At 39.5% G+C, this 129,311-nt stretch overlaps 2 protein-coding genes across 5 annotated transcripts; both read left to right on the top strand.

The window, feature by feature from the left end:
- Positions 1–21,666: 21,666 nt before the first annotated feature.
- On the top strand, positions 21,667–102,260 carry LOC108710822 (synaptopodin). 4 transcript variants are annotated; one of them, XM_018251994.2, is made up of 4 exons: positions 21,667–21,949; positions 50,083–51,007; positions 83,911–85,787; positions 99,711–102,260. In XM_018251994.2, exons 2-4 carry the CDS (start codon positions 50,566–50,568, stop codon positions 100,239–100,241), a joined length of 2,850 nt encoding a protein of 949 aa, XP_018107483.1. In that variant the 5' UTR covers positions 21,667–21,949; positions 50,083–50,565; the 3' UTR covers positions 100,242–102,260. The 4 variants fall into 4 exon arrangements, 3 of the variants coding, with proteins under 3 accessions (XP_018107483.1, XP_041441995.1, XP_041441994.1); XR_005966229.1 differs by having other exon boundaries at positions 21,669–21,949; positions 83,911–86,181; positions 99,711–99,728; XM_041586061.1 differs by lacking the exons at positions 21,667–21,949; positions 50,083–51,007 and adding an exon at positions 64,249–64,473.
- Positions 102,261–110,409: 8,149 nt separating this feature from the next.
- myoz3.L (myozenin 3 L homeolog) lies at positions 110,410–119,376 on the top strand. Its single transcript, XM_018251995.2, has 6 exons — positions 110,410–110,768; positions 111,403–111,491; positions 111,576–111,742; positions 112,223–112,430; positions 113,056–113,233; positions 118,842–119,376. The coding sequence occupies exons 2-6, from the start codon at positions 111,413–111,415 to the stop codon at positions 119,026–119,028; spliced, it is 819 nt and encodes a 272-aa protein (XP_018107484.1). The 5' UTR covers positions 110,410–110,768; positions 111,403–111,412; the 3' UTR covers positions 119,029–119,376.
- Positions 119,377–129,311: the final 9,935 nt, after the last annotated feature.

The following is a 129,311-nucleotide window of genomic DNA, read 5'->3' on the forward strand; positions in this document are numbered from 1 at the left end:
ATATTTGTGTGCAGATGTCTGCATGCCTTATGGCAGGAGAAAGTGACTTTTTCTGTGACTTCTGTCCCGCAGCTTTCATCGGCAACAGGATTGTGAATCTCCAAAGGTTTTGTCTACAATGGCAGAGTGCCGTCAAGAGGGGAGCCCTGTGACCTTTCCCTCTTTCCTTTCTGACTTACTCAAAGTCAACAGAGAGAGAAATGGCTCCCTGTTGGCTCTTAGCAAGAACAAAGGGGCAAAGGGAAGGGATGTTTGAGGACAAGGAATTCTCACAGCTCAGCAGCATATTTTTTATATTATTTGTGTCTTTGCTCTTTAGAGAGTTTTGGCGTCTTCCAAATGAATAGACCTCTGTGAGCAGCATGCAGCAAAACTGAGATCAGAATATCATTAAATCAGCTTTATGACCTCGCTGATATTGTAGACAAAATCGTGAGGTTTTAGTATCCCTTCAGAGCTGGAAAGCCTTCCCCAGCATTCCATTTCCCACGATTTCAGGTGATCCAGCCCTCCTGTAGCTGCTATGATTGAATCATGGTGTACACTCACAAAAAAAATCTTTAATCACTGTTTTCTGTATTTATTGAATTCATATTTTACATTTTAATACTGGGGATCTGTTTTCTGAAGGGCACCGCTTATGTAACAGTTTTCTCATTTACACACAGGGAAATATTTTAAAGTAAAGGTACCCTTGTAAATACTAAACAGCAACTTCACTGTATAATGTAAAATCCACAGAGGAAGTGTATTATCTGCACACAGTTATTTACTGTATACGTTCATACTCAATTCTTTGGTTAATGGGACAGTATCCAAAAATGGTCTCCACAATTGATATCAGTATAGCGAAGCCCCATCAGTTGTGGAATGACTTAACAATTGGATGTTTTTTTTTACCCCAAACCTCACTTTAATTCTCCTTCTAGATGGGCTTTTGGGTCTATCTAGGAGAGCAATTCTATAAAAAAACTCATCTTAACTGGCCTTCAAGCTGAACCTCTCCTGCTAATATGCCACCAAGTCACATGACTTGGGGCAGCTGGGAAATTGACAATATGTCTAGCCCCATGTCAGATTTCAAAATTGAATATAAAAAAATCTGTTTGCTCTTTTGAGAAATGGATTTCAGTGCAGAATTCTGCTGGAGCAGCACTATTAACTGATTCATTTAGAATTTTTTTTTCTTCCCATGACAGTATCCCTTTAAGTTAACTTTAAATGTGTTATACAATAGCTAATTCTAAGCAACTTTTCAATTGGCCTTCATTTTTTTAAAATAGTATTTTAATTATTCACCTTTTTTCTTACTCCAGCTTTCAAATGGGGGTCACTTAATCCACCAAAAAAAACAAATTCTCTATAAGGCTACAAATGTTTTGTTATTGCTACTTTTTATGATCCATCTTTCTATTTGGGCTCTCTCCTGTTCATATTCCAGTCTTTTATTCAAATGAATGCATGGTTGCTACGGGAACTAGCTACCAGACTCCCAAAACTGCAAACTATAGAGCTGCTGAATAAAAGGCTACATAACCACAAATTATAAAAAATGGAAACCAATTGCAAATTGTCTCAGAATATCAATCTCTACATCATACTAAAAGCTAATTTAAAGTGAACAACCCCTTTAATTTTGCAAATATGACATTTCCCTATTGACTAATAAGTATATTATGTAAGAGCAGCTGCCTCTTTAAAGAAACCATAGATTGTTAAGGGCTTTAGAAATCAGTCAAACTGACAAACCAAATGTTCTTTTATGCTTGGAAATTGCATGTTTTAGGGCGGAACCTTAGGCTTTAGCGCGGATGCATTGTTCAACTATTATATAATTTTCTTGCATGTATCATAACAACATTCCGGCTGGGTTACCCTAATGTGGTGTGAACATTCTGGCTTTTAATTGGCTGGTGTGTCTGGGTTGTTCCATCCGAGACAGGGCTTGGTCAGATTAATAATAAGTGTAGTGAGCTGCAGCTTCCTCTGTTTTGTGTATAAGTGATGCTAATCATTAAACTTCCTGGCTACTTGGCAGTTATTTTATACCGCTCATTTATCATGTTCATACATGACTATAATATTGTGCTGAGGCCTACTGAGCTGGACAAATGAAACGCCAAGACTGTGATATGAAACTAGAGCTGTACAGGATGCAAACTGTTTAAACAAATGTTCATTTCTTGGAATCATGTTACTAAAGGCTAGAAATATGCCCAAATAGGCTTTAAAGGAGAAGGAAAGCTACAGAGGCATTTTATTGCCAATAGATTAGCCACAATAGTGCAAGCTAGAATGCTATATTTATTCTGTAGAATCTTTTACCATACCTGAGTAAACAGCTCTAGAAACTCTCTGTTTGTTTAGGATAGAAGCTGCAGTATTAACATGGTGTGACATCACTTCCTGCCTGAGTCTCTCCCTGCTCTGGGCTCAGATTACAGCAGAGAAGGGAGGGGGGGCGGGGAAAGAGGAGCAAACTGAGCATGCTCACGCCCGGGGCAATGAGGTTTAAGCTGAAGGCAGGAAGTCTGATACAGAAGCCCATGAGTACACAATAGAAGGAAAGAAATGCAGTGTTTCTTTTGACAGGGGACTCAGAGCAACATTACTTTGGGGGTTTACTGGTATATTTAGATGGACCTTTCTGATAAGGCTTACTTAGTTTTAACCTTTCCTTCTCCTTTAACGTTATATTTCCAAAACAAGACATATGAAAGGTCATAGGAATCTTTGGTTCAGCTCTAAGCCAAATGTTTCAGCAGAAGGTGAACAGATCTCTAGGTACCATTTTGTACCCTACATGGCCAAAAGTATGTGAATATCCCATTCTCACACCACGTTGGGCTTTCCTTACTGATTTTACTGTCTCCACTCGTATGGGAAGAATATGCATTAGATGTTGGACCATTATTGGTGGGTTTTGCTTCACAAGTGAGGTTGGGCCCAGATTTTCGGGATCAAGCCTGGTTCGCAGTTGGCATTCCAATTCATAGAAAGGGTATTTAGATATGTTGAGGTTAGTTTAGTGTAACACGGGGCTGATCTTGGCTGAGAATCAGCCCCTACTCTACAATCTACCCTTAACTTGCCTGCACCCAGAATCATTGCATTGACCTGGGTGCAGGCAGGCAGTGGATTTTGGTGCTGTGTGATTTTGCCCCTAGATTTCCAGCAATTCTTTATGGTCCATACCATACTACGTGTATGGGGGGCAAGAGAGATCTTTGGCACACCACTTACTTGATCTGGGAGCATCCAACTCATCAAGCTGCTTCCAAACAAGCCAATATGTTCAATTTCCAACATGGAGGAAGCACACCAATACATTCGGCAATGCCTTTAAAACATTTGTTCAGCAGAATGTGGCACAAGCTTTCAGGGACCACCCCCTTCCTCAGGTGAAATACTTGTATTGTATATTGGGGTGCGTCCTCCCTGTAGAAAACGATCAGATAGCCAATGGCAATAGCTAAAACAGTTGTCCACAATCGTTTGGCCATGGTAATTAAAATATAATGTACTGTTGCTCTGCACTAGTAAAGCTGTCCCCATGGCTACACAGCAGCTTATGCAAATAAACGATAGTAGTCTGAGGCAAACACACAGCTTTTACCAGTGCATGCTAACAGTATATTATATGTTAATTACTTTAAACGCTTTAATTTTTTGGTGTTACTGTTCCTTTAATATACTAATCTATTTTCCAAGTTCACACAATATAAGACATGTTATCACTGCCAAAGCTCAAAGATTTAAACCACATCATTTGGTAATTGTAAACCAAAATCAAAGTTAAACTACATCAACCAAAAACAATCGAAAAACCGAAAACAACTTATATATTAATTGAACCTGGCAAATAGCTGTAGAATAGCTGTTAAATACAATCCAAAATCAACTAAAGTATTGTTCTTAGAAACAGAATTGCTTCTGCCATATCCTCCTTCATAAAAGCTTTTAAATCTGATTTGATTATTTTCAGTGCTTATATTTAAAGTTATTAGGAGTCGGTACATTTTTAGCAACTCTGACTATGACTCCTGATACCCAAAATTGTTTCCGACTACACTACTCCGACTCCACAGCTATGGTCGGCCACGAAGGACACTTATCTCCTCTCTACCCTGAGCCACTCCACAGTAATGGGATCTGCTTTAGGGCTCTTACACATGAGCGTTCCGACCTGCGCTCCCCTGCGTTCCGTTTTTTGGCGTTCAGCCACAGGGGAGCGCAGGAATAGACGTAAGTCATTATTTGAAATGGGGCTGTACTCACTCAGGCGCGTGTAGGCGCCGAACGCAGGAAAAATGCAGCATGTTGTGTCTGAACCTGCGTTCGGCACCTACACGCGCCTGTGTGAGTACAGCCCCATTTCAAATAATGACTTGCGTCTATTCCTGCGCAGGTCGGAACGCTCATGTGTAAGAGCCCTTACTGAAGTAACACCACTGCACAATATACAAATCTGAATTTTTTTGAGTCCTTAAAGACTCTGATATTCAAAAGTACGTAAGGAAGCTTTCCTGTGAAGTTCTAGTAATCCCTGTAGAAATAGCACATGCAATTAATTTAAGGGATGTTGGAATTCTAGAGAAATGAACACATTAGCCAATAAAGCATTCCTTTGACTCTGAAAATGTGCTTCCTTTTTCAGGTTTGTTTATTTTCTTTCTATATTTAGAGGAGGGAAAATCAACACCTCTATTGTCCCTTGAGCTTTTATACAACCCAAGGGGGATAACGAGAGAAACTCCCTGCTGCTTCTAGTTTACATTTAGATGATACTGAAAATTCTTACAAAGAATAACGTGATACCTACCAAACAACAGCAAACTGGTGTAAATTAGATAATTCCTATATACACCATATATATATATATATATATATATATATATATATATATATATATATATATATATATATATATATATATATATATATAGAGTAGTTAAGAGCACTCACGGGTATTGTGACAAAAAGCTTTTATTGGAGCATTACAATCTACCCCACATCAACGCGTTTCGGTTCTCTCTGAACCGTCGTCAGGATGTACACAGAAGTCATCACGTGATCCATAAATACAAGCATCAACCAATCAGTGAACAGTGTTGATTAATTAGATATTCATGACGGTGTTCTACATTAAAGTGTTAATGTCAAATACAATATTCATTGTCAAAAAATCCAAACAAGTGTTGAAAGATAATATATAAAAATGTAGAGATGTAAAAAAGGTTAACCATATTAAAAAACGTTAAAAGTAGTGGACCATCTAATCTATTTAGAAATAAAAAGTTGTGCAAATGACAAATCACCAAAGAGGGTTATCAAGGATATCCGTATATTAAAACTCTTAGACAGAAAAAGTTTTTAAAAAAGTTTTATAAAAAAACTTAACTACTCTATATGCTCTTTTCTGAAGAAGCACCCGGGATATGACTAATTAATGGTGAGTGCCAGTCCAACAAAATGACTGTTATATATATATATATATATATATGTAAATTGATGGCATACCAAGGAGGACTTTGTGCAAAAATATGTTTGAATAAAGTGAAGGTTAATAAATATTCAAGCATATTTTTTTACAAAGTCGTCCTTGGTGTGCTGTCAATTTCCCTCGATGTCTAGCATCTTTAGACTGGCACCCAGGCTGTAATTTTTGGCAAATGGTGTACGATCCGTATGCCCGCTAGCTATAGAAATAGATATATATATTGGTAAGGAGTGTTTGCAGTGGCTATGGGGGCTCAAATACAAGCAGGGTCGGACTGGATTGGTTGAACACTGCGCCATGTGCTTGGCATACTCCCCCTCACCTCCCCAACCACAGACGCTAAGAATATAAGTTAAAGTTACGCACGGGGGGGAGAAGAGGGGAGAGTTGCAATGTTGGGTACTGCCTGGAGGGCTCCTGTTTGGGTGTGGGGGGCCCTGAGGTGGGACTCAGATTATTAACCCATTGTTCATCTGGGTCCTTGGATGGAGGGCTCTGCCAGTAGATTGGGGCAATTAAAAAAGTCACACACCTTCCATTGCTATTCACAAATTACACTTTTCCTAATAACCTAGTAGTAGGGGACCCAGGGATTCCTCACAGCCTCCCTGCCGACATGACCAAGAGTTATTTTTACAACAGCACTCCTAAGGGGCATAAATAGATGGCACTGCTGCTCATAGGGAATTATATACAGTAGTTTGCTCAGCCAAGACAAGGAACTTGAGGGCTAATACATGATTTCAGACGTAATGGGCTCAAAAACTGTTTGTGGTTAACACCCCTATCAAATCATAATGAAGTTCAGCTTACATGAAAACATTCTATGGTACCAGTCACCCAACTCTAGTTTGAAACTAGGGTAGTAAATAACATTTAGCTAAATTTTCACCCTAATTGGCCTTCTGACCTTCCCTCCCATCCACCACACCCAACAGTTTAGGGAACAACTGATATACTGTTTATGTATAATTTCAAATAGAGAAGGATATTCTGTGTACATAACAAGATACTCCCATAGCAGTAAGCCAGAGAGTATGTTTGTGTAAAATAATGCTTGGGTTCACTTAGAGTTGGAACACAAGGAGTAGCTCTTGGACAGGGCCCCCTCTTCTGCCAATGATCACAACAACTACATTTAAGGGCTAATTTACTAATAATATATTAATAATACAGTAAGGGGCCGATTCACTAAGCTCGAGTGAAGGATTCGAATGAAAAATACTTCGAATTTCGAAGTATTTTTTGGGTACTTCGACCATCGAATGGGCTACTTCGACCTTCGACTACGACCTTCGACTTCGATTCGAACGAAAAATCGTTCGACTATTCGACCATTCGATAGTCGAAGTACTTTCCCTTTAAAAAAAACTTCGACCCCCTACTTCGGCAGATAAAACCTACCAAAGTCAATGTTAGCCTATGGGGAAGGTCCCCATAGGCTTGCTAAACTTTTTTTGATCGAAGGATTTTCCTTCGATCGTTGGATTAAAATCCTTCGAATCGTTCGATTCGAAGGATTTAATCGTTCGATCGAACGAAAAATCCTTCGATCGATCGAACGAACGTTTAGCGCTAAATCCTTCGACTTCGATATTCGAAGTCGAAGGATTTCAATTCGAGGGTCGAATTTCGAAGTATTTTTTACTTCGAAATTCGACCCTTAGTGAATCTGCCCCTAAGTATTAATTGCTAAAATGTATGCAAATTAACATTTGTTTTTTTGTCCAGCATTTTTGTCCAGAATTTCTTGGACCAGTTTTGCAGACAGGAGGTAATTGGGGTTTTGTATTACTTAGAGCTAGTGTATTACTAACAGTATACATCAACTCTTTCAAATGCTAATAGATCCTCATTCCTTGGTGAACCTTAGTTGCCATTTAAGGAAGATAAATCCTACTAGTAATGAAGATCATATTTATCACAGAGGGGCAATGTGCAAAGTACAGTAAATAGGAGCAAAATGCCATGTGTTTTTTGCACAGGAACTACCATTAGCAAAGCCAGTGTGTCCATTAGCAGATTGTAGTACAAATTGTCAGGGGTGGAACCACGGGGGGATGAGATTGCACCCAGTCCCGCACCCCCTTGGGGCCCTCTGGACACGTGCGCCAATACAATTCTGCAATGAAAACTGCATCGGGGGGAGCTAATAATTTATTGTAAATTGTTAAACCTGATTGTGCTCCATGCATGAGCGACTGCATATGGGTGAAATGTTGGAGTACCTTTGCTTGTTGTCACTTTATTCTAAGCATGCAAGATGATCTGTAATTAACACCTGAATCCTGTATGTACAAGGCTCCATTGCTCCACTGCTCTTCCCCTGAGCAACTGGCACAATACCCAAGATTGCAGCTGCTCTCCATCAGCAGAAGGAAAAAATGCAAGATGTAGTGCAATTTTACACCCACCAAACAGCCTTGGCAATGTATGTCCTCCTAAACTGTTAAAGAATATTACAGTTCACAAATATTGTGGGATATTATGGGTTACTCATTGTCCTCACCGTGGCATTCATCCAGTAGAAAATATGTAATCTATCTGGCTAGATTGTTTCACTGTTTATGATGCCAAGCATCTAGTATGGAAATGGTTTTGTTATTCTTCGCACACCCCTACCCCAAATACTGCAGTGCCCAGTCTGCCTTGTCCTGGGGTCATTACCCTGTTTCCATGAGGGCCTAGACAGAGATAAGGCACGAAATCTGCAGCCAAAACACTTAACAAGAGGATGGGTTCAGCTAGTCAACAATTAGCAATTTCCTTTCATTCCGCAGTCTGGGACATGTACATAAACAATCTACTTTCCTGCCATGATGGAGGCTTAGAGGAATGAGCCAGATGCTTAACCCCTGTATTACTGGTAGCTGGAAGCTTTTTAATAACACAGCTGCAGTGTTGCAGTGTTGCAGGTTCAGCAAAAAAAATGTCAAATGCTACTGTCACCATCTTGCCCTACTGACCAGGGGCAGAACACAGACAGAGACGGCAGCTGTTAGGAGAGACAGGAGCATAGAGGGTACAGTGGGAACTTAAGTCAGACTCATTTTTATTGTCTGTGTATATGTGAACATTTGAAAGCAGTGGCAGAACTACCGGGGGAGCAGGGGGTGCAATTGGGACAGGGCCCGCACCCCCTCAGGGCCCCCCCAGCAGCTCGCGCCCTGTGATTTCCAGGTAGATACTTGCGTACGGAGGGGGGCGGGGGGGCGGGGGGCCCGGCTGCACGTTCCGCACCAGGGCCCGCTCCCTCTAGTTACGTTACTGTGTGAAAGAAACAATAATTTCAATGATTTGACACAGAGGCCCTAAAAATCTGCTGCTGTGGAAGACCAATAACTTTTTGTTATTCTACGGCATTAGCCCATTATAACTACTATCCCACAGGTCATTCCCAGAGGCTATACTGCAGCAGCTGCAAGCACCACTTCTCCCTACCTTATCTGATATGCTATAGCCTTCCCAGAGGCTTATTCCAACTGCTACTGGCACAAACACTCCATACTATCCCCAAGCTGTTATAGGTACAAGACTGACCCCAGATATGTATTGCTGTCTTACAAACACAGCCCCTTCCCACTGCTACTATAGGCACCATCTCTCCCTACTATACCTGCTATCCCACAGTCACAGTCCCTTCTCAGAGACTATTATCCCACTGTTACTATAGGCACCATCTCCCTACTATACCTGCTATCCCACAGCCACAGTCCCCTCCCAGAGACTATTATCCCACTGTTACTATAAGCACCATCTCTCCCTACTATACCTGCTATCCCAAAGCCACAGTCCCTTCCCAGAGACTAGTATTCCACTGTTACCATAGGCACCATCTCTCCCTACTATACTTGCTATCCCACAGCCACAATCCCTTCCCAGAGACTATTATCCCACTGTTACTATAGGCACCATCTCTCCCTACTATACCTGCTATCCCAAAGCCACACTCAATTCCCAGAGGCACCATCGACTGCTTTGGTCGGTGTATCGCCAAGAAACATTACCCTGCTAAATTTTGTGTCATTAATGTTATTTTGTTCTGTTGGCTTCTAGACAAATGACAGAGGCAGTCATCAGAATCAGTCAGTGCATATTTGCCAGGTCCTGTAAAACGTCTTTATAAAATGCCTGTATTTAATAATAATTAATTAATTAATAATGCAGAAATGGATCTAATTTCTATTTAGTCTATAGGGCAGCATGAGTCACACAGAAGAAGTTGTGGGTAAGCCAGGCTCTAGAAAAGTTCTAACATTTTTTAAAGATATTCTTCAGCTTTATTGGAAGACATACAGGGAAATGTAATGTAAAACTCGCTAACGGAAAAACTATTTGCAATGCGAAAAGTTATGCCTTTGTGCGAACAAATTTTGCTTTGTGCGAATTTAATATATCTTTTAATATATCTTTTGCGAGCCCGGAAACTGTTTAGCGACCACTTCTGACAGTGGAAGACCGTTTGCGAATTTTATAGTTTATAATAAAACTTGTTAATGAAAAAGTCGTTATGTTTGCTCCAAAAGATTACGACACCGTCAAGCACTTCTTAAGAGTGCGCAATTAAATTCGCAATGCAATAACAGTTTAAGGAACAATATTGCATTGCGAGATGTGGGTTTTTAGTCTTATTGGTGCAATTTGTTTTGCTCTTTGCAACTTTAATTACATTCCCCTAATAGTTTTTAAAGTGATATTTTATGGGGCGCTATCACTAGGGATGCACTGAATCCACTATTTTGGTTTCAGCCGAACCCCCGAATCCTTTGTGAAAGGTTCGGCCGAATACCGAACTAAATCTTAATTTGCATATGCAAATTAGGGGTGGGAAGGGGAATAAAATGTTTTCCTTCTTTGTTTTGTGACAAAAAGTCACACAATTTCCCTCCCCACCCCTAATTTGCATATGCAGATTCAGATTTGGTTCGGCCAGGCAGAAAGATTCGGCCGAATCCTGCTGAAAAAGGCCCGAATTCTAGCGAATACCGAACCGAATCCTGGATTCAGTGCATCCCTAGCTATCACCAAGAAGATAACAGGAGTCATTGGAACTTGTGCCAATATTGCTGTCCAGTATAGTAGAGATCAGCACCGCTCAGTCCTTCCTGCCTCCTGTTTCACAGATTTGCACCTATTGACGCATGGGAACCCTGTAGCTACTGCCACCTCTAAACCAGACGTTAACTCCAGGGTTTTACAAATCAACATCAATCACTAAAGTGCAGTTGCACCTAAAGGATGAGCCACACAAGTCATTTTGATGGTGAGCACCAGAAGAGATTGCCAGAAAGGGTTAGAAAGCTGTTTTGCAAAATGATGTCCGCTTCTCTATGGCGGAGATTCACCAACCAAAGGAACAGTTTGTCTTCAAGGGTGCATCTTCCTAGTTGGAGGGCAAAGGACCAACTCATTTTGAAGAGTGTTACAGAGACGCAGGGTTGTCCTGTTTCTTTTCTTCACTTGGGATGTGGGAGGAGGGGGGCACCAGAGGGGAGCACATCAAGAGGTTCTGTGGCACATAAAACCCAAGTAATACGGTATGTTTGAATGGAAATTGACCAATATTCTATAAATCATTGCTAGCTTTGTTTTGGGATTATAAAATGGGGTATTATGGTATATTTCTGTGTTAACTATGAGCATAGCTAGGAAATTTTCCTGCTCCAACATAGAGCTGGTCTGAGTCTATCACGCAGACTTGGTTTAAATAATTTAATATTTCTCATAGTGGTATCATCCATGTTTTATGCAGTAGGAAAAGCGAAAAAAAATGAAATATGTTTAATTGCCTTCGATGGTTCTACTTGACTGTTCCTTTAAACAATTGAATGCTTAGCCTTGTCTGAGGTTATTGCCTTATATAAACAACAGTGGGTGGAGGGCACGCCAATTAGAAAAAATGTATTGTTTTTTAGGAGAGGTTCAGCATAGCCCCAGACCACTGCCAAGAAGTGGACACAGATACACTATTAGAAATATATAGGGCGTGCACACTCACAAAATAATCATTACCAAATTCACACTGTGTATCCTTAAAAAGCTTTTTCTATGTAATATAATTGCATTTGCAAACTTATACAATCAATTTGAGTACAGAGTATTTACATATTAAAGAAAGAAAGGAAAAAAGCATTTTTTGAACATTTACATACCACCAATTCGCAATACATATACCAAGTCAAACAAGTGAGCAGACACCCTTGCCAGAAATGAGAATCACCCCGACGTTTCGGCGAAAAGCCTTTTAATGAGTGTTTTGCCTTGGCCTGTTTATTATGGAATGTGTATATTTGGAGCTTTGATGGCCACTTATTCTCTTCTGATTAGTTCGTAAAGAAAAACTTCCGGACCTCCCCATGAATTTGTGTCCCTTGTGAGAAGGTCTACTCTCTGTGCCAAGTCTAGCCCTATCAAGATTCAAAGTCTGAGGAATAACGTTTGTCTTCTAATATCCATATATTTCAGAGAACACTGCGTATTTACATTCATAGATCTTGGGCCAAAGGAAAAATACTGCCTGTGGTTTTATCTCCTAACAAATGACCCATGCCCTTAATCCCCAAATGTTCCAATAAAAACACAGCTTTTCTAAATGTATTTGGGATACACTTCTTTTTAATTTCTCTCTTGTTTGTGTATATACTTGACACTCAGAACAGAATGTTTTTTTTGACAACTCACAGATGCAGAAGAGGATTAAGCATTATATTTTGCCTTTTAAATTTGTCCAACTTGAAATCAGTAATAAGACATTTTTGGGGGCCTATGGCCAAATCTTTATAGACTCCTCCTATTTTGGACAAGATCATCTAGTAATAAATCCAATAACTGTTTTCATAATTGGCCAGTGGAGATGAGGTAAGCCTGGGCAGTTTTCTGCATACATAAGATGTGCTCTATTGCCAAGAGGTTAAGGAGCTGCATTATATTCCAGTCCCAGCCAGCCCCTGTGGAAATTTCTTTTTGCCTTACCTGGCAATTGCCCTGTGGTCCCGCTCCCCAGCTTCACAATGCACTTTACCGCAGCTGCTTTTAAAAGAAGTAGACACACAGTCAGGACCGCCATCAGAAATCGCAGGGCCCCATACGACAAAATTTCCTGGGCTGCGCCCACTGCAAGCCCCGCCTACAGGTCCGCCCTCCCCACCACACAGTAAAAAAACAAAACAAATTATTGGTGGCTAGGGTTCCCACATGTTAATAAAAAATAAAAAGATATTGGTGGTCAGGGTCCCCCATAAAAAACATTTGTGGCCAGAGCCCGCCCATTAAAAAATATTGGTGGCTAGGACCCCACATGAGAAAAAAATTGGTGTCCAAAATTGGTGGCCAGGGCCCCCCCCCCCCACATTATAAGAAAATTGGTGGCCAGGGCCCCTTAAACGTCCATGCCATCCCGAAGTCAGCAGCTCTCAGAAAGATGGGGGCCCAGCTAATCAATTAAGTGTGGCGTGGCGGGGGCCCCCCTTACCCTCGGGCCCCCTACAACTCTCCCCCCTGTCCCCCCTGATGGCTGCCCTGCACACAGTACAGGTATTGGATCCAAAACCCGTCATCCAAAAAGTTCCAAATTATCGGAAGACCATCTCCCATAGACTCCATTTAAAGTAAATAATTCAATTTTTTTTCTTTTCTCTGTAATATTAAAACAGTACTTTGTAATTGAGCCAAACTAAGATAAAATGAATCCTTACTGGAAGCAAACCAATCCTGTTGGATTTATTTAATATTTACATGATTTTTTGGCAGATTTAAGGTTTTAAGATCCAATTTAAGGAAAGATCCCTTATTTGCAATACCTAGGGTCTCAAGCATTCTGGATAACACGTCCAATACCTTTAGTAGGAGACAATTAGGCATATAAGTAGACATTAGCCTCCTCTGACCCAGGCTGTTATTGGTTGTGTGAGTCTGTAACCAGTTACTCACCCTGTCAGAAATATTGCCTTCATTGTGTTCAGTAAGTCAGTAGTCAATCACACAGTGTTTTTATTTAATTAAATTGGATTATGCCTAATAATGCGTTGAGCCTCTCTCTTGGGCCTTGGCTAGCCTCATATTGTTCTTTGCGGCGGCTAATCTCCTTCCCTCCAGCTAGAATCGAAATTGCCGATGGGATGGCACTCAGAGTGCTTCGTTTTCCGAAGTCACCCAAAGTTGCCTCACAAGGAAACTTCCATCCCGCCGGCAATTTAGATTCTAGCTGGCGGGAAGGAGATTAGCTGCCGAAGAAGAGTCGATTTGACGCTGGGCGTCTAATCTCCCCGAATCTGAACATGCGTCTCTGTGCTTAAGAATCATTATATCCCATTCTGCAAAAACTTGCCAGAAAGTTTGCACTATCCCCTTTGCACTGATATTTTTGAATGCTGGAAAGAGTTAGAAGAAGAAGGCCAATCACCTGAACACTATAAAAAATAAAACGTGAAAAATTGTTAAGATCTAGCAATTCTACAGTTTACTGAAAGTTTAAAAGGTGAACCACCCCTTTAAATAGGCAGCATTGCAATTAATGGATACACACATGACAAGCTGATGAAAAAAAAAAAACCGAACATTAAACATTGTAAAGTACGTAAAAAGGTGATTATTCATTAAAAAAATTGCTGCAAAACCAACAGTTATGACAAATACCTGCGTATGGGATTCCTTTAGGGAATCATAATTCATGGTTAAAGGCAACAATCAATGCCATGAAATACAGTATAAATTACTTTTATCATAAGTAAATATAGAAAGAGAACTGTGAGCACTTTAACCTACTTTAACCTACACTGCTGTGATGTCATTTGTAATTATCATGTATCAAGATGTAGGAAAACCAAAATTAACAATGTATGAAGTCTTTGTAATTCCCTGTCAGTCCTCAGGAGCCCGTCAGTCCTCCAGAGCATCGGTATTACTGCTTGGCCAATATTTACACTAAAAGAGAATCCCTGTTCCAGTCCTTCTTGGCCAGTGGCCCCCTCTCCCTATTCCATTACTTTCTACAGGTATGGGACCTGTTATCCAGAATGCTCGGGACCTGGGGTTTTCCGGATAACGGATATTTCCGTAATTTGGGTCTTCATGCCTTATGTCTACTAGAAATTCATTTAAACATTAAATAAACCCAATAGGCTGGTTTTGCTTCCAATAAGGATTAATTTTATCTTAGTTGGGATCAAGTACAAGCTACTGTTTTATTATTACAGAGAAAAAGGAAATCATTTTTAAGAATTTGGATTATTTGGATAAAATGGAGTCTATGGGAGACAGCTATTCCGTAATTTGGAGCTTTCTGGATATCGGGTTTCCGGATAAGGGATCCTATACCTGTACTGGTTTCCACTGGAAATCATAGAGCTTTATAAGACTCTGCCCAGCCAGAACTCTAGGGTGGTGCGACCTGGCAACTAGGGAGAATGGGAACCCATGTTTCATTCATTGAATAAATAACTAAACAGCCACCAATATTAGAAGAAAGGCCCGACAAAAACACATCATAGGGTCCCTGGCCTCTTCACTCTGTGTTCCACTTCACTGTACCCCACATTAGTGAGCCCAAAGTTACGTTTACTTGCGATTACAAGGCAGCGTACGATTGGCCACATTAGACACCCACCAAAGTGCCTGATATGAATTCACCTGCAATAAAAAAAACTATGCTTTCTAACTGTTAATTCCCTTGCAGAAAGGTTTTTAAAATACATTTAATACAATTATTCTATTCTATCGTTTACTTTAAGTGTTAATTTTTTAAACCTTTTTTTAAGCTTTAAATAGAGTAATAATAAAAAATGTTGGCGATACTGAACTAAAAAAATTATTGTAGAGACTGTAACTCACAATTTTACTTTGCTTTTAAACAGGAGTTGGGTTTAGACAGTGATATTCTGAGACAATTTCACATAAGGTTTTTTTTAAAAAGAATTTCTCCAGTATGGAATTTCAAAAGCCATCTGGTTGCTAGAGTTTAATTTACGGTTCGAATGAGAGACTACAAGATCAATAGGGAGGGCTGCCATAAATAATTATGGGGCCCCAAATCATTTGGCCCTGCAAACAAATAAAATGGGCACAAATGAAAAAAAAGCCCAGCACACAATTTTTTTGCCACCCTAATCTGCCCTGGCCTGCATTATGGTAAAAAGCCTGTCCAAATTTTTAAAAAGGATTTCCTTTTTTTCTGTAATAATAAAACAGTACCTTGTACTTGATTAAAAAGTTGCTTAGAATTTGCCATTCTATAACATATTAAAAGGTAAACTAAAGGTGAACCACCCCCTTTAAAGCAAATGGTGCTACTCTCAAGGGTTATGAGATTTTGAGATTTTGGGAACAGGGGATCGCCATTGTCTACACCAGTGGTCCCCAACCAGTAGCTCGCGAGCAACATGTTGCTCTCCAACCCCTTGGATGTTGCTCCCAGTGGCCTCAAAGCAGGAGCTTATTTTTGAATTCCAGGCTTGTAGCCAAGTTTTGGTTGAATAAAAACCAGGTGTACAGCCAAACAGAGCCTCCTGTAGGCTACCAGTTCACATAGGAGCTACCAAACAGCCAATCACAGCCCTTATTTGACATCCCCATGGACTTTCTCATGCTTGTGTTGCTCTCCAACTCTTTTTACATTTAAATGTGGCTCACGAGTAAAAAAGGTTGGGGACCCCTGGTCTACACTGTCATAGAACAGGAAGTATGTTTCTTGTGAAGCCCTGTCCACTGTTTTTAAATGCAACCTGGAATAAAGCTTGTTGATTTTAAGGAACCGCTTGCTTGGACTTATTCCTGAACTTCTTTCCTGGATCTCCATAAAGCAGCCTTTAGCAGCTAGTGGAGGAGATAGATACATTGTAAAGTCTGATACATTTGCAAAATATCTAGTTATACGTTGGTTAACTTGTGGTTAATAAAATTGGCTGCAGCCTTTGCAACCCACAGGGGCAGATTTATCAAGGGCCGAATTACGAGGGTTAAAAAACCCTCAAATTCGACCCTCAAAGTAAAATCCTTCCAATTCGAATATCGAATTCGAAGGATTTTAGCGCAAAAGCTTCGATCGAACGATTTTAAGCGATTGATCGAAGGATTTTTATTAGACCAAAAAAAACCGTGGAAGATTCCCCATAGGCTTACATTGGACTTCGGTAGCTTTAATTTGGCGAAGTATGAAGTCGAAGTTTTTTTAAAGAGACAGTACTTCGATTATCGAATGGTCGAATGATTTTTAGTTCGAATCGTTTGAATCATTCGATCGAATCTGACCAATTCGATGGTCGAAGTACCCAAAAAATTATTACGAAATTCGGAATTTTTTGGATTCGGACTATTCACTCGAGCTTAGTTAATCTACCCCACACTGTCGTGTTGGCCTGAGTGTTTAAAGGAGAACTAAAGCTTGACTAAAGAATTAGGCTAGAAATGTTGTACATTATGTTTTGGGCTTCTGTACCAGCACAAGGCAACTACAGCCTTTTAGAGAAGATCTGTGTTTCCAAAGATGTCAGTTATTGAGCTTAAGGCCCGACTCACAATATACAGTACACATAGAATAGAAATGTAACAATCTAAAGTAATTAATACAGATAATTACTACATGGCAGCACAGAAACCAGTGCAACTAGCATCAGAATTAAATAATAATCAGCCTTTTAGCATCAGCTTATATTACAGGCCAACCTAATTTTCTACTTAATAATTATAACCCCTAAGCTTAGCTTCTCAACAGCTGCTCAGAGCCCACTGAGCATGTGAGTGTCACAGACACTTTCCAAGATGGTGACCCCCTGTGACAAGTTTGAATTCCTGGATCATTGCTGCTATTGACAAGCTGAAATGTTAGGCTGGTGCAATAAGTTCAGTATATAAAATATGGCATTTTTAGCCGTATTCATTTTTAGGGTTTAGTTCTCCTTTAAATGCAAGGGGTGATATTGGTGGTAGTGAGAGGAAGGGGCCAAGACTTGATGCTGCTAGGGTTGCCACAAGGCCGGTATTTGGCTTATCCCAATGTTATTAGTAGGGAAAAAAGATAAAAATATAGGAAGGCCGGTATTTTTTTCCAGAAAAGGTGGCAACCCTAGACGCTGCCCATGTCATGGACCCATTAGGCATGCTATTCATCTGGGAGGCTTCACCAAGCCCTTTGCAATAGACAGCAATTTGTCAGCATTGTTCCTATAGTGGATTGAGTATTGACTAAACCATAAAGAGCTAATGCAAACAGAGGCTGCATGGTTTCCGTGAATGAGCAGCCTTTGCTTCAGGTAGCAACTGTGGGATGAGTACCTTTCTATCTGATAACATGTGGGCTGATGCCTAGCACTAATACTGCAGGGGTTAGGCTGATAAGGAGCTCTCCCCTTTGACTCTTTGTCAGATCTCTGTGCATGTGCCGTCTGATAGTGCTGCCCTCTGACCTGCCATATTATATGAGTGCAGAGTGCTTCACTATCTCGCTGATTGCCCTGCCTCAGCCACAAACCAGTAAAAGTGCACTGGGTGTGAGCAGCGAGGAACATTCCTCCAATACTTTCTTTTCTAGACTCCAGTCTGTAAGTAAACAACACTGAGGATAATTTCCATTGTGCTGTCTATGAGTGACATACTGCTAACATGTTGCCTTTCAGATACAGATGTAGGGTGTATTGGGGCAGGAGGTGAGCGTGAAAACTTATAAAATGAATAGAAACCCTATTAGTGCACATGTTCACTTTATGATAGCTTTAGTCATTTGACATTGTTATTATGTATTTATAAAACAATATTCTGCAACATCAAATACATGTATGGGACCTGTTATCCAGAATGGACCTGTTTTTTGTTTTTTTTAGATAATGGATCTTTCCGTAATTTGGATCTTCAAACCTTAAGTCTACAGGTATGGGACTTGTTATCAAAGATGCTCGGGGCCTGGGGGTTTCCGGATAGCAGATCTGTCTGTAATTTGGATCTTCATACCTTAAGTCTACTAGAAAATCATGTGAACATTAAATAAACCCTATAGGCTGGTTTTGCGTCCAATAAGGATTACCGGTAATTATATCTTAGTTTGGATTCACTTTATGAAAGCTTTAGTCATTTGGCACTGACATTATTATTATGTATTTATAAAACAATATTGTGCAACATCAAATACATGTATGGGACCTGTTATCCAGAATGGACCTGGGTTTTTTTTTAGATAATGGATCTTTCAGTATTTTGGATCTTCATACCTTAAGTCTACAGGTATGGGACCTGTTATCAAAAATGCTCGGGACATGGGGGTTTCCGGATAACAGATCTTTCTGTAATTTGGATCTTCATACCTTAAGTCTACTAGAAAATCATGTAAACATTAAATAAACCCAACAGACTGGTTTTGCTTCCAATAAGGATTAATTATATCTTAGTTTGGGTTCACTGTATGAAAGCTTTAGTCATTTGGCACTGACATTGTTCTGCAACATCAAATACAGGTATGGGACCAGAATCCTCAGGACCTGGGTTTTTTCAGATAATGGATCTTTCCGTAATTTGGATCTTCATACCATAAGTCTACAGGTATGGGACCTGTTATCAAGAAAGCTCGGGACCTGAGTTTTTTCAAATAATGCATCTTTCCGTAATATAGATCTTCAAACCTTAAGTCTACAGGTATGGGACCTGTTATCAAGAAAGCTCGGGACCTGGGGTTTTCCGGATAACAGATCTTGCAGGGAGGCCCAGATTGGATTCAATGGGAATGGGGCAGCAATCCTAACCACTGCTCCACCATAGATACCACACACATCTAGCCACAGTACATTATGTGTGCAAACCCTCATTCCTCCATATATTTGTACGTATTTGTGTGTGTAGGAGCTGCCATGTTGCCAGAACAAAAGAAAAATGCTGTCTTGGTTTACTTGACCCATAATTTGGAAATGAGAGTCTCGTAGAGACTGTGCCCTTGTTGTACTCAGCAAGGAAGTTATAACAAATAGTATATTTTTTTTGGTTTTCAGAATCCACAGTTGGTCATTATAATAGCTGCTTTATTGGAATGCGAGTCTAAGCTAAATGAATATGACTTTTAATCATACCTCCCAACTGTCCCTTGTTTAGAGGGACAGTCCCTCTTTCGACAGCTCAACCTGCAGTCCCTCGTTTGTACTTGAAAGTCCTGTTTTTCTCTGCACTGAACAGCCAGAAAAAGAAACAATGTTTTCAACTTAATTGGCTTTTGGCAGAGAGCCCAGAACAGCCACAGCTGCTTATAAGATACTTTTGTAACAATTTCAAGATAAGGAAACAAGTAATTGTAACAATATAAGATAACAGGTCCCTTGTTGAAAAGTTAGACTCACAGCTTAAAGGGCATTAGCATTAGCAAAACTGTAATAACTGAAAAAGAAAACACAGAAACAAGTTCAAACTTTCATAACCTGCCAAATTTGTAAAATGGACATGGTAATTAGGGGGTCACAAAATGGACGTGTTCAAAACAATTTCGCCGTGCTACACGCACCAACTTTTTTGTCCCTCTTCTTTCCAAAATGTTGGGAGGTATGTTTTAATGCAGCAGTATTTATATTAGCTTTTCACTGTCTGAGATTTACAAAATTGCTCCACGGGGAGCAGTAGTGATATCCCCACATCTACGTACAGTTTATTTTCATAAATTGGCAACATCCTGACCAGGTGATGCCGAAACCTGAAACCTGCAGGTACTTAGTTTGTAGAATGAACAGAGGGTACACACAGTGGGTTGAGTATTTGGCCATGCAAGGCAACAGTGCAGGGGAGGACTCTCTTTCAGGAGCCAAAATCAACCTTTGTCAGATGTAAATATTTGCATCTATAGAAGGGGGTCTTGCTATCCACAGAACACTACAAGCTGCATATTAGGGTTGAGACACGGGCAGATTCGGGGATTCTGGGTGACGATCTCCCCGAACTGCCTTTGCGTGTCTTCCCGTCCGCTATAATGAAAAGTCGCCTGAGCTAAAGCATGCGCGGCGATTCATTTTCTGAAGTTGCCCTAAGTTGTCTCACGAGGAAACGAAAACGAAGCGGCGTGTGTGCTTTAGCGCAGGTGACTTTTCATTATAGCGGATGGAAAGACACGCAAAGGCAGTTCGGGGAGATTGTCGCCCAGAAGAAGAGGCGACTAAATCTTCCCGAATCTGCCCTTTTGTCTTAACCCTTAATGGAGGTGTTAAGCCTCCATAAAACATTCCCATAGCACTCTCCAGCCCAAAGTCCATTACAGTTCCAAGCGGATTCTGCCTGCTCATATCTAGTACAGGGAGATTACGGTGCAGTTTGGGCTTGCTGTTATTGCACAAATATCAGATAAAGTGCTGCTCCAGCCATGACTACATGAACAAAGATCAGGGAATGGGGTGAGTACAGGGCAGGCAGGGTTCTGAGGTCCTTTGGTGCATGAGATCAGGGGAAAAAAAAGTTTTACCAAACAGTCGTGTTGAATTAGAGCGCCTAACATGTTTTATGCTGGGAGTTGTAGTTAAACAACACTGGGGAAATGCATGGTTTTGCTTTAAGAGGACACCTTTCTTTATATTCTTGTCAGTGGCGCAACTATAGACGAAGCAGACCCTGCGGCTGCAGTTATAGCGGAAAGAAATACTCCCCTCCCCAGCCACTCTCTTACCTGTGGCAGGGAAGGTGGGCACAGATTGCAAGCACTCTAGTTACACCGCTGTACAGGGCACCACCATTCTGGGGGCTACAAAGACATTGGGGGTCATTTATCAAAACTGGGTAAATTTGTCCATGTGCAGTAACCCATGGCAACCAATCAAATTGCTACATTCATTGTTTTACTTGCAGCTGGCTTTAAAAAGCACTGATAGGTCGCTATAGGTAACTGCCCATGGGCAAATTTGCCCAGTGTTAATAAATGAGCCCCAATGTGTAGTAACTCTCATGATGCTGCAGATTACTCTTTGGTGGACTCCTAACGAGTTTTTGATAACACTGGGTGACACCCACCCTGATAAGGATAAGGATATCACTTACAAGATATTCATGGCTTTTGTGTATTATAAATATATAAGGTATCTACCTCTTAAATAGTTAACCCTGTCAGCGCCAAAGCACTTGCAGCATACTGGAGAGGGGTGTGACATGTTCCACACCCTCCGCTGGAACAAAATTCCTGCCCAGTATCCGACTGCCTAAACTTTTCTTCGGTTTCATTACTGGTCTAAGCTTGATCTGGGTTTCTCCATCACAGGCTCCTGCACAATATTCCTTAAAATATACCAGCCTAATGCATTCAATATGTATGAAATATACCATATGCCGGGGGCTGCAGACAATAGGTGCTCTGTTTTCTAAAAACTCCCCTCTCCACACCCCCTCCTCCACTGCTCCTTCCCTCTGCCTTCTTCCTGATCCTGGGACTGCTAAGTGACAGAAGGAGAGTGCAAGCCTGCGAGGCAGTGTGTATGTGCTTGTCTGTAGCCAACCAAGTCTGAATAGGTAAGTCCCCTGCATGCACTTAATACATGTAACCTGTACCTAAGACCACATACGTTGTAGGAACAGCCTACTGTACTCAGGGGGTGAGAATTACATATATTCTATATAAGCAATGTTACATTCCACAGCTTTTAATCATGGAACATGTTGCAGTGTTTCATTGTGGACACTTGCTGTACATCTCAGCCTTACTGAATGTGAATACTTTCTTCCCAATCCTGTTTCTGTAAGAGCCTAGATAGGAGGCTGCTGGTGTGGTGTTCTGCAAGCTTGATGAAGTCTGGGGCAAAACCAGTGATGTAGAATTGAATGGGAGTTTCTGTGCCGTTCGTTTGAACTGGCGGCGGCTCAAGAAAACTGGTGGATGTCCAGCTGTTGTGATGTACTGCTCCCAGCAGGGATGCTGGGAATTGTAGTTGGCTACAACTGGAGGAGCACAAATTTTGACATCTTTGCTTTCAACTATAAATAACAAATAAATAGTAATAAGAGTAATAGCGTGTGTGGGGGGGGGGTTGCAGGTGTTCTTTTATTTTGGGCAGAGGGCTCTCATGGTGTAACCTTGGGAAATGTTACATTTTCTTTAATAAACCGACCAACTGCACAGAGGAATTTCAGAAACCTTAAAACCAGTAATCCATTCTCAGTGTCTGATCTGACTCTACAGCTTACATTAATTGAGAACTGGTGCTTGTAACCCAATTGCATTATAACAATCATGACGTGTGTGTGTATATAGTGAATAAAGTACCCCCTCTTGTAAAATATAAGGATATTATAAGTTAACGAGGAGTTTCATGACCATATAAAAACACAAGGCCAAAGGCTGAGTGCTTTTATACAGGTCATGGAACTCCGAGGTAATTTCTAATATCCTCATATTTTGCAACTGGGGTTACTTTATTAATTATAATAAACAAGTTTTAGTGAGTCATGTGACAGAAATGACATCAGAACTCACCGTTTATAACTGATGACATCAGAACTCACCATTTATAAGGATATAATTTACAAGATATTCATAGCTTTATTATATATATATATATATATATATATATATATATATATATATATATATATATATATATATATATATATATATATATATATATTTCGCTGTAATAATAAAACAGTAGCTTGTACTTGATCCCAACTAAGATATAATTAATCCTTATTGGAGGCAAAACCAGCCTATTGGGTTTATTTAATGTTTACATGATTTTCTAGTAGACTTAAGGTATGAAGAGGTATGAAAATTATGAAATGATGCTTTATCCAGAAAGCCCCAGGTCCAGGCATTCTGGATAACAGGTCCCATATCTTAGGTGGCACATTATTATTCCGCATTTTTTAGTAATTTTTTGTGTATCACAAAGGCCCAGATATGCATATGCTTCTGACTCATTTTTCTCCGATAAGTGTTTATACAATCGATAATTGTACATGCAATAGAATGCTTTAGACTTCTTTATTTACTTCATCTACTCAGTGATTTTTTTCACACATTTTACTCTATGCCATTAAAGGGATCATTCACCTTTAAGTTAACTTTTTGTATGTTACAGAATGGCCAATTTTAAGCAACTTTTTTATTGGTTTTAATTGTTTTTTTTTTTATAGTTTTTAAATTATTTGCTTTCTACTTCTGACTCTTTCCATCTTTCAAATGGGGGTCGCTGGCCCCATCTGAAAACAAATGCTCTGTAAGGCTACAAATGTATTGTTTTATTGCTACTTTATATTACTCATCTTTATGTTCGGGCCTCTCCTATTCATATTCCAGTCTCTTTTTTAAAAGGTTTGTTCAAATTTAAATCAACTTTTAGTATGATGTAGAGAGTGATATTCTGAGACAATTTGCAATTGGTTTTCATTTTTTATTATTTGTGTTTTTTGAGTTATTTAGCTGTCTATTTCACAGCTCTCCAGTTTGCGATTTCAGCAGTTTGGTTGCTAGGGTCCAAATTCCCCTAGCAACCATGCACTGATTTGAATAAACTGGAATATGAATAGGAGAAGACCTGAATAGAAAAATTAGTTATAAAAAATAACAATAACAATACATGTGTAGCCTTGCAGAGCATTTGTTTTTTAAAATGGTGACCCCCTTTTGAAATCTGGAAAGAATCAGAAGAAGAAGTCAAATAATGCAAAAGCTATAAAAAATGAAAAAAAAAAATGAAAACCAATTGAAAAGTTGCTTAGAATTAGCCATTGTATAACATACTAAAAGTTACCTTAAAGGTGAACCACCCCTGTAAAGCAATGCATGGTTGCTAGGGTCATTTGGTAGTTAACCAGATTGTTAAAATTGGAGAGCTGCTGAATAAAAAGCTAAATAACTCTACAGATAATAAAAAATGAAAACCAATAGCAAATTGTCTCAGAATATCACTCTCTACATCAGGAATCCTCAACCTTTTGAACCCTTGATCAACATTCAGAAGTAAAAAGAGTTGGGGAGCAACACTAGCATAAAAAATGTTCTTGGGGTGCCATATAAGTGCTGTGATTGGTCATTTGGTAGTCCCTATGTGGATCCACAACCTACATTGAGGCTCTCTTTGGCAGTGCACCTAGTTTTTATGAAACCAAAACTTGCCTGGAATTCAAAAATAATCACCTGCTTTGAGGCCACTGGGAGCAACATCCAAGGGGTTGGAGAGCAACATGTTACTCACGAGCTACTTGTTGGGGATCACTGCTTTACATTATACTAAAAATTAACTCAAAGGTGAAGAACCTGTTTAAGGTATGGAGATCCAAGTTACCAAAAGACCCCTCATCTGGTAAACACCAGGTCCTGAGCATTCTGGATAACAGGTCCCATGCCTGTTCTATTGGAGATTATCAAGCATGTTGCTGGGATATAAAACACAGCACAATAAATTTTCTTTTAGACTTTAAGTGAGCCATATTGTTGTTAACAAATGCAGTTGGGGGTAATTTACCTAACTGGTACTATGGATGTTCACTGCAGACAATACCAATGCAAGATGCCTAGACAATGATGATATTTAAACAGTTAATTGACATAAATAACCTAATAATTGCTTTTTTATCATTGTTTGTTCTGCCACGTGGCTTCACCATTCTGCTAACAATAGAACATGATATAAGTGAATGGCCCCCTATAAGACTGTATTAAATGTGATAATGAAAATGAACTACTGTATGTCCTATACATCCCTGCAATAGTAGTTTATTGAATTAAAGTGGAGATCTGACCTTACCTTCTATCAGTATGTATAATAAAGATGCTAACTTTGCTGACGTGTACACATATAATGCAGATGACAAGCAAAATCAGGAGCATTTGTTCAGGAGTACCTGAAAGTAGTGGTGCATATGCATCTAAAAGGCGCAGGATACTTTGGTCACGGTAGAATTTCTGGGGATGCCAACTTTGAATTTAGCTGGAATACTCTAAAAGCTGACGCTCATGGTACAGGTATGGGACGTTTTATCCAGAATACCCGGGATCTGGGGTTTTCCGTATAATGGATTTTTATGTCATTTGGATCATACTTTATTTCTACTATAAAATCAAGTAAACGTTAAATAAACCCAATAGCCTGGTTTTGCTTCCAATAAGGATTAATTACGTATGTCTTTGTTTGAATCAAGTACAAGGTACTGTTTTATTATTATAGGGAAAAAGGAAATCAGTTTTAAAAATCTTCATTATTTGGATAAAATGGAGTCTATGGGAGACAGCCTTTCCGTTATTTGGAGCTTTCTGGATAACGGGTTTCTGGATAACAAGTCCATTAAGGGTTAATAGGAAATTCAATTCGAATTTAAACTTTTTTTTTTTGGTCAAAACTCTCAATTTTGAATTGTGAATTATCCAAACTGGACTCAAGTTTTAATTCGAATTCGATTTTGAATTTCGAGATTTATCATACTCTGGCCACCTTAAACCTGCTGAATTGCTGTATAAGTCAATGAGGTCCAGGGATCAATTTGGTGATGTTTGCAGCCTTCCTGACATTTGAGAAAAAAACTCAAACCAAGTTTTTTTAATGCAACTCGAGTTTTTCTAATGTGAATCTAATTTGATTCGAGTTTTCGGGTCGATTAAAGTCGTCCGAGCTGAGAAAATTAGATTTTATCAATAAATTTCGATTGGTCGAATTTTGAGTTTATAAGAGTTTTTAAAAAAACTCACATGAATTCGAAATTCGACCCTTGATAAAGGTGCGTCGCAGTGTTGCATGTTGATCACATGATATAATTTCTACTGCGCTTCCCAAGGCATTATAAATAATAATTATTTCCTATGCTTGGAGGTGGAGGCTTGTGTCATCTACAAAAACATTGCAGTATTATGTTTCTGTTTAATGTACATGAGCTCTAAAGACTTAACTACATCACTTAAGACATCACTAAAGGGCAGATTTATCAAGGGTGGAATTTCGAGGGTTAATAAACCCTCAAATTCGACCCTCGAAGTAAAATCCTTCGAATTAGAATATCGAATTCGAAGGATTTTAGTGCAAATGCTTCGATCGAATGATCAAATAAAAATTCGAACGTTTCGAACGATTTGAAGCGATCGATCGATTTTTATTTGTATAAAAAAAGCTTAGAAAAGTACTGGGGAAGGTCCCCATAGGCTAACATTGCACCTCGGTAGGTTTAAAGTGGAGAAGTATAAAGTCAAAGTATTTTTTAAAGAGACAGTACTATTGACTATCGAATGGTCGAATAGTCAAACGATTTTTACTTCCAATCGTTCGATTCTATCGAATTCGATCGAATTTGACCAATTTGATGGTCGAAATACCCAAAAAAAATACTTCGAAATTCTAATTTTTTTCCATTCAAATTCTTCACTAGAGCTTAGTAAATCTGCCCCTAAATGTTGTAATTACATTGGAGAAACATAGTTCTGAACCAACATCAGGATTTTGCTCAAGAAGTTGAAGGGACAATATACCAGATTTTGCTCTAAACAAAATATGTTTTCCTTTTGCATCATTGTCTCATAGGCTGGCTGGACACACCTAATTTATCATCTCCCATGTGTCTCCATGTGTGTTTTTATTTAATCCTGATACAAGAAGCTAGAAAGGGCATAGTCTAGTAGTCCAAGGACATAATATGATGGTATTTGGGAGTGGGGCAGCTGAACAGGGCTGAACGTTGAACTCCCCAGATGTAAGTTTGCACAGAGAGATATAAATACATTTAATGTGTGCATATAACATGCTATATCTTTTATTGCAGGAACGGTGAGCTACAGGAATTCTTTAACCTATGGCCTAAAGTTTTATTGAACAAGAATTAGTCATGATAGCAGCAGCAATACAGTATAATTGGAACGATTAGATACTGCACAAAGGAAGTTTCCAGCTTCTAGGCAAATGGCAAGAATTTCTGGGTGATAGTCCCACTAGTTGGTGGTACATGTATGGGACCTATTATCCAGAATGCTCCGGACCTGGGGCTTTCCGGATAACGGGTCTTTCTGTAATTTGGATCTTCCCACCTTAATTCTACTAGAAAATCATGTAAACAATAAATAAACCCAATAGTCTGGGTTTGCTTCCATTAAGGATTAATTATATCTTAGTTTGGATAAAGTACAAGATACTGTTTTATTATTACAGAGAAAAAGGAAATTGTTTTTTAAAATTTGGATTATTTGATTATAATGAAGTCTATGGGAGACGGCCTTTCCGTAATTCTGAACTTTCTGGATAACGGGTTTCTGGATAACAGATCTAGCTATTAAAAAAAGAATAGTCTGTGAACAGGAAGGGGTTTCATCAGATTCTATCGGGCCTTCAACCCTGACACAAGGGTTTTAGAACCTTTGTGATTCAACTTAAAAAGGCTCCAATCGTTTTAGCACCACCTCCAGTCATAGAAAGAGATGTACATAATATGATACACAAAAGCCATGAATATCTTGTAAATTATAGCCTTATAAACGGTGAGTTCTGATGTCATCAGTTATAAACGGTTCTGATGCCATTTCTGTCACACGACTCACTGAAATTTGTGTATTATAATAAATAAAGTACCCCCAGTTGCAAAATATGAGGATATTAGAAGTTACCTCGGAGTTCCATGACCTGTATAAAAACACTCGGCCTTCAGCCTCGTGTTTTTATATGGTCATGGAACTCCTCGGTAACTTGTAATATCCTTATAATTTAAAAAAGGGGGTACTTTATTCACTATATAATCAACACCCTGCTATCTAGGATGTAATTAGCACAAATGTCCTCCTAAGTGACCTTCAGAGTGGATTTCTAAGAAAATCAAGAAGAGCAAATGAGAATTTACTCCAAATATTACCCTACTTGGACTTCAGCTGCTGCCCCATTTCCATTGTTTTGCTTTAAGGCCCTCCTTACTGCCACTTGCACAGGATCAGTGTTGGACTGGCCCACCGGGATACCAGGAAAAATCCCAGTGGGCCCAGGTGTCAGTGGGCCTCTTGCTTCAAACCATGTGCCCTATTTCATGGTCATTCCCTATTACTTTATGGGAACAAAGAGGCTTAAAGGGGTGGTTCACCTTTAAGTTAACCGTTAGTATGTTATAGAATGGCTAATTCAAAGCAACTTTTAAATTGGTCTTAATTATTTTATTTTTTTTACAGTTTTTTCATTATTTGCCTTCTTTTGACCGTTTTCAGCTTTTAAATGGGGGTCACTGACACCATCTAAAAAAACAAATGCTCTGTAAGGCTACAAATGTATTGTTATTGCTATTTTTTATTACTCATCTTTCTATTCAGGCCTCTCCTATTCATGTTCCAGTCTCTTATTCAGATCAATGCATGGTTGCTAGGGTAATTTGGACCCTAGCAACCAGATTGGTGAAATTGCAAACTGGAGAGCTGCTGAATAAAAAGCTAAATAATTGAAAAACCACAAATAATAAAAAATGAAAACCATGTGCAAATTGTCTCAGAATACCACTCTCTACATCATACTAAAAGTTATCTCAAAGGTAATCAACCCTTTTAATAATGGAAGAATAGTGATAGCGTTGTTCCTGCGAAATTCGAGAAACGGCGAAAATTTTGCGTCATTTTTTTTGACACCGGCAAATTTTCACCAGCAAATTTTCATGCCCGTTTTGCAAATTTATTCACCGGCAGTGAATCATGCAAATTCGCTGCGAATTCGCGCCTGTCGAATAAATTCGCCCATCACTATGGAAGAATAGATACAGTATGTAGAGAAAAGACACTAGGAGAATAAAGAGGTTGAGTGAGAGAGTATAGTATTTGGAAAGTGGGCCCTCAGCCTAAGGTTTTCTGGTGGGCCCCTGGCATCCCAATCCAACACTGTGCAGGTTGATGATTTATGCTTAAATGCTATGAATGATTTAGGACATTCTTGTTGGATAAAAGATGGATCAGGCATTGGATGAGTTTTGTAGTTGTAAGACATCATGATATAGTAAGCTACTACACAAGTATTACTATTAATGGTGTGCTATGATTGGGATTTAAGCAAATATTAAAAAATATTATACGAGTGGAGAGAATATACTCAAGAGTTTAAATACACAGAAATGCTATGGTCCTAAAGAAAAATGATACAGGATTTACTTTCTGACTTTAAAATAATTTTTGTTCTAACAAAATGCATTTTGTTAATGTCCGGGCAAAATTAATTTCTAATACAAAGTGAATTTTGTGCTAAAAAACGTCATTTTGTCACCATGAAATAAGTGCTATTCAAAATAGTCTCCATACTAATGGCACTCCAAGAAGAATCCCTGCTTACATTTTGCACTGGTTTTGTCCCTGCATAGCAGTTTGACATCCTATCTGGAACCCATTACTTACACCACTGCAGGATTTTGAGTTAAAACAGAATCTTTTTAGAAAAGACACTTAGCAGCAACACTAATAGCAAATTCAAATGATTTAATTACATTTTTATGTTTAGTAACAGCAAATTGCCTAGTACTTAATATAAGCTCATAAACAATGAAACAAATGTTCCAGAAAGAGAAATTTTGGGATGGTAGTTTTTTATACATTTGAAATCAACTTGTAATGTGAGAAGCCCTACCGGTCTTGCATAGCCTCCCGCTCTATATAGAAATCATTCTTCTGCTCTTTTATAAGCCATGCCTTCCCCTTATGACTAATGGTCTATGCTTGTAATGTACAATGCAGAGTTTAACTCTTGGCCCTTTTTATGGAACATTTCCAGTATATGATCCATGGGAGTTCAGATTGCAATAAACGACAACAACAGAAACAGAGGAGGTGCATGTCTGTAAGCCATTATATCAGTGTGAACTTCTTCTTGAAATTCTAATTTTACGCTAGATTTACACATGACACATGCATTTTTATGACGCACCTTATGACCTTTGATCGGTCAGGCAAACACAGATTTGTGCCACCTAGAAAGATGTGCACAGGAACTCAGAACAGAGGCGATGGTCAGCACTTTTTAAATGGCATGTTGACATTGTATCAATGTAGCATTCCAGATTTAAAAATATACAGCATGAGGCCTGATGTCACACATAAAGTTAAAATGCTTTATTGGATTTGTAGCATTCCTATTTAACCAGTAACGCAGTTATTCATGCTTTTTGGTTAAAGGTGATCAGCCTTTTGAGACCACATAGCTAGAATGAGGGCAACACAGGGCTGAACCTCCTCTTCGATTAGAGTTTCCAATAACTAATTAATGCACTAAACTGTACTTTATGATGTACTTTTAGATTATGACTAATCTATTTTCTCGAATTTACAACCATTTAGTATTATTAATGCTTTATTTGTAAGCAGGCCCTGATTTGTGGCAAGGCCACAAAGGCCCAGGCTTAGGGCGGCACATATTAAGGGGAGGCATACTGCCCAGTCGCATCTTAAGTTTGCATGGGGTACGCAGGAAATCTCCTGTGAGTCCTGTCCTGCGGCTAATTGAAGGTTGCACGTTAGTTGGGTTGCCACATGTCCGGTGTTGACCCGGACAGCCCAGTTTTTTGAAGGGCTGCCAAAGTCAAAACTGTCTGCCCAGTTTTCCAAATTAGGAAAACGAGAGAGAATTCCTATAATAGACACGGCTATTGGCCAATCACCGAGGACCACATCATAGCCTCTCCCCTGCCGTCACAGCTCCACCCCAGCACGTCACGGCTCCGCTCCTGTTAAGTCACGTCCCCACCATCTGCCAGGTGTCAGATCGGGCAAAAGGTGGCACCCCTACAAATTTGTGCGATCGGACGGTGGGGCGGCCTCTGGGTGCCGTAACAAGAAATCCAGCCCTGTTTGCAAGTTATTCAACCTATGTTTTCCTGCTGCAAACACCTCATCCGAGCTGATGTCCCCTGATCTTTGAAAACTACTGTAGAAGGTTTAGGTTACTATGGCCACATGACCTGGTGCAAGCTTTGCAAATTTAATTGCATTGCCTCAATAGACAATAAATATCACATTTACAGAAATATGTGAAAAGATTAAAGCATAGAGAGAGAGAGTCAGAAAAGGCACCATTTTTTTCACCTTCCCCTTTAATAAATATTTTATCCTGGTAAACAGCAAATATAGGTTTAAATATTTAGCTTCTTTGTTTTCACATTTATTATAACATATGAATAGTAAAAATGAAACATAATGAAAGTCATGTACTTATTTAAATCCCCACTTTTGATTGCTTCAATTTCCAGCTCGAGCAAAACAAGAAAAGCCAACATGAATTTCATTAATTCATGCTGGTTTGATGGTAACAGGCTTTGGTAGGCTTGGTAAAAATTACAGAAATTGCCAAGCTTTTTTGGCTCAAAAGTAAATGGAAATAATAATAATAATTAGGTCAGTGTTGGTCTGGGCCTCCTAATTCCCTCCAGAGAACCTGTAATTGAGGGCCTACTCACAACAGTTAGATGTAGACATTTATAAATGTTTCATGTAGACAACAGAAGAAATAAGAATGGGCTGATGGGAATTATCCTTGGCTGGGACATGCTAGAGCTTGGGCCCACCTGGAGATTGTCTGGTAGTCTGGCGGCCCAATCCAACCCTGGATAGGAAAACTATGGATCTGGCAGTACTTCAATGGGTGGGTTCTTGCCTCCGCTGTACTTTTGGATAACTAGGTTTCTGGAGGATTTGGAGACCCTTCAGTACAAGGTGCAGTAACAGATTTGGGACTATGCTACATCTGGAAAGTATTGATGGGATCTACAATTACATCGACTTCCTACTTTTATGTTGCTGTAGTCACGTTGCCGCTAGACAGTGGAATTAACTTATTCTTTACAGCTGTAGAATGAGATTTGGCTGAGCTGGGTCTTTGGCAAAAACTCTGTTGACCAGATATTAGTTTAATTAGCAGGTCTGAGACTGATACAACAAAAATGTTTAAAAACAAAACAAAAAACAACCAAACATGATGCTACTACGTACATCATATGAAAAGTAAATATTCAGGTGAACTACTCCTTTAATACGGAGCTTTCCATATTTCTTTATTCTGAAACATAATTTCACAAACCATCATAATACACAATGTTATGTGATGATTTTTCAGGCTTTAAAGAAACACATTATTGATTCAAGCATCCTGCACATTTTACATGGTTTGACAATAGTGGATGCACTAGCATTCAAGATGATATAATGATCATATGCCTTATGTCTCAGGCGATTGGGACCAATATACATTTGCTAGATGTGTATCCACAATAACAAACAGGCCTAGCATTACTTCCTCATCATGATTGCAATGAGGGTGTAACATCTCATGAAGAACTCCACAGTAATTATGAGCAGATGTTGCTGGACAAAGGCATTTACTCTAGGGTCCCAATCAAGTAAATTAAACCTGCTGCTCAGTGGCCATTGCAACGAGATAAGTATTGCCTACTTCCAGTTAGTATATATCAGAAACATTTAGGGGGTTATTTATCAAAGGTCGAATTTTAGAGTAATGTGAGTTTTTTTAAAACTCTAATAAATTCTATTTTTAATTGTATTCACAATTCGAATGGTATGTTATTTATGAAAAACGTTGAACGTCTAAAATTTGATGGAATAGCTTTTGTCGCAACAATTTATTTAGCAGCGTGGCAATTTATTTTGTTTTATTAACAATAAACAAAATAAATTTTTCTCCCATTGGGCCGTCAAACAAAAATTTGGCTCATCACTGCTATTAACATCTTCAAATTGTTCAAGGGACCTCTGCCATTGACTTCTACATGAACTTGGCAAGTTTTAGGTGGCTGAATATTCAAATTAGAACTGTTTCCACAGTCGAGCTGTGATTAATCTCACCTTCGAATTCTAATTTGAATGCTGGTTGGTGCTTTTATATTCGAATTTGTGAGTTTTGACCTATTAAAATGTTGAAAATTCGAATTCAAATTTACCATTAGAACCTTAGTAAATCCCTAAGATACAGCTTGTGTATCTTTGCTACCGATATTGTCTAGGAAACACCACCAAGGAACCCAAATTGTTCCCTAGTTGATGCTAGTAGACACTAAAGGGTGGATTTTCGTTAGTACACTTGTGCTTAGGTAAATTTGAATAGGACGGGTACATATAGGTCATATATATGTCTTTATTAGAGATGTTGGTGCAAATGCTTGAAGTGGCCACTTATTATTAAACATGTCCAAGGGAGCAAAATAAAGACAAAAGAGATCCTCCAATGTCCTAGACATGAGCCCACCCTAAAACGAATGTGGCATGCCCCTCAAATGGTTCAAAAAAATATTAAAACAACAATATTTAACAGTTACAATTTTTAAAAACAATCCCACTTTAAAATATGAAAAAACGCCAGTGTTTTTTTTTAATTTTTATGACTTTTCGGCATACAGGATATGACGTCAGGATGATGTTGCTTCATCTTATCAGTTCTGGCAAAAGGGGTAATGCAATGGAAAATTCGCACTGCCGAAAGGGCGAGAAACTTCACTAGCGATGTATTCTTTCACTAGCAATTTTCCTCTATGCTACTAAATTGGCGATGTCTCTGCGGATGGGATTTCGGGTGAATTGTCGCTAGAGACAGCCACTACGCCCTTTAATAAATTTGTCCCTTAGTTTGCATATATTGGCTTAGTGGGATACTAATAAAAACATGGTTATTAATAATGAATAGTTTTGCAGTTTGTCTTTTCTAATTTAATCCTTTGTTTTACTTTGGATCCTTGGCAACTGCAAGGTTGTGTAGCAGCTGCTGAATGGATATTGTTACGTGAAACCTTTGTAGCGAACCCTCTGGACAATACACACATTCCATGAAATGAAGTGGTTTCATATGCATTTGTTGCACAATGAATGCACAGAAAATAATACTAATTTTAATGAGTGTAGACTAGACGTTCAGCCATTTATTGGGTGCAAATGGATACTTTGTGTTCAGTCTAACCAACACCCAAACGCAGGTCCGGACTGAGAATTAAAATAGGCCCTGGCATTTCAGGTACACAGAGGCCCAATCAGCCCACACAGAGGCCCAAACTGTCTCCACCAGCCCACTAAATACTGACTTTTTATGGCACCTTATAGCAGCCCCTCTGGCATTTGCCAGAACCCACAGATTGCCAGTCCGGGCCTGCATACTGTAGTGATTCCCAAACTGCCCCTTAATAAGACAAAGTACTTAGCTCAGGTCAGATGGTATGGACCCTCCTTAACTGGGCCAACATTATAGAAGTAAATCCCAGAACAGTTTTAACCATGATGACGATAAGCCATGATGCATTTCCTGATCCACCCAAAGCCCCACCTATTTCAGTCAGTTCAATTCCCAGGACTGTCATGGACAATTTAAGTAAATGACTGTGCATATTCTGCTCATACAATTCCAATCATCTCATTCATCAATGACAGAGTTAGATTGCCTAATCTGCTTCCTACATTGTTTCCCATCCACCATATTATTCTCCTATCCTCTGTTGCTATTTCATTGCAATACTTTGGAAAGCATTTACTTTAAAGGAGTTGTTCACCTTTTGATTAACTTTCAGTAGAAGGTGATATTCTGAGACAATTTGCAATTGGTTTTCATTTTTGATTATTTTAGTTTTTTTAGTTATTTAGCTCATTATTCAGCAGCTCTCCGGTTTTCAATTTCAGTTTTCAAAATCTAGTTGCTAGGGTCCAAGTTACCCTATCAACCAGGCATTGATTTGAATAAAAGACAGGAATATGAATAGGAGAGACCTGAAAAGAAAGATGAGTAATAAAAATAAAATGACAATTCATTTGTAGTCTTACAGAGTATTTACTTTTAGATGGGGTCAATGACCCCCATTTGAAAAGCAACATCATACTTAAAGTTAACACAAAGGTGGACAACCCCTGCAAGGACTATTGTTTAGTGTTTCAAAATAGTTATTATTTCCTAGTTCTGTTCTGATGAAACAAGCCTTGCTTGTTTTGCTTCACTATCACAACATTTGTTTCCATTTGTTTTATTATCTTGTTGGTTTTTCTTATGTAGGCTGCTAACTTAGTGTTTTTTGCCAGTGTGAAATTTTAGATTAAGGACAGTGTCGGACTGGGAAATCAGGAACTCACAATATATCCTGAGAGCATAGGCACACTCTGGTACTTACTCAATCTCTTTATTCTCCTATTCGCTTTATTTTACACACTAAAATCTATTCCTCCATCTATTAATCCTCTTTTTCCCATACAGATCTAGGGAATGTTAATGAAATAGGCCAAGTGAATAGAAGCACTGACACCTTGGCCCACAAGAAGATTTCCTGGTGAGCCACTCCGACGCTGATTAAGGATCTATATGGATATAGTGATTATAATAAATATCAGAATCAAGGGAGGAAGCACAGATCTGGGGAGGCAGTCAGAGGGAATTAGTTGTTTGTCAGAACTGAGTCAGTAGCGGGAATAGTACATAAAGGCACCCATAAATTCTCAGACTCTTAGAGCCCTTTCAGCAGGCAAAGGAAGATGGGGATCAGGCTATAGGACTCCCTTCAGGGCAGGATATCATCAGTAGACACAGGGCAATATATCCTGAAGATAAGTCTGCAGAACAGTTCTTACTATTAGGCAAATGATCAGGTCAGTGTCAGACTGGCCCACTTGGATACCAGGAAAACCCCCGGTGGACCCAGGTGTCAGTGGGCCCTCCTGCTTCTAACCATTTGGCCTATTTCATGGTCATTCCCTATTTCTTCATGGGAAAAATGCTTAATAACAGAAGCATAGAGTAAGTAGATATATAAGACTAGGGGAATAAAGAGGTTGAGTGAGGAGTGGAGGAATACTAGTTTGGAGGAATACATGGTCTAAGGTTTTTTGGTGGGCCAGTGGCATCCCAGACCGACACTGGATCAGGTCCATGGACAGCTAAATGTTTCCTGATCAAACGTCTTGTGAAATTTGCCAGTCTCTCTGCTGCTCAGCTGTTTGATTCAATCGCAAGCTTCATGGTCTCAAAACAGCTGCATATAATGTTTGTGTGTAACTAGAAGCACTGCACCAGGATAATTTGTATGTACATGCACACTATTTGTTTCAAGACTGTGGGAACAGGCTGGCAAGATGCGGATTCAATGAAGAAAACTTTGACCTATTAATCTAACAATTATGTAATCACTGTCTAACCATTTACGGCATAATTATACCCAATAAACCTGATCTAGCTTTAGCTGGCAAAATATCAGTCCCTTGGCTCTATTCAAAGTATCCTCATTAGAAAGTAAGGCTTTGCTTAGCTAAACACTTTTGGAAGTGAGGAGGTAGCCGGTTTAAAGGGGTTGTTCACCTTCCAAACACTTTTTTCAGCTCACTTCAGATTGCTTTCCAGAAATAAAGACTTTTTCAATTACTTTCCATCAATTATTTTTTACCATTTTTTCAATGAACTCCAAATAAACCACATTTTTGGGTTCGAAGTTTTGTCCATTATCCGGAAAATTGTAATACGGAAAAAGAATTTATGTCGGCTCAAATGGTCCTATAACTGATGCTAGAAAACGGGAAAAGGAAAGGAACGAAAGTTCTCTAATTGTGCAATGAATAAACATTCAAAAAAGGTGAGAATCAATCTTATGACTCATTTGAGCTCACCCTTAAACTCTTTTGACCCAGGTGTGTAAGAAACCCCGGGTCCAGCACATAGATCCAATCCCGCAATTAACTCAATCACGGCTAATAAGGAAAAACACTCACCGAACGTGCAGGGTGGCCCGGGTGCATCACCCCGAACCCGTAGCTGGGGTGAGTGAGGAAATGTGCAGAAAAACGGCAAGCACTCCTGGAGCCACTCGTAGGTAAAAACAGCTTTTATTCAGTCGGTTAAAACACAGTACAAACCCACATTTTTGGAGGTACGTCTGTCCACTTGCAAAAAATCAAATTTTACAAAAGATATGTGGATGATTTACTTTTCATTTGGCAGGGGACGGAGTCAGACTTTGATATTTTTGTTGCGGATTTAAACACGAATAACTGTAACTTAAAGTTCACTAGTGAGTTCGGAGGAACAAAAATCAGTTATTTGGATTTGGAATTATCACATGAAGGAAATAAAGTAATGAGCACCGTCTTTAGGAAGGCATCAGCAGGCAATACTATCTTGAGAGTAGATTCCTGTCATCCTCCTCATGTCTTTAAGGCTATACCTTTTGGTCAGTTTCAACGACTTCGTCGGAACTGCAGTACAGATGATGAATATATAAAAAAGGCTTTTGAGCTTAGGGACAGGTTACTAGCTCGACATTACTCACTAGATTTATTAAAATCAGCTTTTAAAAAAGCCTTAGAACTTGATAGAAATGTTCTACTAAGCAATAAAACCCGTCATGAGCAAAATAATGTTAAAGAAGTGCCGATGTTTATTACCACCTATAGCAAACAATATCCCATAGTAAAGAAAATAATAAAGAGACATTTACCAATTTTATATGGTGATATGGACTTACAAGCGATCCTGGGTAATGGTTGCAAGTTTGTTACCCGTCGTGCTCCTACTCTAGGGAATTTGTTGGCCCCAAGTGTTGTACAAAGAAAAGGGAAAAACAGAACTTGGTTGGATGTTAAGGGGACATACAAGTGTGGTTCGAATAGATGCGTTACTTGTGAAAGGATTATGATTTCTACGGATTTTGTAAGTAACAGTTTGGGGAGGACCTTTAAAATTAAGAATTATATTAACTGTAATAGCAAAGGGGTAGTGTATCTTTTGAACTGCAAAAAATGTAAGATTCAATATGTTGGTTGTACATCAAGGAAATTAAAAGATAGAATGAGAGAGCACATTCATCAAATTGCATCAAAAAGTAAATCAACGGCAGTGTCTAGACATTTTTTAGAGTGTAATGGTGGTGATGTTACAAAACTTACCATACAGGGCATAGAGAAAGTCGAGCCTGCATATAGAGGAGGGAGCTTGATGGACAAGCTCCTCCACAGGGAGGCTTTTTGGATATTTTCTTTAGGAACGCGACAACCAGTGGGTTTGAATTGTAGGTTTGATATCTCCTGCTGTGTCTGACCCACAAAAATGGGATATTAGTGGGTTACACATATGTAGTGCCTGCCTGTATTTAATTACATTTTGTTCATTTGCCTATAATATGTATTCTTTTCATTTTTTTAATTTTCATTTTTCTTTTTTTCATTTTTCATTTTTTTCATTCCTTTCATTTTTCATTTGTACATTATATTATATTTTATTATTTGGTGCATATAGTGTATTTTCAATCTTTTGTGAAAGTTATAGTTTAACTGTTAACAGTTTCTTTCCTTTTGAAAAGTGAATGTAGCTAATTTTAGCAAGTACAAAAAAGGTTAAAATAAAAATCGTAACTTGTTGCCCCATGATTTTCAAATGGCAACATTAGTTTAAGAGATTAATATATCTTGGAAACATAGATTGATACACATCGCAGGAGTAGGTCATCTGGTTACATAGTTAGATATGTTGCAAGAAAATTGTTTTCGGTCTTTTTCTTCAGTCAGTTTGAAAACATTCTGTGTAATTTTGTATTTTATATAACACATTTTAGTAGATGTACACGAAATGGTTAAAGAAACCTATGGAGATTTAAATATAGTGTCATCCTATATGTCATTTCCGGTTTATTAACTTAAATAAGCCGATATGTTACCTTGTTCATTATGCCTATGACTACGTATCGTTAAGATACGAAACGCGTCAGGATTCCATGTTTTAACCGACTGAATAAAAGCTGTTTTTACCTACGAGTGGCTCCAGGAGTGCTTGCCGTTTTTCTGCACATTATCCGGAAAACCCAAGGTCCTGAGCATTCTGGATAACATAACAGGTCCCATATCTATATATATATATATATATATATATATATATATATATATATATATATATATATATATATATATATATATTATATATATTATATATATATATATATATTATATATATATATATATATATATATATATATATATATATATACAGTACTACACAATATGTTGGCGCTATACAAATACATGTTAATAATAATAATAATAATATATATATTATAGTTGACTGCTATTTTACTTGACTTGCTGTGAGATCCCTAAAATTCTCGTCAGACTGTAATAGCAGCTGTCCTTTGTGTTTATGGTCACTGAAGGGGCTTCTCTATTCAAATCTATTATTTGGTTGAAGCAAGAAATATGGCAGCTTACACTAATAGTATAACTGTAATGTATACAGGAAGAATGTTTTAGTTAGCTGTGTTGTTAATTGTCTAGTTATGGGACCTAATTGAAGCAGGGACATAACTACAGAGGAAGCAGACCCTGTGGCTGCATAGGGGCACCATAAGGCCCTACTTAATGAGAAATGTCAATATATATTGGTAAAACATTACATGTGGTGGGGGCCCTAAAATAAATTTGCCATGGGACCCAGTAACATCTAGTTACACTACTAAATTGAAGAATATCAAATAACTGCCTCCTTTGACTTTTAACCCTCGCAAAACAGCAGACTGCCTACTGTTCAGAAAATGATCAGGATATAAAGGGCAAAGCTGCAAAGCTGGAAATGGCTTTACTACTAAAATGGAGTGTTACAAGCAGATACTAACTAATAAAAGATCACGCTCCCATGCTGCCAGCAGGGCTGTGTTTGCTTTATTATTACACATTCAAGAATTCAGGACAGGGAATTCCATAAGGAACAGCAGGCAGTCTAGAGAGCTCTTTGTCCAACCATATACATTTGGCTAATTGTTGCTTATACTGTACATCTGCTGCAAATGCAAAAGTGAGAATAATAACCAACGTATTCCATCTGGCTTCCCTGATATCTAGATGCTTCCTTTGGGAAACTGATATGTGTATTTTATCAATAATTTATAATAACTTGCTCATTTTCAAGGGAGCTAAAGCTCAGTGGGTTCGATTTCACTTTAGAGGTATTAGCTAGGGTTAGGGACTCTTAAAGAAGAACTACCCCCAATAAGAAAAGCCCCATCACCTACTCACATAGCATAGAAGACCAAAGACTCGGAAGATGGTGCCCACTACGCTGCATAGATAAGTGAGCATGCTGTCCAAGGGCACTTTCTGGAATAATGCTCTATGAGGGTAGGAAGCAGGGAGGGGGACTATCTAGGGTAGGGATTTAGTTCTCCTTTAAGCTGGCTATACATGTGGTGGGTAGTAGCAGGCTGATCCTTGATCATTTGGCCTTCGGGCCAATGATCGGGTCATAACTGCCGCTAATACAGGCTGTCAGGACCACATCAAAGTGCAGATTCAGTCCTCAATCCTAAGGAAAACTCAAATCTGTCTGATAGATATCTGCCCTGGCAGGCCCATTGGCTGGTAACATACATGGGCCAATAGACTTGTCAACCAATATGGCTTCTGTATAAAAAAATCGGCAACTGCCATGCTGTCTAAGCTTAAATTACATTAACCTAGTTATTCAAGCACAGAGTATTTATTCAAATCTGTGTCTCTGTATTAAATGAAATATTATATAATTTTATGAAATTTTATATAATAAATACATGCATTCCCATTTGTCTTAGACAGTTTTCTAAATGTTTCATGGAATGCTTTGCAGAATGCCACAGCCACATTTTCTTTGAATACTTGCAATTTTTTTTCTACCTGGCCACAAACCACCAAAATTCATTGAAATTCTAAACCTGCGGAATCTCTCTGCCGCATCTCTAGTTACTATGAGGACTGTAGCGCACAAAAATACTGAAGGTTTCTGCAGAATATATAAAAATTACAGTTGTTACTGTGTTGGTAATTAACATTAGCCTTGCCTGTGTGCTTAACCTGAAACACAAATGCTAAACTGCAAAGTCTGGGAATCCTTTCTAACTGAAATGACTGAAGCTTTCTGTTAAATGGTTAACTCACACAGATTTTACAATTTTTCAATAAACACAACAGCAAATTTCCAATGTTGATCTTTTTTTTTTAAATCTAGCCTTCCAGGATTAATATAAAACAGGCTTGTAGGCCCCTGGGGGGCCCAAGAACCACTATCTATGCCTCTGTTCTTGGTGTATGTAACATGAATGGATGTTTTAAAATGTGCAGGACCTCACTGCCTTGAATCTTACTTTTATAGCCCGACAAGGATGGAAATTTTTACCATCTCTCACCCTGTGCAACCATCAAACTAAGATACTAATACAGAAAATGCCCATCCATTGGGTTCCAATAAATATTATTCCGGTGCTTGAAGCAAGCCCAATCACAGTAAGATTCATTCAGTCAACTGCAAAAAACTGTTCATTTTTTGTCCAAAATTTACTTTATTCACCTCTTGCAGTGCCAAGTTTGTCAGACACAAACCTCCCTAATGGAGCACAAAGAGTTGCACCTAATGCACCTAACAATGTTATACTGTAACCTGCACCTTTATTTTAAGGCACATACATGTGGGTATCCATATTCAGGCCCAAAGTAGGAATGGCATCAATTGCAAGGTGCGTCCGGAGCCTGGTACTCAAAGTTTGCTAAATGACAGTACATTATTACCTTGCACTAATCAGTACTCGGTACTTGGTTCAATGCACCAAAATTCTACTTTCATGAATGGCACTATTTTGCACCTCTTCATCACTTGCCCCCACCCATATGAGCCCTGTGTATTAGAAAAAAAAATTCCGGAAGAAAAATCCCATTTATTACTGCAGCACAGTGTACAAAGTGCAGTTTCGGTATGCAATTTGGCAGAAATTCTCCAGAGGAAGATGGGTGGGCATATGGGTGCTCAGCTCAACTGCAGGAAAGAGCAAGGAGCGTGTTTGGGTGCAAGTATTTTTTCTGAATCATGTAGACAGATGTTTAACTTAGGCGCTTGCGAGGGGACATGATTACACTTTACAAGTACATTAGAGGACATTATAGACAAATAGCAGGGGATCTTTTTACCCATAAAGTGGATCACCGTACCAGAGGTCACCCCTTCAGACTAGAAGAAAAGAACTTTCATTTGAAGCAACGTAAGGGGGTTCTTCACAGTCAGGACAGTGAGGTTGTGGAATGCACTGCCGGGTGATGTTGTGATGGCTGATTCAGTTAATGCCTTTAAGAATGGCTTGGATGATTTTTTGGACAGACATAATATCAAAGGCTACTGTGATACTAAACTCTATAGTTAGTATAGATATGGGTATATAGAATTTATGTAGAGAGGGGTGTGTGTATGGATGCTGGGTTTTCATTTGGAGGGGTTGAACTTGATGGACTTTGTCTTTTTTCAACCTGATTTGACTATGTAACTATGTAACTATCCATTTTAGTGTACCACACTGGCGCAGGGTTGGACTGGGGCAGTGGGACACTGTGAAAAAACTCTGTTGAGACCAATTCCCTGCCCGAACCTGTCACAGCTGCCCTGCACCTCCCTCTTTTGGCCAATGTTGCTGGAGAAGGTTGTGGCAGGGGCGGGGGCCCATAGGGTAGGGGCAGGGGGGTCAGAGGGGGGCCCCTGAGACAGCAGCCCTGGTGGGCCCTGGGCCCCCCAGTTCGATCCTGCGCTTGCAGTAGCATGACGCTAAAACTTTTTAGAATGATTATTTACTATGTCCAGCTGAAGCAATTTTGTCACCACTGGGGGAAGTTAGGAATTATTATTAAACCACTGAGACATTAAGCAAGCGCACCAAGAAAATGATTCATGCATTTCTGGATACTGTGGGTGTAGGATGACTTTGTTTCTTCTAAAAAGAGTTTGGTAAATTCCCATGGTATCAGAGGGTTAAAAAAAGCCCCAATAGGCTTGACATATCTCATTTCCATTTTGGCAGAGGAAACTGATGAAATATTTGTGGAGGTGGAAACCTTTTTCAGACTCCTGAAAGAATTATTTCAGTGTAAAGTTAACTGCATAATAAATTAATTTGGCCACACAGTCCTACTTATTCATAAAGCTGTTTGTTCTAGGTATATGGACACAAGCAGGACCATTTGCGTTTTATCTTTACTTCCGTTATCTATTATATAATACACAAAAGCCAGTGGCCGTAACTACAGAGGAAGCAGACCCTGTGGCTGCAGGGGGGGGGCAGGAGAGAAGAGCTGCCAATGAGGCACTAATTAATGAGTTTAATATATTTTGGTAGAATTTAGGAAGACAACTTACTAATTTTTTGTGGCCCTAAATTGAATTTGCTATAGGGCACTGACAAAACCCATGAATATTGTGTAACATTATTCTTATAATGGTGCTTAGTGATGTCATTTGTAAAATCTGGGCCCCCATTCAGTAGTTTGCAGACCCACAGAACCACTGCTTTAGGCTAATTTCTCACAAGAGAAGCTGATACGCTTCCCTCCACTCCGCTGTTTCTTAACTGACAAGATGGGTGTTGGCCTGTGTTGCAGACACGGAGCAGATATCTGCACAAAGCCTTATGGTGGCTGTAGATGTTACAATTACGATCCTTCCAGGAAAGATCATTCGTTTCAATACACAGCTGAATGTTCAGAAATACTTGTAGAAACAATAGAATTTTACCCGTATCTGATAATTCAGAACTAACAATGGTCGATGTTCGGATGCCTTCAAATATGCCCAGATCAAAATTTTCCAGCCGGCCCAATTGACGAGCCGACCGATATCTTCTGCTGATATCTGTCTGCTCTCCTCCCACCATACACGCACCAAACATCATATGAAAAATAGTTTTGTGCAATTTTATCAGTGCGTCTATGGCCACCTTAAGACCATTTATCACATCTGGTCCCTTCCCACCTGGGAGGTCATTAGATGACCTGGAAATGACACTTCCTGCTTCCTTTGTAGTATATTTATTTCCCCTAGGGCAAAAAGAACAAATCAGATTCATTTTGGTTTCACTGTCTGAACACACAATACAATATACAACTAATTGCGCTGATATCTCCTTCAAACTTCATTACAAACATTTTTTTTAGTAAAGAGGTTAAACTGTACTTGCTGCACTGCAGTTAGGGTTGCCACCTTTTCTGGAAAAAAATATCGGCCTTCCTATATTCTTGCCATCTCTTCCTATTAATAATATTGGCATCAAGCATCATTTTTACCGGGCAGGCTGGTCAAATGCCGGCCAGGTGGCAACCCTAACTGCAGTGCTTGGGTTCTGACAGGGCACTATCTGCCTAAGTCTAGGCTGCCATCTAGGTGCTCAGTGTACTGCTTTGGCATCATTGCTATTGATAGGAAATAAAGATAAAAAACAGCCCAGTGTTTATTCCAGAGAAGGCGTCATCCCCAGGTGCTCTGGTTTCCTTCCACACTCCATATATATTAGTTATTAGCATTGTTTGACAGATTCATGCTTATACCATAAACATTCCTTTTTCTCTACCTCTGATCCTTGTTTTGGATATATGTCTAGACACCGTTATCTACCTGGGAAGAGCTGTGTCAGCTTCTTAATGCATTCTTTTACTTATGCCCTATATACCATGAAAAATGCTTTCCTTTGATAGAAAGAATTGCTCTTCATGATCCTCGTATTTTGGTAATACATGTTTTACAGTCTTAGAATTTACAGAAATTCTATGAAATTAGGTAATATTTTGCATTATGCGTGGTATTTTTTTGTTAGCTGGTGAATTACCGGCACAGGCTGGTGTAATACTATTCTGGGAGATTTTTTTTCTATTTCAAGCATCGAGTGTTTTGTACTGCCAAACAAAATCAGAATTGTTCCATTACAGCCTATGGAAAAGATGCTTTACGAGTAGGTGGGTATTAGTACTGCAAGCGACATTACTATCAATATGATGTTGCTACTGATATTCATTTTAAATGAAGTATCTGCTAAAAGTGTGTTTTCTGCAAGTGCAGAACAAACCTGTAAGAAGTGATACTTCACCTTTAACCATTTGTGTGCAGCTCATGGCTACGACCTGTGCTGTGTTCACAAGTGAATGTAGATTTGGTCCTTTTATACCCCAATCCCTGGCAATAGAAGGGTTAACACCAGAGACCAAGAGCCAGGTTTGCACCTGTTAATACCGAACCCTGCTGGCACAGTACAAATGGCTGGGACGCCCTTTCTTGGCCCATATCTTGAGTATAGTCAGATTTGCCTAGTCAGGAATTTGAGGCAACACCCGAGCACAGTAATATTTCACTGAATATTAACCTCAGCTCTAAATCCCACAACCGTTTCAGTTGGAGTTGTCTGCGCATTTATATCCAATGTGTGTCTTCCTGCCAAATCCTCCAGTTAAATGCAAGCTGGTGCGTGCCCCTGAATCCTGTAAATAGGTGAACTCTTACTCAGCTGTTTATTGTGCCTAAGGCTAAATCACCACTGTTGGCAAACAGGTGAGGAATAGTAGCAAATACATAGTCACAAATAGCATTTTATTTTAATCAGAGCCTCATCAGCCCTCAATCCCATAACATATATATATCATATACAGCAGATTGATTGTTCACTTTTTTACATCATCTGACCCCAACCTTTCTTATTCTATTCTCCCAGTCCTACAATTCAGAAGCCATTTTCCAATGTATTGCAATAATGAGGTCCAACAACATCAAACAAGAAGCAAAATCTGCAATTCTACATTTATGGCTCTGAATTTAAGGTTGTAAGTGGTTGCCAGTGCTTCTGAAAATATGGTTGATTATGTTGTTTGTATTTTAAGTGTACCACCACAATATTGATTATTTTACAAGCTTTCTTAAATGACCACCCATGAAGCAACCAACCTTACCATTCCTAACCAAGCAAGCTGTAGGATTCTGGGAGTATGGTGCATTCTTGGGTGTCTGACTATTGTACAACCATTGCCTACTATAAACTTCAACCCAGAGATAATGTCCCATTCCCTATCTCTTTTTACTATACACACTCTCCTACAGTAACATCTTGGTCTAATATATATATATATATATATATATATATATATATATATATATATATATATATATATATATATATATATATATACTATGAACAGGGCCCAAAGCACTCTCAAGAGAGATATAGTAAGTATTAGCGTGTTATAGTAATAGGTTTGCCATGGTAAAAAATAACTGTATCACATATTAATAACATTGGAATAAAGCATCATTTTTATTGGCTAGGCTGTTAAAATACCGCCCACTCCGCAACCCTATATTGGAACTGCTGGTGATGCAGATAATTATGTAACCCCTGTTGTGAAACATGAGTATATTAAAACTTAAGTAGTTCCATGACAAAATATAAAGGCTGAGCGATTTCATACAACTCCAAGTCATATAACACAAATTACATCATTAAGCACTCATTATAACTGATGACATCACTAAGCACTGTTTACACAGGAAATAATTCCCTGCACATTATTGTAAGAGAAAAGCTGCTGCTGTTGTTGAAACGTCCGTCTCCATAAATAAAATTAACTAAGGGGCCGATTCATCAAGCTCGAGTGAAGGATTCGAAGTAAAAAAACTTTGAATTTCGAAGTGTTTTTTGGGCTACTTCGACCATCGAATGGGCTACTTCGACCTTCGACTTCGAATCGAAGGATTCGAACTAAAAATCGTTTGACTATTCGACCATTCGATAGTCGAAGTACTGCCTCTTTAAAAAAAACTTCGACCCCCTACTTCGGCAGCTAAAAGCTACCGAAGTCAATGTTAGCCTATGGGGAAGGTCCCCATAGGCTTGCCTAAGTTTTTTTGATCGAAGGATATTCCTTCGATCGTTGTATTAAAATCCTTCGAATCGTTCGATTCGAAGGAATAATCGATCGCAGCATTTGCGCTAAATCCATCGACTTCGATATTCGAAGTCGAAGGATTTTAGTTCCTAGTCGAATATCGAGGGTTAATTAACCCTCGATATTCGACCCTTCATACATCTGCCCCTTAGTGTTTCTACCTAAGACCTGTGAGTGCAGACCTTTATTGCTTGTTGAAAAGTAAAAAATAAGGATACTATAAGTCAGTGTGGAGTTCCATGACCATATCAATGCACAAGGCCAAAGATCGATTGCTTTTATACAGGTCATGGAACTCTGAGCTTATGCCTAATATCCTTAAATTTTACAGCAGTGGGTATTTTATTTTTATAATAATAGTCATGTGACACAAATTACCAAGGACTGATTATAACCGATGACATCACTAAGCGTCTGTTTATAATATAATTTTACTTTACAAAAGTACACCCTCTTGTAAATGATAAGGATATTATAAGTTACCGAGGAGTTTCATGACCATATAAAAACACAAGGCGAAGGCTGAGTGTTTTTATACAGGTCATGGAACTCCGAGGTTATTTCTAATATCCTCATATTTTGCAACAGGGGTTACTTTATTAATTATAATACACACGTTTTAGTGAGTCATATGGCACAAATGACATCACTACTCACCATTTATAACTGATGACATCAGTACTCACCGTTTATAAGGATATAATTTACAAGATATTCATGGCTTTTGTGTATTATAAAAATATATTTTGCAGGATTTTCATGGCTCTCGTATAATATAATGGAGACAATTCTCTCACACATCTCTTTATGGAAAGTGGGAATCCTCTGATCTCAGCCTGAGAGATTTGGTTTTTGGACAGGAATAAAACAGATATGTCAGTGGTAAATAAGCATCTCCATATAATCAGAAATAATTGACTGTTATTTTTCAAAACACAAACCAAGAAATCACTGTTTTGCAAGGCTGCATTCGTTTACATCATTCAAATCGTCTAGACCCGATTATAATTTCTCAATAGCATCTTGCTATGAGGAATGCTCCTGATTGAAGCTGATTGGCAAGTGAAGTATGTTTATCCTCCATTATTTCAGTCCATCACTTTCAGTAGGACCTGAACCGTTCAAGACCTGAGCCGTTCAAGGCTGCGGCACTTTCAAATTGACTTGAGAGAGTAAAAAAAAAGGTAAAAAAAAAAAAGTCTGGCATAGTAATTGGCTCTTTTTTCCATTCATTTAAATGAAGCAGAACTCATCTCCAGAGCTGAGAGATGACTTCACTGCACATTGAGCAGGAGTCATGGCGCCTCTCTTTATGTTGAAAGAATCTTTTTATCCTGTGTAGACTTTCAGACCTGCCAGCGTAAATGCTAAAAACCCACTCTGCCTGAATGTGTTCAAATAAACACAAGCCAGACGGCAGTCTTTTGTAAATAGGTTTCAAGCCTGTCAAATCTATTTTTTTTTCTGACTGTGCACTGTAAAAGTTAGATTAAAATCTGGATCAGTGTGCAACACAGGGTCTAACGTGTGTGTGAGGTTTGTGCATAAAATCCTTTTTCGAAATGTGCTTGAGCAAAACAAGATGACATGCATATTTTCTGTGAAATATTCTGGTCATACAGTAGGACAAATCTAATATATCCAGTGGAGAAATTTGAATGACTCTCTAAAGGTGGCCATAGACGTAACAATTACAATCTTTCCTGGATTCTTTTCCAAGAAAGATTGTTTGTTTCAATATACACGTGTAGAGCTGAATCGTCAGATATACAGGTAGAAACAACAGAATTCTACCTGTATCACAATAGAATTCTTCCTGACGATTCATCACTCACAGTTGGCAATGTTTGGGTGATCAACATGTTTTCGCCTGGGCCGATCAATATCCAAGTCCTCTGCCGATATCGGTCAGTTCTTCTCCAAACATACACACACCGAATATCGTAATAAAAAAATGTGTTTTGTATGATAATATCAGTGTGGCCACACAAACCAGGGTCACTTGTAAATGCCTCAACGTGGGTGCAGGACCAGGGGATAGAGATCCGGGAACCCATTAAGATCAGTTATTACTGATCTTAATGGTTCCTAGCCAGTACCACTTCTCCGAGGGTCTCTGCATGGCAAGGGTGTGACTATAAAGCAGGGGCCTGTAACCAGTGGCTTGTGGGCAACCCATTGGATGTTACTCCCAGTGGCCTCAAAGCAGGTGCTTTTTTTGAATTCCAGGCTTGGAGGCAAGTTTTGGTTCCATAAAAACCAGTACTGCCAAACAGAGCCTCTTGTAGGCTGCCAGTCAACATATAAGCTACACAATAGCCACTCACAGTCCTTTTTGGCACCCCTGGAACAATTTTCATGCTTATGTTGCTCCCAGACTCTTTTTACATTTGAATGTGGCTCATGGGGGAAAAAGGTTGGGGACCTTTGCGATAGAGGAAGTAGACCCTACAACTGCTGGGGGGGCTGTCAGGGCTGGAACTAGGGGTAGGCTTAATAGGCAGCTGTCTATGGCGTAACTATGGGGGGGGCAAAATTCCCCCCAAAAAATGATTGCACAATACAAGCCATTCCTGATTTACTTACCAAAAGCCTGTGGGTATGTTCCAAAAGAGAGTTGGTGAGGTTCTGAGAGAGTTCAACAACAGGAGTTACTGAAATTATCTATCTATCTATCTATCTATCTATCTATCTATCTATCTATCTATCTATCTATCTATCTATCTATCTATCTATCTACAGTATCTATCTATCTATCTCAGTGATCTCTAACCAGCAGCTCATGAGCAACATGTTGCTCTTCAACCCATTGTATGTTGCTCTCAGTCTCCTCAAAGCAGGGGCTTATTTTTGAATTCCAGACATGGAGGCGAGTTTTCATTGCATAAAAATGACTCTGGAGCAGTGCAAACATTTTCCCATGCTACGTAATCACCTATGTGTCCTCACACCCGCTCAATATAATGTTTTGTTTTTTTTGGTTGTCCCTTTGTTTTAGGAAACAGGACAGGAGGAACTGAACTCGGGAAAAGACTGAAAGGAAGAAGATGAAATAATCCCAGAGTGCATGCAGACACTGAACTATTAAAAAACTCAGCAAGTGTTTTGCTGGACCCCAAACCTGTCCATACAGCAGCTTGTTCTGGGGCCAATATTTCCTTTGGAGAAGTGCCTATTTGATTTCACATATCCTTATCCTCTCCACCCTCACCTTACAAAAAAGCCTAAGGAAACAGCTTTATGCTATTGCTGCTAGTAATATAATAGAACGGCAATGCTTCCCCTTTCAGTGGAAAAAATTATGTTATAATCGCGGTGACGGCTTGTTTTTTGTCAGATAAAGCAAGCCTAAATAATACACATTGCTCAGCGTAAAGGCGCCACATTTTACGTAGAAAAGGGAGTCTGCTGAGTATGTAAGGTGGTTTGATGAAAAGCTGCTGTGAACAATTGGAGCATTAGAATATTTAGTAAAGAAGGCATGATGCTGAAAGCAGATTTGTCATCTTTAAACACATTGGGCAGTCCTTTGGTGGTACATACCCATTCCTTAATGGAATCTGAGCAGAATGAAGTGATTGAACATAAACCTTGGGGAAGAACCAATGAAAATCCAGTTCTTAACAATGAGGATGATGTTTTTAAAAGTCCTCAGGAAAGTGACTGTAGCCAAATAACCCCTTGGGAATTCAATGACCAGGAACCAGTGGAAATTAGAAATGAGGTGCCTCGCTTGATCACTGATAGAGACACTTCAGATTCACCTGTGCCTAAATCCTCCAGTGCAGTTGCAGCTGAATCGGTCAAAACATTGTATGAGTTTGTCCCCATTGCTAACAAGCCTGAAGAAGTGTACAAGTCAACCTGGAAGGCCGCGCCATCCCCCAAGCTAAAATTCACCTTTCAACAGCCGAAAAAGTCATGTAAGTTAACTTTATATCACATATCTACTTCTTAACCTACCCATTACAAGGGGAGGGGGCTAATTATATTTTACTTATACCTGGAATTGTATTTTATATATATATATACAGGTATGGTATTAGATCGTTATGGGAAAATTTGCTTAGAAACATTTTGCTGGCAAAAGTACGCCAGCCTTCATTTGCCGAGACAAAACTTTGCTTTTTGATAAATATGTACATTCGCTGTGAAATAATGTCTGGCGAAGTGTGGCGGAGTCTTCCGATGCAAAAATTCACCCTTTCGTAAATTTTCCCCATAGACTCCATTTTATCCAAATAATCCAATTTTTTTTAAAAATGATTTCCTTTTTCTTCTCTGTAGTAATAAAACAGTACCTTGTACACTTGTACCTTGTGTACTTACGGTATGATGATCCAAATTATGGAAATATCCATTATCCAGAAAGCCCAAGGTCCCACGCATCTGGATAACAGGTCCTGTATTCATATAATACACTACCCCTTTAAAATAGATTAGTTATCCCATGCTTTGTTCTGAAGCAGGAACCTACTGTTGCTCTGATGATAATGATGATGATGATGACGATGAATTTAATCTTCTAGGTGGGTGTTATCATTTAAAATAAACTAACCATTGGATAACCACAGGTCATAATGAATATATATGTCAACTTACAAATAATGCAATAATGATTAGTTCTTGGCATTTTAATTGCCTTTATACCTTTAAACACTGAAGATAAAAGTACGGTATGTGACATGGAAATATTCACGACTGGGTCATTATCACACTGATGGCATGGAGTTAGTTGACATCTCTGCTATCTTAAACAGATTTTAATTGGCCCGTTGGGAATTCAGAGCTGTGTTTTCGTGGCTGACATCAAGCAAGCAAAATGATATAGAGTAACTTCATTTGCTGCTTTCTGCATGATACAGTATGTTAGAGCAAAGCAGCAGAGTCTATAAATCCTTGTTATGTGATGCTGAAATAACCCTGAGTAGTTTATGAATCAAACTTTACCATATTTCTTATTTGTTTCGGTGCAGTTTAATGATGAAAAACGCATATTTCAGTGTTTATTCAGCTTAACAGGCACATGGTCATCTGTCTGCAATAAAAAATAATGATTTGTTATGGTTACATATTTGGAGAGCCCAATTGTTTCTGCATCTGGAGCCCAGATATTTTGGTGGTTCATTTAGAATGTATCTTATTTATTTTATGCTTTTAATAGTAGAAATAGCTATGTCTAAAAGGCAACATTAAAGTGTGTGTTTGTGATACAGTCTTTTTTTAACCAAAATAAAATCAGGGGTTGATTTATTAAAGGTCGAATGTCAGAGTTTTTTTTTTACCTCAAATGAACTCGAAATTTATAAATATTAATATACAAATATTCCCGACCCGAAAACTCGAATTGAATTTGAATCGAAAATTCGAACCTTAATAAATTGGCCCCTTAGTCTTCATTATTTATTCGTTATAGTTTTTGAATCTTTGCCTGCCTCTTTCCACTTTTCAAATGGGGTTCCCTGTCAGCTAAAACAAAATTTATTCCTATGGGAGGGAACAGTGCTAGCATTTTTTTTCGTTATTGCTACTTTCTATTACCTACATTTCTATTAAGGGCCCTCTACTATTCATAAGCCAGTCTCTACTTCAAACCACTGCTTGATTGCTAGGGTAAACTACTGTTGAACGATGATGGTGTACCAGTTACCTTCAGCAAAAAAAGTAACTACAGTACAAACGCATTAAACAAGCAATTATCTCTTTTATTACACTATAGATGCTTCTTTTATCCTAATTTTATTGACATTTAGTGGGCAAATTTATCAAAGTTGGACAAGACGTTTCCAATGACAAAAAAAAATAAATATTGGGAAATTTTTCCATATTTTTATTCTTTCCTAGCATTTCTTCCTAAGAATAAAATGAGAAAAATGTTGCTAAGATGCAAGACTTTCCCGCAGATTTGCATTACAATAACATTTCCACACAGCATGAAAATGGTTTCATTACTTTTGATCTTGGACTACTGATTTTGTTGAAGTTTTTGGCAGCAGTATAAAATGTTTTTTTACTGCATAAAGCTATAGAAAACTGGCAAGAACAAGGAAATGCTTTGACAAATGAACCAGATCTTTACATTTTTCCATTATCAGGAAAAAATTACAAACATTTTATACAAAATTGAGAAACGTTTACCTAATGTCGGGAAACACTTTAATAAATGTAAAAAATATGACACCAGGCAGTGGGGAAATTGCTACATCTTATCAGGAAAAAAATATTCAACCTTTGATAAATCTGGCTCTTAGTGCAGTGCGGTATATAAAGTTTTAATTGGTTGCTAGGATCCCTCCTAACCTAGAAACCAAGCAGCGGTTTGAAGGATAGACTGGAACTAAATCAGGCATGCAATAAAGCTAATAATTATAAAACAATATTTCAAGAAGACCGGTTGTACGTACCCTTAGAATATGAACGTCTACCTTAAAACATTACCTTTTACATTTTCATTGCTTTGAGAATAGTACAAGTCTGACCAATTATAGTTGTCTCGCTTCTTATATATACTAGGATTAATGGTGGGCAAATTTATATGCCAGGCGCAAATTTATTTTCCGCGATTTGCCGCCAGCGAATAAATTCACCAAAATTCGCCAGCAAAAATTCACCAGCATCTGTTTTTTGGACGTCAGCACATTTTCGCCAGCGTCCAAAAAATGGACCCCGGCATTAAAAACGAGACACCGGCGTCGTTTTGCAAATTTTTCGCCGTTTCATGAATTTCGCTGGAAATTTGCGAATTTTTGGGCGAACTAAAACTCCCCAAATTCGCCCATCACTACTAGGGATGCATCGAATCCAGGATTCGGTTCGGGATTCAGGCATTAAAGTTATCTATTTACTAGGCTCCAGTTTACTCTAGCAATCAAACAGTGGATTGAATTAGAGACTGGCGTATGATTCTGCCTTTTTCAGCAGGATTTGGATTCGGTTGAAACCTTGTGCCTTGTGCCAAACTGAATACTAATTTGCATATGTTAATTAGGGTCAGGAAGGGAAACCACATGACTTTTCATCACAAAACAAGGAAGTAAAAAATGTGCCCCAGCTTTTTCCTTACCCGCCCATACTTTACATATACAAATTAGGATGCAGATTTGGTTTGGTATTCGGCTGAATCTGTCAAGAATGATTTTGGGATTCAGCCGAATGGATTTGGTGAATCCCTACTATATACAGATTGTGACAAAGTCATTCTTAATTCTTATTCTTCTGTGTTTGTTTACTTTGTAACAGCGTTTTGGGGCTTTTATTGTACTCTGTCTCTCTCTTGTGCGGCGTCACTGGGCTGTGTCTGTCACTTCTGTCTCCAGACTTGGTTGTCACCACAGTGTGAATGGCATTCTTAGAAGGAAATGGGTCTGCTGTGTCAACACAAAGGGGAAGGGATTTGTAAGTCTAATCAATTCAAAATAAATTGTTCCTTTTAAAAAAGTTTTCATAGAAACCATTAGGGATAGATTTTGTGAGTGATGAGTTGCCTTGAGACGAACAATAATATTGGGAAATAGGGGTCTTAAAGATGCTTTTTGAAAGCTGAATAAGAAGTTGTGTGTATGAGGTTTTTCAGTTTTGTTTTGCCTTGATGGTTATATCATAGACAAATTAGATATGAGTGGTTTGATCCTAACTTTGACATATGAAAAAGTCATAAGCATAGTCCCCTTGAATGGTGGTTACATGGCCCACACCAGAGGTCTAGATTTGGATTCAGGGTCTCCTTTTTGTTCAAACAATTGGTTGGGCCCCCTTAGCTTATAATATGGTAGTAATAGCCATTCTCCCCTAGGGGAGCCACCCCCCACATTCTGAGAACCACTGGTCTACACAACCCCATCTCCTCCTGACTGACTAACCAGTGTTCATGATTTGGTTTAACCGAATTTGCTGAACCCTGCTTGGAGCGTAATAATAGTTGCAAAATTTGCACAAGTTCTAGTAACACCTAGTCCAATATTAACTGGACACCTTTTTGAAAGCAGTGGGTTATCAGCATCACCCTACTTCCAGTTTCCCCAAGGCAGGTGTCTGTGTGTCACCTTAGATACATCGCCCACTTTCTCAGCCCACATTGCATCCCTCACCAGAACATGCCACTTCTTTCTAAGAAACATTTCAGAAATACAACCCTTCCTCTGCCCTTCCAGTACTAAACACTGGTAGAGACCCTCATACTCTCCAGGATAGACTACTGTACTATAGTAATGGCTGATCTGCCTGAATCACATCTCCAACCACTGCATTCAACTCTTACTGCTGCTGCCAGCATGATCTCACCTGCATCTAAATCACTTTCCACCAGCGTGTTGGTGTGTTTTCACTTAATACACCCGCCTCTAGAGTGCTCTACCGTCTTGCATCAGGAAAGCTCCAGCACTTTTCTTTAAACTTTTCTAGAAGTCTTCCTCTGCAGCAACACACCTTTAACCTACACACTTATACCCCTTTTTTGTTTCCTCTTCCTAATAGATTTTAAGCTTTTTGAGTCAGGGACCTTATCCCAACTGTATATTGACAACCCTAAGCACTTTAACATAGATTTATCTATTTCCTGTATCACTTATAAAAACCATACCCCCTGTTTGTGTTTACACTTAGTAAATTTCTGCTTACAATTGTGGTGCTATATAAATAAATACATACAAGTTACTCAGAAACAGCAGTGGCAGTTTTTAGCATGTCTCCTTCAGTGTATAATACACCCCATGTTCCATACTCTAGATCCCCAAACAGTGGCTCGTGAGCAACATGTTGCTCACCAACCTCTTGGTTGTTGATCCAAGTGGCCTCAAAACAGGTGATTATTTTGAATTCCAGGCTTGGAGGCAAGTTTTGGTTGCATAAAAACAAATGGTCTATCAAACAGAGGCTCCTTTAGACTGCCAATCCACATAGGGGCTACCAAATTGCCAATCACAGCCCTTATATGCCAATCACAGCCCTAAAACTTTTTTTCAGGCTTGTGTTGCTCCCCAACTATTTTTAGAATTGAATGTGGCTCACATGTTAAAAAAAGTTGGGTACCCCTGATTTAGGGGTATGACATGTCTGATCAAAGTGTTTCTTACAGACTGTAAATCATGGTCAGATGTAGAGAAGAGAAGGTCCAGGGCAATTCAAGAATACAGGGACCCTCTGCGTTCTCTTAGTTAGCTCCTAAAATCAATGTTCCACGGACCATAGGGCAAATATCCTTCTCTGACTAACCCACAAAAAAGCCCTGCAAATATTATATCAGAAGACATTACATGAAAAAAATTGGGACGCAAAAGCCAGAAGGCATGATCCCAGGCCGTTTAGGTAAAAAATACATACACATAGTCATAGCCTGGCCTAGGGGTAGGCAACCGAGGTAGATGCCTAGGGTGCAAGAGGATGGGGTGAGCAACCAGATCTAGCCAGCAGCAGGGAGAAGGTTAGCAGGTAACTGGAAGGGAAGGAGGGGTTTGGGGTCAAGCAAGCAACCAGTAGCATGCATGGTAAAGGTTGGTATGGACAGGTGCCAATAAAACTTGGCCCGACACTGAACATAGTAAACAAGATTATAAAGGGTTTGCAGTGGAGTGAAGGAAGAAGGATTATTTGTAAAGATATATATATATATATATATATATATATATATATATATATATATATATATATATATATATATATATATATAGATATATATAGATATATATATATATAGATATATATATATATATACAGTATTTTTTAGTTTATCTAAAGGAAAGTGGTGCTAATAGGACAGGTTTCTTTGTTGTCTGTAGACTTTGCAGCAATGCCATTTTCCATGGATTATATTCTCAGCTAGTAATTATTTCTTAAATGCTCCACCTAGCAGCACACTGTAGAATCTATTATTAAATGATTATGAGGTGAGTAAAAAAGATTCCTCACATCTTGAAACATTGATTTTGTGTTTTTACTGCCACTGGCTCACAATGCATGTGAGTGTCATTCCTATTGTTATTTAAGATATTTAATATGTCCACCTGAACCTCACAGTCTGATAAATGTATGGAGTTAGTCCTGTCGGAAGTTGAACAAGATTTAATAGCAAACATTCACACAATGTTATGGAGAAAAAGAAAGTGAGGACCCGCACATGTTAAAAAAGCCATTATGCTCAGATAGATGTTATAGCCTGATATAATATAGACAACATCTGTACATACATAGCTTATTTATAAAGACTAGAACTCTCCATGTTTAATAAAGTAAAAAACATTAGCCTGAAATATTCTTTCTCAGATACAGATGGAACAATGCTTTTCTCCAAAATTACTCCTACGTTTGGCTTCCTGTACAGTTTATCCCCCACCTGCAGGAAAAAAAAGTTATCATTTTGGAAATCTTGGCACAGAATATGAGAAAACCGTGTTTGTAGTTGTAGGCTTGCTCCTTAGTGTAAGTGAAGCAAGTCAGATGCCTAGGCATCTGGGGGATTTTCGAGGTAATTATGCAAGTAATTACTCCGCTGTTAAAGTGGAATTTCTTTTGCAATAAACACAGGTACGTAATGGTTTGGCAAGAGAGGCTGGTAATTTTATAGCCAAGAAGGCATGTAACTTTCCCTCAATGTGGCCTAAAAAAATATTTGTAATTTGGGGGTTTATATGGAAGCCCTCAGCACCGCTGGCCAATTTGAGTAGGGCAAACCCCTAGTCTACCTATGAATTCCCAGAATTTTTTTTGTAGCCTTAGTTATTATTATTAATGAGGCAGCAGACCCAGTGCTGCCTCCACTCTAGCTTACTTCACCTGAACTAGGGCAAGGGGGTGCATGGATGTCTATGAAATAATACAATAAAGGGTTATCGTTACAAGATACAACCAAAAACGTAATGCATAGCTGCAAGAATGTTGGTGCTTTTGCTATGCCAATAAAACAGCAAGCCCACCACTGACGTGAAATGTGACCACTAAAGGTTTTGAACCTCTTCAGCATTCCCACTGATTTATGACAAAGAGATCACACAGGTCACCTAGTGATATATTTAGGTGCAAAAAATGTGTGTGAGATCTGAGTGGACAAAAAAATGCTGTGTGTAAACTGTAATCTTGGTCAAAGTTCAGGACACATTAGTGGCGCCCATGGGTGTTTCAGAATAAATGCTATAAAGAAATGTAAACTTGGGACATTGGTTTCCTGGGCAGATGGCATAATACCAGACAAAAGACCAAGTGAAATAAAACTGGAAAGACTTACTGGCAATAACGCCTTAGCTCAAACTAGAGTTGTAGACAGTCTGGTTAATGAGAGCCTTCACAGAATCTAAAATAATCCACTCCATTGGTTAGAGCAGAGACAGCAGACCCATGAAGGCAATAGGGGCCTCAGCCAGCCAAACATGGCATACATGGAACTTTCCATAGCATGATCAACTCCATAGGTAGTCTCATGGACTGTAATAAACACAATTCAACAGAAAAATCTGAGGATTTTGTGGCCCTTTAAGACACTAAGCAATTGTACAAAGAAGCACAATAAACTGCAATGAACCATCCTTGAGAGTTTATAATCTAGATCAGTGATCCCCAACCAGTGGCTCATGTTCAACACCAACCTCTTAGATGTTGCTCCAAGAGACCTCAAAGCAGGTGCTTATTTTCAAATTCCAGGCTTGGAGACAAGTTTAGGTTGCATAAAAAACAAGTGTACTGCAAAACAGAGAAAAATTTATATAAAAAAAATGATATAAGTCCCAAAGCTTTCTTCAAGTAAAAAATATTAATTTATTGAAGTACATTTTAAAAGAATTATAGCTGGTACATACTACCCCCCATATCCCACCTTACGCGTTTCGCACCCTCCGGCGCTTAGTCATAGGTGTGTCTATCAGTAGGGGGTCATTCACATACTGCAAAACAGAGCCTCCTGTAGACTGACAGTCCACATTCCTTTTTTCATGCTTGTGTTGCTTTCCAACTTTTTTTTATATTTGAATGTGGCTCACTGGTTTAAAAGGCTGGGGATCCCTTATCTAGATGAGAACAGTAGGGACAGTAGACTAGGCATGAGCCCATGGGGATTCCCGTTATTCCCAAATCCTGTGCATCCTGCAACAGAGGATGGTTCCACTCAAGGTGGATTTGCTTATGGAGGAAAAGAGTCGAGCTGAAAATTCAGCACCTGTTACCGTGCAAATTCAGGTCTCCATGAAGAACAGTCCCCACACTACTCTATTCCAATGCACCTCTGATGACTGCCCTGCCATAGCCCACAAATCATGTTTTAAAATTGCATGATGATACTGGAAGCTGTTCTTGCATTCTGAGATGGACTCAGCAACCAAGCTCAGTCATAGTTAGTTGTGTGTGTGTGGTTGTTCCTTGTTGTGCAGCACAGAAGAGAAAAAAAAGGAAATGCAATGCCCTTTTCTCCATGAAGAATGCATGAGCAATGCTTTTCATACTTTGACATGGTGCTTTGTATGCGGAGGAATGCTTGGCAGCCTCTTCCCTGTATGCTCAGCTGGTTCCCCAGCCTTTTGAAGCAGCTCTTTATGTCACATGGAGCAATGGTGTCATATGAGTGATGATTTATTTTCCCCTTTCAGTATTAAGCACACGCTTATATTATTACCAGGGTTTGGCACCACTAAGAGGCATTCTGAAAGTTTACACCATTCAAAAGCTTTATGGAGGGGTAATCTGCACCTCCCGATAGACTCAATAAATGACAAGGGTTTGCAATTGAGGGGTAATTATTAGTTGGCATAGTGTTCTGTACAAGTTTAGATTCTGCTTAGCCATGCACTGCTACCATCAAGCTGGAGATAGCCAACTTGCCAGTCATTAGTCTTTAAAGGGCACCATGGGAAATCCCTTTTTTATTTTCAGCAATATTATTATTGAATTAAGTACCACATTACATGTAGGAAGCAAAATGAACCACCAGGCCACCATACGAGAGCTGCAATTAACAATATTGTGAGAGGTGTATACTTGTGACCTAGATCTTTTATACACCTATGTAAGGCAAAAGTGAGTTTATAGAGGTCATAGTCTGCTCTTTACATGACTGACTGAGAGTTAAAAATAGTTCTAAGTCCTTCAACTTCAGCTGTTTCAACATACAGAAGCAACAAAAACAAGCAAAATAAATTAAACTGGGGCCCAAAGGCGAATGCTTGAATCAAACTGGAATTCCAGTCAATTTATGATAAGAACGTGTCAAGTCAAACATCACCTGTTGTGCTATGAAGTAAGAAGTAAGTGTTGATGCCGCATGGTGTAACAATTCCACTCACATGGCTTTTGTGTGGCAAGGGTCACTTTGATTTCTCAGTCTCAAACACACAAGACTGCACCACCACCATTCTCCTGCATGTTATCAAGGGATAAAGCAATATGGGATCTGTGATCCATAAACATGAGCGATGGATTCTTAAAGCAACATGACCAGGGCCGGATTTATATCGTGAGTGCCCCTATTAAAGGAACCAACTGGAAGAGTAAGAATCTCTTTTTAAAAAAAAGGTGATAAAAGAGAGATATAGTTTAAATTTTACAGCACACGTTTGGCTTTCAGAGAATGATTTGATGACTATTTCACGTAACCTTCCAATGACACTGCAGCCTGTTCATTGTTTAAGAGACAGCTCACTGAAATACCATGTGATATACACATAATGTACTTCCAGGGGGTTTCCAGTAAGTCACTGGTTGAATACAGTATTGATACAGACTTAACATAGGAAATATATGCGGCATCAGATTTCTCGTGGCTTCTACAAATGTTGCATGCACCGAGCAAGGAATGGATACATGGCAGAAGGAATGAAGATGGGGCTCAGTGCTCCGCTATAGTAACCCATACAGGTGTATTTCTTAGGAAGTGAAGCGCCTGCCTGGTGTAAAAAGTACGTTTTATCAGTCACTGGGGGTGCATAAGAAACTGGCACCCAGCAGTGATTTTGGTCTTTCTTCTGCTTTAAAACGGGTGTCCACAAATCCGTACTTTTATATGAACTTAAAATGAAATATAACTAATATAAATTTGACCCCGAGATTTAATTTGCATAATTAGAATTTACTTGGCAATAATTTACTTTGACCCCAAACACAAGTGCAAGAGCACATAGGCCCTTATTGCTCATTTATAAAGTTCTTGCCTTGGGCCTCTAGAAATCCAGCACTAGATGCAAGGCGGAATGCTGGAGCGTGTCCCTTTCCGGCTGCAATTTAAGGTCTTCTAAACTTATGGGATGATGATATGTCAGCAGGAAAAGACAAGACATTAAGGGCTCCAGGAGGACCCTTGGAGTTTGCTGCTTGTGTTATTATCAGAAATGTGTCATTCATGGAAATAGGTCCAGTAACAGGAATACTAAATGTCTGATCTCTGTCATTAAAGGGGATTGCTACCCAAAAACTTTTCCATAATGAAAGAAAATGTAATGCTAAACAATTTTCCAACATCAGTTTTTTCCTGGTGTCTCGCCGGCCCAGTCATTCCAAAGTTACAATAATTTTTAAAGTTATTTGGAAATGCAATTAAAATCTGATGAAACAAGAGAAGAAACTGCTTCCTGGTCTGTAGATCAGGTTCATTGAGCTACATTGTTTCCAGAGTCAGAAGTACAGGGGCTATAAACTGTTTTAACCATGCCATAAACTGTTTTAGCCATGCAAGTTGAACGCCCTTGGTGCTGAGTCAGTAGACTGCAGTTTGTTATGCACCATTCATGCCTTGCAAGTTAGCAACGCTGAGTCAGTTGATTGCTGTGGGGCTGTGCAGCATAAGAGTAGGAATTGGGTTTCACTGAACTACATCTGCTATACACAAGGCTGGTAATATATCCTATAATCTGATATGTCAGTAAGCTGATTCAGGAAGCATGTAACATTCCCTACGCAAGGAGGCTTTGCCTTTAATCAGAGGTGCATGCAGGTGAGTCTCAGGGTGACACGACAGAGGGAGGGAATGGGCAAAATATAAACAAACTAGCATTTCATATTGTATCAGCACGAGCAACTGGGGCGACTGTAAACCCCACACAACACTCAGCACCAAGAGGAATTAAATGAGAAGCAGGGAAAATGCAATACGTACAGGATTTACTGTGCCACGAACCGTGCTGCAACAAAAAGAACTGGATGTTTCAAAATTCCAGGCTATTTTTTTAACAGAACTTTAATCAAAGACAAAGACTCTCATTGTTTCCATAGCACCGCGATATCTACAATATTTAATGGAGCATAAACTATAATTAAAGATGGAAAGATAAGTAACACAAGGTAACAATAACATTATAAATGTAGCCGAACAGTGTTACCCCCATTTGAAACCTAGATAAAGGCTGAAGGTGACGGCAAATAATTCAAACTTTTTTTTTTTTAATTGAAAAATAAAGACCAATTGAAAAATGTCTAAGATTAGGACATTCTATGGCACAGGGGTAAGCAATGCAAAAAAAGGTCCAAATTATTGTTAAACTGTCCAGTGTTACTGAAACGGAATCTGAAATGGAGCAAAACAAAATGCAGAACTGTTTAACTCCGTTTAGAAAATAAATAGGGGAGTTTATGCAGTCATACTCAATAAGAATGTGGATATATGCTGTCAGTGAGAACTATGCATGGGTCCAAAAGCACTTAGCAAAATCTATAATAAAGAACATGCACAGTAGCTCACTTCAAGCATTTATTCAGCAAAATCACCAAAGCAACTAGATATGGCATTATATAATTGTAATGTGATAACATTAGTTCATATCATACCACAAAGCAGTTTTTCCCCCCTGTCTGCATACCTTATGTCAGCCATTCCCTCCTGACGTGTTTCACGCCATTCAGCACATCATCACTGATGGTGCCCACTGGTGATATGAGCTAATGTTTTCACCTTGATTTTTATTAAATTTACTAAAGGGTGAAGTGGCCATCGCTAGTGTAACTTCTCCAGAAATCCCAATTAACTAACAGTCATAGGGGACAATTTGAGAAAAGAGACCGTCGCTAGCGCAGTTTCGGGCCCTTTCGCCAGGAACATTTTCACTCAGCCGAAAGATCGTTACTCCGCAAATTTTACAGAACGTGACCTCTTTCGCCAGAGTTTCCTTCGCCAGCTTAGACCTGGCGAACTGATATGAGATGAAGCTACATCCTCCTCAATCTTATGTCAGTGACATCATATCCTGTATTCCGAAGAGTCGTAAACGTTTTTAAAAATGCTGGCGGTTTTTTTTCATATTTTAAAGCAGGATTGTCATTTTTTTTAGGGTGGGCTCATGTCTAGGGCATTAGAGGAACTCTTTTGTCTTTATTTTGATTTCTTGACCACTTCAAGCATTTGCACCAACATCACTAATAAAGACATATATAAGACCGATATGAACCCGCCCTATTCAAGCATAAGTATACTAACAAAGTTTTGCTAGGCAGAAAAGAACATTAGCGAAAGTTTGCTATGACATGCTTGCACTGAAGAATTAACTCTAGCGAAGTGTTTGGCTGCAGAGACGCAACTTTGCATTTTATTGAATGAGCATAGTCGTAGCGAATTTGCGCCTGGAGAAGTGGCACGGAGTCTGCAAGCCTTCACAGGCGGACATTCGCCCTTAAGTGAATTTTTCCCATTGTAGTATCTGATTGCTGTGGTTGATTTTGCGTGAATAAATGCTTGAAGTGAGCCACTGTGCACATTATTTATTTTAGATTTTGCTGAGAGTTTATGCACTCACTGTCCCTTTAAGGAAGAAAAAAAGCTGATGAGACACTCTGACAAAAAGAAAGTAGGAGAAAAGCAGTGGATTGGGCAATGACCAGAAACAGACTAAAATGGGGAGAGTTTACACTGAACTTGGGAAATAAAGGAAAGTACTGGGCAAGTGAGAAGGAAATAAAGCACATGAGGCAGTTAATTTAGGAACAGAGCAAAACTGATAGAGTAATAGAGTGAGAGAGAGAAGGGGAGAAAGCCGTGCGTCAGCAGCCAGCCCTGACCAGTGGGCAGAGTGCAGCTATTTTGACAGACACAGCCAGTTGCAGTGCTTGTAGTGGACACCCAATCCGCCTGAGCCATAGCAGAGGAGGGGAATGCTGTCGAAATGAACAAACTCCGGTCCCACAAGCACAAACCTGACTAGGAGACTGACTCAACCACAGGACACCCACTACTAAAAGGTGAGGCTAGTGCTGCAACAAGTGGTGACTGGGCATAGGGTTTAACCCCATCTGGGTCTGTTCTGGCAGAGAAAGGGTTGAATTCAAGCAAGTGCATTAATGCTTGCCCCTCAGAGATGGGGACATTACTGCCTGTACCATTCTGAAGCCAGATGATGGAGGCTGATCGATCTGTAGAGATGACACATTGAATGAATGCATGCCGGATCATTTGTAATTTAAAACTCGGAACAACCTATGCACAGAATAGTAAGTAAGTTGATGCTGGGGGGGGGGACTTTAGAAACAGTATTTAAATACAAAAAAAGTAAAAACTGCAATTCTCCAGCTGATGTAGAACTACAACTCCCAGAAGCCCCTGCTGAAAGGTGGAAAGTGGGTGCAGGGAGTTTATATTTAATAGGTAGAGGGCTGCATGTTACTCTATGATAGATAATGAAAATATCTATGAATTCATATTGGAACGGAGCGTGTGCGATGGGAGCTTTCGTTTCACCTCATTCAGTCACAGGGTTTTCATTTCAGTGAATTTTTGTGGTTAAAGCCAGAATGGGAGTATTTATGTCTTTCTAACTTTTTCCACTTCTAAGGGAACAATTTGTAAACCACTCTATCCATCAGAGGGTGTACTAATATACAGGTTCTAGATATTAAGCAGTCTAGAGGGGATTATGTACCCCCAGACTGTATAATATAAGGATATTAGAAGTCACCGATGCATATAGCCAGAGCATTTGTGAATTTAGACAAATGATGGAACACTTTTCATCGTAGGTTCCTGAGAGTCTAAGAGATTGGCCTGGTAAAGGGCCCAAAGTCATTTGTAAGGGTCCATCCAGAAGGCCATTTATGAGGCAGGACATGCTTAATGGACATCAAGGGAAGAGGGAGAATTTTTTTCTGTGGATGCTAACAGAAGGTGTTCCACTGAATAACTTATAATTATATAGGTAATTATAGCAGATAACTTGGACATATTTCTAGATATATCATCCAACCCTCCCCCTTTGGCATTCTGGGTAAAGACTTGAATTATGACCCACCAACAAAAGTTGTAGAAGATGTTTCAGGCCGAGTGCCCTCACTCTTGCAAACTGGCATCACCCATAAAATCGGCTGCTCTAGGCCCAGTCCTAAGTATATTCTATTTCTTTTGATTCTGCATAATCTGGATAATATCACCTGATATTCTTACCAAGGAATAAGCTTCTCTCAAGGATTTTATCCAGAATTCTGCAGTGTGTATGAGGTGACAATGAAAATATCTGTGGCTGGTTTAGATTTGTATTAGATTAGATTAGTATTAGTATTTAACCCCCCCCCCCCAAGTGCAGTACTAAGGGGGATAAGTATCACTGCTTTCCTTCCATTTAGTGTTACTGTTTTCATGTGGTTAAAATGATAGTTGTTACATTAAAAGCAATAGGTTGTGCTGCTCCTCTGATTAACCCTTTCCTTGCTGAGGGGCAGGTTGCCATGTAAACATTGTCATGGCATAGATCAAAGAACTGAGTGCAAAAGCAGAATCTATGGTGCCGATAACGTGCACTTTTAGGGCAGAGACACACTTGGAGAGTCGGGGAGATTTAGTCGCGCGACGACAATTCCCCTCTTCTATGGGCGACTAATCTCTCCGAACTGACTTCCCGCCGGCTAGAATCGAAATGGCCAACAGGATGGCATTCGGAGCGTTTCGTTTTCTGAAGTCCTCTGACGTTGCCTAACGAGGAAACATCTGGCGACTTCAGAAAACGAAGCAATATGAGTGCCATCCCGGCCGCCGGCTATTTAGATTCTAGTTGGCGGGAAGGCTTTGCAGGGAGATTAGTCACCCGAAGAAGAGGCAATTTTTTAATTTTTTTTCGAGGGTAGCTTTACTAAAAACTTGAAATTTCAGGGTAAAAAGAAACTCAATTTTTTTTTATTTATTATGCCCCGAAGCTGCTAAAAGCTCAAATCTGAAAATACTCCAGCTAAAACCTGTTGAGGTCATGTAGAAGTCAATGGCAGAGATCCCTTGAACCATTTGAAGATGTTTTTTTCCTTCAATATTTTCAAGTTTTTTCACTGGAAAACCTGATCAAGTCGAGGTATTCATGTTTTTCCCCCCGATTGCATTCAACTGAGTTCAATTAAGCAAACATTCAAGTTGTGAGTTTATTCAAGGTAGAAAAAAATTCACAAACTTGGCCTTTGATAAATAATCCCCTAAATGTGTAGATCCTATGTCCCATGCCACTAAAAGGCTTAATTGGGTCAGCACATGACATTCAACCACAACGATGTCCTGTTTGTGGGTGGGGTCTGTTTATTTACAAAAAAAGGATTTGTCCTTGGCAGGGGAGACCTAATTACCCAGCTTTAGCTATACCTCTTATAATCTGGAATTCAGTACACTCTTTAACCTTTGGGGTTTCACACGAGTTACAAAGCTGGCAGAAAAGCACACAGGGCATTTTTATACTGCAGGAAAACAAAGTAATTTATAGGCTTCCCATTGCACATAGGAGCCCATTGAACATCGTAATCGGATCGTTCGGCCATAAGGCCAAACGTTCAGATTACCCCCAATATAGCCATGCTTGTTAATGGCATATTGGGGAAAGATCCGCTCGTTTGGCGATGGCACCAAATGAGCGGATCTTTGCGTCTATGGCCACCTTAACGCTTATACCAATCTTGTTACAACCAGGTAATGATGCGCTGTTAGACATCCGTACAGAACATACCTAGATATGGCACATTTGGTGCACTTTGTGCGCACAAAATTCAGGCACCAAATTTTATGCTGACAAAATACATTTTGCAATACAAATACATTCCACGTTCACAACGTTTTGTTAGCTCACAATTAATTGTAGAAAAATATCCTATAATTAAAGAACTCTGTGAACAAAGAAATTCAACTTTCACAAAATTAATTTTGTCAAGACTTGATATAAAGCATAAAGTTAGCATTTGTGGGTACAGGTATGGGATCGGTTAACATCCATCTCCCATAGATTCCATTTTATCTAAATAATCATATTTTTAATAATGATTTCCTGTTTCTCTGTTAAATAAACAGTACCTTGTACAGTACTTGATCCAAACTAAGATTTAATTAATCCTTATTGGAAGCAAAACCAGCCTATTGGGTTTATTTAAGGTTTATATTATTTTTTAGTAGACTAAGGGGTTATTAACCAAGCTCAACCAAACTCCCACCCACGATGTTATGTTATTTATCAATAAAATAACTTGAAAAAATTGGTGTGGAAAGAAAACTCGATAAAATAGTGGGAAACCTCAAGTCGTACAAATTTTTCAGATTTAATGCTGAATCGTTTTTTCATGTTGTTGCAAGAAAATTTCAGAATCTTTTAGATTATCGGACAAAACCCAGCACAGATCACGATATCTTCAAATTAGAAAAGGGGCATCTGTTTTTGAAATCCAAATTATGGAAATATCCTTTATCCAGAAAACTCCAGGTCTCAAGCTTTCTGGATAACAGGTCCCTTACCTGTACAAAGCCCGCCACTTCATTTTATGCCTATACATTAGGGCTCATGTACAATTGGCAGACCAGGGTACAAAGATAAAAAGGATGGAACTCCAGTAAAGTTGTTCTGGGAGTTGTTCCCGAAATGCATCAGGTGATGTTGGTTTGTGACCTGTTTCAATAAACCACCTTCTTCTTTTTACTGGAGTGCTGCCTTTCCATCCTTTTGCACAATTGATTACAGTGGGAACGCTGATGGCTGAGCCAAACCCCTTTTTTCTACAAAGATAAAAAGCCTCACTGTGTTTAGCGCACCCTGACCCATGGTGGGCATTTGTGGATGTAGATATCTGCGCTCCAGAATCCACCTTGTGAGCCTGTGCTTCTACACTGAACACATCACAGTCTACATGTATTAATGAGGGGGCAAACTGGGAGACATGACCAGTTCCCCAAACATGCAAAATTGGAAATTAGGAAGCATCGGTGGGAACATGCAAAGGAACACACTGTACTTACAGTACAGCATTATGGACAGGAATGCCTTGTGCCTGCCAGCGCTGTGCAACTTGCAAGGGTTTCTTAATGCAATGCCCCAGACAAAAGTCCTGTGTGGTCAAAACATCCAATGTGTCATAAGCCTAACAGGAACTATGTAGCTAAAGCATCAGCGAATTCTTCGTTTGTGCATCTACCCTGCAGCAACATAGACTGCGAAGCCTATGCATTTGTGACAATGTACACTAAATCCCTGGCAAATCAACAGTTTCTTTCATGAAAGACTTTCCGAGAAATTGTTTGTATCTGCTCCAGTTGATTGGCTACATAGTTGGCTCTTGCTGCTACAAAATTGCGCTTATGAACCAAGCTTTTCGCTGAGTCAATCTCTGTCCCCTGTCATTTAATCTGCTATTAGATAAAGCTCATTACCTTGATTACACTTCATCAACGACATTGAGCAGGACATAAGTACATATCTGTAAATGCTACCTTCTACATGCACAATCATTCTCATTGTTTTACTTGTCCTTTATCCTAAATAACGAGCAACTACAGATGAGAGGAGTGTCAGTCTGGTTATGGAATGAGCCACATACACCAGATGTTTGAATTCCAAAAAGACAAATAGGCAAATGGCAACTATGGGGTTATAGTTGTGCTTGACTAGGAGCAGTGATGTTTTCAAAATGGCTAAAACAGTTCTGTCATGCCTGTATTTGCCATCTGTAATAACCATATGCTTGCTTTTGTGTATAGGTCAGCAAATTGCAAGGTGAATTCTAAAAGAAATACATTTTAAAGTAGGGGAATAGGTGGACAGTAATAAAGGTTTAAGGCATTTGTGGTCAGACTTAGAACTGAGTCAAGAGCAAACAGGAATTCTATCCCCAAGTCTCACCCTAAATATACTCCCTTTATTGCTGCTCCAGGCCCCACTAGGCGCAATGGTGGCTTAGGGCAATGTAACATAGAGCAATTATGTGTGTTTTGTTGCAGCACAAAATGCTTGAAATTGCCCTAGCATACACATGACAATAACCTGGATCCACACAGTGCACTAGGAGGTCAGACAATTGTCATTTAGAAAGGTAGCATGAAAGGGGTTGTTCACCTTTGAGTTAACTTTCAGTATAAGGTATATAGTGATATTCTGAGACAAATTGCAATTGTTTTTTTTTGTTATCTGTGGTTTTTGGGTTATTTAGCTTTTTTTTAGCAGCTCTACATTTTGCAATTCAAACCATCTGTTTGTTAGGGTCCAAATTACCCTAGCAACCATGCATTGATTTGAATAAGAGACTGGCGAGGGCCTAAAAATAAAGATGAGTAATAAAAAGTAGCAATAACAATACATTTGCAGCCTTACAGAGCATTTGTTTTTAGCTGGGTCGGACTGGGAGTCAAAATAGGCCCTGGCACTCCAAGTACATAGAGGCCCAATGAGCTCCCACCAGTCCACTAAATAGTGACTTTCTATGGCATCGTATGGCAGCCCCTCTGGCAATTGCTAGAACTCACAGATGGCCAGTCCAGGCCTGTCAATAACCCCCATTTGAAAGCTGAATAGAGCCAGAAGAAGAATGCTAATAATTAAATAATAAATAATGAAGACAAATTACAAGTTGCTTAGAATTTGGCATTCTAGAACATACTAAAAGTTAACTTAAAGGTAAACTACCCCTTCTCTTCGATTGCTCTTAGGGTGACTTATTCTTCCAAGAAAGAGACTATTGCCATATGTAAATATAGTAGTAATAGTATAACAGGTTAATCTCATAATAGAAATGAGGAAAATAGTAGAGAGGAAGCAGAGAAATGTATGGAGTATGGAGATTGTGGCAGATGCGGTGGAGAGTATTTTGTGTTTTGAGCCATGTGCCAAGTTTGTATTGGCTACACCCAGCTCATGTCACTTATACGGCTGCATTGAGATATGAATATTACAATATAATACACAAAAGCCATGAATATCCTGTAAGTTATATCCTTATAAACGGTGAGTAGTGATGTCATCAGTTATAAATGGTGAGCAGTGATGTAATTTCTGTCACATGACTCACTAAAAGTTGTGTATTATAATAAATAAAGTACCCCTTGTTGAAAAATATGAGGATATTAGAAGTAACCTCAGAGTTCCATGACATGTATAAAAGCACTCAGCCTTCGGCCTCCTGCTTTTATATGGTCATGGAACTCCTCAGTGACTTATAATATCCTTATATTTTACAATAGGGGGTACTTTATTCACTATGAATTACAGTCCTGCTGGTGTGTGACATGACTAGGATGGAGCCTTCCTGAATCTTTGGCATTTATGTTATAAAATTGCATAGAGAGCATTATACAGACACCACCATGTTAGTTTAACCCACCTCCTCTGAAATGGGCTTCCTTGTGCCTTATAATATATAAAATTATTTAACATATGGATGTGCTCTATGACTGTGTGTAGAGAAGAGGCAAGGAAGAAAGTTACTTGTAAAACAAAGTACTTTACTTCATATGGCATGGAACTCACTCAGAGTTTGACTTTGACCTCCTACTTTTGTACCAGAGTACAGGTATGGGTCCTGTTATCCAGTATTCTTGGGACGTGGGTTTTTTGGATAATGGATCTTTCCATAATGTAGATCTTCATACCTTAAAGAAATACTGACATAAGAAAATAACCTTTTTTATTCTCTATCATAACATTGTCTTTGCATGCTATTTATAATTTTGCCATAAAAGTATTTGCCTGATGATTTTAAATTACCTCTCTTACTACCCTGTTCCTCTATGAGGGGGCTGCCATATTTGTGCAGCAATAGTCTGTTAGTATTAGAAACTCTAAATGACAGGCTGAGAAGTGACAGGTTGACAAAACAGTCAGGTTTAGGAACTTCAAGTAACAATTATTTATAAAAGCAGAACTATCAGTGAAAAGCGATCAGCATGACTTATATGTAACTTTTAATGTAAATTAATATTTTCAAAATAAAATTTTTAGGGTCAGTATCCCTTTAAGTCCACTAGAAAATCATGTAAACATTAAATAAATCCAACCGACTGGTTTTGCCTCCAATAAGGATTAATTATATCTTAGTTGGGATCAAGTACAAGCTACTGTTTTATTATTACAGAGAAAATGGAAATCATTTTCAAAAGTTTGGATTATTTGGATACAATGGAGTCTATGGGAGACGGCCCTTCTGTAATTCAGAGCTTTCTGGATAACATGGTTTCCGGATAACGGACCCCATACCTGCATTTGCTTCCAATAAGGATTAATTATATCTTAGTTGAGATCAAGTTCAAGGTATTGTTTTATTTTTACAGAGAAAAAGGAAATCAATTTAAAAAATTTGGATTATTTGGTTAAAATGGAGTTTATGGGAGGCGGCCTTTCCGTAATTCGGAGATTTCTGGATAACAGGGTTTCCGGAAACCGGATCCCATTCCTGCATGCGATTTGCATATGTATTATGTTTTGTGACTCTCCATTACTGCAGCTCTGCAGCCAATGGGAGAATAATTTTTGTTTCTGTTTATTGCTGCTGTTTTTGTTGTGTTGGCATTGCTGGTGTTAATGGAAATATACTGTGAGCTTGTTTGTGGCACAGTAAACTGATACAGTGTGTACATGCCTGTGTGAGTGAGTGTGTGTCACAGCCAGTGGAAACTGGGCAGAGATGGGGGAAATAAGCAGCTGGCGGGGCTGCACTACTGAGAGCTGCAGGTCTCTGGGAGGCGTAGGTGATGGGGGCACAAGAGCCAGGACTTTCTCTTCGGCAAGCCTCATCCTTCATTCCCCTCATTAACAGGCTCAGCTGCCTGTGGTAGGTTTACTGTCATAACAAATTCATTTGAGCATTTTGTGCTTAATTATCCTAGGTTTATAGAGCAAGTGCGGGTGTTAAACAAGAGCTGGCCTACTTTGGGAAATAAGCAGTGTGACCTGGTGCAGCACATTCCTTCTTCATATCCATCTACAATTGTCAGGGAGGGCAGTGCTTGAGAGAAGTAGGGCCCCCAGGCAATGTAGGGAGGCTGTCGTGGGATGCTGAGACGTGCCTGCTGAAGGTGTATCTAACAATCTGGATGGCGTTTATATCTGCAACTGCTGAAGGCCTTGATACAAAGCAGGGCTCTTCAACTGGATCCAGTTGGGCTGGGTGTGGCCCTTTACGAGATTTTTATGGCTTCCAGAAGCATTGACCTCTTTGGATGATATCATAATTTTATTATAATCAGGGCCCCTAAAGCCCACAAAATGGAAACATCACTAATTTAATGTATCACCTTTGCTGTCTTTTGTGCCTTGCGTTACTGATGCCATTTTGTGTTTAGCACAAAAAGCTAAATAACTCGAAAACCACAAATAATTAAAAATGAAAACCAATTGATAATTGTCTTATAATATTGCTCTCTACATCATACTAAAAGTAAACACAAAGGTGAACAACCGCTTTAAATTTTATTTTTTATTTTTTGCATTGTTGTTGGTTACTGGGAGTTCCAATTCAACCATAACTGATGCGTCAAAGGTCAGGCAATAAAAATATGTATTACTGTCCCTATATGGCCCTGCTGTTGACATCTTGTCAGGACAGCCCCCTAAAGACGGCTGTGTATGGGTCTGATTTACAGTGATGTAACATGGTGCCAAATTACTACCAGGCTTTATTTTGTCTTAATCCATCTGTGTGTGCTTGTGAGGTAGCCAAAGGAACAGCAATTCTTAGTATTTGGTGCTCTGTATCTGTATCAGATCCTTTTGTTTAAACACGGATGTGAGATGCAGACTTCCGATTTTCAAAGCGACTTTGAAGGGCAGTGATGAATGAGTGTGCATGATAACATTCATCTTTCATGGGGCGCTTGCTAAGTACAGAGGTGCTCTGAGCTTTTTCCCAGATGGGTAACATAGTCTCTATCAGGTAGCTGAAATATAACCTTTGTAGCCCTGGCCGGATGGTGCCAAGGGATACAATTTCCTCCACTGTCCCATCATTTCTCAGCTTTCAGGGCTGACCTCTGAGTGCATAGGGGGGTGTCGTTTGGAAAGGAGAGCGAGCACTCAGCTTACTCAGCAGTCCATTATCCCTGACACCTCCTGGCACACACTCTGCAGCCTGGGCATATTTAAAAAAAGGCTTATAGTCAGTCAGAGAAACCAGTTGGTGCTATATTTGATGCTTATAGTTTGCTACATATCCATGCCAATATGAACAAAATGAACTCTTTGCTTTGTTAGTAATTTACTGAGAAGTCCATGATACCGAGGCATTGCAACGCACACTTACTTTTACCAGGATCCTCCTAATATTTATTTTTGTACACATATGGGACCTCTTATCCAGAATGCTCAGATCTGGGGTTTTCTGGATAACGGATCTTTCTGTCATTTGGATCTTCATACCTTAAGTCTACTAGAAAATCATTTAAACGGTAAATAAACCCAATAGGCTGGTTTTGCTTCCAATAAGGATTAATTATATCTTAGTTGGGATCAAGTACAAGCTACTGTTTTATTATTACAGAGAAAAAGAGAAGACTTGTTTTAAAATTTGGGTTATTTGAATAAAATGGATCAATGGGAGATGGCCTTTACGTAATTCCAATCTTTCTGGATAACGGATCCCATACCTATATTTGGTAGATTGAGTATAATAGTTCTATTGATGATTGTGTCATTTGTCTTTTGATCCTTTTGCCATCTCGGAAGTGGTGGATATTTATGAATTACAAACATAAGTTGTAATGCTGTATAAGCAAAAGTCCAAATAAAGGTTGACTCCAAATCTTACTCTAATTGGCTTTAGTCTGGGCCCCAGATCCTCTGATTAGGGCCCCACAGTTTGGGAGCCGCTGCTGTACAGTGTCTGTATCTCAGTAGCCATAATGTCTCTTGCCCTTGGAGGTTTTAATTACAGAGTACAGTAAAAGTTATTACAGGGGATGCAGGAATATACAGTTTCTTGTGATTTATTTTTAAAACAACGACTTTCTTTCCAGCAGAAGAAAGAGAAAAAGTCCAGTCTGGATCATGATTTAGTGAAACATCAGATCTGGGGACTGGGGAGGAAGCATGAAGACTTAACTCCTCACATAGAAAGCACAGACTTTCCACTGATGAAAAACAATCCTATTTTATTCTGCCCATGTATAGAGACTTCAATGTAGACTTGAACCTAATAAAAAAAAAAACTAAATTCTAAGAAACTCATTTAAAAAATTCCGTTGCCTTAAAGTTATTTGTAAAGGGATGTGCAACTAAAAAGTGTTTGCTTATTCCATCCTGCTCTGACCCTTCCAACTATGCAGGAAAAATCAGTTCTCCTCCAGGTCTGTTTTATTCGCTTTTTTCTGCAACATTGCTTCAAGAGTCTGAGCCAGCAGAGGAGAGAATGCTGCTTTTAATTGCAATCCCACTTACAAACAACAACTATATTACCATGAAACCATTTTAATAAATGTAAGTTTTTGGATGGTGTTACCCTTTAAAATAAAGTGTTATCAAATGAAGCCTATTATTCTGCTTTTAAATAATTTGCAAGAAAGAGCAAAGTGATTGCAGGACTGGAAGCTACTAATATTCTTCTGTTATACAGATATCAACCTTTAACACTGTGCTTCCATCCATATGTATAAATCCAAATACACAGAGAAACAATGTTTTGTATGCACTATACTCTATTCGCTCATACTGTACTGTCTGTACAGGGGAAAACAGAATATACGGTATAGGATCTGTTATCCAGAGACCCACTATCCAGAAGCTCTGAATTACAGGAAGGTCGTCTCCCATAGACTCCATTTTAATTAAATAATTCAAATAATTAAAATTTTTAAAAATGTCCTATCTCTTTGTAATAATAAAACAGTAGCTTGTACTCGATCCCAACTAAGATATAATTAATCCTTATTGAAAACAAAACCAGCCTATTGGGTTTATTTAAGGTTTAAATCATTTTTTAGTAGACTTAGGGAGCTATTTACTAAAACTCGTATTTTTCTCTTCTTTTTATTAAATCAAGCTCGACCAAACTCCCATCCTCGATTTCATCTTATTTATCAATAAAAGACTTGTGACTTGAAAAAATCAGTGCGGGATTTTCGGATTCAGACTTTTAGCAGCTTTGGTGTATAATAAATCTCAAAAGTTTTTTCTTTCCTCTAAAAATTTGAGTTTTTATCCAAAAAACCTTGAACAGAAAGAATTGAGGTTTAGTAAAAACACCCTTAAAGTTTGGAGATTGAAACTACAGAAAGTCCCCTTCTGGAAAACCCCTGGTCCCTAAAATTCTGGATTGCAGGTACCATACCTGTACTGAACATTGTTGTTGTCCAATGTATGTGGTGTGTGTTTATATATATATATACAGGTATGGGACCTGTTATGCAGAATTCTCAGGACCTGGGGTTTTCCGGATAACGGATCTTTCCGAAATTTGGGTCTTCATGCCTTAAGTCTACTAGAAATTCATTTAAACATTAAATAAACCCAATAGGCTTGTTTTGCTTCCAATAAGGATTAATTATATCTTAGTTTGGATCAAGTACAAGGTACTGTTTTATTATTACAGAGAAAAAGGAAATCATTTTTAATTATATGTTACTTGATTTATCATTTCCTTTTCTGCAGAAGAAACATAATCCTGTGGCTCTTCAAATTATTTTTGTTTCTGCACTGTGAGCATAAATAGTTTTTTTTAATAGAACTGTATTTAGTGTGTTTGTGTGATGAGGATTACCAACGTCTTCAAATGTATAAGTGTGTATATACACGGTACAGGATCTGTTATCCGGCGACGGTATATTTTACCGATATATATTAGATATCACCATGGATTAATGGGGCAAAGTGATGCAGGTCAAGTTTAAACGAGGGGTTCTCTATTTCATAGAATATACACAGTGGCGTAATTAAATATTACTGGGCCCCACAGCAAATTATTTTCCAGGCCCCCAAAATGTTGAGGTTGATGTTGACGCCGGCAAATTTTTGCCGCGAATTTTCACGGGCGTTTCGCGAATTTATTCGCTGGTGGCGAATCGCGCAAATTCGCTGCGAATTCGCGCCTGGCGAATAAATTCGCCCATCACTACCTAAATGTACTGTGATATATGGTTATTAGGTATGTAGATGTCATCAGGGTTGATGGCGATACCCACTGTTGACGGGTTCTGTCAGTACAAAGGGACATGTCATATAATTTTAGTGGCTCCAAATTGGTCCCCTATAAAGCAAGGTGATTAACAGGAATTACAGACTGCTACATTGCTTAAAGTTGCATTACAGCAATAGCTGGATTATGGGCAGTCCTAGTGTATACGTGTAATGATGATATCGGGCACTGTTAGACAATATTAGAGAGGCCTAGGTAGTGCTGGGTTCCCAGGACCAATAGTATTTTTAAGTTTACACTCATACAAGTGCTGAAATTGAGGGGATGAGGGGCCAGGCGAAATTAAATGAATGAGTTCCCAGAGCCATGATTCGTTCCATTGCATCTATGTATTTCAGAGAACAGAGAAAGCAACAGGCAATGCTAAAACTGGAGTCATACTTACAGAATATTCTCCAGCATTCACCCCATCTCACACTTTTTTCAGTAGTTGTTAGAAGTTTAGATACAGGTATGGGACCTGTTATACAGAATGCTTGGGACCTGGGGTTTTCCAGATAACGTATCTTTCCGTTATTTGGATCTTCATATCATAAGTCTACTAGAAAATCATGTAAACATTAAATAAACCCAATAGGATTGTTTTGTCTCCAATGAGGATTAATTATATCTTAGTTGGGATCAAGTACAAGCTACTGTTTTATCACTATAGAGAAAAAGGTAATCATCTTTAAAAATTTGGAATATTTGGATAACGGAAAGAATTTGCTTATGATGTTTCTCAGCCTGTCGCGAGATTTATATGGGGTTTATTAGAATAATGTAGGGTATAATTTATTGTTTGTATAGAACATCACTTGTCCAAAAACCCGAAAGCTCAGAAAAGCCATATCCCATAAACTCCATTTTATCCAAACAGTTCAAATTTTTTAAAATGATTTCCTTTTTCTCTGTAATAATAAAACAGTTCTTCATACTCTGTGTCGGACTGGGATGCCACCGGAAAATTTTAAACCGTGGGGCCCACTTTCCAAACTATTATTCCTCCTCTCCTCACTCAATCTCTTTATTCTCCTAGTCTTTTATCTCACCATGTTATACTCTATTGCTCCATTATTAGGCCTCTTTTTCCCCATAAAGAAATAGAGAATGACAATGAAATAGACCAAATGGTTAGAAGCAAGAGGCCCACTGACACCTGGGCCCATCGGGAGTTTTCCTGGTAGCCCGGTGGGCCAGTCCAACACTGATTGTACTTGATCCCAACTAAGATACCATCCTTATTGGAAGCAAAACCAGCCTATTGGGTTTATTTAATGTTTACATGATTTTCTAGTAGTTCCAAATGACAGAAAGATCCATTATCCGGAAAACTCCAGGTCCTGAGTATTCTGGATAATAGGTCCCATACCTGTATATTCACAGTTATGCATTGCTGCACTATTGCTTGCATTGGCTGATTATGTTTTGTTGTAGCTTTTTAGCTTGTAGCCCAGTGCAAGCCTCCTTGTCACGTGTAGTTATCTAGCACTCGGTTCTCGTATCTTGAAATTTCAGAGGGTGGCAAGACATTGTGGCATCAACAATGATAGCTGACAGTGATAGCCCAGCACTGCAATACAGGTCTTTATATCAAGACACAGCATTTTCCTTCGGGCTGTATGTTTCCATAAATTAGGTGACAACTGAGGCTGCATGTGGCTAGGGTACATAGGGGCCTGAAATGCAATTATGTATCATACTGAAATGCAATTATGTATCATGCTGATCAAATAATGTAGTAGTAAGTGTAGTAATAGAAACTTTTGCCAGGTGATACATAGAACAAGCAAGATATCAGAAGCAACAAAAGCCAAGTATCCTTCTGTCCTGACTATAGAAGTCCATTTAATCAGCAGCCTGGAAATGTAGATTTATACGGCAGCCTCAGGCGGAGAACCTGATACTGTAGCCTATTGATGAGTAATTCTGCATTTGGCAGACACTTGAATTAGTGGCTAAAATATTTCAGTAATGTGTCATAAATCAAACATCCAGTAAATGTTCATTCCTAGGTGATTAGGCTTCTATAGTTTATCCTTTACAATAGAAAGGGAAACATGAGTCAACGTTGCTTCCAGGTGAAAGGGGATTTTGTATCATTCATAAATATTTATTTAAAGGTTAGCATACGCCTTTTCAGAAACTTTTTTTATAAGAAGGATGCACATTTTTCTATTTATTGTGTTGAGCAGAGATCCTTAGTCTTTGTATATATCGTTGCCATATTGCTTACACTAACAAGGAAAAGGAAACGCAGCCCATAGACTCTAATTAAACCATGGTCATGTTATTAGGGAAATAGCTGAGCTATTTCTCTCTCTGTCATATAATTTCTTCATAACTTAAAATCTCTGTGAAGGAAAGAAATGTATTTTCTGTAGCATCTGGAGGTCTATTCAAATTGGAGGTTGCTAGACCACCACTGCGAAAGATCAGTACTCAGATGTATCTTCGGAGAACCTACTTCTTGCTCACGTTTATGCTGATTTTCATGGAACAATGAAGGTGCACACCTTGGTACTTGTATCTGCGCGCAGTCATCTTGGCCAAGAGCCTAGGTTGTGTAGGACTTACAGGTAATATAGTAACTGATAGTAACTGTTTCTCTGACACTAGTATTTGTAAGACCTAGCCAACCAACGTTTGCCAAATAAAGGCTGCCTAAAGGTGGTTTCTCCTCTGCCAACTGTTAGGTGTTTTTATACTTCAAAAGGTGCACTCATCTCTCACTGAACTGGAAGACCCACTTACTTTGGTGAGACATGCACAGGTGTTAAGCATACAGTCAAAAGATGAGGAGAGAATTCAGCTATGTAGGGGCATCAGACAGGCAAGACATAAATATTTTTGCTTGGTCTGATAAAATGGCTTGTAAATGCAAAGGCTGCAAGCAACCATGTGCAGGTAACAAACATCACTAAGAAGGTAAAGCTAACTCAGTTGGTGACAATCCCCTAAATGTAATTAAAGTCACTAAGTTTGCCCAGGAGCAGTAACCCATAGCAACTGCTATGTGTTACTACACCTGAGCAAACTTAGTGCATTTTATTACGTAACCCCATACGTGTCTAGGGCAGTGATCCCCAACTAGTGGCTCATGAGCAACATGTTGCTCACCAACCCATTGGACTTTGCTCCCAGTGGCCTTAAACCAGGCACTTATTTGTTAATTCAGTGTCTCCTATAGGCTGCCAGTCCACATAGGGGCTACCAATAGGCAATCACAGTTCTCATTTGCCCCCCCTCAGGAACTTTGCATACTTTTGCTGCTCTCTAACTTTGCACACTTTTCTTGCTCTCCTACTTTTTTTTATATTTGCTCATGGGTAAAAAAAGGTTGGGGACCCCTGTTCTAAGGTATCTCTTGTTTATGTTACTCGTTCCATAGGCCAGTCCTATCTGCAGAGACCTATCTAGCTGGTGTAAGCAATAATGCTGACCACTAACACATAGGCCATGCATTTTACTTTAGGCACCCATGCTAATTTTTTAGCCAAGTCCAAAGGCAGCATCTAAAAGCTTTCTATTGTGAGAGTCATTGAACTTCCGTGAGAGTAAACCTTCATTTATTTCACCTCCTGCCATAAGAGCCCATGTGTGCAAACAGTGAAACCAGCGGCTTGTGTGAATCACACAATAGGGTGTGGAATGTAAGTTATTCCATTCGATGACCAAATTTATGTTGAGAAAAGCAAACACAAACTCAAAGTTCAGAATACTTATCAGCAGGTTCATCTTACATTGAAGTGCTACCATTAACAGCTGTGTGTAAACCTCCCCTCTGTTTAATAATTCTCTCGCTTTCATTAATCGCACTCCACAGAAAAGAGTGATAACAGAGTCATTGTGTTAAGTCCTCAGAAATCAGTGGCTGGTGCGTAGGAAACACGTCAGGCTTGGGGTAGGCAAGGCAAGCAAGTGGTAAGAGACTGTTTTGTGGTTAAGCTACTTATGCAGAAAAACTTCCTGTGACATATTTTGTCCTGTGTCTACAAAGTAGAAAACAGTCTGTTCTTACCAGTGATGTTTTCACTGTCATCTTGGACAGAATAAAAGGAAGCAGATCCTGAAAGGGAATTAAGGACAACTCAATGTGACTTAATTCTACAGTAAAAAAGTTAGAGGTGACAACAGTCACTATAACAGTTGTACAACAGCAATCAGGAAAGCAAAGATATAAAATGAGGAACAGATTGCGGCACAGGCTAAAATTAACCCCAAAAATGTGTGTTTGGGGAAAAAAATTGTGAGCAGAGCCAAAGCACATTGACATTTGCATCCAAGCTTGTTCGTTGCATTTATGCTTGCACGTGTAAATAAGCCTGTAGCTTCCAGTCCCCCAGATGCATATATATCTCAGAGCATCTTTAAATTCAAGTGGTCAGTGGCCATGTTGCCTGCTCCATTCAACTGGAGCTGACCAGAAACAAACACATATGGCACATATTTGTGACATCATTCTTGCCTACCGCATCTTTGTTTACAGTTTGAGTAGCCCTGAATTAATTGATTGTTATGAGCATGTTTTTATATATTTGCTGGACACATGTTTAATATACATGAATGATTTGAACAAATTTCTAGTATGAGCAAAGCTGTTCCATGTTTTCCTTTTCCTAATGTACAAACATATATATGTAAAATAAGATTATATATAGGGCTATTCACTGTGGTAGTCAAGATAATAGTTTCGATTGTGCCATAAACATAAGGGAAAATAGCATTTTATTACTTACTGTACATTTTTTATGATATGACTAAAGGCACTTTTTAATTGAAGGTCATGTTATTGTCAAATGTTGGTTCAAGTCAAAGTGACACACACCCTGTAGATGCAAACATAACATTCTGCTAACAAGAGGCCTGATAATGTGTCGTGGATCATGAGTGTAACACAACGGGAAATTCCCATTGTTATAAAGGGAAATCAGAACTCTTTCTCTCTTGCACCCACTAGATCTTCTGTCCCTAAACAAGAAGTCCATCTTATGTAGCCACATGCTGTATAACTGCAATCCTTTTGTAAATGCCAGCTACCCATAATAATGCACATAGATACAAGTATACAATATCTTTCTCAGCACTCACAGTGATGATTTCAGTCTCATGGTACCTAAACGCAACTTCATGTAGAGCAGCAGAGCAGTTACCCCGAGAGACCGCAATTCTTAATTATGCAACCTGAACAACATTTGAGATAAAAGAGGGGGCTAAAACAAAAAGTAAACAAAGGGGAAGTTCACCTATTAATGTTATTATTCTAGCCAACTTTTCAAATGGAATTTTATTTTATACTATATTATTATCAGTAGTAATATTAGTATTAGCCTTCATATCCTGGCTATTTTTCCGGCCTGGCTGTCACTGAGCCCAACAAACAAATAAAAACAGATTACTTTGTGGGTTCAGTTTTTATTGTTATTGTCTTTTATTACTTATATCTCTTTTCTTGGATTTCAAACTGCTCTTTGGTTTCTATAGTAATCAAACTGCAAATTGTCTTAAAATTCTACCCTCTACGCCACACTACAAGTTACGTTTAAAAGTTCACCGGTAAATACTTGCATTCGATAAAAGTAAAATAAGCATTCAGAAAGCTATACAGCACAGTGTTTCTAAACAGTGGTAGAACTGGAACCTTCTGCCGGGAGCTTTTGTTCTACCTGGAATTCCATTAATTCTTTGGTGTACATGTCTCTGTGGATCACTTACATGTGTTTGCACCTTTTGTTCATCAGTTTGCAGTCGGTACGGACGTGTTTAGCTGTGGTGCTATCACTTTCCTGGCAGTTTATTGTCCTTTATGGTTTATAGCTGCAAATAAGATGACTCAAAGGTTAATATAGTTATTATTTTCACTAAAAGGCATAGCCTGTTTGCACTGTACACAACATTTCTGCATAAATACTAAGGATGCAACGAATCCAGAATTCGGTTCGGGATTCGGCCTTTTTCAGCAGGATTCGGATTCGGCCGAATCCTTCTGCCCGGCTGAATCCTTCTGCCCGGCCGAACCGAATCCAAATCCTAATTTGCATATGCAAATTAGGGATGCGGAGGGAAAACGTGTGACTTTTTGTCACAAAACAAGGAAGTAAAAAATGTCTTCCCCTTTCCACCCCTAATTTGCATATGCAAATTAGGATTTGGATTCGGTTCGGTATTCGGCTGAACCCGTGCAAAGGATTCGGGGGTTCGGGCAAACCCAAAATAGTGTTTTGTTCGGTGCATCCCTAATTCGGTGCATCCCTAATAAATACTGTGTACGCAAATACATCGGAACTTCCATGTTGATTGTTTTGACAAAAGTAGACTTTAGACTTTTTGACAAAAGAATTTGAAAATTCTCTAAATACATTATAGAGCCTCTAGTCACCATAATAAACTGGAACTGGAATTTTATTCCATGTTTTTATGGCAGCGTTGGTTTACTAGTCTTGGGTCCCCAGATGTGCTAGATTACAACTCCCAGAATGGTCAAGGAATATTGGAAGATTTAAGATGTTGTTCTGCAACTGGTAACCCAAGGTTTTTTATATATATATATATATATATATATATATATATATATATATATATATATATATATATATTTATGGAAATAAATATATTAATTTAAATATTCATAGAAATATAGGCAGTCAGTAACATTTTAACATATGAGGAATGTATGCAGGAATGAAATACAATTAAAAGTCTACAGGTATAGAAACTGATGGCAATATTGGCATCACACGGGTCCTTTTTATGCGATCCATATATTAAAGTAGTTACATATTATAGCATAATAGTTGGTTTCTGCACTATACAGGACTGAGCATGATCCAGTTGTTATGGAAACAGCTACACATAAATATAAATAAAGGAGTGTGCTTAGCGACAAACAGGTATAATCATAAGGTTAAGGCAATGGGAGGCATATTAATCATTTACAAATAAAGACATATATGCATCAGTTCCTTAACACCTTAATAAATGTCAAAGATTACCATGAACAGAAGATCATACAGCAATAGCATTTTTCCACCTCATCCCATGGAAAATTATGTGATTAAATTAACTTATAGTATAGATATTGGATCCATTATCCAGAATCCCATTAACCAGAGAACTCTGAATTACGAATTAAGGCCATCTCTGTATTAATAAAACAATACCTTGTACTTGGTACAAACTAAGATATAATGAATCCTTATAGGAAGCATTCCAGCCTATTGGGTTTATTTAATGTTTACATGATTTTCTATTAGACTTTTAAGGTATGAAGATCCAAGATCTGTTATCCAGAAAACCCAGGTCCAGAGCATTCTGGATAACAGGTCCCATACCTGTATACCTTTACCGTTTTAGTGGTGGAGAAATAAAAGAAAAATGTGAAAAATAAACATACACAATTATACCTTTCATATTTCTTATTTGGGCTTTTGGAAATTGCTTGCACTTCATCATCATTATTAGCATTACAGCTGGTCCATTTATGATTTAGACGCTTGGGAGTGTCGGGAAAATTAAGTTATTTATTAAAATGCCATTCTTTTTTTTTCTTCTACAGATATTTCACGAAGTGTCAGCCTCACAGAAAAGGAGTTGAAGGAAGCACAGTCCATTAGTGATAATTATGATTCCCCACTGAGCCCCACACAGAGTAGCTGTTCAAAGGGAGCACTACTGTTTCATCGCCGACGACAGAAACTAAATGCCCTTGAACAAAGGCAACATGAACTTATAGAACAAAGAGGGAACAAGGTTAATCAAAAGACTCAACATCATCAAGGAAAACAAGGTAACCAAGTCCAACATGAAGTGAGAATTTTAAACTCGGTGTCAACGGAAAGTCAGCGTAGGTCTGGTCAACTTCCAGTTGGAAAGAAAATGGAAGAGACATCATCTGACACAGGGTATGCAGAAGATACAGAAAATCAGTGGGGAGATGACTTCAAAGAACCAGATTTCCCACCAATAGATAACAGAGCCCCCTCACCGAGTGCTTCAGAAGAAGACCATCAAATTTCAATGTGTGCAAATCTGAAGGAAAACTTGACAGTGTTAGATACTAATGGTTTGGTTAATAACATTGTTGAAGAGATTAAATCCCCTGTCAAAAGTGAGCAGAATGGTCAAAATAAACAGTACTCTGAAGTACACCTGACTCTATCCAAACCTGTCAATGTGGCTAACAGAACCGCTAGGCCTTTTGGATGTAAGCAGTCTTCAAAGGAGGATGAGCCTTTATTAGATAAAACTCCTCTTATAGATCTTCCTCCACCACCAACTTATGCTGAAACATTGTCAAGTCCACCTCCAGTCACACGTGTTCGATCACCACCAGCATATTCTGCTTTATATCCAACACAGATGGAAAATCTACACCCTGTGAATCAGGTTGTAACCTATGAAGAAGGCAGGGTGACTCCCCAGTCAAAGTCTGGAATCTTAGAGTCACTTGCAGCTCGTCGAGGACCGAGGAAATCAATGTTCACATTCATTGAAAAGCCAAAGATGGCACCAAATCCTGACCTTATGTCTATGATACAGACAGCAGATGAACGACGCTCAAAGCCCAATAAGCATGTAGAAACACATGCTGAGGATGAACCCTTTGCACTTGGGGCAGAAGCTTCTAGTTTCCAAAACAATAAAGAGAACAGAGCAGCAGATGATTTGGGACCTGCTGAAAAAGGGCCTGATTGGTCAGCGTGTCTCAAGTCTCCAGAGGTCAGAGCAAAGCCGCCTCCTGTACCAATCCAAGGTCTGACAGAAGCTACAGGGAAAGGTGCAGATTTATTTGCTAGGAGGCAATCCCGGATGGAAAGGTTTGTTGTTGAATCCCCATCACCTTTTGACTCTGCCAGGTCACCTTCTCCTGCCATGTCCCTGCCACCTTCCTGGAAATATGCCTCAAATGCTCATACACCTCCCGCATACAAATATTCAGCCAAAGTCAATCAAAGATCACCAAAACCTGCAATGCCAGTTGCAGTAACTAATACTGCCTCAGAGAGTGTACAGTCACAGAAAGAACTAGAGATTTCCAAACGGCAGCCGTACCAACTTCAATCTTCACTGTTTATTCTCTCTCCAACCAAAGACCCTGTGAGTGCTCTTCCAAGAGCAGCCCCACCTCCCAAACCCATGGTAGAGACTTTTCGTCCAGCAAGGCAAATATCCTGCCCAACTTCTCCACTAGTTCCTTCCCCTACAATGTATTCACCAACTTACTTTAATTCAATCCGATCCCCTTCTGCTGTGTCTCCTTCTCCAGCCAGTGATGCCCCCAATAATTTTGGAAGACAGACACCAACCAATCAGGTTTCTCCAATATCTCCAGTTCCTTTCTCAAGCACCGGAGTAACATCTCCACGAACCAAAGCTGTGTTACAAGCACCTCGTCCAACATTCTCTGCCAGAAGTGTCGGTCTGGAATCTCAGGTGTGGAAACCTTCTCCATATTACAAATAGTTAACTTAAGAATATCACTACTCAGCTACTGAGAAATAACTTTAGGTGGTAACAAATTCTGTACCCAATGATCATCTCAAAACTAAAAACTAGTTTGGTTGTTCAGAAACAGTAAACATTATACCATAAACAGTCAAGTCATTCACCACTCACAATCAGTATCTACTAGCATAGCATGCAAAGGAATAAAATAACATCATAAGGCACTCATCATTCTTCTGCTCTTCATCTGGAACTTTGAACTTCTTCTGCTTTATCTTCTTCTTCTACTTCTGATTTATTTTTTCCTCTCCAAATATTGATGGACACTGCTGGCTTTGACTCTGAGGTTCTTGCTTTGTCTTCTTTTATCTATTTTGATGAGGTGTGTATAGTATATGTCAAAAAAAATCTCACTGTGTTTTTGAGATGTTCTTGCATATAAAATTATATTGTCTGTTCCTCTTTATCTTTACGTTCTTTACAAAAAATCTTTTAAACACACAGAATCCCACCAGAAGAATTTCAGAACAGGTATTACATGTCAGTGGTGCCAGAATGCTTTGTGCATTTGTTACACATGGTGCATATGGCACACCACCATTATACAGTAATGTGAACCAAAGTACTAATCAAAAATGGCTCCATCTGTTGATTGATTTTTAAGATGTGCCACATCCTCCAGAAACACAAGTGTAACCAGGCAAGGCTGAAGGAACAATGTGGGACAAGTTTTTCATGGGTAAAAAAGAGGCAAACGTAAGATGCAGACAGTAGGGAGCATAATGGAATATATTTGGAAATGAGAGCAGAGATGTATGAAGGGCTTCATTGTTAAGGGCATGAATATTGGCATTAAGAGTTAGAATTTGATTTTAGAGGAAACAGGAATCCAGTAAAGGTATTTACATAAGGGAGTTGAAAATTTCAAGTGGTGGGATATGTGGATAAGTTTAGCAGCAATTGCCACCGTATAAAATATCTAAATAAATTCAGGTACTGACCATTTGTCTTATAGATGAACATACATTTCACCAGGTTCATAAAAACTTTACAAAGCATAAATTCAAAGGGGCTTTGAATATGTCAGCGTTATATGTTATTAGACGATTTTCTTCTGCAGACTTTACGTGTTCACAAGCCTTTGTAACGTGCCATCTCTTAAAGATCTAACGCATGTCTGCTGGGTAATATATACAAACCAATATAGAAGAAGGAAGTACGCAAACCTTAGTATTTCTCAGGAAGGAAGATGCTTGTTATGTGTTCCAATCAATCACACTCTTTCATTTTCCAGCTTAAAAGGGGAAACACCTTATCTATTCAACATCCTACTATAATCATCCTGTATTAGTGACATCTCCACATTACTGCCATTAAGAAGGACTAATATTCATGGCTACTGCCAGACATTCCCCATAGAAGCAGGTGTTCTCACATTGCAAGCAATAAGCCATCTCCAAGTACACATCATTCATGAAGGCAAATGCACTATGCAAAATAGTGATATTTCAACATTCCAGATGACATTCAGTGTGCTTTACTCCCCAATAGTTGGAAATGATTTGGCAACTATGGCAATGTACAGTAGGTGATGGATGACCAAGTGCTGATTATCCAGGTTTCCCAATGGCTCTGAGACTTTTTCTTTCCAAAACCCCTTTTGTTCTGTGATGTGTAGCACAGTTTCAGTAGTTTAGCTTGTGTTCCAGCAAGAACAATTCATCCTTTTCAGGAAAGTTCAGATTGAAAAGCCTCGTTGCTGTTGGTATGCAAGATACAATTAGAGGCACCACAATGCTACATTGCTGTCAACAAACCACATGGTTCATTACTCGCCACTCAATTTAGACATGAAGTGGAATAGAAGGAACCTAGATGCTAGAGACGTATTTATAGTCTGCATGTAACAGCATTGTGCAGAGATTTCGCCTGATCTTGACCGAGATAAAAATGGAAAAAGGTATGCGTATTGCATTGTTTGGGTCTAGACATGTAGGGTAATTAGTTGATGGTAGGGAGTGTTATTTATTACAATGCAGAGCTCTTTGTGGGATTTTCCATTCACTATTTTGACTATAATGCACTATTTTCAGAAAAATGCCAGATAGCATGGCTGCTAAAATAAAATATATAGGGTAACATACAAAGTATGTATATACAATATGTAGTGTTTGCTTGAAAGCCAGTTAGTTTAAGATTTGCATACAACATCTGTTTGCCCTCCTAGATTATCCTGGAGTTTAAAATTCAGTTAAGGCATCCATAAACTGGTTGTATGTATAGTATCTGTCAGGGAGCCGGGAGCTCCCTCCAGGGAGGTTGTCTGGATCAGGGAGGAAGCCCTCTTGAGGGAACAAGGTCGCGGTATCCAAAGGGTTAAACGGAGAATAGTCAGGATCAGGCAAGAGTTCACAGGCAGGCAGAATACAATCAAAGTCCAAAGTCCAGGCAAAAAGGTCAGGATACAAGGCAGGAACAATATTAGGCAATAAGGCACACAGGAAACCCAGGATATCCTTCAGGAAAGTAATCCTATTCTTGGGCGCCATTCTGGCGTCTAGTTGGAGTTTTTATTTTCAAATTTGGCGCCATTCTGACGTCATTGACGCACTTGCGCCGACGTCGGCGCGCTGACGTCATCACCCGGCGCCGCTACCCACGTGGCGGCCATGGGCGCCGCCATTTTGGGAGCGACGCCGGCGAAGATGGACGCGCCGCCCGGAGCTCCTGGGCCTGCTCCGGGCGGCGATCGTTACAGTACCCCCCCCCTCACGGGGGGCCTCTGGACCACCAGGACTTGGCTTCTGGGGAAACTTGGAATGGAACTCCCTCACCAGACGAGGAGCGTGAACATCACGGTGTCCTTCCCAGGAGCATTCTTCAGGGCCAAAGCCCTTCCACTGAATGAGGTACTGAAGGGACCCTCTGGAGATTCTGGAGTCTAGGATTTTCTCCACCTCGTACTCGAGTTGACCCTCCACTGAGATGGCAGGAGGAGGAGACTGACCGCCAGAGAACCGGTTGGTGATGGCGGGTTTCACCAGAGACACGTGGAACACGTTGGGGATTCTCATCTCTGGTGGAAGCTGGAGTCTGACAGCCACAGGGTTGATTATCTCCAAGATGGGAAATGGTCCCACGAATTTTGGACCCCAACTTGGGAGATGGTATCTTCAACCGGATATTCCTGGAAGAGAGCCAGACATTATCACCCACCTTGTAGAGAGGAGAGGATCTTCGACGACGATCCGCGAAAGTCTTATGAACCAGAGCACTCTTCTCTAGGTTCAACTTGGTCGCAGCCCAAATAGCAGACATATGGGCTGCGGAGTCGTCGGCAGCCGGGACGTCAGATAGCACAAAGTCTTGGGGAAAAGCTTGAGGATGCTGACCATACACCGACATGAACGGAGACCTTCCTGTAGAGGAATGACAAGCATTATTATGAGCGAATTCCGCCCATGGGAGGAGATCAGACCAGTCATCCTGGCAGAGGGATACGTGGTTCCTCAGGAACTGCTCCAGGGCTTGGTTGACACGTTCAGCTGCCCCATTCGTTTGCGGGTGGTATGCAGATGAAAACTGAAGAACAATTCCCAGGTCTTTGCATAAGGAACGCCAGAACTTGGCAGTAAACTGGGTGCCTCTATCGGAGACGATCTCCACCGGGAAACCATGCAGGCGGAAGATGTACTGGATAAAAAGCTGGGACAACTCCACCGCAGAGGGCAACTTCTTCAGAGGGATGAAATGGGCCATTTTGGAGAAGCGATCAATAACAACCCAGATCACAGTATTCCCACCGGAGGGAGGAAGTTCGACAATAAAGTCCATAGAGAGGTGCGTCCATGGACGAGAGGGTACCGGCAAAGGCTGTAACAACCCACTGGGGCGGGAATGGCTAGGCTTAGAAGTGGCGCAGACATTACAAGCAGCCACAAAGTCCTTTACATCCTTGCGGATATCAGGCCACCAGACTAGGCGCCTCAGGAGTTCAAGGGTCTTAGCCGAACCAGGATGTCCAGCTTGCCTGGAGCAGTGGGTTTGTTGCAGGATGGCCAGGCGAAGTTCTGGAGGGACGAAGGCCATGCCAATCGGAGTATCTTGAGGAGCCGAGGACTGCCCAGCCAGAATCTGGTCGGCAAATTGGGGATACAGAGAGGCAATGATCTTGACTGGTGGAATGATTGGTTCCTGTCTCTCAGGGTCACGGTCCACCGGAGTGAAGCTACGAGACAAGGCGTCGGCCTTCAGATTTTTGGAACCTGGGCGATAAGTCAAAACAAAGTTAAATCGGGAAAAGAAAAGGGCCCACCTGGCTTGTCTGGGATTTAGCCTCTTGAGGGACTGTATGAACTCCAGATTTTTGTGATCAGTGAAAATCTGGACAGGAATTTCAGAACCCTCCAGGAGGTGACGCCATTCTTCAAGGGCAAGCTTGACTGCCAAGAGTTCTCGATTCCCGACGTCATAGTTCTGCTCTGCGGATGAGAACTTCTTGGAGAAAAACGCACAGGGGTGCAATTTTCCATCAGAGGAATGTCTCTGAGACAGGATAGCTCCGGCTCCGACTTCAGAAGCATCAACTTCGATGCAGAAGGGTAGTGCAGGATTGGGATGTCGAAGAACAGGAGCGGACGTGAAGGCCTCTTTCAAGGACTGAAAGGCTTCTATAGCAGATGGAGGCCACAGGCTGGGTTTACCCCCTTTTCGGATGAGGGCCAGGATAGGTGCAATGCGGGAAGAGAACCCCCGGATGAACTGTCGATAATAATTAGCAAATCCGATGAATCTCTGGATTGCTTTGGTACTCAGTGGGAGAGGCCACTCCTGGATGGCCGACACTTTCACGGGGTCCATCTCAAATCCCTCTGGAGAGATAATGTATCCTAGGAAGGGGATCTTGGATACCTCGAAAACACACTTCTCCAACTTGGCGAAAAGAGAGTTCTTCCTCAGACGAGAGAGTACCTCCTTCACCTGGGAGCGATGACTTTCAAGGTCCTTGGAAAAGATCAGGATGTCGTCCAAGTATACGACTACGAACCTTCCTAGGAGATCTCGGAACACATCATTCACAAACTCCTGGAAGACGGCAGGGGCATTGCATAGGACGAAGGGCATAACGAGATATTCATAGTGCCCATCCCGAGTGTTGAATGCCGTCTTCCATTCGTCACCCTCCCGGATGCGAATGAGGTTGTAGGCCCCCCGGAGATCCAACTTGGAGAAAATCTTGGCCCCTTTCAGCTGGTCAAAGAGCTCGGCAATCAGGGGCAGAGGGTATCTGTTTTTCACGGTGATCTTATTCAGACCCCGATAGTCTATACAAGGCCGAAGGCCTCCGTCCTTCTTCTCCACGAAGAAGAACCCAGCCCCTGCAGGAGAGGTAGAAGGGCGGATAAACCCCCGCTGGAGATTTTCTTGGATGTACTCCTTCATAGCGGTAGTCTCTGCAGGAGAGAGAGGGTAGGTGCGCCCTCTGGGGGGCATAGCTCCAGGCAGGAGTTCAACCGGACAGTCGTAGGAGCGATGTGGGGGAAGGAACTCTGCAGACTTTTTACAAAACACATCGGAAAATCCCTTGTAAGTGGAGGGCAAAGTCTTTAATTCCGCAGAGGAGACATTCACCTTCTCGAGGGGTTTTGGCGGAAGGCAATGTTGCAGGCAAAATAAACTCCAACGAGAGATCTGCCCAGTGGACCAGTCTATGGTGGGGTTATGCAGACGTAACCATGGAAGACCCAATATCACTGGAGTAGAAGGACAGGGGATGATGAAGAATGAAAGTTTTTCTTGATGCAGCGCCCCAACTTGTACAGATAGTTCCGCCGTGAACTTTGTGACGAATTCAAACTCCAGGGGTTTGTCATCTATGGCAGTAATTCGCAGGGGAGAAGACAATGGAAGCAGAGGAATCTTCATGCGTTCGGCAAAAAAGGCATCCATGAAATTGCCATCCGCTCCGGAGTCGAGGAAGGCCCTTTCGAAGATAGACTTACTTGCCAGGTGAATCTGCAAAGGAAGGAGAAGCCTGCGTGAATTTTCTTGATACTTCTCCAGAGAACCTCGAGTGATGCCCCCTACATAAGAAACCTGAGACATACCTCGGGGTACAAAACTCTTGGCTTTGGCAGGACAGGCGTTGGCAAAATGGGAATGCCCACCACAGTATAAACAGAGACCTGCCATACGTCTTCGGAGTCTTTCCTGCTCGGAGAGGCGAGTCTTTCCTACTTGCATGGGTTCCTCCAAGGGAGACATCGACACATGGGTCACAGGAACAGCGGGTGTTTGCAGAATCGGCCTTTGAAAGCGAGGGGCCAACATGGGAGAAAATCGTCTACTGCGCTCTCTCTCCACCTGGTGCTCTCTGAGACGAGTGTCCACCTTAATGGATAGAGCGATCAACCCTTCCAGGGTGTCAGGAGTCTCTCTGGAGACGAGATCATCTTTGATGCGAATGGATAGGCCTTGGTAGTATACAGCCTTGTAAGCGTCATCACACCAGGAAGTCTCCGCCATCAGTGTTCGGAAGTCTATAGCATACTCATTGACACTGCGGCTTCCTTGCCGGAGCTGCAAGAGACGGGCAGGGGCGTTCGTAACCCGACCTGGAGCATCAAAGACTATACGAAAAGCTTGGAGAAAGTCTTTAACATCAAAAGTCAGCGGGGAATTCTTCTCCCAAAGAGACGTTGCCCACTCCAGTGGCTTGCCTTCCAATCGAGACATCACATACCCCACCTTGGAACGCTCGCTTGGAAACTGTGTGGGTTGGAACTCAAATTGAATTTGGCATTGCGTGGCAAATCCCCTGCAGGCTTGTGGGTCCCCACTGAAACGAGGGGGAGGTGGAATGCGAGGCTCACCTGTCGGGTAGCTTGTGTTCGTGGGGGCTGCCGCCATGGGGGGATCCCCAGTAGGTGGAGCAGTAGAGGACGCAGAAGGCACTTGAGCCAGCAGGACATCGAGTGCTTGCCCAATGCGAACTTGCTGGTTTTCGTAGTCCTCCATGCGGGATGCCAGTCCGCGGAGCGCTCGTCCGACATGAGGTGTGGCTTCCTCAGAAGGATCCATGGCCCAAGAATAATGTCAGGGAGCCGGGAGCTCCCTCCAGGGAGGTTGTCTGGATCAGGGAGGAAGCCCTCTTGAGGGAACAAGGTCGCGGTATCCAAAGGGTTAAACGGAGAATAGTCAGGATCAGGCAAGAGTTCACAGGCAGGCAGAATACAATCAAAGTCCAAAGTCCAGGCAAAAAGGTCAGGATACAAGGCAGGAACAATATTAGGCAATAAGGCACACAGGAAACCCAGGATATCCTTCAGGAAAGTAATCCTATTCTTGGGCGCCATTCTGGCGTCTAGTTGGAGTTTTTATTTTCAAATTTGGCGCCATTCTGACGTCATTGACGCACTTGCGCCGACGTCGGCGCGCTGACGTCATCACCCGGCGCCGCTACCCACGTGGCGGCCATGGGCGCCGCCATTTTGGGAGCGACGCCGGCGAAGATGGACGCGCCGCCCGGAGCTCCTGGGCCTGCTCCGGGCGGCGATCGTTACAGTATCTGGCCAAATGGACAGCAGGCTGATTGGACAGCTACTATACGAAGGGCCATACATTGCATGACCACCTGACTACAAATCTCTGATCACTTGGACAGACAGACCAAATAATTAGACCAAAAGGAAGTGAAGAAGAGCTGAGGCTGCTGATGCATACTTGTGAACCTCTATTTTTTTTCCTTCTATTTTATTTTTTACATAATCAGGGTTGACTCGGCCGACGGGACACCGATTGTGGCCACAAGGATAGAAGGTTGCAGCTGAGGCAGGGGGACTTGGGAGGGGGGTGTGGGAATCCCTGATGTGGAAGCTGGGAGGGTCCTGGACTCCCCATTCCGACACTATATATAATACCAAAGATTCACTCAAAAGACATTTACCTATTTGTTCTTGAGTGACTATGGTGTTTTACCTGTAATTTTAGTATTTAGCTAGCTAGTAGCTAGGGTGCCAAGTAGTATTGCTTTGTGTGCCAATACATCTTAACCCATCTCTGGTAATATTACAGACTTACTGCCATAACACCGACCAACTGTCACATTGAAACTCAACTAAACTGACCAAACTGGTCATAGAATTTGTGACCATTTTACCAGCCTGTGTTCTTTCTTTGCAGTTCTATATCTTGGCAGCAGTCCTCAAGTGCTTTTATTTTTTCAATAAAGCAACACTAAAACATTTTTAGAGAGAGAAGGAACCCCCCTGATTTTAATACACTTTAATAACACTTTTTTTGTGGAAAGTTGGTATAAAATAATGACATTTCTATAAATGAGTGTTCAATATCTTTGATACAGAAAGTTCCATAGACCACACACCAGTAAAGTGTAAAGCTTATGGAAGAGCCTTCGGTGGGCCTTCCCCACTGAGCTTATTTAAAGGATTACGAATACGGAAACAACTAAATAGATTTCATTGTTATGAGCTAAAACAGGAAACATTTACATATCTCATTGATTCATTTCATTATCTGCAGTTGTTTCAAAGGGAACTTGATTACTGTATCTCTTATGTAAGCACTGGATACTATTGGGACTTACTATATTTATTTCTCATTGATAGTGACAGCAAGAGAATTGTCCAATCTACTGGCAACGCACAACACTCTCATTCATTTTTATTCCCTATTTTGGCTACCCCCTGGTCCTCGCTTCCCCATAATTTGTACCTAAATTACTGTGCCCCCCCCTCAATTGACCAACCACCTAAAAGAGTGCATATTAATGTTTATCAGTGATGGACTGAACAGGATTTTCAAAACCATAATTGCACAATGTACATCAAGTAGATTTTTATTTAATACAAATATAACTGACCTAATCAAATATTATGACCATGGCCATTATCAGCCCAGGTTTCTGTCTGCTATGCCTAGCCACATGCCCAATCAAGCAAAAACATGCTGCACATTTTTTGTAAACCCAACCCTTTTCAAGTCTGTATATTGTCCAAAAATTAAGAGAGTATGAAGATGTCCACAACGATTGCTGCAGTATTCACCTGAATTCTGTCCATTCTCTTTTCCTGGTCTGTGGTCAGCCAATTCCTGGACAGTTAACAGCTGAGTGTCTGTGAAGTTTCTGCATATGGCATAAGAATGCCGTTGAACAAATAGTGGGGGTGCACAGTCAAACTCAATATACAAAAATAATCATAAGACCAGCAGTCCCTATAAAATTTTGTAAAATTGTCTTTCTCCTTGAGAGAGACTCTAGCAAGGACCGAAATGTCAGATTTTTTTGTACAAAGTGTTGAATATATATATATATGTGTGTGTGTTTGTTCTACTGAACCTATATACCCCACAGCAAATTGATTTCAGGGCTCCCAACATAACCAGAGATTGACCTGTTTTACATATACGTACATACATAATATATGTTGAAATTGCTCTTTATTTGGGCCTTATGGGGCCCCCTACACCTCCTGGGCCCCCTTACAGCCGTAGGGTCTGTAGTTACACCCCTGATGCTTATGCCAGTGATAATACTGAATGATATACACCTTTAAAAGAAAGGGAGCAATTTAATCTGTTCCAATGGCTGGCACGTGTTTAGCTGTAGTTATGTTATTGTAACAAACACAATTAGTGGGGAAATAACATAGGAAGTGGTATTATTTGAACTGGGTTTGTTTATTTTTTACTTTTATTGAACTAATTAAAGTTCTGGAGCACTGATTGTAGGGTAAACACAACATCAAAAGAAGACAATGATAGATGACCACAGAATGCTTTATGAGCCATGGTTTCATAAAAATAGAAAAAGGGATTGAAATTAGATTTAATATTTACGTCTGGGCATTCTTTTAGCCGATATGACATATGAGTGTGTATGCCCACACAAGTGGTCCTGACAGCTAACATCTTGTTATGATTAAAGAGGTTTTTGCAAGGAAAGAAGTTGATTCTGGTTGATGCTGCTTTAATGAAATAACATGCATTAAATACTAGAACTGAATTCTCACGAAATGGAGAGCTCAGCTACTGGGCAGAATAAATATATTAGGCATAATATTCCTTAAATATGACTCTTTTGACTCATTGCAAAATAGAGAGGCCAAGGTGGGCCTCAGATGGCCCATTTATGTTGTACCTCGTTTTGATGACTATTTCCTAATGTAAGAGGAATTTTATTAGGGTGATCTGGGTGACGTACCATAAATAGCATCAGGGCCCATTCATTGGTTCAGAATCCTTGGTTTAGCATGCAGGATTATCATTGTAAAATCTGCTTGCCTCAATTAAGTCTACTGGCCCAGGAGGACATAAGAAAAGTTATTGTGCTGTGTTACTTTAACATGTTTCTAATATAGTTAGTTAGGCAAAAATGTAATGTATAAAGGCTGGAGTGACTGGATGTGTAACATAATAGCCAGAACACTACTTCCTGCTTTTCAGCTCTATAACTCTGAGTGACTCTAAGGAGGGCCACATGGTACATAACTGTTCAGTGACTTTGCAATTGATCCTCAGCCTTTAGCTCAGATTCAAAAGCAAACAGTTATGGCCCATGTGACCCCCCCCTCAAGTCTCTGATTGGTTACTGCCTGGTAACCAGTCAGTATAAACCAAGAGAGCTGAAAAGCAGGAAGTAGTGTTCTGGCTATTATGTTACACTTCCAGTCACTCCACCCTTTATACATTACATTTTTGACTAACTAACTATATTAAAATATTTTTTTTATTTTGCACAGCCTGTCTATTTACCCAGTTTTTATTTTTACACTGAACAAAAAAGGCAAAACTAACTATGGCTGCTTCTACCTGTCACAATAATTTAAATATATTAACACAGTTTATATATCAACAATACTGCTCCCATATAAGTAATAAATAATAATAATAATGGGTATAAGTATTAAATCTCAGCTTTGTTGTTGTTTTTTTCCAGCCATCATTTTCTGTTCTAATATTCTAATAAAAACTAGCAGCCTGAGAAGAGCACTGGGTAGAGGTAACAATAGATAGAAACAAACCATTTGTAAACCATTAGGCCACTGATTCAGCCACATCAGAGTCGGCAGCTTATCTGCACATGTATGGGCCAGATATCTATTTGGGCAGGTTTAAAAATTGTGTTGGGAGTGTATTGCATCGGAGCATTGTTCTGGTACTCTGCTGACAGGCCTGCATTGCCATAAGACCTGCATAGCAGGAGACCAAACAATCTTATTGGTCCGGTTTGGCCCAGAGTGTAGGTGGCCAAATCGTGCAACGGTCCACTCAATTGGCGACCTCACCAACAAGCAGATGTTTACATGTGTGATCATACAGTTAAGCTGGTCCCACATGGGCCAATGAAATCTGCAGATTGGTCCTTCTGGCTTCAGGCAAGTTTAAAAATCTTTTCAGGCCAAGGCCCACATCAGGTCCTCGCCCTGACAGCCTGCACTTCTGTTGTTGTGATCCTATCATTTGGCCCAATGAAAAAAAATCCTCTTGTTTGGTGATTTGCCAAATGAGTAAATGTAAGACCAGCTTTAGAAGCAGAGTCAGGCAGAGAGGCATAGGAGCAGCCAGACTCTGACACCTTAGGCTACAGGGCAGGCCTGGCCAGGTTAATAAAATGGCATATGCCAAACTGGGGATATGTGTGATGCATCCCCAGATACAAATGCTTAGTGCTTGAATAGGGGATTATTTTGTGCCTGTTACGTTAAAGCCAGATAGGGCTGTTTCTTTGCCGGTGTAAAAACACACCTCCGCTCCATGATGATACAGCACCAAGAGACATGATGTGGGCCTGGGTACAGACACACGGAGCAAATTTCAGCATGCACAAATGCATTTTCACACCGAGACATGCTCCATGTGTCTGAACCCAGGTCAATGTAATGCCTGTAGGTGCAGTAAAATCAGATGGACAGGCTGTAAGCAGTGGCATAACTATAGACCTGGTCAGTTTTTTCTATATGGTCCAAATCTCCCTCCCCCTGCTTTCCTTTTCTTTTAATTGATATTAGCATGCGGTAGGGGGTTTGCAGAGAGGTGCGAGCAAGAGCACCTATGCGAAAATGTTTCTGGCGGGGGGCCCGGCTTGCTCTTGTTACGTCCCTGGCTATTAGTGCCGGCAGAGAAACAGCCATCTTTGACTGTAGCCTAAGTGGCCTAGAACTTGTGCCCTGGGCCTTTGTAAATTTGCCCACCAATCTCCTACAGCCTGTGTGAATGTAGCACAATGTTAAACATAACTACACTAAATGTCTTGGTCACTTTCCCATTTGATTTTTTAATCCCATTATAGGTTTCTACTCTAGGCCTGTTCAGATATAAATCCAACACCACCAAATAGCCTAGACTGGCCTGGCAACGTTGCATGATTAACCACCCCCACGCTTTTGCAAAAACAACAATAATGGTCAAATAGCACAGTTACACTCAACTTTCTTTCAGTGGCAAGAAAAATTGTAGTGACAAGATCTGTTTTTAAAAATTGCTGTAAAGCACAGTGCAGACATTGTTGTATAAATAATGGAGTCAGAACAGGGAACAGCAAATTAAGTCCCCCATTCAGCCAATGCATGGACCTGATTATGTTGATGTGACAGCGCCCATTGTCCAGAGCTAGAGCAGCTCCAGATCAGAAAGGTTATCAGTTAGCTAATCACTAGGCTGTAATGGGCAGCTAATTACCTACTGGGATGTCCCATGCCTGCGGGCTACGGATAAATAAGGAATTCCATGCTTAACCAAAGGCTTAACATTATTTCCTTTATCTTCTTGAATTGTACATAAAATGGATGAGACTCTGTATCTACACACACTCCTATAATGAACAGTATAAATAAACTGAACAATAAATACTATGTATTTATTTATTAATTTCATGGCAAGCGTAGAGCAGATAGTTCTGAATCTTAGTGTGTCTGTCTAAACAGAACATGTACCCTGCTATAACTGTAATTATTATTATTATTAACATGTATTTTTAGAGCGCCAACATATTAGTTCCAGAGAATGCCCACTATCGGATAACTTGCTATTTACTTCAGTAAAAAATAAGTTTTCATGCATTTGGCCAGATTCATTTCATTGAGAAAAAGGTTTATCACGTGAAAACTCATGGATAAGATTCAATTTGAGATGCAATTCAATTCAGAAAAACTGAACAGTTTATCACTCCATTGAAGTCTGTGGGGAAAAAACTGAAACTGAATTTGGAGAAAAGTTTTTTCTCCTCAAATTGAATCCCGTCTATGAGTTTTCACATGATAAACCAAGAGATAAGTGTTTCTCGCTGAATTGAATCTGACCCATTGTCTGTTTTGCCCCCAAAAGTGCACACTAATGATAGACCAGCACTTCTGTGACTCCAACTAATGTTAATGTAAAGCAACAGGTATGGGAGTTGTTATCTGTAAACCTGTTATCCAGAAGGCCCAAATTACAGAAAAGCCGTCTCCCATAGACCCCATTTTATCAAAAGAATCCTCATTTTTAAAAATGATTTCCTGTAATAATAAAACAGTAGCTTGTACTTCATCCAGATGTAAGATACATGTTTACATGATTTTCTAGTAGACTTAAGGTATGGAGATCCAAATTATCTGTTATCCAGAAAACCCCAGGTCCTGAGCATTCTGGATAACAGGTCCCATACTGTACCTGCAGCCAGTAGTGGGCAGTCTGATAAACACTACAGTAACCATCACCAACAACCATATGCCATTACTATTAAAGAAAACGTAAACAAACCCAAGTCAAATCTATTTATTTATAAGAATATCACATAAAACTGTTTCTTTCATTTTAATTACTACTTAATTATATAGGAATGTTTTTCCTAAGGCTCAGGTTATTCTTATGTATTAACTATTTATTTCCTGTTTTCTCTCACGTCCACAGAGATCAAAAGAATATGGAACTGGATCTCCTATTCCAAGAGCTCTGCAACATCGAGGATCATTGGATGCATGGAGAAGCTCTCCTCTGTCATTCCTACCAGGATATGAAGAAGGTACCAGGAGTCCAATCCACCCTCCTCGTTCCATGTCCCCTTCATGGAGTGAACGTTCTCCCTCTCCATTCATAGGGGAGAGGGAGTCTGGGAAGCAAATGAAAGCTCTTATTGCTCGTAACATCATCAATGCAGCCAAGAGGAAGAATGCATCCTCTGTGGGTGCTTTAAGCCCCCAGTCTCCTGTTCCAAACAATGGAATGTGGAGTCCAAAATTTGGCAATGGCACCTCTCTTCCTGAAACACCTAGATCTAGACACTCTCCCACTGGCTCTGAAATCTCCCTGGATTCAGAAGATTCTGGGACCAAATCACCAGGATTCCGGGTCTATCCACTGAGTCCGAGGGGATGGTATGGAAGTTTGAAACAAAAGAGGGATAGCTTGCCCAACAATTCACCATTCACGTATACACCATAGCCAAGCATCAACATTCAACTTAAAGACAATTAGCCCTTGAACTTGGCACAAACCTCAGTGATTATCCCTTCACAGCAGAAAGCTATGCAAAATGTAATTAACATTTTTTTTAAATAAAAGCTTGGATAATATTAGCAATACAATTATTGAGGCTATTCCAGTGGAATATTGACCAAATTAGTAATAATTTTTTCCAGACATTGTAAATAATAGAGCAGGGATGGGGGAAGGAGTCTCTGAAAGCCATATCTCCAATATACTGCTAAGTATCATGGTTACCAAGATATTCATCTACGGATACATAATCTCGTTCATTTATGTATTCATTTGCAAGGTATGATTGCACATACGCATGTTCTGATTGCTTATGTTTACCATGATGTAACAGAAGACAAAAAATGTGTAAAGGAATAACTAATCAACTAATAATTTCAGTTCACAAATGATTTTTCTAAATAATTCAGCAATGTCTACAAAAAAGCTCATGGGATCACACACATGTGAACATCTTTTATGTTATGAAGATTCTCCATATTCTAAGATATGGATTGGACTAGTCTTTCAAAAGCCCACTGGGTCAAGCAATCCTTCAGGGTTGGACCAGTCATGGAATTAGAGCACATGTTAACACCGAGGTGAGGATCTCAAAGAACGTTCTCTGCACATTTTACCAGGAGGCCTATGGCAGGAGGCATCAACAAGCTGCCTTTGCACTGATGAAACCTCACAGTATTTTACTCATAAATGGCTTGAGCTCTGCAAGTATCACAAAATGCACTTTGGGAACTGCTTGTGGACTTTGCTAGAGAGAAGAATGACAATAACCTTGTGGCATAAAGAGATGCTTTGGGTGGAAAACTATATGGAGGAAAGAGGAATGAGCTAGTGAAAGTGAAAAGATGGCACCATGCATGAGAAAGTACCATGCAAGTTGAAACAGATGAGGAAATCACCTTTAGACTGATAATTGTTAATTCAAACATTAATATCAAAGCACTGAAACTGAAGCACCGTGCCTTTTTTGAAATGAGACAGTTAACCGCTATGAATGCCATGGTAGGCTTGATCGTGTGTGAGGCCACACATTTTTTGGTATGGGAAATACAGGTGCAATAGAGGCAAGACGCTGGCAAACTGAGACTGTCACGCGATGCTGGGGTTAAGGACTTGGATTTTGGACTACATTGCAAATATATTGAGTGGATTTTTTTAGCCTTGCCACTGTTCTGCTTATGTTTATGTATAACCATCTAGTGACCTTGCAGAAATTAGTTAGTGGAAATCATAATTCCAGAAAGCAGCATTTAAAGGGGTTGCAGAAAGAGCATCCAGAAAAACAGGGTTTCTTTTGTTGCCATAGTTAGCCATTTTAGGGGTTGGGAGAATTACATTGCATCCCGTTGGAATGGCCATACAACTAGGGTTGCCACCTACCTGGTATTTTAGTAACCTTAGCTGATAAAAATGGCAACCCTAGGTACAACCAGCTGCATCCTGGCTTAATGTCCAAAAGCTACAAAGGGCCCAATTCTACTGTATTACAAACTTGCTTCGTTCCATGCCCACCGACTGGGCAATCATTAGATTTGCCACCCTATATGGGTTATTGGTTTGCAGGCCGAGTTTTTGGTCCAAAATGCTAAAATGACAGCATAGATCAATGGAGTTATGTAATGAAAGGTGCACATTACTCTACAAGTCTAATTGCCTATGGCAGCCAATCAACAGACAGCATTCACTGGTCTTCTGTTTAAAAGCAAACATCATATTGGTTTTTATGGGTTACTACTCTTAGGCAAACCCTGTGCCTATTATTACATATGGGGTTAAACGTCCAAGTTGGGTAACCAATAGGGGAGAAGTATCGTGCCAGTGGGAGGACCTAATATATAAGCACCTGGAATTAATCCTAAAAAAAAGAAGCAGCTAATTAACTAACATGGGTGCTAAATTGCACAACAAATGCAGTTTCCTTTAGCAACCAATCACAGCTTTACTTTAATTTTCTGACATGCAAAAGTCTTTAAAATTAATTGCTGCTTGATTGATATGGGTAACTGCACTGGAACAATTTAGAACCTATGTAAGCAAATTAGCCCCATGGAGTGCAAAATAAAGCTGCTGTCTCCAACCTACTTAAAATACAAGTACAAACTATACATCTAATGAAATATTCATATAAGGAATATATTATTAGAGCAATTCACACATTTTATATTTTTACTGTGTCCACCCACATTACTTATTTTAAAGGCCTGAGTATAAGAAAATCTTTTAGGGTCAGAGTGTGAGTTTTGTATAAATTAGATGGCTGGGGACTACTGATTTTTGAGAAGGTTGGACAAAGCACTTTCTTTTACACTCCCCGTGGACTAGAGTGGACTGTGCTCACCTTGGGAATAGTCTGTCAAACTATTGTGATATATGTTTGAGAATTAAACCAAAATTCAGAAGACTGTGGGTGAGGAATTGAGTTTGACTGATTCCTGGGAGCATCACATTAGCCCTTGGTGTGTCTGACGGCAACATTTAGATTGTAAGCTTCTTTGGGGCAGGCACCCTCAGAGCATCAATACCAGAGTATCGTGTTGATGGAATGTACTGTGTTAGAATGGCAACAATTAAATGTGCTTTGATATTTTATTTACAGTAATTTAGCATTTGCAACTTTCCTTAAAGGGGATATTCACCTTCCAAACACTTTTTCCAGTTCAGTTGTTTTCAGATTGTTCCCCAGAAATAAAGACTTTTTGCAATTACTTTCCGTTATTACTTTTTGACTGTTTTTCCAAAATCTAAGTTTAAAGTTAAATGTTCGTGTTTCTGGTGTTTGAGTCTGGCAGCTCAGTAATTCAGGCGCAGACTCTAAACCAGGGGTCCCCAACCTTTTTGTACCCGTGAGCCACATGCATATGTAAAAAGAGTTAGGGAGCAATACAAGCATGTAAAAGTCCCCTGGAGTACCAAATAAGGGCTATGGTTGCCAATTTGGTAGCCCCTATGTGGAATGGCAGCCTACAGGAGGCTTTACTTGGCACTATACTTCGTTTTTATGCAATTAAAACTTGCCTCCACGCCTGGAATTCAAAAATAACCACCTGCTTTGCGGACCCTGAGAGCAACATCGAAATGGTTGGAGAGCAACATGTTGCTCACAAGCTACTGGTTGGTACATTTCTCAGCAGCATCTCTGGAGTATCAGCAACTATTGTATCAATTCTAACAGCTGCCTGTAATGAAACCCAGAGATTCTGCTCAGCAGTGACAAAGATAAGAAATGTATCCATTAAATGTATCAATTTAGAACCGTTTACAGGGTCAGCGACCTCCCTGCCAGAGAAGGTGAAAAATTAGAAGGTGAAAAATTACACTTCAATATTAAAAAAAAAAACGATCACGCATATGAAATAGAAAGTAATTGGAAAAAGTCATTATTTCTGGTGATCTGAAAACAGCTAGTTTACTGAAGGTAAACAAACCCTTTAATGAGTGGAAAGAACAGAAATACACATATATGTCAGTAATGATGGTTTAAACAAACATGAATCAAAATAGGAAGCTCTATGATCATTATACTATTGATCCTATACCAGTGACTTTGTATTGTAATTAAAATTGTTATTAAAGGATAATACCTTCCAACTCTGTCTGAAGTTCATTCACTATTCTAGGGTGCCTTTTTCTGAGGTTGCACCAGACCCATTGATGGTGCACAGCTTCATACTGATAATAAATCTGCAGCACATCCACCCTCCTAGCTGCTGGATGATGCCCCACTTCAGCCGCTGTACTTTGGGGGCCACTAGTGGAATGTTGTCATACCCAGCCTGAAGCATGAATTAGATGAAGTGGCGCTTCTGCTGCTAAATGTTATGGGCAGCCAGACTATCACTGTATGCATGCTGCTTGCTTGACATGTGCCCAGTACCGTGACTATGGGGTGTTTTTTTCAGCTTTTTTTCGCTCACACGAACTGCTGGCATGCTCACAGGGGGTGTGGACCCTGGTACAATTGCCCCCCCCCTGCTCCCCCGGTAGTTCAGACACTGGATGTCCCTGCAGGAAGGTCTCATTTACTGAATTAACTTTATCTCCAGTGCTTTAGCCAAGTACTGCTTCTGCTTTCTGACTCCAATATTCCCAGGCATCAGGTTTCTGTCCCTCCACATACAGTATAAGTGAAGTGTCCATTTAGTGCCAACTTTATCCCTAGCTGATCCATAGGTGGGCCTGATATCTTTATGCACAGGATCATGAAAGACTGTGCTGCAGAGCTTCAAGGTGCTGCTTATGGCGCAGCAAATCTTTTGTAACCAAATAGAAGAAAAAATATTGCCAGAGCACAGTTTGCCTTTAAAAATAATTATTACAAAAAATTACACTATCCATTCACATTCTAAGTATGTAGTGCATTTAAAATCAAGTCCCGCAGCAACCAGTGTGACTGAGTAGAAAGACCATTGTGCACTTACCCTTCCCTGAGGGGTTCTGTTGAGAAAACAGGGAGTTTTAAACCCCAGCCTTTAACATACACCTGTAAATAATTCCCTTCCAACACTATCTTTTAGCTTTCAAAGTTTGTAGAAATAAGAGGCTTTATGGCAGAGATCCCAGAACACTGAACAGCTGCACTTCAATACATTTGTAAAAATGTAAGATAAGCAAAGAAACAATTGTAACTATTTTAGATAAGCAGGTCTCTTGGGGAAACTGTGACTTACAGCCAAAAGGGCAATTTCAGCTGCATTAGCAAAACTATTATATCACATACAATTTAGCAGAAATGCATTCAAATGTTATAATCTGACAAATTTTGTAAATGGACGGGTGGCCATAAAATAGGCATGGTCATAAAATTTAGCTTGGCTAATGTTTGCCCCTCTTTAGATTTTATAAATGTTGGGAGGTATGCAATAGCAACCCTTCCTTGTTACAAACAGCCACACAATCATGCAAATAGGGTTGCCACCTGGCTAGCTGGGAAGAATAATGCACAATACCAGTTTTATATAATATGGGCAGACAATCACTGATATATCATCCTACAAACTTTTACTCCCCCTGCTTGTGCTTTCACCTCCCTGAATAAACTATAGGACTGCCACATTTTCTGAGAACAAAATCCAACCTTCCTATATCTTTATCTTTCTTCCCTATTAATAACTTCAAGCCTTCAAGTCAAGCGTAAAACAAGAAGGCCTCATTTAGCATCAGAGGGTACCATAAAAAATACAAAGATTAATACAATTGACTGGGCATCAAAACTAGGGATGCACCGAATCCAGGATTCGGTTTGGGATTCGGCCTTTTTCAGCAGGATTCGGATTCAGCCGAATCCTTCTGCCTGGCCGAACCGAATACGAATCCTAATTTGCATATGTAAATTGGGGCCGGTTAGGGGAATCACGTGACTTTTCATCACAAAAGAAGATTTTTTCCATTTCTTCCTTTCCTGACGCTAATTTGCATATGCAAATTAGGATTCGGATTCGGTTCGGTATTTGTCCGAATCTTTCACCAAGGATTCGGGGATTCGGCCGAATCCCAAATAGTGGATTCGGTACATCCCTAATCAAAACTGACACAGAGTTTAATGGAAACCCTTGACTTAATGGATACTCAAAAAGCTCCATCAGTCCTATAATCTGGCAGTTTCCACCTTCTTATCAACAGTTACCACTAAGGTGCACTAGGTGTAGCAAGGCTGACACTAAGCAATAATATATTTTAGCACAAATCTATATAAATCTCTATATGCCATTTTTATAACATCTGTCTATTCAGACCCTCTCCTATTTATATACCAGTCTCTGATGCAAATCAGTGCATGTTGCTAGGGTAATATGTACCCTACCCTTATTATGGACTAAGCTGAGGGCACATAATGAGAAATTAGGGTAGTCAGCTGTCCCAGCTATACAGTATTTGGATGACACAAATAGGAAGTATGTATGGAGAAGACATTGGAAGGAGCAGTTATATATAGTAAAAAAGTTGTTATATCCCAGATGCTGTGTTTATCTAGCAATGTGGCTGCAGTCTGATTGGCTAGCGGATGTAGGACAGTTACAGGTGCAGACATGTATCTCTGATGAAAGTTCTGCATTCTATTTATATATGGGTAACCTTTAAGAGCCGAGATGGGCATTCAAGGCATCTGGCCCACTGGATATAAGAGCTCTGTGCAACCCCCCTGCCAGTTTCAGGAGAAGGAATGAACAGAACGGGCCAGGCTCAATTTGTTTGCCAACGTCACAGCCATTCCTTGTAATGACTACATTTAGAGTCCAGGGGGTGGGCAGAAAACCTTTATTTTTGCATTTACCTAAATAGCTATGATTATAGCAGGGATTTATTTTCAGTCTCTCTCTCTCTTGCTAGTTGTTTAAAACACAGCTCCCATTATCCTTCAGTAGAAGACTGCAGAGAAAAAAAACAACCTCCCCCCCATTAAAATGAATGGGGCAGTTATATGAAGTAGGACTGTCTGACTTATGGCCCTCCTGTTGTTGTTGGACTACAACTCCCACACCCCCCTCAATCATCTGTTTAGGCAACACTAAGATAAAAAAATAACCAGTGTCGGACTGGGGTGTGCAGGACCCACTGGAGCTGCCACCTCAGGCCCCACAGTATCACTCTCACTTCAACTTCAACCCATGCCCCATACCTTTTCCCTTCTTTTCTTGGCTGCGATCAGAGTTCAGCACCTACAGTTCCTGGCTGGGGGCAGTCCTGGGTTGGTGGGGGCCACAAGGGCTGGGACCCACCAGGTTTATTCCCAGTGTTCCACCTGCCCAGTCTCACCCTGAGAATAAGTACTATCCCTCACTCCTCCTACACTCCACTATGTGGCAATATGCAGAAACCTTGAATAACAGAATGTTTTCATTGATTTTCCATAGATTTCTATTTTTATACATGATATATTTGTAAAGAACAAGGAAAGCACATCTACTCAATTTGAAAGAGTGGCCTTCCCTGCAAAGGTACACTTCCCCAACCACATGAAGCGTGTCTCCCATAAACTCAATTCTATCCAAATAATCCACATTTTTTAAAAGTATTTCCTTTTTCTCCTTAATAATAAAATGGTATCCAGTACTTAAATCCAAACTAAGTTATAATTAATCCTTACTGGAAGCAAAACCAGCCTATTGGGTCTATTTGATTCTTAAATAATTTTTGTTAGTAGATTTAATGTATGAAGTTCAAAATTATGAAAATATCTTTTATCCAGAAAACCACAGGTCCCAAGCATTTTAGATAACAAGTCTGATACCTGTAGTGGGATAGCATTCTTTAATTAAGATCTAGATTAGCTGCCCTTTGAGGCACAACTTTGCATGTGCTGCTCCATATGATCTGTAACCTGAGACCCTTTCCATATTTTCAGGTAACATTATATACTTTTACTATTCTATTAAAAACTAGAAAATTTCAATTATTAAAAAAAATGGGAAAATGTTCACTGCACTCTTTTCACTAGTTCTACAGTATTTTTTCTTGTTGCTGTGTTTCTGTAGAACAATGTTGCCTTCTACTGGTAAGAAAGAGACAGCAATGAAATAAAAAAAGGAATTTTTGGCTGCAATCACTGAACAAGCATAGTCTGAGCCTGCCACAGATTTTACAGTCTCATTTATCATTAACAAGCACTTAGGTGAGCTGATGTAACTTGTACAGATAAAAAGTGCTCAGCATGTTAATAACCTGATATGTCAGTGACTTTGGTGCCATATTGGGACTGTTGCCTGTAATTGCTAGGTAAAAGTTTATTTCAGCACAGCATGAGCTGAATTTGTGCCCGTTAGATACTAAGGGCATGTAGCTTATGCCCATTGGGCATGGGGGAACATGGTGCTGCTTCTGCTGCATAAGTGTTGCATTTTGCATCAAACACCAAACATTAACAAATCTTTGCTGAGTATTAGTTTAACATGCCAACACATGCCATGACTGCCAGGCATCAGTGAACTGCCACATGGTTAACATACACAGCATTTGTATCAGCTGCAGATATTTACTATTGCAAGTGCCCACAAGGAACTGCAGTAAGGCCCCAGGATTTAGGTGATGGGCAAATTTGGGGCATTTCGCTTCGCCAAAAAAAATCGCTGCGTTTTCGATGGGGAATTTTCACGGTGGTTTCGCAAATTTATTTGCCTCTGGTGAATCGTGGGAATTCGCAGCGAATTCGCGCCTGTAGAATGAATTCGCCCATCACTAGTCTCGAACCTGCCTGAACTATTGTGTCACATGGGGACAAGACTTGATATATTTAATTAAGTGTGATGTAAGTGCTAGCACTGTGCTGTTTACTTTGAATATCCAGCATTAAAATAAACAGTATTAGTCGTAGCTTTATTGGTCCTTTCTTGAATATGATGGTGCTAGGTGCTGGCTGTGGAAAATACGCTGAGGAGACAATTCGTCTGGGAAAGATGTTGAATTATAAGCAACTTTCATTAGTATCAAACAGGAACATTAGTCTGCGCGGTGCATATCTGTGCTGAAGCTAGGGTTGAAACCTTTTCTGGATAAAAATACCGGCCTACCTATATATTTATCTTTTTTCCCTATTAATAACATTGGGATCAGCCATCATTTTAACTGGCTAGGCCGGGCAAATACCGGCCAGGTGGCAACCCTAGCTGAACCCAGCCTGAAACACTACTGGTAACACAAAAATATCCCTTAATACCCACCCCAAAGTAGAACATGGTGATGGTTGCCAGCTGGCTGTTATTTTATTGGCTTGGGTGGTAAAAATGAAACTTGAAGGCAATGTTATTAATAGGGAGGAAAGATGACCGATACAGGAAGGCCAGTATTCATTTTCTGAAAAGGGGAACCCTTGACATGGGCTACATATGACTCATTACACCCCATTACTCACAGCTTAGGAATCATGGCACAACTATCACAGTCCTCTCATGCCATTGGCAGAATCCATTACTAATGTTACTGTACTACAGCTCCCACACCTCCCAACATTCTGGAAAAGGAAAGAGGGACAAAACAAAATTGCCGGTGAAATTTTGACCACGCCCTTTTGCGGCCACATCCCCTAATTACCATGCCCATTTTACATAATTTGCCAGGTTATGAAAGTTTGAACACATTTCTGTAGTTTTTATGTTTTATTACAGTTTTACTAATGAAGGTGAATTGCCCTTTAAACTGTGAGTCTAACTTCTCCCATGGAAGTGGAAGTTTAGCAGCCATTGAACAGACCAATGACCATAGGAATTCCTTGGAGGGCTACATTTGGCCCGCAGGCCTCTAGTTTTATAGTCATGTGATACAGGAGCAAATCAATCTCCTGTGCTACCTAAGGTGACTCCTATGATGCCGCCAATCCCCTCATCCCTCATAGCTTACCTTTCCTGTGCTGGAGTGGATCCAAGGGGGCTACATCACTAGTACAGAGAGTGCAGTTGCATTCTCTGCACTAGAAGAGCCAAATTTCTGGTGGAAATTAGGCTTTCTGGTGCCCCTGGTAACTCGCAGGCTGCTGCCGTCTGAGGCAAATTTATCAATTGCCTCGTGGCAGCAGCACCCCTGATGTCATAGGCAGGTCCAGACTGAGAATTAAAATAGCCCTGGTCATAGGTGTCAAAGATAGCATTCTACATCTTTGTCATGAAACATCGGAACGGCAAACATGCTGTTTAAGTGTCTAATTCATTGGTTGTCATACTTGCGGGTCCAGTACATATTTCCCTTAATATCTTGGAATGAAAAAAGAATAAATAATGAATGTACATTGCAAAAGTACTTAGAATATCCCCCTCATCAATTTTACATCACTTATTTTAAAGGTTTACTTATCCCTAAAGTGTGCCAAAGGCCCAGGAAAGTTGGTAAATAGTTGGAGAAACTTGTAACCCAGTTACATTAAATCTTTGCAACCGCATGCAGAACACAACTCCTATGGAAGTTTCCCCATCCTCTCCTCTTCTTAAATAGAAAGTTAAATTGCCACAGTGCTTTGCAGAAAAAGGTCAGGCTAAGAGTGTCAATGTATATAAATATGTCATGGGTCATTTAATTTGGCTGGGCTTCGATGTCACAAACAATGTCATTTGGGTTAACATTACCCCTATTGGCCAATAATAGCGACATTAGGTCACTAGAAGAAGACCAAGTCAGAAGGAAAGAAAGGAAAAAGACTGAAGGAGACACAGAGGGGACCCAGCGAGGAAGCAACTGCACATATTATCACACAGGAGGGAGGGAGAAAAGAAAGTTCATAAAAGATAGACAGTGACAGATGTACAATATAGTGAAGTAGAGGAGAAGGGTAAGTCAGAATACAGATCACTGGAGACTGGAGAAGGCTGATGCAGACTGTGATGGATTAAAATAATTTGTTAAACATTACTGAGATATACACAAGCAAGTACAACTAGGAGTAAAAGGGAGATACAACTAAATATACCTGCTCTGAAGGAAACTGTTCGACCCAAGGACATATACAGACAGACAAGGAGAAGATATAGAGAAGCTGATCTCCATAAACAGGTGGGTTCATCACTTAACACAAGAGTTGAAACAGTGTCCTCATTAAAAATATAACCAAGAATCAAAGTTACATTCAGGGGCAACTTGAGAGCAAAACATTTGGCTTTAAATATATAGTTTTTAAGTTGGGTCACTTAGGGTAGAATATTAGGGTTTCTGTTTTCAAATGACAGCTCCATATCTCAATATCTATCTAAAAGACATGTGTCAAAAACAGAATCTAAGTACTGTATTAATTCTTATTTCCTAGGCTTGGAAATACATAGTTGCTCCAGTTTACCTTAGGGTTCAGACTTCTTTAATATCTTAGAAACCTCTTTACAAATGAAACCAGTATATTTATTCCACCAACGTGTATATATATTGCTAGAAGGGCAGTTTAGTTCCAAAACAAACATCAATCAATATACAGTGACCATAGTGGGTAATGGAAGAATTTTTGGTAAACAGGTCATGTGATAAGATCTTCTCAGGTTGCTTTGTTTGATTTACAATGGCTTTTATCATTAGTAAACATGACTTTCTATTCCCAAGGGTTTTCGTTGTTTAGATCTAAAAAACTGGATCCATTTTCAAATACTGTCCAACTGCAATAAGATCAGGCCTTAATGTGAACATATGTTTCTCTTCCCAGCCAGAAAAAAATGAATCCTTCCCCATTGGATACGATGAGGGGGCCCAAGGCAAAAGCAGCAGCAATAGTGAGAGAACTCACAGGGCAGGGTGAGTAGAACAAATACATTATGTTCTTCCCAAATATTATAGCAAAATTTTCATTACATATAAGCACTGCCATTTTTCTGGCAGCCCCACAGCTAGATGGGCAGCTAGACCTGGGCAAGAAGGTGAGTGTCCCTCAAGATTTGATGTTGGAAGAGCTTAACCTGAAGCGCAATCGTGGCTCCTGTATGTACTTGGAGAGACAGAAGCGAGTGCAGAGATATACATTTGAATACCCACCACACCAAATCAATGTGAGTACCTCTACGAATGTTTTTTATCCAGATATGTATTTTTGCATTAACAAAATCTGTGTGTGCATTTTGGAGGGTTCTTACAGAATCTGGGTGCTCCCAAGATGACTCTTGTATGTACTGGTGCACAGATCTTGGAGCAAACATTGACCACTAGAGTATAAAATGATGCATGTTCATAACAGAACATGGGTGAGGCATAACTTTGCAGTGAAACACACTACATAGACTTCAATGGAAGTCAAATATGCTACATTGGAAGTTACATATGCTTGTATGATGTAGATGCACTCTGGTTTTTACTGGCGGTTTTGGCTGCAGAAAAGAAGAAGGTTGTGCATGTGTATTATTGAGCCCCTACCTCTTACTCTTGTCTTTCCAATTCACATAGAGCTTTTTGAACTCCTATTGGAAAGGCTAAAATAGGTTTGATTATTCTGAATGGGAAAATAATGCTCATTAGACCTCTCCTTCTTTCAGGCAGGCAGCAATATGAATCTCATACAGTCTGTTCAAACAGCAAATGGTGATCACACAACAGCTAATGAAGGAATGCATAGGGGGGAGCGGTTTCACTCAGAGATCTTAATACCTAGAGGAGACAGCAAAACTCCCCCCAATGTACCCAAAAAGACTGCAAAAGTCTTACAGATGAAGATGTGCCTCAATCCAGGGGCAATAGCACCAGGTATTAAGCACTATCTTGAACAAGCTCTAAAGACTGCATATGACACCCGTTATACTAGGGCACAAAATAAGGGAATCTCTCCCTCGTTACATTACTACTTTCCTATAAAGTGTTGGCAGGGAATGTGTATCTTCTTAAAACAGGAGCATAGCAGAGGCTCCTGGGTCCTGATGCAAAAATATTATGCAGAGGTCCCATATTATTGTCCCCAACATTCACATGTGTCTTAATCCCATCCCCTCATTTTGTCCTTACCTTCAGGTACAGTTTTATTCCATTATACCTAAATATTTGTGCCCATGGTGGTTCTAGTCCAACTCTCTACCCCCTATAGCTATGTCTCAGCAGACTGTAAGACTAGGTAAGACCTATTTTAAGAGCCTACAAGTGGCTGGTTGCTACCAGAGATCATAGGCTTGCTAGCTAGTTTGCTCTTATTATTGGATTTATCTAGCAAGACCAAGTCCACAACTGTGACTTCTGTTAGAAGACTCTTTGCTGGAGTAAGCGGGTGCACAAATCCAGCAACCAAAATAGCATTAGTATGACACATTTTTCTAGTGGTTATGCTATCATTATAAATGTTTCAATTGCATAAAACTCTTTTTGTCTTTTGTATTGAAAGGTTACTCAGCCCCTTGGAAAGAGATTCCTTATGAGAAGTTTAATAGCACAGCCATCCCCAAGTCATACATTTCGCCATGGGTTGAGGAGCAGAACGTAGAAACAATGGTATCTGTTACTGAATCCCTACCTGAACCCCCGAAGACTCCTCTTAATGTCACATACCACAGCTTTAACAGGTACTGGCCCTTTTCTAAAAAAAATATTTGTTTCTTACATAAGCAGTTATGAATAAAAACATTAAAGCATTTAGCTGCATGTAAAATTGCCCCCTTAGTACTTATGGTACTAAACCTGCATGAATGCAAAAAGACACAGAGCAGTTTTTCCATAAGACATTAGTCTTCTTGCTCATAAGAGGTCAAACAGCTGAACATAGAGTTTTCGTTAATTGTGTTTTGGGGTATATTATCAAGTAAAGCACCCTAGAAAATTAAGATGTTTAGAGTGTTTGAAGGTTTTATGTTGACCACACACAAAATATACCACCTTCTTTGGCAAGACAAAGATGTGCCTGTGTCCAAGGTGGCTTAAAAGGATATAATTTGCGCATCAAATTTTAAAGAAGTGGCTAGGGAGGGGGGATTTTCAAGCTATAGAGAAAGCCGCCTCTAAGGTCAAGGGCCCCCCTTTTTCCCAACCCCCCCCATGACTATAGGGCCTGCTTCCTCTATCATTACGCCACTGAGTGTGTTGCTCTCTTATTACAGAGAAATAACACATTGATGAAAAAAAGGATAATTAGGACAGCAAATAAGTCTTGCCAATATAATGGCTAACTTTGCTGAAAAATTGGTGCACCTATTGCATCTTTTTCTCATAAATTGCCACCCCCCCATTCACTAAACCTTTATTGTCCTTTAACTTTAAATCTGGGCTTCTATGAATATTTAGGATAATTATATCTTTTTTCTCCAAATCTCAGTCTCACTAGCCTTCAGACTAGTCCCCCACAATGACTGCTCTGAGCCTTCCCTAAGACACGCCAGCATCACAGCTTGGGAACCTCAGGTCCATATTTATATTTAATGTTTCCATAAGAAATAGAATCTACATGTTCCTATGGGTATCATCCCAACTGAGATTTAATCAAGGTTTAGCCTTCACAAATTGTGGATTCAAACCCTAAGGAATTGGTCAAACAGATTTGATTATTTTTCTTTGGAATATGAAGCTATCCATAATAAATTAATTTCAACCTCCTATGACGAAATGCTAAATTTGCCTTGGAGAATATGATATTAGCATGATCTATATTTAGAATTGGCATTAAAACACCTTCTTAGTTCCTAGTCATCTGTACTCTGCAATGATGAATTAATTGAAGCCATTTGCCTGCAAGCCACATTCTGTCTTATTCAGCAAATGAAAACACTTGTGATAACAGTACCCAGTTATCTTCCCTGTAACCTAAAACGCTCTATATCACTACATAATAAGTTATCACCACCATCTTTCTATTGATGTGTGCAGTTGTAATTTTCACTCTTTGAGCAAAGTTTAATTGAAACTGGCCTTTTGAAAGACTTATAAAATAAATAACTCCAGGGAATGCACTGTAAAAAAATAAATTATTTCATTATGTGTAATTGGTTCATTGCTACTTGACAGCTCAGGATAAATGAAGTTGAGCATGAGTTAAAGCTACAGATCTTGATCTATGCAGAAATTGATTTGGATTAACATTTATGGTATTTCGGCCTGATTTTTGGGCTGCTCCAACCACGTGGCTCACTCAGTGCAGAGGATGTGGACCAACCTGAAGGTCAGTAAAGGTGACAGTTGGTGACAATCCCTATTTACTTCTACAGCATTTAGATGGCATTTTTAGTTAGGTATAATCTTTTCATGTGCTAAAAGTGAATTTTTAATCAATGTTTGAACCAAAAACTCTAAAGTACTTTTTGAGAGTGGCTACCAAACTTTGGGCCCCTCAGGTGGTTCAGCACCTCTTATCTCATAAGATGGCTTTAGATACATAAGGGATCCCCAAACTTTTTTAATCATGAGCCACTATTAAATATAAAAAAGTTATGGAGCAGCACACCCATGAACAAATTCCAAGGGGGTGTCCAATAAGCTCTAATTGATTATTTGGTAGCCCTATGTTGAGTGGCAGCCTACAGGAGGCTCTGTTTGGCAGTATATGCCACCAAAAGTTGCCTCCATTTCATAAATCCAAAAATTAACACCTGCTTTGAGGCCACTGGGAGCAACATCAAAAGGCTTGTTGAGCAACAAGTTTCTCTAGAACCACTATTTGGGGATCTTTGAGATACATGGAAACACCATCAAAACCAGATGGTTGGTTCTATTGATTTCAGCAGTGCCCCCCTCCACCCCCAACAAACACTCCAAACATCAGTCTTTTCTAACCTGCAACAGGCAACCAGTTTGGCTGAACACACGTGGTTGAAAGGATTTCGGCTCATGGCTTATGTGTATGGAAGTCATTTAAACCATGTGTGTTGTCAGAGGTAGTTAATTTCAGTAAGTTACAGTCTACAATCTGATTTGTTTATTTTTAGAAATTCTCATAAAACTTCCATCCTGTCTTTATCACTGGAAAACTTAAAATGATAAATTATATTGATAGCTGCAAACTCCCACAGGGCCTGAACGAAAACAGCCCTGTTCCCATATGGCTATATAGAGCACTAGCACATGTGCTGCTACAAACTGTCACGTTCACCTGCATATTTTGTTATAGGTTCATTTTCTTGGCATATTGAAATGTAATTCCAAGCAGTTTTCCAATATACATTCATTTAAAATGTTCAGCGGTTTTAATGTTATTTGTATATGTAATCGCAAATGAACTCAATGTTTGGCCCTTTCTTCACTGCTGGTTTCGACCCTTGAAGTAATGTAGAAGAATCTCTCCTTCAGCCAATACTCCATTTCCAATAGTACCTTTCATGCTTCTTCAACAATTTAACAAAGTCTGTTTTTCCCGGGGCAGTGCCATGGGCCTGTCTCTTTCTTTCTCTCTGTTCAACCTTGTTTGTTAGAATACAAATTGTTCTACCCACCACGGACTTGTTACACGTATGTACTGAACAGAAGGAACAGCAAGAACAAACTTGATGTGATTGAGACTAGCTGGCTCCAATTTTCAAAAAGCACAAACAACATTTTTGTTTTGAAGAGTATCAGACACATCCAACTTTTAGTACGCTACTCAGAAAGGCTGTTTCCTATCAGAATAAGAAGGGTTTCTTTTTCTTTATGGCCAGACAGTTGGTTGTATATCTTTGTAATACAGAGATACTGCCAATTTTCTCCAAAATATTAGTTACAAATCATAGTTACATCATTCTTGTCTCCAACACACAGCCCAGGCTGCCTTACCTTACTGGTGCCATGGCTGAACTGTGATTTCCAACTTATTTTAAGCCTAGAATGTTCAATAAGCCAGAGATACTGTGATACTCCAGCCTGTTGGAGCAGTATCCCTGCTGCAGCCAGAGTCGTGGAAAGGCCATATGGGGAGGTTGGAATTAGAAAAAGAAAAGAGGATGGCATTAGAGTGATAAAAAGTGTCTTAAGGGATACTGTACCTAAGTTTTGTCATGACTCACTGAAACGTGTGTATAATAACAAATTATGCACCCCCTGTTGTAAAATATGATTAGCACAGGTCCTTATGTCTCTATGTAAAGACAAAATAATGCTACAACATAATGATGCTAACCTGGATATTACTGTGGCCTTGCATATTTAGCTTGTCCAAAAAGACAAGCAAGCCCTTTTTTTATGGGAATTAGCCATCGCATCACCGCCAGAGGATTCCGCAGAATCACCACTGTCCTAGCAAAGACATATTTTCATTGATTTGGCTTAAAATGCCTTTTCTAAAGTCTAAGGAGGCCATACTCGAGCCAATCTCCTACACTGTCCTCTACTCTTCTACCAATCGGCCTAGAGGTTGAATAGAAGGAGAGTTTACAAGGGACCACGCATAGTATGGCCACTTTAGTATTGCTCTAATCAGAATAGCAGAGTGTAAAGAGGAGCTGTTGTTCTGGTAGATATGGAACATTGGCAGAGGAAATGTTAAAACCTGCCCGGTTCCTGTATCCAGTTGCAATTGGAGGACCAGCATACACACACAGATTATTGTATGGAACTGTTTTTAGCTGTGGATGTATCTTGTCCTTTGTTTAAATCTATAAGAAAAAAGATCCCGTTATTTGTATGTGTATATATATATATATATATATATATATATATATATATCCCTCTAACATCTTGGTAAAGAATCGTCACATCCTTAGCAAGTACCTCTTCTCCATAAGAACAAACTGGACTCCAGACTTAATAGTTGCGGTCCTTTTACTACTTAAAGGGATACTGTCATGGGAAAAAAAAAATTTCAAAATGAATCAGTTAATAGTGCTGCCCCAGCAGAATTCTGCACTGAAATCCATTTTTCAAAAGAGCAAACAGATTTTTTTATATTCAATTTTGACAATTCTGACATGGGGCTAGACATATTGCCAATTTACCAGCTGCCCCAAGTCATGTGACTTGTGCTCTGATAAACTTCAATCACTCTTTACTGCTGTACTGCAAGTTGGAGTGATATCACCCCCCTCCCTATTTCCCCCCAGCAGCCAAACAAAAGAACAATGGGAAGATATCCAGATAGTAGTTCCCTAACACAAGATAACAGCTGCCTGGTAGATCTAAGAACAACACTCAATAGTAAAAACCCATGTCTCACTGAGACACATTCAGTTACATTGAGAAGGAAAAACAGCAGCCTGCCGAAAAGCATTTCTCTCCTAAAGTGCAGGCACAAGTCACATGACCGGGGCAGCTGGGAAATCGACAAAATGTCTAGCCCCATGTCAGATTTCAAAATTGAATATAAAAAAAATCTATTTGCTCTTTTGAAAAATGGATTTCAGTGCAGAATTCTGCTGGAGCAGCACTATTAACTGATTAATTTTGAAAAAAATTTTTTTTACCATGACAGTATCCCTTTAATTTATGTATAACTAGAAATGTTTTTGTCCAAGTGCAAAACCTTGCATTCATCAATGTTTAAGCTTATGTTGATCCATGTGTTGCCAAAGTTAGTGAATCTTTGACTGATTTTGACAATTTGGGGTAGGTTTGATCCCTAAAACAGCATATCATGTTGGGTCTCAAAGAGGTTGAAGCTGCCCATAGATCACATCCATGGTTCATTATGGTCCTCAGCCAGCTGGAGTTCCTGCAACAAAATCAGTATGTTGATGTTTGGTTAGCAGAGAACTAAACCAACCCCATGTGAGGAGGCTAATAACCATCCAAGCCTTTTGAGACACATCCAGGACTGGATCATTATCACCCTCATGACATGGGTAAGTTGACATCTCTGAGTTAGGAGCTGCAGAGGTGATCAATTAAGCCCCATTCAAAATTCAGGCAAGAGAGGCAGAGTAAGCAATGTTGGACTGGAGGTCCAGGGCCAACCGGGATTGCTGCCTTAGGGGCCCCAAAACCCGTTCCCAAGCTCCAGCCGAGACCCCCCTCCACCAGCACCTGTTTTTTTTCTTCTTATGCCTGTGATCGGGGGACAATGGGAGAGGTCAGGGGTCTCCCATGGTCTTAGGCGGGGAGTGGATCTGGGTCAGCGAAGCCCACTAAATTTTTTCCAGGTGTCCTCCTGGCCCAGTCCAACCATGAGAATAAATCTGCACCTTAATTAAAATTGCACATGAATATACCAGCATAACATTAATACAATAAATTAAAATGTAATGTATTTATTTCTATATTTCATTTCATGTTTTGCAGCACTCCAATCCCTTTTGGGAGTTTATCAGTACTTGATAATACAAATGCTCCTACAATGTTTGAAGAACTACAAGCTCAGATAGAGGAGGCCACCAGCGGACTGGAACTAATGTGCCAAAGACCCAGCTTCAACAGGACACCCCGGGGGTGGGCAATGAAATTCATACCTGAGACGGCAGACCTGTAGTTGTCTGATTTTCTGGAGCACATGTATTAGCTTTTCTATAATATTTGCTTTGACTTAGATCTTGTATGCATTGATAGGTCTTAGCTAAATACATGCAGCCATTTATCTCTGTGTGCTGTTTGTATTCAGGAGTCTGTGTACTAAAGTGCATTAAAATTCAAATTAAGTAGATTTTCTTTTATAAATATTGCAAATTGGTATAGCAAAATGGTGTCAAATGTATTGTTGTAATATGACATGCCAAATGAATAAACCAATCTCATGAACTCTTGCAAAAAAATACAGGTATGGGACCTGTTATCCAGAATGCTCGGGATCACGAGCATCTTTCTTGTAATTTGGTTCTTCATACCTTAAAGGGATCCTGTCATCGGAAAACATGTTTTTTTCAAAACATATCAGTTAATAGTGCTAATCCAGCAGAATTCTGCACTGAAATCATGACAAGGGGCTAGACATTTTGTCAATTTCCAAACTGCCCCTGGTCATGTGACTTGTGTCTGCATTGTGATTTCAAAATTGAATATAAAAAAATCTGTTTGCTCTTTTGAGAAATGAATTTCAGTGCAGAATTCTGGTGCAGCAGCACTATTAACTGATTCATTTTTTCCCATGACAGTATCCCTTTAAGTTTACTAGAAAATCGCGTAAACATCAAATAAATCCAATAGGCTGGTTTTGCTTCCAATAAGGATTAATTATATCTTAGTTAGGTTCAAGCACAAGGCACTGTTTTATTATTACAGAGAAAAAGGAAATCATAATAAGAAATTTGGATTATTTGGATAAAATAGAGTCTATGGGAGATGGCGTTTCCTTAATTTGGAGCTATTTGGAGATAATTTTTGTGCTTCCAAAATAATCTATGTAACTGTTTTCCTGCAAATAGGCAAATGGGGGTAAAGTAGCTATATAACTAAATTGAGATCATTTTGGTGTTGATTTTGGCACAAAGTTTTATTGCACTTTAGTAAATAGGCACCTTACTAGATTGCGGGTTAAATGTTTCTGTCCTGCTGCCCATAATAAGCCAAAGTAAATAACAAGTCTAATTTCAATAATATGATAATATATTGATAACCTTTCCCCACAGAGCCCTTAGTTGAAGGTGACAACCTGACCTCAGGCATCACCCCTTACCATTTAATAGTATTAGGAGAGATGACAGGGAAAGAGGAACACCACTGAAGCGAAGTATTGTTGGTAGGGATGTAGCGAACTGCCGATTTGGTGTTCGCGAACGCCGTTCGCGAACACCGGCAAAAAATGCGAACGTTCGCGAACAGTTCGCGAACTTCGAACACCCGCTAAAATCGTTCGATTCGAACGATCGAAGGATTTTAATCGTTCGATCGAACGATTTTCATTCGAATCGAACGATCGAAGCATTCGATTGAATGCTTTTCATTCGATCGAATGCTTACAATCGTTCGAACGAATGGAAATCGTTCGATTTTTAGCGGTCGAAGGAATTCGAATGATTTGGATTCGAATCGAACGCGAACTCAAAATGCGAACGTCGCGCGACGTTCGCGAACATTCGGCGGACGCGAACGGTCGAAGTTCGCGCGAACAAGTTCGCCGGCGAACAGTTCGCTACATCCCTAATTGTTGGCTGGTGCTCAGGGCAGCACTTATGCCATCCTTTCCGATGATTCATTTAATAGCACATACACCAACATTTAAAATAAAAACATCTGGATATTTTGAGAAACATCTTGTTCTCCCCTGGTCATATTCATTATTTTCATACACACCAGTGATCTGCCCAAAAAAACCCTTTGGGGTCCATGATTGAGTATTTATCAATGGAGATATGAACTTCTTTGTTCAGCCAGTGATATAGTGGACAGTGAGACAGTGGACCTGTCACCCAGACACAAAAATCTGTATAATAAAAGTCCTTTTCAAATTAAACATGAAATACAATTTCTATTTTTTATTTAAGCATTCATAGCTGCTGTAAGCTCATTTAAAAATCTCAGCTGTCAATCAAATATTGTCTGCCCCTCCTCTATGCCCGTGGCATAGAGGCGGGGCAGACAATTACTTTCACTTTCAATTCAGCACTTCTTAGATGTCACTGCTCCCCACACATTCCCTTAGTTCTCTTTACCATATAACTGTGTGGTCAGGGCATGGGGATGGACATCGGGTCCCCTATTCTGGTGCACAAACAAGATTCTGAGATGATACAAGGCTTTTCTTAATAACAGTGTCCACAAAATGGCTGCTGCCTGCTTGCTATAATTTTGAAATCCCAGACTGAAGGAAACAAGATTCAAATAATTTATATAGTGTAGTTAATAGTTCATTTTCCTTGACTAATCTGATAAAATAGGATTTTGAATAATTTTTTTGGGTGACGGGTCCCCTTTAAGTCTTTGGCCTTTGATTTAGGGAGGTCTGGGTTCAATTACTGTAAATCATCATAGACACTAAATTAAACAATGTGTAATATTGCGATACTAAATTGTGATACTAAACTCTATAGTTAGTATAGGTATGGGTATATAGAATTTAATTAAAAGTAGGGAGGGGTGTGTGTATGGATGCTGGGTTTTCATTTGGAGGGGTTGAACTTGATGGACTTTGTCTTGTTTCAACCCAATTTAACTATGTAACTATGTAAATCATTACACTTTTTGGAAAAATGTATTTACTTTACAAAAGATAAGTTATAGCTACATGTTGTGCTTGCATGGGGAAATATACTTCCTGCTTCTTCTGTGACTTTTTCATTTTCCTTTCTGGCAAAAAGCAGCAGCCCCATCTTGCTTTATAACATAGATGCTTGATAGATACTCAGGATTAGGACACTTGTCTCATAAGACACAGACTTGGAGCCTTTAACTAAAACACCTAGAATTTTTTGTCTAATTTAGACAAGTGGAAAAGCTCTGCTAATACATTATCTCTGAATCACTAATGCAATGTCTTAACTATTTTCAGATGGGACCCTGAGAGTCCACCTTGGGATTCACAAACAAACAAAATTTTAGCAGAAGGAAATTTAAGTGGACCTTCACCTTAAGGTGGGATGGGCACTTGACTTGTGCTCAGTTAAGAGAGACACTGGAGCCTGGAAATGGAGGACAATTGGCAGAGAGACAAAAAGAAAAGGGGGTGGAAAGCAAGGGTTAGAACAACTATGGGAGCAGAAGTGAGTGAAGAGGTGGGTTTGCAATTGAGCTGGTGGTTGGGCAAAGACAGTTGTGAGGAGGGACTGGGTTAAATAGTATTTCATTAGGCACACACTGTTGCCAGGAGTGCCTATTTGTCATGCAAATTGTGATTACATTGGCTGACCTTGTTGTTTGGGTGGGTGCTTGCTCCTCTTTGCATTTTGTGCCCTGTGGTCCAGAGTTTAGGACATACACCAGAGTTCATAATAGAGGCAGTGTTGATCTCCTTCTTTCACCCCTAGGTACCATTCACTCACTCTGCACCCCTTGCCAACCTAAGCCTGACCCTTAGCGCCCTTCCTACAAATCCATTCTTTTCTGTTACCAACACAGAAGCCTTGCTTTAATGTGATTGAAAACAACACCAAAGTATTAAATGCCAATATAAAAACGTGTGCTTTTGTGCAGGGGACTTCAAAGTTCCGTACCCAGGACAGCAGTGCCACACAGATTACCCACACTTCCTGGTAACTTTAAGAGACGGATTTCCACTTTTTAAACCTGAAATTTGGCTCTACTGGTGCAGATAGTGTACAGGTATGGGACCCATTATCCAGAATGCTTGGGACTTGGTGTTTTCTGGATAACGGATCTTTTTGTCATTTGGTTCTTCATACCTTAAGTCTACTAGAAAATCTAATAAACATTAAATAAACCCAATAGGCTGATTTTTCTTCCAATAAGGATGAATTATATGTTAGTTGGGATCAAGCACAAGCTACTATTTTATTACAGAGAAAAGGGAAATCAGTTTTAAAAATGTGGATTATTTGGATAAAATGGAGTCTATGGAAGATGGCCTTTCTGGATAACAGGTCTCCAGATTAAGGCTCCCATACTTGTACAATGCAGCCCTTCCTCACCTCATTGAAAGATAATGGATTCAGCGCATTACTTTATCATTTTAATTGACTGGAACTGAATATCTACATATATAAATGCATTTAGCTCAGAATTTCAACCAGTACAAAATTCAGTGTCCCACATTCAGAAACTACTGCTATATTGCAGCTACTATACAATTTATAAATGCTTGCTTGGCTGGAGTTCTTTATGTTAAATATAGTCACTCAGCAGCTCAATAAAAGCAGGTTTATCTTGCAGCCTGATCTCTGTTCTGCCTATTTAAATCATCTGAGTTATCCTTGGAAGCTTTTCCAGTGCCTGTCAGGTTTATCAGTTACATTAGCACAGGCCAATCTGCATATTGAGTCCTCCAGGGGAACAGCACAGAGTGTTATATTTGGTACAAGGAAGTCCTACAGTCTCTGCACTAAATATACAGGCGCTGACACATATGAGGAATTTGAATAACAAAGTCCAATCCTCTCTTTAAAGTAAAACCGTTTCCATATACGGAGCCTCCAGATTCCCCGCTAGGCTTGTTGACTTGATCTTCACCGGAGACATATTTCTGGAGAGAGGTTTTTTTTATAATCCTTCATTATAGATTGCAGCATGCACATTTTTTAGACATAAAAAGATTTCCAATACGGATGCTATTTTAGTGAGTATCCTCATTAACAAAATGGTACCATCTGCAACTTGCCTGGAAAGCTTTGATGCACGCATTCTGTTCTGGGCAAAATACAATCGGACTAGCCAATTAAATAAAAAGGAAGAGCTTTCAGCTTTAGCAATTATGAATATACTCTTCCTTAAAAGACCCACAAAATAAACATAATATCCAATAGGATAGTCTGTCAAATTGCTCAGCTTAAGGTGGCAATAGACGCACCGATAATATTGTAAAAAACTAATTTTTGTACGATATTCGTTGCTTGTATGGTGGAAGACGAGCTGGCCGATAACAGAAGAAGACTCCTCGAACGGGCACCAGAACATCGGCCATTGTTAGTGCTGAATGGACAGATACAGGTAGAATTCGATTGTTTCTACCTGTATATCTGACGATTCAGCTCTACACGTGTGTATTGAAACAATATTTCCTGGAAAGACCTTTTCCGGTAAAGATTGTAATTGTAACGTCTATGGCCACCTTTAGGCCGTATCCATGTCCAGTCAAGATTTGGAAATTGTGAAGAGATTTATTTAATCAGACCAAGTTTCTGAAAGCAAAGTACAGATCACTGGAGCTAAGACAGCAAGTTGTCATGACGCTCTTATCTATAAATAAATATGTTCTCGCAGCGGTGAATCAGTCGATGAGTTCTAACTAAGGTATCAGTTTGTACCCACCTCTGTGAAAAAATTTTTTTTTCCCCCAGTTGGCCTCTAGAGTGACATCAGTTTCTAGCAAATGTGATATTTCCTGTTTTCTTGGATCCCTGGGTTTACAGGTTCAGGTGGCCAGAATGGCTGTGCCACAATGTCTTTCAGGTATGTGTGCACCGTGCAACTTTCTGCTGAAGACAATAATACGTTTTCACACAAGGAGGGGGGAGGATTGCAAACCTGCAGTGAAACCGGGAACCCAGGTAATATACACACAGACCTCCCACAGGGTCAGCAAATCAGAAACTTTCCACCAATAACCTCACTGCTTTGCGGATATTCCGCAGGTACCCAACCCCATGCAGGACTAACATATGCCCTGTGTAGCTTCTATTGTCACTAGTTTGTTTGGTAATTTCACACTTTTATACAATTGTCAATTGCCTTCAAACAAGCCAAATGACAAGTTCTTAAAGGGAGGGAGAAGGAGCTTGGGCTCTTTTAATTTCATTTGCAGATACAACATCCAACCACTGAGAAAATACATCGACAGGTGAAATGTTCAAGTTTGGATAGTAGAACGGAGATCTGATTGGCTCATAAATCCAACACAATAAATTGCAAGCTCTGCAGAACAGAATTAAAGTCAGTGTACAGTTGTAGCAACCTTTGGCACCTTTGCAGTTTGCTCCAAAAAAATCAGTACTATGGTATTCACACACGTATTTATTTTACTCGTCACCGAAGACAAAAAAATAAATAAAACAAAACTGGGAAAAATGGCTAAATCTTATCTAATTATGTGACACTCAAAGTTTGAAAACTTGACTGAACAGAATGAGTGGCGCCGTTTATAAGTTGTAACAAATATTTAGAATTAAAGCAGATAGTTTGCCTTTAAATTCTAAGTTCACTTATGGTGAGTAGCGGGCACCCACAATATAAGAACATACATTCACCCAATCTGAAATGTCTGTGTGCACCACACTGAATATGGAAAAAAGAATGAAAAAGCACAAAACCATCTGACGTTAGACAGAAAACCCGTATGGAAGCATCTGCAATCTGAAAGCCAATACTTTGTTGAAATTGTGACGAAAGGATCTCTATTAACTACAAATAGGTTCAAGCTGACCTTCAGGTGCAACAGTTTGAACTTGCACCATTCACTATGAACTCAATGAAAAGAGGCTCTTTGGTAAGAGACCAGGATGACCCCACTGATGACAGAGAAACAAGACATTAGAAAGCCCCATCAAAATTCAACTGAAGAAGTTATAATTTTTCTGGGAGAGTGATTTTACACGCTGTATTCTGAAAAAAAAAAAACAAAAAAAAAAAAACTGGAGTTGGGAGAGGACATGGCAAAAGCTCATTCATGGCTGTAGGAGATGATTTCAGGCATTATTTCTAAAGTTTGTGCTACCAAATATTACGTCTCAGGTGTCAATTTTTTTCAGACATGAAAGGATATACAGGATCAGTTTTCCGGAAACCCATAATCCAGAAAACTGAATTATAGGAAGGCGTTCTCCCATAGACTCAATTTTAATCAAATAATTCAGATTTTTAAAAATGATTTCCTTTTTCTCTGTAATACTAAAACAGTACCTTGTACTTGATCCAAACTAATATATAATTAATCCTTATTCGAGGCAGTACAAGGCAGGCAGGTTCATTTCAATGTACGGCGATCCAAATTACATAAAGATCCCTTATCTGGTGAACTCAAGAGTATTCCTGATTACAAGTCCCATACCTGTAATAAATTCTGAGTGGAATGACAAAGCCCTGTAATCTTAACAGTGAAACAAGAAATTGTGGAAAGCTGTGTTTTGTCAACTTCAAATGTATTTGGCGGTAGATTCATTTTATAGTCATTTGTGTGCAACTGTGCCAATATTTATGGCCAACATTGTCCAATTAACTTGCTGTGATGAAACACCAATACTTGTCGATCAGCATTAGAATAGTAAGATTAATAACTAGTCATAAGCTGTAGTTGCTTTTATTACTGCATATCAACGACATTACACTGAGGCACAAAAGCATGGGAACAAGGGATGGCAGACAGGATAACAGTGGTACGTCACTAATAGATTGCAACTCTGCTGCAATAACAGCGACAAAGTCCCAGGTTCATCTCATATCCTTAGCCTAATGAACAGAACACTTATTTTAACACATATAGTTTCTAAGAGTGTCTATTTATTTAAGTGTGATTTAGACTTGCCCAGTTACAAGGATCTGTCATTGGTTAAATTAATAGGGACACCTAACATTTTATTGACCTTACATTACCAGTCCCAAGGTACGGCAGCTGTATAACTGTGAAGATTTGTGTCCCCAAAATTACAGGTTTAGATGTTTCTGATCTTGCTCACTGTATTCCCAGGTTATTACTGCAGCTCAATGCCTATTACATAAGGTTCAATATTTCTAGATTTATTATATAGGATTTCTGTAATCAGCCAGTACACAAGAGACATCCGAGTGATGTCATCCGAGTCCGAGTGATGTCATTTCTGTCACATGACTCAATGAAACATTATAATAAATAAAGTACCCCCTGTTGCAAAATATGAGGATATTAGAAGTCAACTTGGAGTTCCATGATCTGTATAAAAACATATATAGTCATGGAACTCCTCGATAACTTATAATATCCTAATATCATACTGGAATTGATAAATCACCCAGGTGCTACTCATATGTAAACATGAATAAGTCCAAAAGGCATGAGCGCACACTGGGATTTACTTAAAAATATAATTTTATTTCGTTACATTAAAACATGCCAATGTTTCGGTCCACCTCTAGAACCTTTATCAAGATAATTTAGATTATATATATATATATATATATATATATATAAAATTATAAATGTTAACTAACATAGCTCAAACCGGATTCCTAAAAATAGAAGAAATAATGCATTACCACCAATCTACTGGTATTACTTTCTTTTATACCAGTTCAAAAACGATGCCATTAGTTCAACCATTAAAATGGTAAAAATCTGTGTAAAATTGTGTTGACACTAAATGGTAACAATTGTTACACCTGGATTTTATACATTGTCACATATTCACACAAAACCATAGCACAGCTTAATAAATTATTTTTATGTTTTTTTTTTACATGGTTTACTGCAGTGTCTAAGTGCCAATGTTTGATGCGTTTCATTATAAATACACGCCCTAATCTGTAAATGCTAACTATTAAATAGAGTGGTTCACCTTTAAGTTAATTTTTAGTATGTTATAGATTATGACCAAACCTAAACAACTTTTAAATCCTAATATTCCTTATTAATTTTTTTGTAGTTTAATCATTTGCTGTCCTCTTCTCACTGCAGCTTTCAAATGGGGGTCACTGACCCCAACTAAAAACACATTCTATGTAAAGGTCCCCATAGACGCAAAGATCTTTCGTTGGAGAACGAGCAATTTTAGCGAAATCCGACAAATCCATGAGGTTAGTGGGATTCAAACGATAGTACATCTTACGATTTTTCGTTCAACATCTGTCAGAAAATTGATTGGCCAGGTAAAAAAATTGTTATTGGTCCCATTGCAATCTGTGTTTGCAGGGCCAAGCAGGCAACTATCCTCAGTTTTCCTGGCAATATCGCCTGAAATGGTCTTTTTAGTTGATGGACAAATCGTACATTTAAACGATCGTTTCGAGATAATTGTAGTCTCATGATAACTAAGAGATCTTTTAAAGGTCTATGGCCATCTTAAGGCCACACATTTATTGTTATTGCTACTTTTTAATACTTACTTTTTATTCAGGCCTATCTGATTCATGCTCCAGTCTCTTATTCAAATCAATACAGGGTTTCTAGGGTGATTTGGACCCTAAGCAACCAGATTGATAAAAAATGCAAACTGGAGAGCTGCTGAATAAAAAGATAAGAACTCAAAAACTACAAATCATAAAATATGAAAACCAATTGCAAATTGTCTTGGAATAACACTCTCTAAATCATACTAAAAGTTAATTCGAAGGTGAAAAACCCCTTTAAAATGAAATACATTTTTAATTCTAACTTGAATCATAGTTTGTGATGCCGATGCGCCTCAATCTTTATCTTGACCCAATTTCAAGAAGGTTAAGCAGGCTAAGACATGTCTGTGGTTCAGCAACATTTTATAGGATAAACATATGTGATGGCTTTCACTGAGACACTGACTCAACTCAGCCACAAATATACTGGACTCAGTTGGGATGATATGATCATTTGGTACCTGGGCCAAGTACTAGATTGTACAATAATGGCATGAAGCAAACTAGTGAAGTAAAAAACTAGCAAGCAGTGGGAGCTCTGTGCCATACCAAAAAAAGTTTGCATGATCCTAGTACTGAAATACATATTTACCAATTCCTGAACATAGTAGGATCCCAACTAACCACAGAAAATAAACTGCTTTACCATATGTTCTTGGTATTGGAAAGAAGACATTGTGTATATTAGCTAAAATGACACATCCTAGGTCTAAAATCTTCGCTAATACCACAATGCACATATATATTTTATAGTGTTAAAGGCAAAGGTGAGGATTTTCCCTCCACTTGTAATGTCCCCATCAAGTCACATCACTAAAACAATTGAATTATCTGAACTTACTTACCTATATTTTATGTGCAAAGGTGCATGCTTCATATGTGAATAACCATTACTAATAAAAAAAGCATAACATGGAAGTGAAATTAATGTATCTGAAGATTTATAGAGGTTTAGGAATTCCTACTTGCCTTTTCTTTTGCCCAGGCCTCACAAGCTGTAACTGTGCTCATTTGAAAAATCACAGCTGAAATTACAGCTGGGTTTACAGATTCCTTTAGGTATTACAGGTATATTCACTTTTAAGAGTAACAGAACACAGCATTTTGGCATCTTAATTGGTCCAGTGAAAT

Source organism: Xenopus laevis, chromosome 3L (genome assembly GCF_017654675.1).
Source record: "Xenopus laevis strain J_2021 chromosome 3L, Xenopus_laevis_v10.1, whole genome shotgun sequence".
In the NCBI taxonomy this organism is placed as follows: Eukaryota; Metazoa; Chordata; class Amphibia; order Anura; family Pipidae; genus Xenopus; species Xenopus laevis.

What these genes read in the sequence shown, in the direction of transcription:
- LOC108710822 (XM_018251994.2), top strand. Translation starts at nt 50,566, where the DNA reads ATGATGCTGAAAGCAGATTTGTCATCTTTAAACACATTGGGCAGTCCT. An exon ending in TCAACAGCCGAAAAAGTCAT is followed by an intron (nt 51,008 to 83,910) that starts GTAAGTTAACTT and finishes TTTCTTCTACAG; the next exon opens with ATATTTCACGAAGTGTCAGC. An exon ending in GTGTCGGTCTGGAATCTCAG is followed by an intron (nt 85,788 to 99,710) that starts GTGTGGAAACCT and finishes TCACGTCCACAG; the next exon opens with AGATCAAAAGAATATGGAAC.
- myoz3.L (XM_018251995.2), top strand. Translation starts at nt 111,413, where the DNA reads ATGAATCCTTCCCCATTGGATACGATGAGGGGGCCCAAGGCAAAAGCA. An exon ending in GAGAGAACTCACAGGGCAGG is followed by an intron (nt 111,492 to 111,575) that starts GTGAGTAGAACA and finishes TTTTTCTGGCAG; the next exon opens with CCCCACAGCTAGATGGGCAG. An exon ending in ACCCACCACACCAAATCAAT is followed by an intron (nt 111,743 to 112,222) that starts GTGAGTACCTCT and finishes TCCTTCTTTCAG; the next exon opens with GCAGGCAGCAATATGAATCT.